The sequence below is a fragment of the Hippoglossus hippoglossus genome, chromosome 11 (assembly GCF_009819705.1).
Source record: "Hippoglossus hippoglossus isolate fHipHip1 chromosome 11, fHipHip1.pri, whole genome shotgun sequence".
NCBI lineage: Eukaryota > Metazoa > Chordata > Actinopteri > Pleuronectiformes > Pleuronectidae > Hippoglossus > Hippoglossus hippoglossus.
The window spans coordinates 11682544-11785890 of record NC_047161.1 but is presented as its reverse complement, the minus strand read 5'-3'; the positions used below and the strand labels follow the sequence as shown (position 1 = coordinate 11785890).

The following is a 103347-nucleotide window of genomic DNA, read 5'->3' as shown; positions in this document are numbered from 1 at the left end:
CCGTATTATTATTAATGTTTTTGTATTATTCTATTCAGGTCTGTCATCTTCATTTCCCTCTATATTAGACCCAAGAGACGGGCTTCCCTCACCAAAAACAGCCTCAAAGGTTAGCTCCCTTTTTTGTTTTTTCCTTCTCTATGCTCCCTGCCGGTTGTTCCCGCGCAACACACACACACACACACACACACACACACACACACACACACACACACACACACACCGACTCACGCACTCACACACACACTCACTCACTCACTCACTCACCACTCACTCTCTTTTCTTTCCACACAGGGGCAAACGGACCAACGCAGAGAACTCGTGGGGGAGGAGCCATACCACAAAGTCTGCGGCAGTGAGACACTGTTCGAATCTGTGATAATCTTTCCAAACTGATGTTACTCCTCTGTGAAAAGAATTTGTAAAGTATGGTGTGACGTGGTGTAACATGGAGTACGATGTCATTCCCGATGAGATGTTATCCGCTGCAGATGAATAAAATGTTCAATCTTACAACGAGGCAGATAATCTTTTTTGAATTAACCAACTGGCTCTTACATAGATTCTACCCCTTTTTTTCTCCCGACTTACCTCAAAATCATCTCGAGACACATTTCCCCTCTATTTCACCCGCTTCACCTCAGAATAATGTCGAGGCGGACCCTGTCTCTTCCCTCCCGGCTCACCTCAAAATAATGTCAAAGAACCCGTCATGATATCGCACGCCCGCTTTAATCATCAAGAAATTAGAGTGATGTTGAATCTCCCTCATCCCAGCAGCACGCCCGATTACGCGGCCTATTTTTCACACGTGGGGGGTACTGCCAATCAGTTGATGGTAGCGGCCCTCTTGGGGGTAAGACGCAACTTTTTCCACGATCCCAATTACGATCTGAAATTCATCGACTCGCTGTCATTTCTTACCATGCGTCTAATGCCTAATGCTTTAGGATTCGACTATCGAAGCAAGGGTTATTTCCCTCCTGGTATAAGCTCAGAGGAGCATTTAAAGTATGTAGGACCCTACCCGCCAGTGCAAGACTACGGTATCGAGCATATGACTCTGAACGAGCAGAAAGATTTTGAGCGTTGGTATGGAGAGGTGAGGCGGGGGACCTTTAACTTTGAAAGGCTGTATCCGATTCAGGAATCAGTTTCTCGAGGACACGGACGTGGACCCGTTCGAATGCGTCACCATAGCCTCGGCCCGCATGAAGGTGTTTCTCACCAACTTCCTCCCTCCTAAATAACCCTTGTGATACCTTCGCCCGACGACTACAGACGTCAACACAAACGTTACTCCAACATCTCCATCCAGTGGTTAGAGTGGGTTTCGCACAATCGATGCATTTTCATAGAGCATGCGTTAAAAAGAGGGGAGAGAAAGATCGGGCCCTATCACGTAGACGGGAGGTGTCAAAACTGCTTGGGAGATTCTGGGCTGTTTCTTTCAAGGTTGTCCTACCTGTTTTTTTTTACCGCACAACGTCTCCCCGTGGACAGGCACCTCCTTTGAGGAGCGGTTCAGGTGAGTCCAAACCTTGACTGTGCTCACCTACCTTCCATACGACGCTTCCCAGCCCTATTCATGAGAGTTTGCTAGTTTGAGTTTTGGTAAGACATTTGGTGTTATTTATTACATTTTACACACTAAGTGATTTATCAGTAATTAACTACAATAATAATTAGGTGATAATTGAATGAAAATAATTGTTAGTTGTAGAATTGGAAGTGAATATGGCTGCAATTGTTTGTGCATTGTTTCAGAATTGGCACAAATGGTTTTAATAAGAATATCTTTTTCAGTTTGTTAAAAGTTAAGTCAAAGTGGGTTCATGATAATGCCGCACTGTCACCTGTCCTGGACTGTCCAGTCTTCTGTACAGTCAACAGACATGCAACAAACGGAAGAGCGTGTGTGGTTAGATCCCCCCCCCCCCTCTATTCTTCATTGTTCTCTGTAGTGCTTGCTGAAAGAGAATTGGGCAAAAGGAAAGAAATACTCACCCAGACAGGGCAAGATTGGAGATGGGAGTGTGTCATTTTCGGCCAGGACTTCTGTTTGTCCTCTAGAGGGTGCTGTGTTGCTTAGTAGGGTACCAGAGTGTCCTTACCAGGCTATGGTCCTGCCTGAGGAGAGAGAGGGGGGGAGGCGCATTTAAAAGAACATGTATAATAGCTTACAATAGAGAGTGTGTTGTAGTTTTGTGTGGGGTAAGTAGCCCAGATCTTTTCAGTTGTGTCCAGACTGCATACATCAGCACCATGCTGGTAAAGGACAGTATCCAAAGAGCCTTTATGCACCATCCTGTTTATTTGTCTGTACAAGTGAATTGTGTACACAGAGCAAATGCTATAGGTTACCAGTGGTGGATTTACTTATATACTCAATGGGCAAGTATGCCATTGGTATATATTCTCTCCAGTCAACACTTCTTGGTCATCAGAGTTTACAAAGTGGATTAAAAATTTCAAATAAATATCCGAACAAATCCCAAAACTCAGCCAAATAATTTGACTACAATATAACACACAGCCTGCATTGTTTGGATATGGCTATGGTTAACCTGAAGGATAATTCACTTTGTGGCTGTCTGACATTTTATATCACAGTGTACTTACATCACTTCAGATCTACGCGATACTAATTACTCATCATCCTCAGTTGGCCAAATACTCAGCACATTTAATGGATAATGTGTTGTTTTGGTCAGACTGTGCATACCAAACATTCTAAGTGATGAGAGTAAAACTTTACGACCGATCACCAGCTCTTGGTCTTTAAAAGCTTTGAATGCTCTGGATGTCAGTGTCTTCATTGCTGCTGTCCCTGGCACACACACAGACCCGCACGTGCTGGCCTTTGTGTGTCTGGACTCGGATTACATTACACATGGTGCATCCTGCCGCAGGGTCAAAGCAGAGGTCAGTTTTGTAGCCTGCGTACTTTGGCTCACACATGCACGTTAAGGCTCTCTCCCATGAAGTAAGGCTCGTAGGCAGCGCTGTGCTACTGTTTGTGGGTATTTGGGATAATATTTTGCCAGCATTCTTTTGTTTTTGTGGTCAGATTGGGTTCATCTTTTGTGTTTTTGCTAAGTTCCCGTTGCTATGCGAGCCCCAGCTCTGGATTAATGAAGCAGGCATTTGATCTCTGCCTGTCTCACGAAAACACATCCAACTCATTATAGATACAAATTTCAGTTTATGTTGTCAGTTCATATGCTCATCCTTGTTTGCTCTTGGCTTTGCTTTTGGGTCCATATTACATCTATAAACCCATATTACAGTTCACCCAAAGACTAATTTCTAACAAGTGGCAACAAATCTGCTTTGTAAACATCTTTCGGCTGCGCGGTTCAGAATACCCCCGGTGCTAGCAAGTGGGATAGACAAAACTCTGGTTGTTTGTTTATGTACTTTGCATCCCAAACATAATTTATTATTTGTGCCTTTGATTCAAATCTCTAGTGGTGTCTCAATTGCTGCAGGAGCAGAAAGATTTTAGCTGTGTTTCACGTTAAGTTAATAAATGGTAAGTCCATTAGACTCAAAACTTAGGTCTGCTGAAAGACTCCATCCAAATTTTGCTCTCTTATTCGTCCTCCCTCACTCCGACTCCGTCCCTCCCTCTGAGTTAATGGGCTTGTGCGGCTTGGCAAGATTACTCTTTTTAGGATCTGTGTTGAATATGAAGGAGACTGAGTCACACACACACACACACACACACACACACACACACACACACACACACACACACACACACACACACACACACACACACAAGCAGAGTCATGCCCGTACAAACTGGTCTTGTTAGCTACCCTCACATTCTCTGGCAAAGCCAGTTTGTTCCAGTTTCATAATGAGGAGATGGGGACTTTTGAAGCTATGCCACAGATACACCAAAAGGGATACTAGAACACACACACACACGCATCCTGATCTGTTATCCATTTTCCATTGTTCTCTCGCATTTGGAAGGAAAGGGCATTTCTATTTTAGCACCAGCTTGACAAAGATGCAGACCACTTAAATCTTATTTAGCAAACTCTAAAAACATCACAACATTGTAGTGCATATGGTTTTGTTTCCGCCATGCTGTGGGTTACATTTTTTTTTTAAAGATCTTCTCAACTCGGCTGTTTAAAAAATAACCTTGTATAGAGACTCCTTGTACGACTTAAAGTTGTCACATCATTAATTGAATGCACCGTTCCAAAGAGCTTTGTGTAGAGGATGCAGACATTCAGAAAGTGAATAATCTCTGTAAATACATCATAGCATTGGTTGTTGCAGATAGCAGCGGATTCAATAAAGAATCAATAGAACTGCACCTTTTTCTCTAATGTTGGACCACAATTCCACTTCAGTTAGAATTAGATTAGTGATCACACATAAACTCAGCTGACTCACTGTTTGACACAATCCAGAAAGGGAGCTAACTGTCCTGGTTTCTCTCATTTTAGTTTTTTCCCCTCTGCATTTTATCTCTCCCCTTTTTATTTCTGTTTCTTTAAATATTGTATTTTAGAGTGATCACATTTCTCAGTCAGCTTTCTCCAATCAGTTGATGTCCAATCCTGCCGAATGCCCCTCTCTGTTTTTTTTTGTGTTGTAATGTTCTATGTACCTGCATAAAATTATAGCCCCCATCTATTTATCTCCCTCTCTCCCTCTCTCTCTCTCTCTCCCCCTCCCTCTCTCCCCTCCCCCTCCTCTACCTCTCCTTTTGAAAGGGCTGGCTTCAGCACTCTGCCTGAAACGAGCAATGCATACTCACACATAGATTGGACGCTACAGCCCCTGTCCCCACTCATCACAGGGTCTGTGTAAGTGTATATGTGTGTGTGTGTGTGTATTCCTGGCTGCAGCAGAGCAGTGAGGATATGTAGCTTCCTGTCTGCTCATTCTGCCGCATGCCGCTTGCTGCCACCATTACGCAGAGGAATTCCCTGTCGTCTCTGCAGCTGCTGCTGCTGACAGAGAGTGTGAGCGTGGGTTAGAGAGAGGAGGAGAGGAGACATGCAGCAAAGCGACACTGACCGATAGAGGACAGAACTGGATTTCACATTGGATTTTACATGAATATGTACAGTGCTTGTTTTCGAGGAAATCGCACTGTTTGTGGGATTTCTTGCGGACCCTCGTGATCCTGAATTGTGGACATATGTAATAGGGATCAGTGTTTGTGTGTGTGTGTGTGAGAGTGTATGATTGTGTTGGTGTGTGTGAGTGTTTGTTCCTGATGCGGTCTGAGCGGGCTAGCCGTGTGTGTATTGTGGTGCTGGAGGAGGTGGAGGAGGATGAGCCCTCTTCTTCACCCCCACCTCCTCGGCCCAAATCACCTCCAGAGCACAGATCCCATCATGCCTCTCGAAGGGCTGCTGCACAGGAGGACAAGGTGAGATGGTCTCTGGTGCCTGGTGCTCTATTCATTTAATAAGAGTTAGTTGAATCTTTGTTTCAATGGAGGGTTTGTCATGTAAAGGTTTGTGTGTAAGTGACAATATCCAGTGCCACTGCACTGCTCAAGCCTGTCCTGAAGTTTAAACCTGTGTTAAACGTCCCATTGCAATAGAATACAATGCACTGCCGACACATTTCGTCAGTGCTAAATATAGCACCACTATGATCACCAATATAGCTCTGCCATATGAGATGACTGCTGGTTTGTATAGATTATCAGCAAAGCCTAGGCCTTTGTTGTCTGCAGTGTTGGCTGTGTGAAGGGGAAGACTCCTTTTGAAACATGGTAATAACTCATTCTGTGAAGGCTGCTCTTTGAAGAGGACACTGAGAAGATGTGTGAGTTCTGATGACAGGGTCTGTGCTCTTAGTCCGTGTCTGCCTTCTCCGACCTTTGACATAGTTTCTGTTTATCAGTTTAATAGGCACGAGACAGATGCTGACATGCCAGAGCCCCACTTATTTTTAGTTGAGAGACGGATGGTGACAACAGAGAAAGCATGGGAATAACAAGCAGGTTCACATAAGAGTGAATGGCATAACTTAAATACTTACTTAACTTACTTTAATCCCCCTAACCTTGGCAGTGTTTGCTGTGGAAAAGGGTACATGCATGAAAATGTTTCATCAATGTCACAGACTCAGAATGTCACTGGAATTACTTGGTGTATGGAAAAATAAGCTATGACAAGTAGGACCTACCCTAAATCTGCATCATCATGCCAGTGTTTTTATATTTGTTTAACTTGTCAGAGCATTTTAAATAATATTGAAGCATAAAGAAAAGCACTGCTTCCAGTAAACTGTCAAAGATGAATACCCTCCCTTAGATATGATCATTAAAATAAATCATATTCACACAAACAAGGAAGCAGTTAGCAATAATTATCAGGAAATAGTCTTTTATAGGAGGCGGTTCAATCTCAGTCCTCCCCATTCTGCATGCTGAAGTGTCCTTGGGCAAGATGCTGAATCCCAAAATTGCGCCTTCCTATAGAGAAAGTACTGCATATAGATGAAGCACTTTGAGTGGTCATCAAGACTAGAAAAGCACTATATAAATACAGCTCATAAATACAGACCATTGTCAGTAAGAGACAAATTGATATATATATGTTGTTGTTCACAGTAACTAGCAAGTAATTAGAAGACTATATATATATATATATATATATATATACATACACACACAATATTTACTGCGGCTACATGTTGCACCAGCACCAGCATCTTGGACCAAAGCACACATTTTGTAGGTGTGTTACAATGTTTTGTGCTCCTGAAGACAGCACATTGTGGAAAAGAAACAAAAATTGGCAGTGTTTACAGTAGTCTGACTCACTGGATGTAGACCTTGCTTTCTGCTGGAATTCATTTAGCAATTCAAAATGACACACACAATGGGTGTGTGACTTAAATCTCTGCTCAGGGCGCCATTGCTCCTCTACATTTTTAGCTCGAAAACTGTTATTGGCTCCTGTATTTTCATTTGTATCCGTTATATATAACCTTTAAGCTGAAGACGAAGTATATCGTGTTTTCCTGTTGTAGATCATAATATTTACTTTACCTTTAACATTTTTTTTTATCTCCAAGCATAAAAACATCATGAGAAAACACAGTATCCAGAATTAATTGTGAGCTTAATATAGAGATCCTTCCCTTAGCCTTTAATTTGAATGGGCTCCTGCCCTTCTGTTGCCCACCAATTCCTCTGGAAGGTTTATGATGTCTGCTGAGCAACACTTTTTAGAAATCCCACCCAGTATCAGGCAGCGCAATGTGCTCATGTTCGTGCCAACTATAAACACACACAGATGTACGTAAATAAAACTGAGGGGAGAGCTGGTGTAAGAGATGTGCCCTGGGTGTTTTGTTTTTATGTCTCATTTATCTGCAGCTTCCTTCCTGGGAAATTTGACATCTCTTCCCAAGAACATGCACACCTTGTATAACTGGTTTAAATCGACGTAATAAATAGTTGTAGAAAGAGGAAATGCTTTGCTTTCTAAATGACCTGTAATTTCCCCCCCATTGCACCTGTCTTTTACATCGCTGTTTACATTCTTATCAAGTGACCTCGCAGAGAGCACAGCTCCAGCCCCTCACAGAAAGACTCAAACCTTTACTGAACAGTATATGTGTGTTTATGAGCTGTATGGTGCTGCTGCTACTGTCATAAACAAAATGTGGGATGTACAGCCGTTTGACCTGTGGCTCTCTCCCAGCTTGGGATTATAGTGTCTATATGTGAGACTCTACCATTTTTAAACCTCGTAACTCTCACTGATAACACAGTTGTCAACATGGACAATTGCTGCCTTGCAAATCGAAGGATGTAGAAGTGTGCATCAGCGTTTCTTTCTTTCCCCCCCCCATCTCTGTAGCCGTCGTTGTTAAGAGCTATCTTCAACGTGGACCCAGAGGAAGTTCGCTCCCTCATATTCAAGAAAGAGGATGTCAACATTCAGGTAAGTGGCACTCTTCTTACTGTTCACCCAGATTTTCTCTGAATGTATATGTTTCTGCATTGATAGTAACCCTGTGTATTCCCGTTTCATACACACACTCACACACGATGACGTATAAACATAACAAGGAGAGCAGCAATCAGTCAGCAGGCTACAATTGATCTGGGTAGCTATTGATCGATTGAGTAAGAGTGCCTTCTGGCAGCTTCTTACCTTTCCCATTTTATATAGCTGTCAACCAGGGCAGGACACACGAACGGCTCATAACACTCTACCCTCTCTAATGGATTTAAGGACATAACCTTTACCTGATCTACCTCTCCTACGTTTCTCCCATCACTTTCCTTCTCTGACCCTCGTCTCTCTGTACACGTTTCCTCAGTTTACGTCCCATTGTTTTCTATCCTTTGTTTTTCTTTCTGTGGTTCCGTACTGCTGGGGTCAGCATCGCTGGCCCAGACCTGCTGCGATCACGTGACATTTGTTTATAGCCCCACTCTGCTGATTGCTCACTACTTCACTGGAGGAGACAGAGGTGGGGGGTGCAGTGGAAGTGATGAAGAGAAGGGAAGAATACAAACGATCAGATGATGAACATTATTCCCCTTGTGGCCCGGGTCTCATGTTTCTTGTGTTCTGCAGTAGTGTGAAGGCTATGGATTTTGTCAGGGGCATGTGATGTAATGCTCTCATCCATTAATTATGTGTTTGTCCGTCGGTTTCAAGACCATGTTTGTATGAAAAAGTGAAATGTTGCTGTTGTTTATTAATGTTTTCTTTGGTGTTGGGATCTCCTGTCAGGACAATGAGAAGCGGACGCCTCTGCACGCCGCATCCTACCTGGGAGACGCTGAGATCATTGAGCTGCTCATCCTGTCAGGTGAACACAACAGATCAGCTCTGCTAGTTACTAATTTCCCTTCCTTCTAATATCTATCCACCTTGAGTAACAATTCTTCTTAAAGTACACTCACCCATTTTTTACATAAAATGTTAACATGAAGCAAATCGTTTCTGTTAAAATTCATAAAATTCATATGGTAAAACATGAACTCAGAGCGTTATGTCTGGGAAAGGCTCTTAATGGCTGAAATCGTCGGCTAACTAATGAATTGGTCGGCTCCGCCCTTGATTCTTTTAATTAACAATTTTTTTTAGCCTCAGGTTTGAAGTGAACAGAAGGCAACGTCACTGAAACATGTTTGTATGTGTGACCAAGCCTTCCTTTTACTTGGTTACCTATCAGTTTACATTATCCTCTTTCCTTCCGGGCTTTACTTAAATTCTTCAAAACCACTGTCTGTTCCTCATCTCCTTCGTCCTCACATGTCCTTCCCTCGGTAGTCTCCATGTCCTTGCGTCTGCTGGCTGCTCTCTTTTTAACCCTTGGTCACATGTGCGTGCGTGCGTGCGTGCGGTCGTGCGTGCCTGTGTTCAGTGTTTCTCAATAATTTGAAGAGCTAGCAACAGGTGCAGCTTCAGGGCTATTTTAACCCCTTAAGCTGTGCCAAAGAGGATCATGGGAGTTTTATATCTTCCAGGCACTATTGGCTCATGAAACCCTCGTCCCATTGGTCATGTTGTGATCATCTTTTTAGACTAGTTTGTTGTTTTGATTCTTCACACTCTCATTTAGGAATCAATGATAAGACAGTTTTTCAACATTGCTGGATGTGCCACTATTGACATTTTCTTTGATATCCCCCCTGTCTCTCTCTCTCTCTCTCTCTCTCTCTCTGTTTCTCTTTCTCTCTCATGCACCCACACACTCTCTCTCTCTCATCCAAGGAGCCCGAGTCAACGCCAAAGATAACAAGTGGTTGACTCCTCTTCACAGAGCTGTCGCCTCTTGTAGTGAGGTAACACATTAAACACACACACACACACACACACACACACACACACACACACACACACACACACACACACACACACACACAAACACACACACACAGACTAATCTGTATTCTGGTAACTCTTCAATCCTGTAACACGTTTTTTTTGAGAGTCTGACGATAATTTTGTTCAGCTTTCCACACCTCAGACAAATGCCTTCGTCTCGCGCTTGAATTCTTCTAAATGTACTACATCTAATGTTCGCACTGCTTGCACACACACCAAGAGAAAATGATTGTGGCTCTGATAGATTTCACAGATTTATACAATCCGGCCATAAAGCAGCAAACTGACAAATCCAATGTGTCTTTACCTATTCTGGTCATAGGCAGTGTGCCTATACTAATACAGCCCCTTAATTCCTTTTCTTCTCAGTGCTATTGTCGTCATGAAAACCCCCTAAGAATAGCTTGGACTTTTATAACCTCCCACACACACACCCACGCGCACACACTGGCCTGCACTTTGCTAGAACAGTGAGGCATATTAGAAAATAAACCCTCTGTCTGCACACTCTGTCTGACCCATTCTCCCTCATCATCCAGGATGCAGTGACCGTGTTGCTGAAGCACAGTGCGGACGTCAACGCTCGGGACAAGAACTGGCAGACGCCACTCCACGTAGCCGCTAGCAACAAGGCAGTGCGCTGTGCCGAGGCTTTGGTCCCTCTGCTAAGCAATGTGAACGTGTCAGACCGGGCGGGACGTACTGCCCTGCATCACGCTGCCTTCAGTGGACATGTAGAGGTTTGTTTCTTTTTCTTATACACACACACGCGCAGTAAAACACACATCGGTGCCTATTTTATTTGCTTCTGTGTTTTAGATGGTGAAGCTTCTGCTGTCAAGAGGAGCCAACATTAATGCTTTTGACAAGAAGGACAGGAGAGCCATCCACTGGGCAGCCTACATGGGTAAGACTGCACTAATGCTGTATATATAGGGTGGAATGCACTGCATCGTCTCAACTTGACTCATCTTATTCTCTCTCCCATGTTTCAGGTCACCTGGAGGTGGTGAAGTTATTGGTGGCCAGCGGCGCTGAGGTTGACTGTAAGGACAAGAAGGCCTACACACCTCTGCACGCAGCTGCCTCCAGTGGCATGAGCAGCACAGTGCACTACCTGCTGAGCCTGGGAGTCCATGTCAGTAGACATGCACTAGCAATCTATGTAAAATAACTGCACTGACCCATTCAAGTTTTAATTGTTAACATACAAGATATTTTAATGTTATTATTTTAGTAGTGACATAATATTGTAAGTTAATAAATTGAAAGAATCCAGTTACTGAAAAACATAAACACAGATTTTCTTTTTGTGCAGGTAAATGAGGTGAATGCCTACGGCAACACGCCACTCCATTTGGCCTGTTACAATGGACAGGATGTGGTGGTCAGCGAGCTCATCGAGACAGGGGCCAATGTCAACCAGGTGTGTGCATGTCTCACTGTAAGAGAGAGGACGTCTGTCGTCACCGTGTTTGTGTTAAATTGTGTTATTTTGTATTTTCCTTCAGGTGAACGAGAGGGGCTTCTCTGCTCTCCACTTCGCCTCGTCCTCACGTCAGGGGGCGCTGTGCCAGGAGATGCTGTTAGCCCACGGAGCTCACATCAACATGCGGGTGTGTCCATGTGCAGATACACATTTGCACAAACACTGAAACACACAAATTTAGCTGTGAAACTTAGCATTTGCCTTATATGGATACAGCTGGAGAAAAGAACACATTTCAGCATAATGTTAAAGAGACAGTGGCCTCAGCTCTAACCAGTGTCTGAGCATCTCACAGCAAGTTGAAACGATAGTGTTGTTAACAGTTTGGTAGCAGTGATGGAAACTGATATTAGGTCCCCACAGCCTCAAGATGCAAGGCCATATGGAAGATGGGGGGGGGGGGGGGGGGGGTCGTGGCTCCCCAAGGCTGCAAGCTGCTCAGGGAAAATGTTTTTGTGCGGTTGACGAGGGGTTTGAAATTGTTTCTGTTCGTTCAAAGCTTTTTTTAGTGTTGAGTCAGCAGTCCACACTGACGCTTTACTGCAACACTGATATCTAGGCTTTATTCAGAAAATCATAAACATCTTCTATATCCCTCAATCTGTCCAGAGTAAGGATGGAAAGACTCCTCTCCACATGGCAGCTACACATGGAAGGTTCTCCTGTTCTCAGGCCCTCATTCAAAATGGTGAGAGCCCCGACAGTGTCTGTTTCATGCCTGAATTCAAATTGGTTTGCATGTCTATAAATGTAGTGCATCTTTTTATTCATTGTCGTTGCTGATTTACTTGTGTTGTTTTAACGGAGATACACACATACCTTTTTATTTATGTGTATGCAGGAGCTGAGATTGATCACGAGGACAAAAGCAGGAACACTGCCCTTCACATTGCTGCCCGCTACGGCCATGAGCTCATCATCACCGCTCTCGTCAAACACGGAGCCAGCACAGCCAAGTTAGTGACATTGACAATTGACCATCTGTCTAGCCCAACTGAATTTAATCTAAGCTCTTGTAATAAGCCCAAAGAGAGATGGTTAGACATTCTTTCAACCTCTCTGTGTTTCTTGCTGTCACTAAAAATTCCCCTTCACCCCCACAACTTATCCTCCATGTCTTGTAATGACTTGTCTTCTGTGCCTTCTACCTTTTCAGTAGAGGCATTCATGGGATGTTCCCTCTACACCTGGCAGCTCTTAGTGGCTTCTCAGATTGCTGCAGGAAGTTGCTGTCCTCAGGTGCATTGATGCTGACACCAGCCCTGTCACTGCAATCACCTCGTTGACACCAAAATTAATACAGATTGCATATTTGTGCAGGGTTTGACATAGACACCCCTGATGACTTTGGCAGGACCTGTCTTCATGCTGCTGCAGCTGGAGGGTGAGGCACCATACTTTCTCACTGCCATACTATTGTTTACCATCTTTTTTTACGTGTGCTTTTTGTTCCTTATTTACCAGCCGTGACAAACAGAAAGCTCATACTCTCATTGTGTTTGTGCACTTGATTATGATAGATTGATATGTGAACGAAACATCACTGTTAAAGATGTTTCTTCATCCAGGAACCTGGAGTGTGTGAACCTGCTGTTAAACATCGGAGCTGACTTTAACCGGAGAGACAACTTTGGAAGGTGAGACCAGCATTAATTCAGGCTTCAGAAGTTGTGGTAAACGTTTGAGAAAACTAGAGCGAGTTGAGAGAGAATATGAAGTCCTTACTGGTGTTTCTCTTACCATCCTAGGACTCCATTACACTATGCATCAGCCAACTGCAACTACCAGTGTGTGTTCGCCTTGGTGGGCTCCGGGGCAAGCATCAATGAGCTGGACCAGAGAGGCTGTTGCCCCCTGCACTACGCTGCTGCTGCTGACACTGATGGAAAGTAAGCTCTTCTCTGTGTTTCACTGATTTATAGTTCAGCATCAAAGAGTCCTCAGTGTCAGATGAAGGCTTTTGTTTAAAAAAAAAAAAAAAAAAGATTCTCTTCTCTTTTGTCTTGGTCAGGTGTGTGGAGTACCTGTTGAGGAATGATGCCGATCCAGCAGTGAGAGACACACAGGGTTTCAGCGCTGTGCATTATTCCTCAGCGTACGGTCGCACACTCTGTCTGGAACTGGTGCGTACAGCTACCATTCTGAGTGAAACTTTACTGGAACTGAACAGAAAACCCCTGGGAGGCACATTTTCCCCATTATCCTAAACAGTCTCTGTCTGTGTCTTTCAGATGGCAAGTGAGACGCCTCTTGATGTGGTAAGAAAGACATTTGAATCATCCACCACCATTACACAATGAGCCCTTACAATGATTCTTTGAGTAGCTCCCTCTGTTGGACAAATGGAGCAACTGATAAACCTCCTCTGTCTTGTTATTGGTTGATAATGTTTGACAGCTCAAGGTCGTATGCATCTTTCTTTTTTTTAACTTCTCCTGCCACACATCTACAAAGTCTGCTGTGCAGCAGCATTATTTTGTCTCTCAGTATATTTATACCACATGGAGTTGAGTGACCATGGTTTAATATGTGTACAAAGCTGCACCTTAAATGATAATATGTGAAGCATCTCTCATCTCTTTCAGTTAATGGAGACGTCAGGAACAGAGATTCTAAGTGACTTGGAGAGCCAGGCCCCTGTCAGTCCACTGCATCTGGCGGTCAGTTTGTCTCTCTCTCTCTCCCAGATTTCAATCTGCCTGGTTAACTATCTGATACCTTTTTTAAACAAAGTGTGTGTGGCTGTGCTTGTCTTTCATTCATCAAGGCTTACCATGGACACTGTGGAGCACTAGAGGTCCTCCTGTCCTCCCTGCTGGACGTGGACGTTCGCAGCCCAGAGGGACGCACCCCCCTCAGCCTGGCCTGCTCCAGTGGTCATCAGGAGTGTGTCTCCCTGCTGCTGCATCACGGAGCCTCGCCCATGACCCATGACTACACACACAAAAAGACAGCCATACATGCTGCAGGTATACAAACAAACAAACAAACATGTATACACGCACACACAGATACACACACATTGGGTAGAATAAATCTGTTTGGTTGCAGCACATCCACATCACATGAATGAAAAATGTAAAACATGTTGCTGTAGAGCCATAAGTTTCACCCCAGAATGTTTGTGTGTGTCTGCTGTAGCTATGAATGGCCACCCCGAGTGCCTGCGCCTGCTCATGAGCAACAATGACCAACGCATTAATGTGGACTTACGAGACACCAACGGACAGTGAGTGTGTATGTGTGTACATAGACAAAATGGCTTTGACTTGAGGCTTTCAATGCTTTAATTATGCCATTATTTTGATAATTAACCTAACTAGTAATAATAAACAACTGTTTGATTTCCTATTTACAGAACTCCTCTGATGTTGGCTGTGCTGAATGGACACACAGAGTGTGTGTACTCTCTGCTTAGTCAAGGAGCCAGTGTAGAGAATCAGGACCGCTGGGGGAGGACGGCACTACATAGAGGGGTGAGACAGTCACACAGACACACTAATGTTACATCATTTTAAAAATGTTTTTTATTATAATATATAGTTATTTATAATTCCTTATGTTTTCCACTTTTTTAATGTCACACAGGCAGTGACGGGTCAGGAGGAGTGTGTGGAGGCTCTCCTCCAGCGGGGGGCCAGTGTTTGTGTGAAGGACATCCGGGGCCGTTCACCTCTTCACCTGGCGTCCGCTTGCGGCCGTGTTGGTGCCCTGGGTGCTCTGCTGCAGGCCACCACCACCCCACACACTGACACACACCTCACTGACAACCAGGGCTACACACCACTGCACTGGGCCTGTTATAACGGTACTAGAATACTTGAGACATCTGTTCACATCTTAGTTCTGTAGGAGGCCGCAGTATTTACATCTGTTTCACCCCCACAACCTCTGTCAACTCTTTGTCTCACCAGGATATGATGCGTGTGTGGAGGTGTTGTTGGACCAGGAGGTGTTCAGGAGGATTAAGAGCAACTCATTCAGTCCACTACACTGTGCTGTGTAAGACAACATCTGCACCCTTTTATTTAAATGTAGATGAACACTGGTGTGAGAGTGTGTAACGGTGTTTGATGTGTGTTTCAGGATGAGCGACAACGACGGAGTGGCTGAGATGTTAATCGACTGCCTGGGCGCAGCTATCGTCAACACCACTGACTCTAAGGGCAGGTAAGAGATTTGAATGATGTCATGTTTCTATAAACAGGGTGAACACAAGCTCTGTTGCTTTAATGTGACCTGTGTGTGTGTGTGTGTGTGTGTGTGTGTGTGTGTGTGTGTGTGTGTGTGTGTGTGTGTGTGTGTGTGTGTGTGTGTGTGTGTGTGTGTGTGTGTGTGTGTGTGTGTGTGTGTGTTGATGCAGGACCCCTCTTCACGCTGCAGCTTTTTCCGACCACGTGGAGTGCGTTTCTCTTCTTCTGAGCCACGGTGCTCAGGCCAACGTAGTCGACACAAACACGTGCACCACACCGCTTATGATGGCAGCTCTGAATGGACAGACCAATGCTGTGGGTCAGTACATACCTACTCACTAACACATAGACATTTGGTTTGCCTTTCGATTTCAAAATCTCTGACGTGAGACCATCTCCATCCATGTGCTACAGAAGTGTTGGTGAGCAGCGCTAAAGCAGACATGGCTCTACAGGATACAAACCGAAACACAGCATTACATCTGGCCTGCAGCAAGGTAACAACCATTCATGGAGACAGAAAATGTTTTTTTATCCAATGGTGTAATTATGGATATTACCATGTCATCAAATACATATCAGAATAACTGAAAGTGGTTATAATTTGACAGTTGTACTTTTGTTTATTGCAAGACATGATAATAATTTTCATTTTTCATTCCTCATAACTGTCTGTTCCTCTCAGGGCCATGAGACGAGTGCCTTGTTGATTATGGAGAAAATCTGTGACAGGAACCTCATCAACTGCACCAATGCTGCTCTCCAGACGTATGTATACTCCCAGAATGCAGCAGGTTAACTCACTAAAAACCTGGTCATACCTGGATTTCAAATGTGTCTCGAGCGATCTGATCATAAGCGGACAATGAGTGCGTTCACACCTGATGTTCAAATGTGTTTCCACGTGTCTACAGTGACCAATCACGAATAGTTCACACAATATGTCTCCGTCTGTGCCCCTGCAGGCCGCTGCATGTAGCAGCCAGGAAGGGTTTGACGGTGGTGGTCCAGGAGCTGCTGGGGAAAGGAGCCAGTGTGTTGGCGGTGGACGAGAACGGTCAGCTTTCCTGTCACTGTTTCAACACACATTCACAGTTCACATTTCTGGAGTGAAACTCAAACTTCCTTCCTCCTCTCATTCGTAGGTTACACTCCAGCTTTGGCCTGCGCTCCCAACCGTGATGTAGCCGACTGCCTGGCCCTCATCCTCAACTCCATGATGCCCACCTCCCCCATTGTCACCATAGCAGCTTTACCTGCACTTTCTCTCGCTCAAACGGTCGTCAACCACCACCCCACCTCCAAAGGCGTGGCCTTCGATGCCCTGCCCCCTCTGAGGCCCGACACGCCTCCTACTGCAGGCCAGAGCGCCCGCTGTCCACTGTATCTGCAGACGAGGAAATGAATGACTCAGATTCAGAGACATACTGAGGACTATTGGACAGAGCCCCACAGTTCTGACAGGCCAAGCAGCCACTCAGGAGCCTTAATAGTTCACTGAAAAGGGACAGAGAGGGAAATAAAGGCAGATTGTTTTTTAGGTAAACCTCTTCAATAATAATAATAATTTCTGTGTATCAGATGTTTGTTTTCATCAAGGTGGGAATAATGTACTAAAATATAGAATAAGGTATAAACACAATGCATTTCTCTCAGACAGGATCAATGCATGGTCAGTAACATGGCCAGTGTCTTTTTAAAATTTAAAGCAATGTCATTTTTCTTTTTAAATGCTGATACTTCCTCGAATGGTTTTAAGCCTCGTCAGTTTTTCCTTGTACAATCACCAGACGAGCGAGGACACGTTTCTGGCACCATTGTCTAAAGAAAAAAACAAACGGACAATCTTATGGGACCAGGAGATCAATGAACTGTTTTCTCTCGTGTGCTTCTGAGTTTTAATTCTTCTCTGAGCTGTTGCGGCAGCTGGCGAAGACTCTTCCTTCCGCACGTTGCTGCGTCACTGATGTCGAACCACTTTTTGATTCCGGGGAGAGGAAGTCGCTATTGAATCCTATGAAAAACATGAATTTAATCCTCGAGGTGATTCTGACAGCAGGTGGATGTAAGACCCGTTCACTGTATGATTGGTTCAGGATTGATGGTGCAAATGAGCGACCCGAGGAACTTTTAACCTGCTATGCTGTAAACTACTTAATGTCTGTGTACTGTACTGGAGACAGGAGAAAGTGGCTGACACTGTGCATAATGTGTGTGTGTGTGTGTGTGTGTGTGTGTGTGTGTGTGTGTGTGTGTGTGTGTGTGTGTGTGTGTGTGTGTGTGTGTGTGTGTGTGTGTGTGTGAGAGAGTGTGAGAGAGACAGAAATGAATAAAAACTGCCAAGAAACTTTCAGGCAGAGGATGAACACTACCTGGTGCAATGTTTATAAAGATGAAGTAACAAAGGAATAAAGATATTTGTTTTTGATTTATTGCAGTTTGTCCCAAAGTATAGCAGCTGACTTGTCAGTACTAGTGTTGATGACAACTTCAAAATTCTATTTTTAAGTGAATTCCATCTCCTCCACTTCCACCAAGGAGGTTGTTTTCACCCTTGTTCATTGGTTTGTTTGTAAACAAGATTACGTTTAAAAACTACTGAACATATAATCACAACATTTTGCGGAAGAATTTGACACGAGTTGGGGAATAACCCATAAAAGTTTGGTCTGGATCGGGTCAGATGCAGAAATGTTTTCTATCAGGTTCTTTAACATTTTGAGATAAGGCGCTTTTGTTTTAAAGTCATAGATCTTGGTGAAAAGAATCAAACATTTATTTGGGTTTGTTAAATTTGGTGCCGCTTGGCTGGCTGAACTCTTCTGGGTCCCGTTCTGGTTTAAAAAATGTATCCTAAAATTGCTGAAAATTGTTAACTTCCCTCCATAATTTCCCGCAGCTCAAGCTGACACCCTCAAGTGTCTTGATCTCTTCAACCATCAGTCTAAAACTAAAATATATTCACTTTACAATCATGTCCAACAGGGATAAAAAAACATCAAATTCTCACATTGGAGAAGCAAAGATCATCTTTGGCATTTTTGCCTTGAAATCACTAAATCATTCCAGTGGGTTTAATTTTCTGTTCACCAACGAATCCCTGCAGCTGTAGTTCATTCATTGTCCAGGTGGTACATTCGTCCGTACAGACAGGCCGTGACGAGGCCTCCCGTCATGTTTGAATGCTTCATGGTCACTCTGCCATCTGCCGTCTTCTCCAGGTGCCCCGGCTGCTCCAGAACGTGACGACTCGCCAATATTGATGGATACACATGTCTGGTCCCAAACGTCCCCTCCAACAGGAAGTCCATTTTAGTCTCTGCCTCTTCCACTTGCTGTCCGCAGGAGCTGGACTCCAACCCTGCACAGTGCACCAACGCACACACCTGTAGACAGAAGGGAGACAAATGTGACAAGTGTCTCCTAAACCAGATTTGAATTCTTCTCACTCATACCTGCAGGGCGTAGCGTCCATTCACAGTGTGTGTGCCAGCAAATGCCCCCAATGCATAGAGCTCTTTAGTGCCGCTCTGTTGTTGTGACTGCCGGTACTGCAGGTGACAGCAGACATCGCCGTGACACACGTCAAGTTTGCCCTCTGTCTTATTAAGGAGGACAAATGTAAACGGATCGTACATCATGGATGAGGTGAAGGTGACAGAGGAGGGAGAGACAGCAGAGGTTGTTTCAAGATGAGTAGAATCAAGACAGCTTTCTTGGTGACAGTATCCTGAGTCTGTATCTGCAGATGATGTGGACTCATTCCTGACTGCACCCTCCTCTTGCGTCACACTGTGCCCCGCACCCAGTGGGTCCAACACCGGCACCCTGGCCACCAGCAGCCTGCCCTCCTCTGCATCTCCTCTCTGTGCGTGGTGGTAGGTGGCAGAAAAAGGCGTGTAGATACCGCTTCCTGTCATAATTAGATGGTCGTTGCGGATGTTGGACGCCAGCAGGGTGACGTTGGCACCCAGGCTGAATGCCTTCTGGAACTGGATCGAGTCCAGCAGGGGGAGCTGGTTCATCCAGGCTGTGGGAAGATCAGCTGACGCACACCCTGCAAGAGAGGTTGAGACTAAGAGGAGATAAATACCAAACACAAGCAAAATGTTAGTGTGTGATTGTTCTACCCTCTCCACCAGGGTGACTGTGGGTTCCTGGAACAGCATGTCAAAGCAGATGAGGAGGCCGAACGTCCCGGCGAAAGGTGTTTCAAAGGTTATGATCTCCGGCTGCGGTGGTGAGTCAAAGGCCTCCTCAAAGTAGAGGTTGTGTTTATGGTAGCGTGCCACCAGCTGCCCATCAGACCTGTAATAAAACAAAACACTGTCAACTGTGTGTATGTACTGTGCATTCAACACATTGATGATATTTACATGAAAAACGCAAACAGAATATATATCTAAGTGGTGGCAGAGGGCGCTGTTGCCTCAGTAAGAGTGACATATTGTTGCTTTAAGGTAAAACTGCACCTGAAAACCACATTGGTGTTGAACTGCCAGTGACCATCAGACGGACAGGGGGAGGAAGGGCTGGTCGTCAGGGGGCAAGGTTGCAGGTCAGCCATGTTGGCCACCAGGTAGAGGTTGTATCGACGTGCCATACAGCTCAGCCTCTGGAGAATCTACGAAACAGCAGCGCAGAGGTGAGGCGTGAAGGCTTGGGGAAGACCTCATCACAGCAGTTAAAAATGTCAAAATGTCTGCTTAATTATTAAAGTTAAGATTCTGCACCTCAGTGTTGTTGTGTCTGCCCGGCTCTGTGCAGGGATTCCAGTTCTCCTGCTGGGGGTCAGGAATGGTTTCCAGGTAACCAGAGATGGACGATCGGCTGAAGTTGAAACCGTGAAGGCCGTCCTCTGGAAACACCAGGATCTGGGCCCCCTGACCAGAGGAGGATGAGACCATTGTGATATTTATTGTGGGTCCATGCCAGTGACGGCCTGTGGCCAGACGCTACATGTTTTCAGGTTGTCCGTCTGTCTGTTTGTGAACATCTTATCTCATGAAGTAAAATTGTTTATTTGGACTCAGATGAACTTATAAAAATGGCCAAAGGTCAAGGTAACAGTGACATAATTGTGTGGTAACTGTGTAAATATTTGGTGTGTATGTGGTTACTTTGTGCGTGTGTGTGCGTGTGTGTGTACCTGCCGGGCAGCCTTCTCACTCTGCTCCTCGTAGATCTGCAGGTTCTTCTCCACATGTCGCAGAGCCTCGGGTCGGGACAGTGGAACCCAAGGCTCCGGGTTCAGGACCAAGTGATGCTCGTACACGGCGGCGACGTACGAGGATCCAGGAGCGGACTCGGTTTGACCAGCAGCCGACGTTTAAAACATAAAAACCGACATAAAGTGCAACTGACAAACACATGACTGCTCCCTTGGGATGGTGAAACAGACTGAGCAGTTACCTCAGACAAATGTCAGGTCAATGTCCCAGAGTCAGCTGACATGTTGTCTGGTTAAAGGGATAACAAGCGTTTAGATTGTGACAAGTGTTTAAATACTTTGAGCATTTGAGGGTATTGCTCTTTTGAAAAAGCAGGAAGCTCGACGTATTTCCTGTTTGTTTCCCCGCTCGTTTACTGTCTCCACGCGTTCTAAACCAGGGGATACATTAGCATTAGCACCTGAGCGCAGCACAATGTCAACAGCACCGGAGGAACCGACAGGACGAGCCGCCGCCCCCCGCGTCTCAGCCCGGCTCGAAGTTCAGGAGCTGCTGGAGCTGCCGGCTCGTCTCCGGAGGTGGTTTGATCCTGGCCGGAGCTTATGTGTTCATGGAGGCCCGGAACGTGATGCGACGATGCGGAACCACCTCCATGGGCACCGTGGCGCAGATCACCTTCGCTGCAAGTGAGTGGAAGAAGCCTGTCAGAGTGGGTCTCTGTGTATTTCAGGTGCAACATCACTGACACATCTGCGCTTGTGTCCCAGGTTTGGCTGCGTGGGGCATCGTCATCGTCGCTGACCCGGTTGGAAAAGCGCAAAGAAAGGACGTGGGGACTCCGAGTACATAAATAAAAGTATTTACCAACAGAGACTGAAAAGATGATCATGTGACACCGAGACAAATAAGACACTGCTTCTGGAAATGTGCAGATAAGTGTGACGAGCTGGCTTTTGTTCCAAGGGCATCCAGCAGGTTTGGAGTTTATCAGCTGCCTAAATTAAATTGGGAAGATGTCATGTATTTGACTAAAATGTTGTTTTGAAAGTGTTTGTTCGTCATTGAAATGTTTTGCACATGACTAATGAAAGTGTGGCAGCTGTGCACCAGTAATGGTTTGACGTGGATGCACATTCCACATCCTGCACTTTGGTTTAACGTCACTGATACGCCCACTGTCCACTGTATCTGCAGACGAGGAAATGAATGACTCAGATTCAGAGACATACTGAGGACTATTGGACAGAGCCCCACAGTTCTGACAGGCCAAGCAGCCACTCAGGAGCCTTAATAGTTCACTGAAAAGGGACAGAGAGGGAAATAAAGGCAGATTGTTTTTTAAGTAAACCTCTTCAATAATAATAGTCTGTGTATCATGTTTGTTTTCATCAAGTTGGAAATAATGTACTAAAATATAGAAGGTATAAACACAATGCATTTCTCTCAGACAGGATCAATGCATGGTCAGTAACATGGCCAGTGTCTTTTTAAAATTTAAAGCAATGTCATTTTTCTTTTTAAATGCTGATACTTCCTTGAATGGTTTTAAGCCTAGTCAGTTTTTCCTTGTACAATCACCAGACGAGCGAGGACACATGTTTCTGGCACCATTGTCTAAAGAAAAAAAACAAACGGACAATCTTATGGGACCAGGAGATCAATGAACTGTTTTCTCTCGTGTGCTTCTGAGTTTTAATTCTTCTCTGAGCTGTTGCGGCAGCCGGCGAAGACTCTTACTTCCGCACGTTGCTCCATCACTGATGTCGAACCACTTCTTGATTCCGGGGAGAGGAAGTCGCTATTGAATCCTATGAAAAATATGAATTTAATCCTCAAGGAGGTGATTCTGACAGCAGGTGGATGTAAGACCCGTTCACTGTATGATTGGTTCAGGATTGATGGTGCAAATGAGCGACCCGAGGAACTTTTAACCTGCTATGCTGTAAACTACTTAATGTCTGTGTACTGTACTGGAGAAAGTGGCTGACACTGTGTCTGTGTGTGTGTGTGAGAGACAGAAATGAATAAAAACTGCCAAGAAACTTTCAGGCAGAGGATGAACACTACCTGGTGCAATGTTTATAAAGATGAAGTAACAAAGGAATAAAGATATTTGTTTTTGATTTATTGCAATTTGTAAAAAATTGTAGCAGCCGAGTTGTCAGTACTAGTGTTGATGAAAACTTCAAAATTCTATTCCGTCTCCTCCACCAAGGTGGTTGTTTTCACCCTTGTTCATTTGTTGGTTGGTTTGTTTGTAAACAAGATTACGTTAAAAACTACTTAACATATAATCACAATATTTTGTGGAAGAATTTTACATCAGTTGGGGAATAACCCATAAAAGTTTGGTCTGGATCAGGGGTCAGATGCAGAAATGTTTTCTATCAGGTTCTTTAACATTTTGAGATAAGGCGTTTGTTTTTAATTCAAAGATCTTGGTGAAAAAAATTCAAACATTTATGGAACTGGTATTTGGGTTTGTTAAATTTGGTGCCGCTTGGCTGAATTGAAGGGTATGCACTCTACTGGGTCCCGTTCTGGTTTAAAAAAATGTATCCTAAAATTGCTGAAAATTGTTAACTTCCCTCCATAATTTCCCGCAGCTCAAGCTGACACCCTCAAGTGTCTTGATCTCTTCAACCATCAGTCTAAAACTAAAATATATTCACTTTACAATCATGTCCAACAGGGATAAAAAATACATAAAATTCTCACATTGGAGAAGCAAACATCATCTTTGGCATTTTTGCCTTGAAATCACTAACAATCATTCCAGTGGGTTAATTTTCTGTTCACCAACGAATCCCTGCAGCTGTAGTTCATTCGTTGTCCAGGTGGTACATTCGTCCGTACAGACAGGCCGTGACGAGGCCTCCCGTCATGTTTGAATGCTTCATGGTCACTCTGCCATCTGCCGTCTTCTCCAGGTACCCCGGCTGCTCCAGAACGTAACGACTCGCCAATACTGATGGATACACATGTCTGGTCCCAAACGTCCCCTCCAACAGGAAGTCCATTTTAGTCTCTGCCTCTTCCACTTGCTGTCCGCAGGAGCTGGACTCCAACCCTGCACAGCGCACCAACGCACACACCTGTAGACAGAAGGGAGACAAATGTGACAAGTGTCTCCTAAACCAGATTTGAATTCTTCTCACTCATACCTGCAGGGCCCAGCGTCCATTCACAGTGTGTGTGCCAGCAAATGCCCCCAATGCATAGAGCTCTTTAGTGCCGCCCTGTTGTTGTGACTGCCTGTACTGCAGGTGACAGCAGACATCGCCGTGACACACGTCAAGTTTGCCCTCTGTCTTATTCAGGAGGACGAATGTAAACGGATCACACAACATGGAGGGAGAGACAGCAGAGGTGTTTTCAGGATGAGAAGAATCAAACAGCTTCCTTGGTATCCTGAGTCTGTATCTGCAGATGATGTGAACTCTTTCCTGACTGCACCCTCCTCTTGCGTCACACTGTGCCCCGCACCCAGTGGGTCCAACACCGGCACCCTGGCCACCAGCAGCCTGCCCTCCTCTGCATCTCCTCTCTGTGCGTGGTGGTAGGTGGCAGAAAAAGGCGTGTAGATACCGCTTCCTGTCATAATTAGATGGTCGTTGCGGATGTTGGACGCCAGCAGGGTGACGTTGGCACCCAGGCTGAATGCCTTCTGGAACTGGATCGAGTCCAGCAGGGGGAGCTGGTTCATCCAGGCTGTGGGGAAGATCAGCTGACGCACACCCTGCAAGAGAGGTTGAGACTAAGAGGAGATAAATACCAAACACAAGCAAAATGTTAGTGTGTGATTGTTCTACCCTCTCCACCAGGGTGACTGTGGGTTCCTGGAACAGCATGTCAAAGCAGATGAGGAGGCCGAACGTCCCGGCGAAAGGTGTTTCAAAGGTTATGATCTCCGGCTGCGGTGGTGAGTCAAAGGCCTCCTCAAAGTAGAGGTTGTGTTTATGGTAGCGTGCCACCAGCTGCCCATCAGACCTGTATAAAACAAAACACTGTCAACTGTGTGTATGTACTGTGCATTCAACACATTGATGATATTTACATGAAAAACGCAAACAGAATATATATCTAAGTGGTGGCAGAGGGCGCTGTTGCTCAGTAAGAGTGACATATTGTTGCTTTAAGGTAAAACTGCACCTGAAAACCACATTGGTGTTGAACTGCCAGTGACCATCAGACGGACAGGGGGAGGAAGGGCTGGTCGTCAGGGGGCAAGGTTGCAGGTCAGCCATGTTGGCCACCAGGTAGAGGTTGTATCGACGTGCCATACAGCTCAGCCTCTGGAGAATCTACGAAACAGCAGCGCAGAGGTGAGGCGTGAAGGCTTGGGGAAGACCTCATCACAGCAGTTAAAAATGTCAAAATGTCTGCTTGATTATTAAAGTTAAGATTCTGCACCTCAGTGTTGTTGTGTCTGCCCGGCTCTGTGCAGGGATTCCAGTTCTCCTGCTGGGGGTCAGGAATGGTTTCCAGGTAACCAGAGAAGGACGATCGGCTGAAGTTGAAACCGTGAAGGCCGTCCTCTGGAAACACCAGGATCTGGGCCCCCTGACCAGAGGAGGATGAGACCATTGTGATATTTATTGTGCGTCCATGCCAGTGATGGCCTGTGGCCAGACGCTACATGTTTTTCAGGTTGTCCGTCTGTCTGTTTGTGAACATCTTATCTCATAAAGTAAAATTGTTTATTTGGACTCAGATGAACTTATAAAAATGGCCAAAGGTCAAGGTAACAGTGACATAATTGTGTGGTAACTGTGTAAATATTTGGTGTGTATGTGGTTACTTTGTGCGTGTGTGTGCGTACCTGCCGGGCAGCCTTCTCACTCTGCTCCTCGTAGATCTGCAGGTTCTTCTCCACATGTCGCAGAGCCTCGGGTCGGGACAGTGGAACCCAAGGCTCCGGGTTCAGGACCAAGTGATGCTCGTACACGGCGGCGACGTACGAGGATCCAGGAGCGGACTCGGTTTGACCAGCAGCCGACGTTAAAACATAAAAACCGACATAAAGTGCAACTGACAAACACATGACTGCTCCCTTGGGATGGTGAAACAGACTGAGCAGTTACCTCAGACAAATGTCAGGTCAATGTCCCAGAGTCAGCTGACATGTTGTCTGGTTAAAGGGATAACAAGCGTTTAGATTGTGACAAGTGTTTAAATACTTTGAGCATTTGAGGGTATTGCTCTTTTGAAAAAGCAGGAAGCTCGACGTATTTCCTGTTTGTTTCCCCGCTCGTTTACTGTCTCCACGCGTTCTAAACCAGGGGATACATTAGCATTAGCACCTGAGCGCAGCACAATGTCAACAGCACCGGAGGAACCGACAGGACGAGCCGCCGCCCCCGCGTCTCAGCCCGGCTCGAAGTTCAGGAGCTGCTGGAGCTGCCGGCTCGTCTCCGGAGGTGGTTTGATCCTGGCCGGAGCTTATGTGTTCATGGAGGCCCGGAACGTGATGCGACGATGCGGAACCACCTCCATGGGCACCGTGGCGCAGATCACCTTCGCTGCAAGTGAGTGGAAGAAGCCTGTCAGAGTGGGTCTCTGTGTATTTCAGGTGCAACATCACTGACACATCTGCGCTTGTGTCCCAGGTTTGGCTGCGTGGGGCATCGTCATCGTCGCTGACCCGGTTGGAAAAGCGCAAAGAAAGGACGTGGGGACTCCGAGTACATAAATAAAAGTATTTACCAACAGAGACTGAAAAGATGATCATGTGACACCGAGACAAATAAGACACTGCTTCTGGAAATGTGCAGATAAGTGTGACGAGCTGGCTTTTGTTCCAAGGGCATCCAGCAGGTTTGGAGTTTATCAGCTGCCTAAATTAAATTGGGAAGATGTCATGTATTTGACTAAAATGTTGTTTTGAAAGTGTTTGTCGTCATTGAAATGTTTTGCACATGACTAATGAAAGTGTGGCAGCTGTGCACCAGTAATGGTTTGACGTGGATGCACATTCCACATCCTGCACTTTGGTTTAACGTCACTGATACGCCCACTGTCCACTGTATCTGCAGACGAGGAAATGAATGACTCAGATTCAGAGACATACTGAGGACTATTGGACAGAGCCCCACAGTTCTGACAGGCCAAGCAGCCACTCAGGAGCCTTAATAGTTCACTGAAAAGGGACAGAGAGGGAAATAAAGGCAGATTGTTTTTTAAGTAAACCTCTTCAATAATAATAGTCTGTGTATCATGTTTGTTTTCATCAAGTTGGAAATAATGTACTAAAATATAGAAGGTATAAACACAATGCATTTCTCTCAGACAGGATCAATGCATGGTCAGTAACATGGCCAGTGTCTTTTTAAAATTTAAAGCAATGTCATTTTTCTTTTTAAATGCTGATACTTCCTTGAATGGTTTTAAGCCTAGTCAGTTTTTCCTTGTACAATCACCAGACGAGCGAGGACACATGTTTCTGGCACCATTGTCTAAAGAAAAAAAACAAACGGACAATCTTATGGGACCAGGAGATCAATGAACTGTTTTCTCTCGTGTGCTTCTGAGTTTTAATTCTTCTCTGAGCTGTTGCGGCAGCCGGCGAAGACTCTTACTTCCGCACGTTGCTCCATCACTGATGTCGAACCACTTCTTGATTCCGGGGAGAGGAAGTCGCTATTGAATCCTATGAAAAATATGAATTTAATCCTCAAGGAGGTGATTCTGACAGCAGGTGGATGTAAGACCCGTTCACTGTATGATTGGTTCAGGATTGATGGTGCAAATGAGCGACCCGAGGAACTTTTAACCTGCTATGCTGTAAACTACTTAATGTCTGTGTACTGTACTGGAGAAAGTGGCTGACACTGTGTCTGTGTGTGTGTGTGAGAGACAGAAATGAATAAAAACTGCCAAGAAACTTTCAGGCAGAGGATGAACACTACCTGGTGCAATGTTTATAAAGATGAAGTAACAAAGGAATAAAGATATTTGTTTTTGATTTATTGCAATTTGTAAAAAATTGTAGCAGCCGAGTTGTCAGTACTAGTGTTGATGAAAACTTCAAAATTCTATTCCGTCTCCTCCACCAAGGTGGTTGTTTTCACCCTTGTTCATTTGTTGGTTGGTTTGTTTGTAAACAAGATTACGTTAAAAACTACTTAACATATAATCACAATATTTTGTGGAAGAATTTTACATCAGTTGGGGAATAACCCATAAAAGTTTGGTCTGGATCAGGGGTCAGATGCAGAAATGTTTTCTATCAGGTTCTTTAACATTTTGAGATAAGGCGTTTGTTTTTAATTCAAAGATCTTGGTGAAAAAAATTCAAACATTTATGGAACTGGTATTTGGGTTTGTTAAATTTGGTGCCGCTTGGCTGAATTGAAGGGTATGCACTCTACTGGGTCCCGTTCTGGTTTAAAAAAATGTATCCTAAAATTGCTGAAAATTGTTAACTTCCCTCCATAATTTCCCGCAGCTCAAGCTGACACCCTCAAGTGTCTTGATCTCTTCAACCATCAGTCTAAAACTAAAATATATTCACTTTACAATCATGTCCAACAGGGATAAAAAATACATAAAATTCTCACATTGGAGAAGCAAACATCATCTTTGGCATTTTTGCCTTGAAATCACTAACAATCATTCCAGTGGGTTAATTTTCTGTTCACCAACGAATCCCTGCAGCTGTAGTTCATTCGTTGTCCAGGTGGTACATTCGTCCGTACAGACAGGCCGTGACGAGGCCTCCCGTCATGTTTGAATGCTTCATGGTCACTCTGCCATCTGCCGTCTTCTCCAGGTACCCCGGCTGCTCCAGAACGTAACGACTCGCCAATACTGATGGATACACATGTCTGGTCCCAAACGTCCCCTCCAACAGGAAGTCCATTTTAGTCTCTGCCTCTTCCACTTGCTGTCCGCAGGAGCTGGACTCCAACCCTGCACAGCGCACCAACGCACACACCTGTAGACAGAAGGGAGACAAATGTGACAAGTGTCTCCTAAACCAGATTTGAATTCTTCTCACTCATACCTGCAGGGCCCAGCGTCCATTCACAGTGTGTGTGCCAGCAAATGCCCCCAATGCATAGAGCTCTTTAGTGCCGCCCTGTTGTTGTGACTGCCTGTACTGCAGGTGACAGCAGACATCGCCGTGACACACGTCAAGTTTGCCCTCTGTCTTATTCAGGAGGACGAATGTAAACGGATCACACAACATGGAGGGAGAGACAGCAGAGGTGTTTTCAGGATGAGAAGAATCAAAACAGCTTCCTTGGTATCCTGAGTCTGTATCTGCAGATGATGTGAACTCTTTCCTGACTGCACCCTCCTCTTGCGTCACACTGTGCCCCGCACCCAGTGGGTCCAACACCGGCACCCTGGCCACCAGCAGCCTGCCCTCCTCTGCATCTCCTCTCTGTGCGTGGTGGTAGGTGGCAGAAAAAGGCGTGTAGATACCGCTTCCTGTCATAATTAGATGGTCGTTGCGGATGTTGGACGCCAGCAGGGTGACGTTGGCACCCAGGCTGAATGCCTTCTGGAACTGGATCGAGTCCAGCAGGGGGAGCTGGTTCATCCAGGCTGTGGGGAAGATCAGCTGACGCACACCCTGCAAGAGAGGTTGAGACTAAGAGGAGATAAATACCAAACACAAGCAAAATGTTAGTGTGTGATTGTTCTACCCTCTCCACCAGGGTGACTGTGGGTTCCTGGAACAGCATGTCAAAGCAGATGAGGAGGCCGAACGTCCCGGCGAAAGGTGTTTCAAAGGTTATGATCTCCGGCTGCGGTGGTGAGTCAAAGGCCTCCTCAAAGTAGAGGTTGTGTTTATGGTAGCGTGCCACCAGCTGCCCATCAGACCTGTATAAAACAAAACACTGTCAACTGTGTGTATGTACTGTGCATTCAACACATTGATGATATTTACATGAAAAACGCAAACAGAATATATATCTAAGTGGTGGCAGAGGGCGCTGTTGCTCAGTAAGAGTGACATATTGTTGCTTTAAGGTAAAACTGCACCTGAAAACCACATTGGTGTTGAACTGCCAGTGACCATCAGACGGACAGGGGGAGGAAGGGCTGGTCGTCAGGGGGCAAGGTTGCAGGTCAGCCATGTTGGCCACCAGGTAGAGGTTGTATCGACGTGCCATACAGCTCAGCCTCTGGAGAATCTACGAAACAGCAGCGCAGAGGTGAGGCGTGAAGGCTTGGGGAAGACCTCATCACAGCAGTTAAAAATGTCAAAATGTCTGCTTGATTATTAAAGTTAAGATTCTGCACCTCAGTGTTGTTGTGTCTGCCCGGCTCTGTGCAGGGATTCCAGTTCTCCTGCTGGGGGTCAGGAATGGTTTCCAGGTAACCAGAGAAGGACGATCGGCTGAAGTTGAAACCGTGAAGGCCGTCCTCTGGAAACACCAGGATCTGGGCCCCCTGACCAGAGGAGGATGAGACCATTGTGATATTTATTGTGCGTCCATGCCAGTGATGGCCTGTGGCCAGACGCTACATGTTTTCAGGTTGTCCGTCTGTCTGTTTGTGAACATCTTATCTCATAAAGTAAAATTGTTTATTTGGACTCAGATGAACTTATAAAAATGGCCAAAGGTCAAGGTAACAGTGACATAATTGTGTGGTAACTGTGTAAATATTTGGTGTGTATGTGGTTACTTTGTGCGTGTGTGTGCGTACCTGCCGGGCAGCCTTCTCACTCTGCTCCTCGTAGATCTGCAGGTTCTTCTCCACATGTCGCAGAGCCTCGGGTCGGGACAGTGGAACCCAAGGCTCCGGGTTCAGGACCAAGTGATGCTCGTACACGGCGGCGACGTACGAGGATCCAGGAGCGGACTCGGTTTGACCAGCAGCCGACGTTAAAACATAAAAACCGACATAAAGTGCAACTGACAAACACATGACTGCTCCCTTGGGATGGTGAAACAGACTGAGCAGTTACCTCAGACAAATGTCAGGTCAATGTCCCAGAGTCAGCTGACATGTTGTCTGGTTAAAGGGATAACAAGCGTTTAGATTGTGACAAGTGTTTAAATACTTTGAGCATTTGAGGGTATTGCTCTTTTGAAAAAGCAGGAAGCTAGACGTATTTCCTGTTTGTTTCCCCGCTCGTTTACTGTCTCCACGCGTTCTAAACCAGGGGATACATTAGCATTAGCACCTGAGCGCAGCACAATGTCAACAGCACCGGAGGAACCGACAGGACGAGCCGCCGCCCCCGCGTCTCAGCCCGGCTCGAAGTTCAGGAGCTGCTGGAGCTGCCGGCTCGTCTCCGGAGGTGGTTTGATCCTGGCCGGAGCTTATGTGTTCATGGAGGCCCGGAACGTGATGCGACGATGCGGAACCACCTCCATGGGCACCGTGGCGCAGATCACCTTCGCTGCAAGTGAGTGGAAGAAGCCTGTCAGAGTGGGTCTCTGTGTATTTCAGGTGCAACATCACTGACACATCTGCGCTTGTGTCCCAGGTTTGGCTGCGTGGGGCATCGTCATCGTCGCTGACCCGGTTGGAAAAGCGCAAAGAAAGGACGTGGGGACTCCGAGTACATAAATAAAAGTATTTACCAACAGAGACTGAAAAGATGATCATGTGACACCGAGACAAATAAGACACTGCTTCTGGAAATGTGCAGATAAGTGTGACGAGCTGGCTTTTGTTCCAAGGGCATCCAGCAGGTTTGGAGTTTATCAGCTGCCTAAATTAAATTGGGAAGATGTCATGTATTTGACTAAAATGTTGTTTTGAAAGTGTTTGTCGTCATTGAAATGTTTTGCACATGACTAATGAAAGTGTGGCAGCTGTGCACCAGTAATGGTTTGACGTGGATGCACATTCCACATCCTGCACTTTGGTTTAACGTCACTGATACGCCCACTGTCCACTGTATCTGCAGACGAGGAAATGAATGACTCAGATTCAGAGACATACTGAGGACTATTGGACAGAGCCCCACAGTTCTGACAGGCCAAGCAGCCACTCAGGAGCCTTAATAGTTCACTGAAAAGGGACAGAGAGGGAAATAAAGGCAGATTGTTTTTTAAGTAAACCTCTTCAATAATAATAGTCTGTGTATCATGTTTGTTTTCATCAAGTTGGAAATAATGTACTAAAATATAGAAGGTATAAACACAATGCATTTCTCTCAGACAGGATCAATGCATGGTCAGTAACATGGCCAGTGTCTTTTTAAAATTTAAAGCAATGTCATTTTTCTTTTTAAATGCTGATACTTCCTTGAATGGTTTTAAGCCTAGTCAGTTTTTCCTTGTACAATCACCAGACGAGCGAGGACACATGTTTCTGGCACCATTGTCTAAAGAAAAAAAACAAACGGACAATCTTATGGGACCAGGAGATCAATGAACTGTTTTCTCTCGTGTGCTTCTGAGTTTTAATTCTTCTCTGAGCTGTTGCGGCAGCCGGCGAAGACTCTTACTTCCGCACGTTGCTCCATCACTGATGTCGAACCACTTCTTGATTCCGGGGAGAGGAAGTCGCTATTGAATCCTATGAAAAATATGAATTTAATCCTCAAGGAGGTGATTCTGACAGCAGGTGGATGTAAGACCCGTTCACTGTATGATTGGTTCAGGATTGATGGTGCAAATGAGCGACCCGAGGAACTTTTAACCTGCTATGCTGTAAACTACTTAATGTCTGTGTACTGTACTGGAGAAAGTGGCTGACACTGTGTCTGTGTGTGTGTGTGAGAGACAGAAATGAATAAAAACTGCCAAGAAACTTTCAGGCAGAGGATGAACACTACCTGGTGCAATGTTTATAAAGATGAAGTAACAAAGGAATAAAGATATTTGTTTTTGATTTATTGCAATTTGTAAAAAATTGTAGCAGCCGAGTTGTCAGTACTAGTGTTGATGAAAACTTCAAAATTCTATTCCGTCTCCTCCACCAAGGTGGTTGTTTTCACCCTTGTTCATTTGTTGGTTGGTTTGTTTGTAAACAAGATTACGTTAAAAACTACTTAACATATAATCACAATATTTTGTGGAAGAATTTTACATCAGTTGGGGAATAACCCATAAAAGTTTGGTCTGGATCAGGGGTCAGATGCAGAAATGTTTTCTATCAGGTTCTTTAACATTTTGAGATAAGGCGTTTGTTTTTAATTCAAAGATCTTGGTGAAAAAAATTCAAACATTTATGGAACTGGTATTTGGGTTTGTTAAATTTGGTGCCGCTTGGCTGAATTGAAGGGTATGCACTCTACTGGGTCCCGTTCTGGTTTAAAAAAATGTATCCTAAAATTGCTGAAAATTGTTAACTTCCCTCCATAATTTCCCGCAGCTCAAGCTGACACCCTCAAGTGTCTTGATCTCTTCAACCATCAGTCTAAAACTAAAATATATTCACTTTACAATCATGTCCAACAGGGATAAAAAATACATAAAATTCTCACATTGGAGAAGCAAACATCATCTTTGGCATTTTTGCCTTGAAATCACTAACAATCATTCCAGTGGGTTAATTTTCTGTTCACCAACGAATCCCTGCAGCTGTAGTTCATTCGTTGTCCAGGTGGTACATTCGTCCGTACAGACAGGCCGTGACGAGGCCTCCCGTCATGTTTGAATGCTTCATGGTCACTCTGCCATCTGCCGTCTTCTCCAGGTACCCCGGCTGCTCCAGAACGTAACGACTCGCCAATACTGATGGATACACATGTCTGGTCCCAAACGTCCCCTCCAACAGGAAGTCCATTTTAGTCTCTGCCTCTTCCACTTGCTGTCCGCAGGAGCTGGACTCCAACCCTGCACAGCGCACCAACGCACACACCTGTAGACAGAAGGGAGACAAATGTGACAAGTGTCTCCTAAACCAGATTTGAATTCTTCTCACTCATACCTGCAGGGCCCAGCGTCCATTCACAGTGTGTGTGCCAGCAAATGCCCCCAATGCATAGAGCTCTTTAGTGCCGCCCTGTTGTTGTGACTGCCTGTACTGCAGGTGACAGCAGACATCGCCGTGACACACGTCAAGTTTGCCCTCTGTCTTATTCAGGAGGACGAATGTAAACGGATCACACAACATGGAGGGAGAGACAGCAGAGGTGTTTTCAGGATGAGAAGAATCAAAACAGCTTCCTTGGTATCCTGAGTCTGTATCTGCAGATGATGTGAACTCTTTCCTGACTGCACCCTCCTCTTGCGTCACACTGTGCCCCGCACCCAGTGGGTCCAACACCGGCACCCTGGCCACCAGCAGCCTGCCCTCCTCTGCATCTCCTCTCTGTGCGTGGTGGTAGGTGGCAGAAAAAGGCGTGTAGATACCGCTTCCTGTCATAATTAGATGGTCGTTGCGGATGTTGGACGCCAGCAGGGTGACGTTGGCACCCAGGCTGAATGCCTTCTGGAACTGGATCGAGTCCAGCAGGGGGAGCTGGTTCATCCAGGCTGTGGGGAAGATCAGCTGACGCACACCCTGCAAGAGAGGTTGAGACTAAGAGGAGATAAATACCAAACACAAGCAAAATGTTAGTGTGTGATTGTTCTACCCTCTCCACCAGGGTGACTGTGGGTTCCTGGAACAGCATGTCAAAGCAGATGAGGAGGCCGAACGTCCCGGCGAAAGGTGTTTCAAAGGTTATGATCTCCGGCTGCGGTGGTGAGTCAAAGGCCTCCTCAAAGTAGAGGTTGTGTTTATGGTAGCGTGCCACCAGCTGCCCATCAGACCTGTATAAAACAAAACACTGTCAACTGTGTGTATGTACTGTGCATTCAACACATTGATGATATTTACATGAAAAACGCAAACAGAATATATATCTAAGTGGTGGCAGAGGGCGCTGTTGCTCAGTAAGAGTGACATATTGTTGCTTTAAGGTAAAACTGCACCTGAAAACCACATTGGTGTTGAACTGCCAGTGACCATCAGACGGACAGGGGGAGGAAGGGCTGGTCGTCAGGGGGCAAGGTTGCAGGTCAGCCATGTTGGCCACCAGGTAGAGGTTGTATCGACGTGCCATACAGCTCAGCCTCTGGAGAATCTACGAAACAGCAGCGCAGAGGTGAGGCGTGAAGGCTTGGGGAAGACCTCATCACAGCAGTTAAAAATGTCAAAATGTCTGCTTAATTATTAAAGTTAAGATTCTGCACCTCAGTGTTGTTGTGTCTGCCCGGCTCTGTGCAGGGATTCCAGTTCTCCTGCTGGGGGTCAGGAATGGTTTCCAGGTAACCAGAGATGGACGATCGGCTGAAGTTGAAACCGTGAAGGCCGTCCTCTGGAAACACCAGGATCTGGGCCCCCTGACCAGAGGAGGATGAGACCATTGTGATATTTATTGTGCGTCCATGCCAGTGACGGCCTGTGGCCAGACGCTACATGTTTTCAGTAAAATTGTTTATTTGGACTCAGATGAACTTATAAAAATGGCCAAAGGTCAAGGTAACAGTGACATCATTGTGTGGTAACTGTGTGTGTGTGTGTAGATATTTGGTGTGTGTGTGTAGATATTTGGTGTGTATGTGGTTACTTTGTGCGTGTTTGTGGTTACTATGCGTGTGTGTGGTTACTTTGTGTGTGTGTGTAGATATTTGGTGTGTATGTGGTTACTTTGTGCGTATGTGGTTACTTTGTGTGTGTGTGTGTGTGTGTGTGTGTGTGTGTGTGTGTGTGTGTGTGTGTGTGTGTGTGTGTGTGTGTGTGTGTGTGTGTGTGTGTGTGTGTGTGTGTACGTACCTGCTGGGCAGCCTTCTCACTCTGCTCCTCGTAGATCTGCAGGTTCTTCTCCACATGTCGCAGAGCCTCGGGTCGGGACAGTGGAACCCAAGGCTCCGGGTTCAGGACCAAGTGATGCTCGTACACGGCGGCGACGTACGAGGATCCAGGAGCGGACTCGGTTTGACCAGCAGCCGACGTTAAAACATAAAAACCCACATAAAGTGCAACTGACAAACACATGACTGCTCCCTTGGGATGGTGAAGCAGACTGAGCAGTTACCACAGACAAATGTCAGGTCAATGTCCCCAGAGTCAGCTGACATGTTGTCTGGTTAACCCTTGTGTTGTCCCTGCTTCCCCCAGCTGTTGGCCCCCTCACATAGCCCACCCCACATTAGGACGCACACGTAGGGCAATAGACAAGTGAGCTGCCCTTGCAGATGTATTTGTTACACCAGCGACACACGGTGTGAGTTTTACAGTCCTTTTTCCTGGGACATATCTGACACCTCTTCCTCTCCCTGAGCGGGGCTGCTGCTAGGGCTATGGAGGAGGCCGGGCACTCAGGTCGAGCGTCGTAGTCAAGAGCTCTCTGTGCGGCGGCGGCTTTTACAGCCTTCACAACCGCGGCGGACGCGTCCGTGCAGGGGATGCGCTCCCTTCGTGCGATGAACGGAGTCACGAGAGCCTTTCCCAGCTGCTCTAGGAACACTCTCCGCTTGTTCCGCTTGCCCGGCATCCAGTCTGGGTTGATCTCTCTCCATATCACGAAGGCGTTGTAGGAAGAGACGGCGAGAATGTTGTGAAAGACACCAGGGGCCAGCGCGCGGTCATCCTCCTGCAGCTGTACGTTCCGATCACCTTGTCTAGGTTGTCCACGCCACCTTTGTTACGGTTGTAGTCCAGGACGATGACCGGTTTCCCGTCCTCGCGGTCGCTGATGTCGGCCTCGGGGTGCCATGTGCTCAGGAGCACCACATTCCTGTTTTTCTTTGGTATGTAGGACACCAGAGTGGCGGTGGGCGTGAATGCGAACTTGGATAAGAACACCTCTCTTCCCTTGACCGCGAGCAGCCCGGTCGGGAGCTCGGGCTTGTTCTTCCGAACCGTGCTGACCACGGTGAGCTTCCTCTCCAGGAGCTGCCGCGCGAGTTCGTAGGAGGTTAAGTAATTGTCGCACGTGACGTTACGACCGTGCAGTCCCTCCGTTACATCGAGCACTACCCGCAACCCCTGGTTCCGTTCTGGGCGTCCGCCGCTCGGCTTTCCGGTGTACACTTGCATCTTCCAAGCGTAGCTTGATTTCGCATCGCAGGCCACCCATGACTTGATCCCGTATTTCGCCGGCTTGCTGGGCATGTACTGACGGAAAGGACACCGGCCTAGGGAGAAAAACAGGAGAAGAGATGAGAGGAGATGAGATGAGGACGAGGACTATCAGCCGCTATCTACATAACATACCATAACATAATAATATATTTTTTTAAAAGACTAAACTCTGAACGGAACCAGTTGCTCGTCCACGGTCACTTCGGGCCCCGGGTTGTAGAGGTGCGGTAGCCGCGACACCCACGCGTCCCAGACCTCTCGCACGGTTGCCAATTTGTCCGTGGCTCGTCTCGTGCGTCTCATCTCGCGGCCGTCGAAGAGCAGCAGTCTGGAGTACGTGTGGAAGAGTTTTAGGGGCATCGTGGCACGAAATATCGCCCGGCCGCTCTCGGCGTCCCACAGGCTGGCGGCGGCCTCGCCCCGGGACCTGTACACGCCCGCTAAGATCAGCAGCCCTACGTAGGCGCGCAGGTCGGTCTAGTCCATCCCTTTCCATTCGTCGCCGTATTTTCGACGACCCTCCCGATTCGTCACCTCCAGGATGATGTTCTCTACCGTCGGTGTGATGAACAGGCGGGACGTCGAGGCTAGGTCACTGGTGCGTGGATCGTGGGGCCCCGGGGGACCCCGCTTTGAGCCGCAGCAGAGGAGGAGGAGGAGAAGGATCAGTGGCCCTCCTCTCGGCCGTATGCCCTCGAGGACCATGTTATTTCCCCGTTTCTTGACGGGAAGGTCTCTTTCCACGAGGCCGGTGGTGGTGGTGGTGGTGTCACCGTGGTCTTGTCCTCCTTCTTCTTCCAAGGATGAATAATCTGCAGAAGCATCACCCACTGGGTCGTAGTCTTCGTCTTCGTAGTCACCGTCGTCGTCGCCGCCATCGTCTCCGTCCTCTCTGTCTTCTCGGTCTGCTTTTCTGTCTGCTTCTCGGTCTGCTTCTCCATCTCCTTGTCCGTCCGCTTCTCGGTCTGGCTCTTTCGCGTCCTCTTCGGGTTCAGAGGATGGTTGCTGGGAGAATAGCTGTTGGACAACCTGTTCTCTGGTGAAACGCTCCTGACGTGACATCGTGCCATGGTCCGTGAGAGAGTGGCACACTGAGACTTATATGTGGGTCTAATATACCCCCCTTGATTTCAATTGGAACCAGGTGTGGGTCTAAATGACCCCACAGAGCACCACAGCGCCCTCTCTGGGGGTCTAAATGACCCCTCCCATGACAATCCATTGGTCTCAATTACCCCAGGAGAATTGGATAATGACAATCCTTGGGTCACCCTAACCCTAACCGGCCAGGGCTTGCGTATGATCACACGCACGCACACACGCACACGCGCGCGCGCACACACGCACACACACACACACTCTGGGTCAATCCAACCCAGGAACAACAGGAGGGTTAAAGCGATAACAAGCTGTATAATAGTGTTTAATGTGCATGTGTGGATCCACGTGGTCGTAGCTTGTGACCAAAATAAAACACAATCTAAAGCAGCAGTTCGTCTACATCAGGGGTATTCAACTAAAATTTAAAGAGGTCCAGTTAGAGAAAATGTCTTGAAGCAAAGGTCCGGAAGATCATAATGTCTAACTATTTAGTGTGATATTTATTTAAGTAGCCTAGGGAGTTTATGGGTTGGTAGACATGCCAGATACCCACATTAACGTGTAGAAGCACTAACAAAGTGGAATTTGCATGCTATGTCCCCTTTAACTTCAGAAAAATAAAATAAAGGGAGCAAAAGCTTGAATTTCCCTTTTTCTGTTTCACATCTTGACTCAAAAGTCTCAACCAATTTTACAGATAATAAATCTCAACACATCTTAACAATTGAACAGTTTTAGAATCACTTTCTTCCCCTCTTATATCCCACTCCCCCACTTTTTTCGTCTATTTCTCTCCCTTTCTCCGTCTCACTCCTCTGGTTCTCTCCCTTTGTTTTCTCTACCTGTATCGCTATCTTTCTTTTTCTTTCTACCGTCTTTTCATGTGTAACTTGCCTCTAACTCTCTCATCTGTCTGCACTGTAGAGTCGCAATGTTTACCGCCTGGAATGCACAGACTTGATTGGCTGAGTAGTATCACGTGGGATGGCTTAACTCGCATGCAATTGGTCTGTGCGTTTCCTCAGCCGCTAAACCACTACCGTATAGACTACAAAAGCTGCGCCGGTTACAAATAGAAGCGCCCCGTCAGGTTTTAAATCATAACCTTCTGTTTTGGCTGTAGATCCGTGTCCGTAGGGACGGCTTCTGGGTCCGGACTCGGACCGCGGTCCGCCTGTTAGTGACCTATGATCTACATGCATTAATAGATGTAAACAAAACTCTTATTTTGAAAATACAGGACAGGAAACTTGAGGTGAATCACCCGGAAGCACTTTTACAGATTTCACCTTTCCTGTCAACCAGCATGAACCAAACCTGGGACTTTAAATGAAAAGTGAGCTTTCCTGTGAGTGTTTAAATACTTTGAGCATTTGAAGGTATTTCTCTTTTGAAAAAGCAGGAAGCTCGACGTATTTCCTGTTTGTTTCCCCGCTCGTTTACTGTCTCCACGCGTTCTAAACCAGGGGATACATTAGCATTAGCACCTGAGCACAGCACAATGTCAACAGCACCGGAGGAACCGACAGGACGAGCCGCCGCCCCCGCGTCTCAGCCCGGCTCGAAGTTCAGGAGCTGCTGGAGCTGCCGGCTCGTCTCCGGAGGTGGTTTGATCCTGGCCGGAGCTTATGTGTTCATGGAGGCCCGGAACGTGATGCGACGATGCGGAACCACCTCCATGGGCACCGTGGCGCAGATCACCTTCGCTGCAAGTGAGTGGAAGAAGCCTGTTAGAGTGGGTCTCTGTGTATTTCAGGTGCAACATCACTGACACATCTGCGCTTGTGTCCCAGGTTTGGCTGCGTGGGGCATCGTCATCATCGCTGACCCGGTTGGAAAAGCGCAAAGAAAGGACGTGGGGACTCCGAGTACATAAATAAAAGTATTTACCAACACAGACTGAAAAGATGATCATGTGACACCGAGACAAATAAGACACTGCTTCCGGAAATGTGCAGATAAGTGTGACGAGCTGGCTTTTGTTCCAAGGGCATCCAGCAGGTTTGGAGTTTATCAGCTGCCTAAATTAAAATGGGAAGATGTCATGTATTTGACTAAAATGTTGTTTTGAAAGTGTTTGTCGTCATTGAAATGTTTTGCACATGCCTAATGAAAGTGTGGCAGCTGTGCACCAGTAATGGTTTGACGCGGATCACTTTCCACATCCTGCACTTTGGTTTAACGTAACTGATGCTCCCTCTGTTTCATTAATGCAACACTATGTAACTGTTACAGAGCAACAGCGCCCCCTGCAGCCACACATGGTGAATAATTCGGTTCAATCAGGGCTGTCTCTTTACAGTCTCCAAGCTCATCAGGACAGTCGGATGTAGTTTGCCCTCTGATCCAGCAGAGGGCGAGCACTGTCTGCTTGACCCTTTCCCTGCCCTCTCGACCGATCAGTAAAGTAAGCCTGTGATATGTACGAACATGGAGGACGCTGGCAAGATGTGGGAATGAAAGCGGCATCATTCTTTCTCTTCATAATCAGTGTGCGATCAAACTAACTATGGAGCTGCTATTTTAAGGTTATCAGGTAAAATAGTGTGGCTCTATGTTTTGACAGTGAGCCTGCACACACGGTGTTAGTCCTGGCGCCATAAATGCATCGGTCAAAGATGCTATAACTTGGACCTTTGGACAGAGTCCTGAAGCTCAAGGTTCTTCTCTGTCGGTAGTTTGTTTTTGCTGTGGCTGCTTGAATCATGTGAATTTATATTGTTTCTAAATATTTGAATAAAGAAACATTTTCAGTCACAGTTGAGGAACATTTCTACTTTACTTTCAAAGGCTCATTTACGCCTGTTGTTACTTTGGTGCTTGTGCTTTAAGTCTCCTTCAGTCACAATGAGTCAGGACTGAATGAAATGAAATAAGTCTGTATCATAAGACATTAAATTATTTTCAATGTGCTCTGAATTTGAACAGAGCCAACCACCTCATGGTACCTGAGATATAGACAATAGAAAAATCTATTATCTATATCCTCTACGCTGATTTGTAATATGGGGATATGCGATAAGCAGTGTTATATATAGATCTTCTGTGTTGAAGCCCCCCCGAGCGTCAGTTAACTGGTTTGTACTGGTGGGTGACTTGATACAGTAGCAGAGAACAGGGGTATAATCTTTTTGAAGCAGTTAAGGTCGGTGTGATGTGGAGGCACCAGACACCAGCTTCTCAGTGTGAGACGTCATCCGTGTGAGTGATGTCATGAACAAATACAGCAGCTACATAAGACACCGGACACACTGGGTCAGTTAGTCTGAGTAACCGTTTATTAGTGTTATACTGATCTGAGCACAGTTGCTCACAAGGAACAGTTTGATAAGCATAATGCAAAAAAACACCCTAAAGTCATTTTCAGTTGCGTAAAATGATCATGACATTCTGATTGATTTTTTTTTTTCTTAGGTTAAAGAAAAATATGAAAATAGAGTTGACAGTACATTTAGGCACACTATTAACACATACTGTACACAGATATGCACAATTTTCTTTATAATAGATTCATATATAGTGGGGGTTAAAAAAAGTGGGAAAAAAAACAACAAGCCTTCCTGTATGGAGAGGTGTGCAGAAAGTTAAAGGTGACGTCTCCTCCTCTACCGGTAAGAGAGGCTCCAGTTCATGTCCTCCCTCAGCCAATCAGAGTCCACCATTGCTGCTCAGTGTAAGCGAATCACAGCAGGCGATCGTGTCCCGTCCGACGGCTGCAGCAGAACGGGGCTCCGTCCAGCCAACGGGAGAGACCCTCGCACAGTTGCTACGGTAAGTGCTCATTAGCAGTGATTCCATTGGTCACAGGTCACAAAGCTCTCCCGTGAGTCTGAGTGACTATTGGACAGGCGGAAAGGGGCGGTCCCTCCAGCTGTCCGTTCACGACATCTGTTCACACTCGACAGAATGAGCTCTAATGCATAAAACGCCACTTACGAGTTAAATAGAAGCAGTTGTTTTGTGGCCGCCTCTGAGCTAGCTATGTCCCGATGAGCTAACAATCAGGCTGTGACACAAACCCCCCCCCCCCCTTCTGACACCACCCTGATCAATACCCAAAAACCCTCTCGAGTGGGTGAGGGATGAGTGGAAAATACTCCCCTCACACCCAAAACTAACAAACCACCGACTTATAAAACAAGTCTGTAAAATGAACATTGTATTGTTACAACAACGGAATGTTAAGTTGTTGGGATAAGAAGACGTTTCTGGGGACTTCTTTTGTGTTCTTTACTTTAAAAACAATGTGAATTACTTGTTCCAGTATACGATTCAAAATGCACATGCATTAAAGAACAAAAATATTGCACTAAATTAAATCTTCTCTGAATAAAAGTGATTAGGGATATTTCTCCATATCTCTATGTCGATCTCCTTGTAACGTTCAGTCATGTGGAGGAGAGCTCCCTCTAGTGTGCGTCTCTCGGTCAGTTTATACTCTATGTAGGTTTAAGGCTGGTTCACTCGCTCAGACTGGCACAGTTTCTGACTGAAGAGGGTTAGATCTTCGTGCCAGCCACACACACACACACACACACACACACACACACACACACACACACACACACACACACACACACACACACACACACACACACACACACACACACACACACACACACACACACACACACACACACACACACACACACACACACCGTGAGCTTTGGTCGTCACAGGTTATGACATTAGCGTTAAAGGGGAGGTGGCCTACTCTTTGAGGATCGTGGGCGGCACAGATGATGTCACACTTCGGACGAGCAAAAAAGGGGGAAAAAATATGAGTCAAGAGAAGCATTGAGGCTGGGAAAAAAAATGCTGACAATAAAAATAAAAATCATCCTTTCGACCCACATTTGTTCAGTCACATTTTTAAAAACAGCGCCTCTTCAACCCAGTGATATTGACATATTTGGTGCTGTGAAAACAAAATATAGATTTCGCAGTTGACATGTCTACAGCATTGAGGGTAGCTATAACGACGGCCAGCTTAATGATGGCAGACTGAGCTGGCTGAAAGACAGAAGAAACGGGAAGGGTAAGGCAAGGTGTGGGTCTACGCTATCTACTCCTGCAGTTTAAAAACAATACAGTATCTGTGGTCAGCTCTCTGGACCACGTGAAAGCAGCATCGACTGGCCCAGGATAAAGCTTGACAACTAAAAAGTCCAAAAAGGAGGGAGAAAAATATAGAAGCTAAAAGAAAAGACTGCCATGTTCAGTCTTGGTGCAAATTACAGGACTTGTGTTTGCGCATGTGTGTGTCACAGAGCGTGAGGAGGGCAGAGTCTGTTGTTCATCCTTCGGTTTTCAAAGAGACAATCGGCTTGATCATAGGAGTGTTGTTCACCAAAGAGTGTGAGCGAAGTGGAAGGGCAGAGATCACGCACACGCACACACACCTCAAGTCAAGCCCCCGCTCTCACCCTTCACTCCCAAGTCTGTGTGTGTCTAGTCGGTCCCGTTGCCTCGTCCTTTCCTGTCACCTCTTGAGAGAGGCCGATTTGAGTTTCTGGCTGTATCTGTGGATGCGCGGTGAGCGGGAGTGCAGCTTAACAAAGAGCTCGGGGAATTTGTACTGGGGGAACATTGTCTCCAAGAAGCCCTCCAGGAAAACGTAGACGAGCCGCCGGTTCATGGGTTGGTACTGGAACATGTCGAAGACGCGCAGGATGCCCTTTCTCGTGGTGTCCGCTCCAATGATGTGCTTCAGTTCATCTGGGGCAGAAAGAGAAATATGGAGTTAGTGGTGAAAAAGAAAAGAACTCTCATGGGTTAACCTTTGCCTCTTGTGTGTGGCTTTAGGGCAAGAATGAAGTTTAGTATGATTTAGTTAGACGACAAAGATATGAAGCTCAAAGCAAAAGAAAGTAAAGCGAGTATACCTGCCAATTGTTTACAAAGTGAAAGATACCGTACAGACTTTATAGTCCTACACTTCTTCTGCTTGTCCTCTGCCCTCAGGCCAGTTAACAGAGGCTGAACTCAGTTTTATTTCAGTCTTGGATGTCTTCAATAAAAAAGCTCAGAGAAGTGGCTGAGCACTAAGATTTATCAGAGACAAACAAGTCAGTCTTCACCCTGAAACTCTTCTTTTCTTGTAAAATTCAGGGTGAAAACTGGTTTGATACTTAAGTTCAAGTTAGTTCTCTATTATGTCTGCTTTGTCCTTCTCTAATGTATGGGCTCATTACTGCCCCCTAGGGCTAGCTAGAGTTTATGTTGTATGTACAGGAGAGGATACCTTAAAAATGAGGCGTAAGTGCATGGGGGCTGGCTGATGATAAAGTGTGTGTGTGTGTGTGTCTCTTCACCTGGCATGATACCCAGCAGGCTGGTCTTGGCAGCTACTCGTGTCCTCATGCGGATGCTCTTGTCCCGGCGGGGCGTTGTCTCAGCCAGTATACCGTTGGGCCAGTAGGAATCCCTGTGTGAAGACGGAGCTGATCCGTGTTAGTCCCAAGTCCTCTGACCAATCAGATGTATTTGAAAGAAAGGGGGTAGTCATTACCTGAACTTCTTGACATAGTCAGCCACCTGCTCTGGTGAAGTCAAGTAGTCCACATGATCCACGATTTTCCTACAGAGACAGATTATTCAGTGAATGATTCGAAAGCAACAAATAGCTCTTAAACCAAATGTGCAAGACTGTTAACATGTTGGTGATGAGATTAGTAATCAATAAAATATAGCTTGATGAGGGTAGAAACACTTTAATAGTCAACTAAATAAACAATCCATGACAGTATTATAGATATGTTTGTGCTTGCTGTACCTGTGGATATATAAAATACATCCTAGTGTTTCTAACCTGTTGATGGTGTCTCCATATGTCGCTCTGATGAGCTGCTGCAGCAGGTTCTTGATGTTCCTGCGCAGCCACTGATTTTTCTCCTTCAGGTCAAACACTTCATCCATCAGCAGCAGCATTACCCTCAGCGGGATGTTATCGTCCACCTGGACCAACAAGGCACACATTTAACATTTGACTGAAATCACAATAAAAAGAAAAAACGTGGCAACCAAACCAAGTCTGACTGACTCACGTTGTCATCGAGCTGCGCGGAGACTCGACAGTGTTCAGGGTCGATGTCTGACTTGGGGAGGAGTGGGGGCCCCTGGGAGAGCCGAGGAGAGACACTACATGGTCAGAGGTTGGAAGAACTAACATGGAGGCTTGTGGTTGATGATATTTTTTAAAATATCGTCAGTATTTGATGGTGTTACCTTCAGTATGGACTGTTTAAGGTCCTGACCCAGTCTTTCTGACATGCGTCCCATGTTGTCAGATACCTTGGTCATTCCTTCAGCCAGACTGTCCGGCAGGGCCTTCACCGCATTGGACACGTTCCTCATTGAGCTCTTCAGAGGATTTACAAATGTGTCTATCTGATGGGCCAATGAAACAAAAAGAAGGAAATGTATTTTATTGAGACAGTTACAAACCTCAGTGAGTCACAATAATCAAATAACTGCTGAATTAAAGATGAAATCGGAAGTCGGTACACATGTTCCGCAAAACACAGAACATAGAAAGGAAAGCATGTCCAGGGAAGTGCTAGTTACCTCCACCAAGGAGGTCATATGTTGGTTGGGTAGTTTTTTGTGAGCAGGATTATGCAAAAACTACAGAACAGATTTCAACAAAGTTAATGGAAGGATGGGACAAGAAAGAACCCATTAGATTTGGAAGCAGATGCAGTTAAGTAGGCAGATGCAGGATTTTGCTTTACTACTTTGACATTGATGTATAGGGCTGTTTTTTTTTACATTTTCACCATTAAAGATCTGATGCAACATTTAAGCTTTGATTCATGACTGAAAATACATATGTGTGCCTCTAGATTGACAACACTTAGTGGAATAATAATAATAATAATAATATTAAAAGCATTGTGTCAACAACATGTAAAGAATCTTTAAATCTTGCAACAAACATCACAAAACGTATTTGCAGTTATCTTGTTATAAATAAATTACACTGAAATGTTAAATATAGTTTAGAAAAGTCAAGTAACCTTTCGTGCGAACTCTCCTTTGCCCTTGCTGTAGGCCTTGTTTTCTAGGAAGTCGTAGACATAAGGAATCAGAGTTGGGCAGGCCTTCACCATCTCTGGGTTCATCAGCAACTGGAACACACACAAAAAGTTATTGATGTATACATAACGATCTAGGCCATTTATCTAATATATAAAATAATTACCTGTAGGTAAGCATTGAGGTCTTTTTTTCTCTTCTCTAAGAAGTCTCTGTCCATGTTGTTGAATGTCTTTTTTCCTGGCAGCTTGAGTATCGACGCCATGTTCTCAAACTAAAACAATACATACGGAGACAAACAAATTAATGTTGTTGCTTCACATTTTAACACTAATATTAACTTTTATTTAACTCTCACAAACACAAACCTGTTCAGTGATCCTCATATGGAAGTCATGGAAGTCTGAATAGCGGCGGTAGGTCTTCCAGCAGTCCTCGCTGCCATCCTGGTTGCGTCTGAACACAGTGATGGCGTACAGCGCGTAGGTCTTACCGTGGTCGTTGCAAACCCCTGCAGCACCCCAGAAGCCGGGGAGACAAGCGTCAGCTACGCCACGTGGTAACAAATCCCATGAGGGATTGGAGTACGAGGGGGTGGATGAAAGCAGAAGAAAGAAGGGAATGGAAAGAAAAGAATGTGTAGGTGCAAAGTGTGTGTGGGGGGAAAGAAGAACAAGCAGAAGAAAGAATGCAGTGCACAGAGAGTGAAAATGTGATAAAAAAAAAGGAAAATGTGGTAGACTGACAGGAAGGATGAGGGAGGGGGAGGAGGAAGGGAAAAGAAAGAACAGAAAAACAGTGAAGGTGACAGAATGAAAGAAATAAAAAGAACACTGGAACAGGATAAAAGTGACAGCAGACGCATGCAGCTGAACGGAGCTGGGAGGTGAAAAGTTGAAAGAAAGAACATGCAGGGTGGAGCTGGTCCGGACAGACTAACAGGTATGCATGAAACACTCCGCATACACAAGTTGTAAGAATCAAATCCTAAGTTTTCTTCACAACTCTTTATCGACAAACACTCAAACACAACGTTTATAAAAATGAGTGTATTTAGACTGTGTGTGTGTGTGTGTCTCTGTACCTGTGTCGGAGATGAAGGCATGAAGGTGCATAGATTCATCATGGCAGGAGTTGGACAAGTCGTCCAAAGACTAAAATCACAAGGAACAAGTACACCATAAACAACCAGAGGATGAACTACAAAAACGTAATGTCACATCAGGGTTTTTCTGAGCCCTGCAACAGGAACGGAAGACGACATACTAGGTTTATGCTTCCTGTGGGAGAGCCATTGAAAGACTCTCCATCGCCGTCGTCAGATCCCCGGTAACTTGGTTCTTTCAACATATCCAGCTCTGCGAGCATGCGGACGTACAGAGGGCTCTGCTTGAAGGAGGGGTAGTAGCGCTCATCACGTAGCATCATGTCATACACCTGTGGTAAAACACAGCATGTGTGAAACTGGTGGAACATTAAATAAAGAACTGAATATAAAGAAGAGAGAAGAAAAATGTGCATCTCTGCTTGAATCAATGAAAATAGCTTAAATTAAGATCCTTCAAGTGTCAGCATGGGTCATAAAATTCAGTCACACAGAAAAATCTCTGTTGAAAACATTGTTGTACCTGTCTCTGGATTTCGTCAAATATCTCCGGCGTGGGATCTTCCTTCTGCAGCTTCTCCCCAAGTTTAGTTACAGACTCCTCTTCCACCTGCACCCTGGGAGATGCCTGTTAAAGAAGAATGAATATTAGACGTGTGTCAGTAGATCATTTCTTACAATACGGAAAGAATTACTACAAAGCAGGTACGTATAAATAGTTAAACATCTGAGGGACCAAAACTAAACCAAAAAGTAGCCTACAAGATTTTACAGTAACATCATCTGAAACTTGACATGCAGGCAGTGAGGGTCACCATGAGCAAGAGTGAGGTGAAATACATGTGTCACCTCTCAAGGATTGTTTTGGAATAATATTTAATATGAGCAAGTAATGAGTTTGACTTGTGATCTTAAAATGCCTCCTACCTTTTCAGAGAGGTATTGTTCGAAGACACCGAGTGCAGCGGCCTTCAGCAGTCCTTTGGTGGCGCTGGGCTGCTTCTTGCCGTCTTTCTGCCAGCCCTGCATGGCCTCCAGCTGCTGCTGTGCCGTCACCCTGTAGCCCTCCACAGTGAGCCAGAAAAACAGCTCGGCCTGCGCCCCCGCTGCCTGCATGAAGTCTGAATCAACACACACAAACACATACAGTTATTCCTGTCTAAGGTTAGAAGGTTACATAAATACTTTGAATTATTGTGCCACTTCAATGACTAAATGTAACTTTGGCTTTGTCAAGTTCTTTCAATTTTGGAAATTTGAGAATTCGGAACAGCTCCAGAAATGTCAAAATGAAAAGAGCCACAAGTTTGAGGCTCCAGGAGTGTTTGGTATTTGCAGAATTACCCATGAAGAACTGCAGGGCTATGTTGTGGACGAGGATGTGATCCAGGGGGATAACACACAGCTTGCCGAAGTTGGCTGCCAGCTTCAAGGCGTCCACCTCCTACACAACCAGACACAGGAAAAGAAAAGTCTGAAAACTGTGTGTGAAAACTAAATGACATTGAGCAAAGGCAGCGGATGCTTGTGCAGACAATATTTAACAATCATACTAATAAATATAGATAAGCAGCTATCAAAACTGAATGCACTAAAATTAAGTAAAGTACATTTTTTATTGGATCCTCCAGTGTGAGAACTATGAAAAGTGTTTAGTGGTTTCTCACCTTGCCAGACTGCAGCCTCTGGATCCTGGTCTCACAAACCTTCTTCACAAACAGAAGACTGTTTATCTGGTTTTTGATCACATTGATGTCTAAGGGACAAAGAAACAATAAAGGAGATGAATGCAGGGCATTTTCAGAAGTCCTCTGTGCCTTACATGGCCAAATACTTTCATGAGTGTGTGTGAGTGCGAGCGCCCACCATCTCCAGCAGTGTCCAGGGAGCGGAGATACTGCAGCTCTTCCACCACCTTGTCCTTGACAGCCTCCAGCTCAGGAGGTTTGTCTGTCAACTTCAGTATGTTCATGAAGGCTTCATAGTTACAACTGGAGTCCCGAATCTACACAAGCACAAGCACACACACACACACACACACACACACACACACACACACACACACACACACACACACACACACACACACACACACACACACACACACACACACACACACACACACACACACACACACACACACACACACACGATTGCTCTCTTTTGTGATTATTTACACAAAAACAGCCAAAATCAGCTGATAGATAGAATGTATGTACGGCCAAATCTCACCATCCAGATGACAAACTGGTTGATGTAGTCCGGGTCGCTCAGCTGGTTGATCAGAGGAAGCAGCACACCACGAGCCAACACCTCCTAAAAAACCACCACAGTGAGATTCCAGTTACAAACATGACGTCACGTTGTCTGTTATGGTAATGTGGCTAATGTAGAAGCCTGTTGTTGAACCTAAGACTCAGAGAGGCTTGTGGCCGATAGCCAAACTGGCAGCACTTGCTGGTGACTCAACACAGACTTACTGTGTGATGAATGTGTGATTTCTTCATTCAAACCAGTGAATGAACACATGTTGAGATCATTTATTCTTTAAGTAAGTGTGAGATTGTATGTGTGTATACTGTTTCTTAAGTGTACTCACCCTTAGGAAGTATCTCATGTTCTTGTTGTGGAAATCTCCAGGAGGTAGTAACAGATACAGAAGCAACTCACACAAGTCCCGAAGGAAACCTGACACACACACAGCTTGTGATTAGGTTTACAATTACGATACAATGAGACGAAAACACATTTGTGTTCCGCGCAATGGTGTCAAATGTAAAACAAGACCGAATAAAGACGTGCGTTTACCTTCTTCGTCTTTGTTTGAAGTGCACACTACGTCTCGGCAAATCTTCCTCTCCATCTCCACCTCGGCTTCAAAGAACGAGTCCACCAGCTCCTCCGTTATGTCTCCTGTTCAGACATAACTCGTCATTGTCATCATCTCTGCTCAACTCTATGAAACAATTTTTTTGCCCCACAGTTGTAATCAAATCTTATTGTGTAGTCCATCAAAAGACAAAACACAAAACTCTGATTACGCTACAAAATACGCAATCATAGTCTGTGTTTAGGAAAATTCAGGAGACATGCTAATGATTAGTGAGGGATAGAGAGCAATCATGAATGTGTGTGCGTACTCTGCTTGTCCTCTCTGTCAGCGAGGCGATCCTGGGCTTTTCTGAAGACACGTAAATGGGTGGCAAAGTCGTCCACCAGGCGAGTGGTAAAGTAAGGCTGCCAGTCCACCTCTTTGGACCTTGACACACAAAAAGTAAAATAAATACAGAGCAGATTTGGTATAAAACCTTAAATATCGAAGCAGAAAGTGTCAGATATGGTTCAGAATGTGCTCGTCTTGTACCGTGTGGAGAACTGGACGAGTGCGTTCTGCAGTGTTTGTCTGATCTCCAATATAAAGGATTCATCTTCGCTCAGAGTGTAGTACCAGTACTGGATGTAGTCTCTCAGAGCGAACTGGATCACCTGCAGAGGAGAAGAACAGAGGAAAATGAAAAGTACAAATTTAATAGAGACGACCTTGGAGCCAGACTCAGGGGGATAACAAATACAGAGATGGGGGAGTTAAATAAATGATACAGAGTTGAATGAATAACTCTTCTTTGAAAGAAAATTGAATCTGTTGATCATCGTCTATAACAAACACCCAGGGTCAAAGACAATTGGGCTATTAGGTCTAAAGAAACCTGGACAAATCAATCATTTAGATGTTATTTGCTTAACACAACACAGATTTCAGCTGAATAGTTTGATTCAATCACATTTAACAAAACTAGAATGCTAGTGAGTAGATTGCATTCCTTTACCAAGGTCCAACAGTCCCTTCAAATTCAATCAAGGTGCACCACATTTCACACATTTATAGAAAGCAGTCCCCTGAATAAGCCAGATTTTTTTCATTAAGATCCATGATGTCGTCGCTGAGAAAATAGTGAAATTGTTGAAAAACGTCTGCTACGTTAAAGAAAGTGGGTTCTTCCCTGACTCATATCACATCTTTCCCCCAAGTTTTATGGTGATATGTCCAGTAGTTTTTGCGTAATGCTGCTTACAAGACTGCTTACAAACAAACCAACAAAAAATGGACAGGGGTGAAATCCCTCCTTGGCAGAGGTTATGACTGTCAGTATCTGTTGCTGATGTAGTGAGCTGCCGAGGGACAAAGGATTTGGTCACAGAATGCGTCATAAAAATCAAGATTGTTCTTCTTTTCGTAGAGAATGACACAGTTTTGCATGGTGTCATGTTAAGATGTGCAAGATCTCAAGGTTCACATGCTGCTGAAATGATTAGTGTGCATTCCTAGGGAGGAATGGAGAACAGAGACACCAGTAGAGAATCATCTGACCGTCTCAAACTGCTGAGTCTGCACTTACCTCTGCCAGCCATGTGGCTTTTACTGAGTGCTAAAAGCTTGGTTTTCTACTGTCAGTCTTGTAACCACAGTGACCAGAAGACTAAAGCCATTAACTTTGTGTCTGTGTTGACCAGCAACCTGACCATCATTTACAGGATCTTTTTACCTCAGTCATGGTTTCGGAACTTGTTGCAATGATGGTGCGTGGGCCAAGAAAAAACACATTACATTTCGAGTGGATCAGGACAAAAGGGCAGATCCAGGAATTTTTTTTATTACTTTCTTTAACATTGTGAGATAGGGCTTTTAAAACATTTCCCTGACTCTCCAGGGAATAATTCGGGGATTTGAGTGTGTGAAATTTGTTGCAGCTTGATTGAATTTAAGGGGACTGACTGTTGGCAGAGGAATGCGCTCTCAGTGCCATACTAGTTACAATTGTGTTAATCGGAGTACATCCCCAGCAGACAGCAGTTCAAAATAGAAAGAAATGCTTTAATATACGGTCAATCCTGTAGTGTTAAATGCACAGGAAGTCACAAAGTCTCTCTCACACACACACACACACACACACACACACACACACACACACACACACACACACACACACACACACACACACACACACACACACACACACACACACACACACACACACACACACACACACACACACACCTGTTGTAGTGGTTCATCTATAAAACTGGAGCCAGTCAATCTCCGGTCAATCCTTATGGGCTTCATTTCTAGCTTCATCTCATCCAATGTCTGAAAAAGAAATACACCAACACCATGACAAGAGAGATGTGGTGAAATGTGAGTAATCATATCAGCAAAAGCCTGATCTGCATGTAAACTGGCAGGCTGACATCAACAAAGAAAACAAAATACCGCCTAATGAATTGGTTCATGTAGGGGACATCAAAACCTGTGCTCATTTAAGCTCCTTTTACCTTCACTATACCAATCTGTGTGGGTGGCAAGTAAGAGTGCTCGCATTTCTCCAGGTGTTTCTCTGAGTTGATCTTTCCATAGAGCAGAGTGACCGCAAAGCCCCTGAAAAACAAGCGAGAGCAAGTTTAAACTGATCTGTCAGGCTCCTGTGGTTATAAATAGACACCAAGTGTGGCTGAGAAAACTCAATACTCACCCTCCAACAAAGCAGAAGATATAAAAGGCCAGGTAGAATATGGCAAAGGGTCCAAAGGTGACGAGGAACAGCACGACTCCAAGACCCCCCCATCCCCAGATGGATAGACTGGCCTGAAACACACATAAATCCAAAACACAGGATGAATACTCCATGAAAACGTGTTTATAATTTAACTGGTCGATATTCGATATTATTCATGTTTTTAAGGAACTGATCAAGGTGGGTTTTTTTACATTATTACTTGAGCCAACACGTAATTTCAGCTGGCTGATTTTATCTGCCATTATTGGCCTGTCACAGATAAAGTGTATATTGGTTGTGTTGTATGTTGTCAAACACAAACCAATATGAAAACATAATGCAGAAAAAAAATGCTCAAGGTAATTTTGAAATATTATCATCACATCGTGGGTCCAGCAGAGTGCGCTCTGACTCCATTATTTGCAAACTCAGCAATGAAGCAGAGCTCACATCACAGCTGAGCAGGCAATGATGTGGCGATATATAGAGATATATATATATATTTTTTGCTCCTTTAAATTAGCATCTGCCCCAAAACTCCAGCATCGGTCAAAGTGTACAGTAAAATTACATCACTCACAGAGCAGAAAAAAATTACTTCAACACTTTTTATGTCAGCACAGGAAAACATTATTTAAAAAGACACACTGTTGTATGCTGTATTGTTAGAGAGTATCACATGAAGACTGGGAGTGTGTGTGTGTGTGTGTGTGTGAGTCACATCCTATGGTTTTCCTGTTATTGTCACTGCAGGAAACCAAACTCCCACGTTTTCAAATTACTTACTCTAGTTGTTCCATTTTCAGTCCCATACTGTGACACTGCTGCAGATGGTGAAATGATACAATACCAGATAACTTAATTTAAATACACCAGTCGAGGAAAACAAGTCCTGACTGACAGAGTGGAGCTACCATCACTGTATAAGTATAGCACTGGCACAAACAGCAGAGCTAATACCCACTCAGTCCAGCTCAGTGCAGGCTGAGGGTTTTAAAACTGGAAGTGACCTCTATCATGACTGTTGTTGATGCTTTCACATCACAGAGGATAAGACTTCACTGTTTATTTTTCTCCTAATGACATCGAAAGCAGGTTATTCTCTCAGAGATGGCTGGATGCTAATTGCCATGGGAGACTGAATACTGTCTCCCTGTTCAATACGTCAACCTCCTGCTTAAATCACCTGCGTCCAAAGGACTAGGCTCCGTATATCCAGGAACTAGCCCTATACATATTGTATAGGTTCTTGGATATATGGAGCCCCCTACGATGCTTCAGGATAAGCAGGTAAAGACAATTTATATGGACACAGAATCACACACACACACACACACGTTGAATGCTCATATGTACCCAAGTTTGTCTGCCTGCAGGCTGATCTGCTTGCTATGTCATACCCAAACTCTTTCTCCCCACATTTCCTATCCATCTTCGTTGTCGCTATCAAATACAAAACAAAAATACCAGAAAAAAGATTTTTTTTAAGTTTTGTTGGAAAATTAGTTACTATGGGCTGATATATTATTGGAGGCCTCTTTTACACTCCTAAATCTTGATAATAGTATCAGCCCTATTGGTCGGGCCACAGTTAATATGAATAGGTGTGTGCGTTCTCATGCTGGGGGTTGGTACATGAGGGATGAGTCTCCACAAACCTATCTGTCCCCGCAGGTACAAGCCTGACCAATGAAACCAGACCATGCAGTGTCATGTGCTAATGTGAATAATGCGAGTCACACACTGTATCTCTCTCACACTTCAGCAGTGGAGCCGTCAGAGTGGTGTCGCTGACAGACTCAATGATTATCAGCAGCAACGATCTTCTGCTGCCCTACATTCATACCCAAGTTCCTCAGCACCTCCGCTGATGGAGCCAGATAGGGAGAGACAGAGCCTCCTCAGGACACTGGCACATTGTTTTCTCTGCCACTGCCAACTATGGACAACTGGATGACACACATTAAACTGGCTGCCAAGTGTGTCGGAAGCATGGGACAGCCAGATCACTATATACAGTATAGCATGACCACAGCACACAGGCAGGCTATTGAGAATCAGTGATGAAGAGATCACTATTTTGGTTATTTGTGAAGCAGATTTAGTTCAACCTGTGGCTCTACAAACATACAAATCCACAATTTTACTTACTCTTACAAATGTCCACTGAACAGTTTGTTGCATCCGCGTACTGCAGATGACAAACAATCCCATCACTAATTTAATCATTCAATGTGCGATCAAATACAGTAACTAAGTTTCAATAAACTCATAACAAATTTTGCTCAACTTCAATTTGAAATATCTCGCGAAAATCTAGAGGCAACACTGAACGGCTGCCAATGCACACGTGCGTTCCTCATGACCACCATGTCCCGATGAAGTTGTCATTTGTTTCCGCTCCCAATTCAGGTCATAAAATATGGAGATATCAACTATCAGCTCCAAGAACATGAGTGGTAGAGATACCAGCTGCTCAAAGGCAGTATACTACAGCATTACAAAGGTATCTTCATATTCTGCATATGAGAGATTCAAAATAGTTGGGGAAACCTACACACATAGTATTTCACCTGTGAAATAGATGCATAAACTGAACTTATTGTAAGATAGGTTGTCAATGGGAACAGGCTTCATAAAGCTGATAACAGTCAATTTAGTTTAAAAAAGGACTTGATTGGCTCCAGTTCAGATCAGATCAGCGTGTGACATCGGTCATCGCCACACACAACTGATTACACGGCAAAGCTGACACTGATGACTGTCAGTGGGATCGACTGACCTTGACTGTATTTACTCACCGGAAGCCCACAGCCAATTAGACAGGCTGAGATCAGGCCGAGACAAGACAGCAGTTTCCCACACAATGAGACTTTATTTGTGACAGTGGCCGACACGGGGTGCGTTTCTTAAAATAATCAATATTGAATTATCAAGTAAGACCATATATAAGGTGATCCACTGCAAATATTTCAACTGCCAAATACTTTGTGACGAACAAATCAGTGGCGTCATGTTGTTGTTGCTCTGCAATAACCAGATTATTCAGTTCTACACCCCACTTGAACAAGTCTCATGTGTTATATTAGTTGTGGAGCCTGACCAATATACATTTTTGGGGCAGATGCCGATGTTAAGGATTAAAAAAATGGTCCAATACCGATATATTGGCGGATGTATGTAAATAACCATGAACTTTATATCTGCCTTTGGTGTTTCATTATTTCAAATTTAGGAGATTTACGATAGTGTTTTCCTCTCTTCCTGTTAATATTGGCTTCCTCTGTGTGTGGATGGAAGTGGGTATTGTTTTCAATGTTTTGATTTCTTTTATTCTGTAAGGCACTTCGTGTGAAATTTTTTGTATGAAAAAAACTATACAAATAAAGTCTGATTGATTGATTATAAATATTACTATAACTATAATAAAACAAAAACACAAATAAATCAAACTTTTTAGTTAGTTTTCATATTTGCACATATTGGCAAACATAAATGCTGATATTCATATGTCTGTCAAAGGCTAATATCTTGTTATCAGCCAACGTTTTATCAGCAGACTGAGTAGTTTTTTTTAATTATCTGAGCTAACAGCACTAAGGAATCACATTTTTCTTCAGTGTAGAGACCAGCCTATTCAGACATACAATTTATTTTACAATTTGATTACTTTGGTTTAATGTGAGCACCACTATCGCTTGATGACTTCACAGCTTTCTCTTCTCATGCAAAACCGCTCCTCTAGTGACGCTTTTAAATGAAAATGTAACATGGCTGAGAACAGGCCACCCAGTAGAAATGTAGCTACGTTAACCAAATTCCTCCCCTATCTTATAGCGTTGAAGAAAGACAGTAAGGTTGGGGCCAAAAGCTGAGAGTAACCAATGTCTTTAGTGTGTTCGTAGACACTTGTGTCCAGGCTTCAGAATGTGTCCAAACTGGCTCGACTACCCTCTTTCTCATGTCACAACTGGTTGAGATAATGTCAATAATAGCAGGGTTGTGAGTACTGGAGCATAATAGGGCTGGTCAAAGAACATGACTACTATTACAGTTGAGCTATGTGTAGTAGAGAGACAAAGGTTATTATTCATAGGAAGTGTACACCCTAACACAATCATTCACACATACACATAATTCATCTGTAAAGAAATAGTAATGTCCTAACACTTCTAACGCCCGGGCCAAACCGGCTGAGCAGTGGTTCTGCTGCGTGTCACAACTACTTTCTGAGGTTTCTGGTATGACTACTGTATACACCTTGTAAAAAAGTAGTCCTGTGTACATTAATATATTTGACAATAAAATCCTTTTTAAAACAAATGAATGGATTCTGTCAACAGAAACGCTGCAGTGCTGCTATTTTGAAACGGGTAGGCTACAAGCAATATTGCAAATATATTTATATATATATATATATATATATATATATATATATATATATCTGAGAGAGATGAGCATTGAAACTATACTATTCTGCTGACCTCAAATCTCTAGAAACTCTTCTGTGGCTGAACCACAGCCAGTGTGGCCTGGTCATAAGACAACTAGAACACAGACATCAGCCACAATGTTGTCATCCTTTACAAGAAAAACAAATCCTACTCCAGGTACTGACTTTCATGCAAACCTCAAACAGACTGACCTTTAGAAACACATCCACTCTGTTTAGCTAGCACCCACACAGGAATCAAAGAGAGGGCATTTCTACTGTTGGCCGTGTTAAGAAGCTTTCAGCGGCAAATACTTGCTAAAACCTCTTTGTGTGACAACATAGACATGTGCCAGATACATCAGTCAGAGATGACTATATTATTTTGTAATTTTGAATTAATTCAAGCCTGATTCAGTGTGTGTAGGCTGGATTTGTGCAAGTCAACGGCAAACTGGGATTCCTCCAAGTGTTTTTGTAAGTGTAAGGTGACAAATAACAATGAATCCTGTCTGAGTCCATTGTAGTCAATTTCCTTAATAAGTATCTGGATGTAGTTCAGGTGGGTCTGGTCTGACGTCAATGGAGCCAGTGAGCAGCAGCAGCAGTGAATGTGGAGGCTATCAGTATGGATTAGTGGTGAGATGATGAGGCTGTGGAGGCTTTGCTTTGTAGGAGACATGATAACAGACACTCTTGAGTCATTACAGCTTACACAGGGTTTTAAACATGAACCATCTGTTCCAGTGATTAACACCAAAGCCCAACGGACACACACATCTCTACATCTAGGCAAATCCTTACGCAACCCACAATGAATAGACAAATAGAAACGGAAACGCAAGAAGTAGTACAGTCTTCAAACTAAATGTGAACACATGCAGACACACAAAAGTAAGTATTGATCTAAAGAAGGCTTGGGTGGCGTGTAGGCTGGACACCACGTCTTAAAATAAAGTCTTAGCATACATGATCAATGAAAGGTGTGTACATCATTAAAGAGCAGCATTTTTGGAGGCAGACTGCATTTTCACAGTGGCAAGGCTTTATGACGTGCTTTCTGCTGCTGGATGTCCTTGACTCCAGGCAAATTCAGACGTGCACAAACAGCTTCTTATCGGTGTTTATCATTTCCCAGATTTCAGGGCACAACTTAAAAACTGCTCAAGGGCAGATTTTTCTATATTTTGCAACCCATGCACTCAAGTCCACAAGCGCTGAGATGCAACCATGATCAGTGTGGTCACTGGGCGAGAGGTTAACTCAGCCCATTAAAGCTCTCCTGTGGGAGATCCACGGTTAATGCCTGTGAGAGGGAGAGAAAGTAAGAGGGGCTGACTAATCATGCCGGCCTAATCCACTAGAATTAATATGATAGAAAGAGCTGCCACATTAACCTTGAGAGGAAATCTCTAGAATGACCGGGGAATACAATCTGAAACTGTGCAATTAAAAGATATATGCCAACCTGGTAAAACTGCAACAGTACTGATAGTTACTTTCTAGTTTTATCATTCGTTTTTACATGAGGTAGGTTTATCATTGTAGTGTATTATGATCCAAATCTATGTTAACAGACATTTTACACTTCAGCTACATCCACACTACTATATTTAGTTTTATAAAACATAACTACTGATATGTTAACGCTAGCCACACTTCTCTGTTAGCATGGATGGGGATGATTACTGTTAGAGAGCTAAAACGATTTGGAAGACAGATTAGTTTTAGCTTTAAAACGGTGTCTTAGAAACGGAAACCTATTAGTATGGATTTAGTATTTAAGAAAGTATTGCAAAGTTTAGCTGTCCTGGCCTGGTTAGTCTCTCTGCATCAAAATAACTGTCAATCAGCTGAGAGTGACATTAGGGGCAAATGTTGTGTTTCACTTTTTGTTTTAGAGTAACACTTTTGTATACCATGTATAACACAAAAGTTATGGGACAAGAGTGTGGGTCTGACCACAATACTCTCTCTGAACCCAATCAAGCATGAGAGAAAACTTAGCAAGCCAAACCAGAATTTCTAAATGTTTGTCTGAACCGGGCTGACGGGTCCTGATGGTCTGGGGTCAGGTATCCAAATTCAATACTGAACCAGTCCCCTTGCAGAGTGGGGCTTTCCACATCATTTCATACCCCTTGTTTTGTAAAAGAAAACCAACAAAGGGTTATGTGTTTGATGAACAGAGTCGGGTGAGGCTGAGGGGTGGATAAAGATAGAGGTGGGGCTAGTTTATATTTCATAGATCCACACATACTAAATGAGGCAACATTTTACAGCCATGGACTGAAAATAACTTATTTTAAGGAACAGATATTACTTTCTGGGGCTGTGGTTCTTTTAACAACAGAGAAATAAATCAAATACAAATGTTGCTGACAACTTTGCCCTGCTGTGTGCTCATATATGCAGGTTGGCTGGAATCCTACTTGCCAGCATGTCTAACCCACTCTGTCATTTGAAGGCGGCCAGCCTTCTGACACTTTTCTGACAGCCCACACTGACAACACAACAGTGAGTGGAGCACACACTGGGAAAATCAAGCTGCTCATTATTTCCAAACCTGTGCTGTGCAGTACCTACTAACAAGCCCTTAGCTACCGTTGAGTGAAGGAACAAGTCCTACAGCAGGAGAGCGAACAGACAAGGCCTCAGTGACCAGCTCTTCAACCAACTCATGATGAACCCAGCACCTCTCACCTGATAAAAACACAACCTGAGGGGATTAGGTAAACTGAACTTCCTCTGTAATCACAGTAAAACATCTGGTGTTTGATAAGCAGAGTACTTCACCTTCCAAAGATGTGATAATATAACAAGTGGAGTATGCAAGTATATGCACACGCACAGCACTAACATTTGATTACAGGAGGTGGAGACAAAAATGTCACAGTGAAAATGGAAACATTTATGATCAGCACATTGGCCAGATTGTAATCTTTGGACCTGCTACACTTTGCAATGCAATTTAGACGACCTGTGGACAGCTGTAACTAAAAACAGACATGACTGCACAACAAATCCTAGGCTTTCCGATGTGTTAATGTGTGCATATAAACACGATGTGATACTGAAGGGCTACTTCAAAAAGAAAATTATATCACAATCTTTCTAAACTCTGATCTTTCTTCGCAATTTTAAAATGTGCTGTTGAGAATAGTAAGACTTGAAGTTTTTCTGTTTTGGGACCTCAGATGAATGTGTGTATTGTTTTTCCCCCAATCTATTTCTCCGTCCAGTCTTGTATGGACTGCTTTCTTCAGCTGTAGTCCAACAGTGTTAACTTCCATGTTACCCTGGGGAGGATGAAGTCAGCAACATACCACAGCTGAGACATGTCTCCTCCCCAGCTATCTCTTTTCATCGTCTAGTGAGAAGTGGATCCAGGAGGGCGTATATGGAGGTTTATATTATTCACCAAAGATCCTAGCCAACCCATCAGAATCACACGCCCTGCAACATCCCACCAACTGGAACACACAACCAAGCAAGACATGCTCCAACTGGGAATTCAACCCTGACCTCTGCAAATGTAGGCGGCTGCATCGCCCAGGCCGCACCAAATGCATTCATTCATTTAAGTTTAGCAGCTGTAGTAGTTTAAGACAAAATGACACAAACTATTACATGAAAGCGAGCAAAATCCTTCCTTAAGTGGTGACACAGGTCTAATTCTTATGCCAAATGTGAGTTGCATTCTGTATCTTAACATGACCTAATTTATTGAGGATTTATCTGGATTAGAGACACAGGTCTGAACAAGGCTTAATTCATGAGAGATGTCTGCATGAAAGGTGGCACACCTCTTGAAAGGTGTCACTTCTATTGACAGAAGGAAGGAGGGAGAGGTGGACTAGATGTCAAGCAGGCCTGAGGTGACAACGTGCTGGCCTAACATGTCCACCGAGCTTTGATTAGGACACCTTAATGAGATTTAGTCAGGGGTGAAAGGCACAGAGATAACTTTGCATGCACATGGTTGAACACACAATGCACCCACACCTCCCTACAACAAACCAACCCTGGTTGGAAAAGTGTATTCATAAATTTATGCAGGTATGCCATTCACTCTCGCCAGTTAATCACAACCAGGCAGAAAAAAAGTTCATACCAATGTCTACAGCTAAGCTTGGTCATACAAGCTAATGAGTAAAAAATACACGAGCAGCAGTTGAGCTACAAATTACTTAAATATGCTTTTAAATTAAATTACCTATAGATACAAATACGAGCAGGAAGGAAACAACTAAACGAAACTCAACCGTTGAGACAAAATCTAGGAGGTGACGCATACAGAGATTAGGCTTTCTATTAGCTGAGAGGCAACAGCATTCCTGTGCAGGAGCTTGGTTGATGATGAAGACAATAGTGTTGACTGAAAGGCCCCTCTATACAGAGTTTCTACATCTGTGCTCACCTTGGATCGTATATCAATAATAGCAATGACACTATATAGCTTCCTCGCAGGACTAACCCAACACAACAATCATTCACTTCAGACTAAAGGTTAGCCGTGAACAAGATTTCACAAAGAGCAACTGTAGTTTAACACCTGACTGCGCTTCAGGCAGACATTACTAGTCCCTGTCAGACACAAAGAATAGTGCAGTGGCAGCTGAAGCCTCATTACAGAGGCTAAACCTGTACTTAGACTGCTGGAGAGGTGCCTGGATGTGGGGAGGTCACCTGTAGCTCAGGTGAGGTGGAAACTGTAGTGAGAAAAGTGTCTGCGCCAACTCCACTCACAGGATCTGTGAGTTACAATACGTGTCAGCAGATGACCAGGGTATGGTGAAAGTCAGGGCCCCAGTGTGTGCATTGAGAAAGTGCATCACGTGAGAGCTGTGGCATAAAAACTACAATGTCATAGCAAGTCACGCGAGCGACCACAGAGCCAAAGCTAATCTCTTCAATCACAGACGAGCTATACTGGTTTAAAGACTATTACAAGACAGGCCTGTGTTAGGCAAGTTGTTTGTGTCTGACAGGAGAATGACACTGGTCTCACTATGATGGACAGCCTGGCTACTCACTGGCTGTGTGTTACTGTGTATAAACGTCTCAGACTTCCCCCTGAAGTTAAAGTAAAATGATCAGGAGGTGACAAAACACCGACTATTAGCCGGCACTGCTCAGCATGCGTGTTACCAATGGGAAATGTGAGCTAACTGTAGTAAACCCACAACTGTGCCAGCACCAAACAGATCACTTTCATTCGCCTTCAACATGAGGTGTTAGCTTCAGTAGCCGTGCATTGAGCTAACGCCCAGCTCACCTGTGTTTGTTGTGATGTAGAAATTCGTTCTCGAGGGTCGTTACTCATAATCTAAACGCATACTACCGACACTGCCTGTGTCGAGCTAATTCAAGCACGGTGTTGACAGTGCGCACATCCTAAGATCATCGTATTAACGTAGCGTTAGCCGTGTAATCCCGGGGCTGACCGCCACTTATAGCAGGCGAGCAGCGCGGCCACGTCCCGTCCTCTCCCCGGCTGACAAGCTGAGTGTTTACCTGCGGGGTTAGCGCTACACGACGTTAGCCGCTACAAGCTAACTAGCCGCGTTAGCCCACCGCTGGAAAACAAACTACTTGCGGGGACACGCGCGTCGGTTTCGCCGGCGCTGGCTTACCTCTGCGAGCATCGTCTAAAAGGCTGTTAGTGCGGAGGCTGCGGCTAACCCCGCCACATTGTAACATGCGAGGAGGAGGTTGTTTCGTCGGGTTAAAAGCGCTCGTATTTCCAATCTCCGTACTCTCCCCGGAGCGTCGCCATGTTTGCCAGGTTTACGTCTCGGGTGCCCCGTTTCCGGACGTCGCAGTGTGATTGGCTGAGAAGTGATGACGCAGAAACACACCCGTGACTGATTGACAGACACATGTGCAGTGAGAGTGATCATCCACAATTAAATTATAATATAATATAATATAATATAATATATCACCATTACTGACAAACATAATGTATATGTAGCCTATACAAAATGTATATGTATATTTATCTGAAGGAAAATTTGTATATATGTGAATACGCACTGACAAAAAGTAAAATGTTATTGTTTAACAGTATATGTATATGTACCCTGATGTATGTATGTATGTATAAAATAGTTATTGTTCCTTAGTTTATCCTCCTCTGTTTTTGTTATAAACAACAATGCAAATCTGTTTATATTTGATTTTGGGTATAAAGATGTTTGAGTTTGTATGTACATAGCCTTATTCTTATTATTTATATTGTATTTATTATTACATATATATTTTTGTACATTATATACAATATAGAGCACAGGTTAACAACATATTTATAGATGTACAGGAAGCTAGTTAAGTACAAGATAAGTACTAATTAATGACTTATGGAGAAGAGGTAAGATTAAATAAGTTTGTACGTATATATGTACACGTATGCATATGGGTATGTCACTATATGTATATGTGAGTTGACCGGACACAAAATATATATGTATGTGTACTCACTGACTAAAGTACAATTTAGTTATTTATTTTACTTCATGTGTATCTGACAGAATCGGCACAAAGGAGCCACAAATGGTGGAACATCCCTAAGCACATGTACTTTACTTGTGTACTTTCATCATGCTTTACACTTTATTCCATGGCAACATAAAATATTGTGGCTGACTTTTTACTTTACACTATTTAATTAATAACCAATTAGTTTCTTAACTGATACATATTATTACACACAAAACATAAGATCAATTTGAGTATTTTTTGTGATAGATTAAACTAAACAGAAAAAATGTAAGTAGTCGAAATAATGGCATCAACTTGCTGCCATCAATAACAAAAAAATAAATATTGCAACATTCACAGCATCAATTTATATGCATTTTTTATATTTTTAACTTTAAATATATTTTGGGTTATGTTCCCTTTACATAAAAAAAAGATGAATAATCTTTAGAAAGTCATTTTGATGATAAGTGAATGATCTCAATACGTCTTTATATGCTTTAATAATAAGTAGCTCCTTGATATTCGTCACACAGGTCAAAGGAAGTGCCTTATTAAGAGTCAGAGCAGGAGAGAATAGAGAGCAGTGGGATCACATGGTTGACCAGTGGCTATCTGCAAACCTGGTGATAATGCATTATGCATTGGCCCAGTGGCACCTTCATTAACCTCAGCTGAACCTCACACTGCCTGGCAAAGAGCGAGCAGGGAGCGGGGGGGCATGGAAAGAGGAAGAGACAAAGAGTGACGGCAAAAGATTGTTAGCTGCAAGAGATCACTCCCTCTCTCTCTCTGTTGCTTCTCCACATCCAGGTGAGCGGAGCACACACCAGGGTGCCCATTCTTCTGACACCCAGGTCACCCAGAGGTGCTCAAAAAAGAGGCCTCTCATGTTTCTTGTTTCTCTTTCTCCCTCCCGCTGTCTTTCTACGTCTTTCTCTGTCAGTCTGTTGCTGTCACACACCCCACTGAAACACACATGCAAATTATGACAGTGGACTTTACACCCAAACTTAACGAGCTACTGTTCTGCCTCAGAGCCTGTTATGAGCAATGCACATACAAAAACTATTTATATATATGTATGTTTGCATCCAGTTCAGTGAAATAATTGAGTGTAAGTGATTATTTAATACAGTAGTGACTTATCACTATGATCAAACAGTTTTGCATGTGTGCTCATCTTGGCACCATTTGGTTATTTTTCCAAAGCAAAGTGTGAGTTTTCATAGAAGGCCAAGCTATTGGGCCTCCAACCTGCAGTGCTTGATCTGTGACACTAGAGGTCCCTGCTGATCCATCTTAAACAGCTGTTTCAGTGGGTGGCTGGTCTGAGGAGAACTACTAGTGGAATGTCTCAAATAAATCAATTTGTGCATTGCCACTAGTTTCATACACCCCCACTCCTGTGACCAAAAGCACAGCAATGATCCACAGAAGAAGAAACATGTTGGATTAAACGTGCAAGAAATCACTTGAATGATTTAAGTCATAAGATTGTCATCACAAACTGCTTGTTTGTCACCATCTAACCACTGGAAGCTCAGGAGCTCCACTGGAAGCAGTGTTATCTTTAAATATATTGACTGGCAGTAGCTGCAGCAGTTGGTTTGAAGAGTTCTGATGGGCCTTTTCAACATTTCTTCTACCCTAAAAACTACACATTTACCATTTCAAGCCATTGTAACAGACTGAATTCAAGCCCATTGCCTTTTGAGGCTGTGTCATGCAGATCAGACCATATTCTCTCCTCTTTAGATGGTGCTTTGTCAGGCGTCTTCTCTGCTTAATCACATTAGAGAAAGACCAAAATCAAAAACCAACATGTTGAGCAGAGTGTGAGCAGACCCAGTGATCTATTTGGAAACTTCGTCAAAGTTAATAATCAGTAAAAGTAACATCATAATAAAAAGAATGGATTAATACGATTTTTTGTTGGACCAAATAGACACAAAGTCATAATATCACGGTATATACATTCACTAGAAAAAAACATGTTGACCAAGGTGCTTAACAACTCAAAATGCATCCGTCACTTAAAGGAGTCATTGACTTATGTCCAGAGGTAACACACTCACTTTGTCTGTTTAGGAAGCCAATGACTGACCTGAGGCATGGCGTCCGTGATGGTCGGGCTCTGGAGGAGGAGGAGGAGGAGGACGACCGGTGTGTCATGGTTCAGAGGTCAGGAAGTGGAATGTGACAGCAACTGGTAATTTAATGATGAAGGAAATGCACGTTATAGGTTTCTTACTTGTTTATAGGTTTTCTACTCGCATTTTTTAAAATGTAAAAATAAAAACACCTCATTATCTTCTGCCCGATGCACAGCAGATTTGGGGTCATGCACAGATTTAGTGAAACCAGAGAGTGTGAAATTGTAAAAAAGTTATATTTAAAATGCATATTTTGGAATTTAGATAGATACAAATCAGCATAAAGTACAAATAAACGAAACAAAAATGAGGTTTAATTCACCTTTTTCATGTTGCAGCAATGTTTAACTAAATTCCCCCCCCCCCAAAAAAAAATTGCCCGGAGTAGTTTAGGGTTCACGCTGAACTTGTTAAGCATGGGTGAGTGTTTATTATTTAAAAGATATAATTCAGTCAAAGTGTCACTTTTTGTCATAAAAGTAAAAATATATCAAAAACAAGTAGCAATTCATTTTCTTTGCAGCAGTAGCACAGGGACAATTTATCAGTTCTGTTAATTATGTGCCACAATGTGTGTGTCCTCTGTGTGTTTGCATGTTTGTGTGTGTTTTGCTGCGGAGACGGTAGTGACACAGGGTAGATTAGGGGTGACACTGGCTAAATGTTTGCAGATGAGGCCTCCCAATATCTAATCACCACGGTAACAAGGGTCACCAGGGTGGGCCAGTGGGCCAAGTAGCCCAAGGCATTGTGTGTATCGATGGGGCAAGATGTTTACTTCAGAATCAACCGTTTTGTGGATGTGTGACTCCATGCATGGGGTCGAGGTTCTGTGTGTGCGTGCATGCATGTGTTCGTGTGTGTGTGTGTGTGTGTGTGCCATCCTTTGTGCCTTGACCACTTGCCTGAGGGAAAAGTGTGTTTGGCTGCTGCCCTTGCAAACTCCACTTAACACAACCCTGTCCCCCCTGACCTCAGCCTCCGTCACAGTCGTGGCAGGAGGTGGAAGAGAGTGGACACTTCCTGGTGCACAACAACTGTCATTCTAGTGCTGCGTGCACATTCCTGTGGGCTACCAGTAACTGCTGTCACACAACATAATTTGGATAGTTTGCTGCCCTTGGAATGATATTTGGTATGAAATTGTAAAAAAGACACAATCACCAGCCACATGATGAGCAGAGATAGCAAAACCTGATACTACAACACAGCTCCGCAAAGAGGCCTCAGGAATATTGCATCGTAGGCAAAAAAGGATTTTATCTCTAAAATAACTGAAGTCAAAAGTGCAAATACTGCTACTACTGTGTGTTATTTTAGGCTGAATGACCACTCGTCTGCGATGAAAGAGGTCTGGCTATCATCACTCTGATATGTGAGGTTTCAAAGCAACATACGATTAAGTTAACTGTATTTATATAGTGGTTTTTAACTGTGCTGTATTGGCCATGCAGGAGGAACAGCAGTCAGATGCTGAAACAAACAGGGATAGATCTGCAGGGGATTTAAAAATACTGCTGAGGTGCATTGTCCCAAATATGAGCCAGCTTTGTGCAGTGATTGCAATGTCCACATATTGTCATGGGCTTATAACTTTCTTTTATTTATCCCATTAAATAATCTGAACACAAGAAAGGGCAGATTATTATTTATGCATCTGTTGCATTGTCAGTCAAGTTATAGTTTTTTACACATTGATCGAATCATATTTGATATTTAAAATGATGAATATTGATGCCAGGTGCACATATTTTACATAACTCGCTTTAAACACATTACTACATTTTCATTAGCTGACACTTTTATCCAAAGCGACTTACAATAAGTGCGTTCAACCATGAGGGTACAAACCCAGAAGACTCAAACACAATTGTGTAGACTTGCTGTATCGACACCAGTTCATAGAAAATATACTGTTTTACATTGATGTATGTAACCAATCTATATGTATGTATACCTAATACAAGGATGATCCTGTCTTGTGGAGTGGAAGGATATTTTACTGCGTTAATCAGTAAATTACGTTTTTTATTGTTTGCTAAATCTTCTTCTCATAAAACCATGCAGCACAAAATTGCAATTTTTATTCTCTCCCTCTCTCACGGTCTGGTAAATTAAGTAAAATAATACAGCCACTCAGAGATAAGGTCGATCTGCATTTCATTTTTCAGAAGAGTTCAAATAAACCTGCTTTTCATCCATTTAGGAAATTCCACAGAAGCGGTGTGGGGATACTGTGGGCAGGAATACCACAAATCATCAGGGAACGCCGCCGGAGGAGAATATTTCCCGGAATTTTTGGGGCCTGCATGTGCAGCCTACACAGCAGCAGCTCGCTCTGCGTCTGAACGCAGCTCGTTTTGAGATAACGCAGGTAGCAGAGCATTTTGTCTCCTCCACTGTTCCTCTCTGGAGAGCCTAAAATGAAAACAATAAATGGAGAGAAGAAGACAGGGAGGGAGTCTAGGATATACGAGGAAGAGAGGGGAGAAAAAGGTGCATTTTTCAAATGGTGAATAATTTGTCTGCCCTGACATGATGCTGCACAGGACCACTTCCTGTGGCTCAGGTTTCAGTCTGCGTGTGTGTGTGAGTGTAAATGTGCTATGGGGGGAGGGTCCACTTCCTTCACCAAGTCCTGATTTTGGAGCCCTTATAGAAGATGGAAAGACGATACAATGAAAGCAGGAAACTAAAAGATTATAAAACATGAAAAATGGCTCTTTATCGAGTCCATTTATAGATATGTAATGGTTTTGTTTTCACAAATTAATTTGGAATTTCTACTTTTGTGTGGTCTCTTTTTCTTTTCCCCTGTTTTCTCATATGCACTACCAGAAGAAGATGCATGTTTTGTAAATTCAGGGTGTCTTGTATTCCAAGAATGGATGGGCCAAATGCACTAGCCTGACACAAAAATAGAAGTATATGTATTTGTACATATCTGCTACAGAGAGTTTTATATGATTGTAGTAATTGTACATTTCTGGGGTTACACTTGCATTTGACAGATGAAAACCCCCCTTTGTAAATATTGATGAGATTATGAATGATAAATTGGATAATATAGGTGGATACAAAGAATTTGTACAGCAGAATGAGGGTTCTTACCTACTTTAGAAACTTTAAAGTCTTTTATTTAAGTGTATTGGTTTCAATGCACATTTGTGCCTCAGACAGAATGAGGATTTGTGCATCGTTGCATGCAGGTGCTGTTTATGTGTTTGGCCTTGGGACGTGGTGTATGGTCACTTCTAAGCCAAACAACCTTGTTCAGACATTATGTTTCCCCTCCCTTTAAATTCATGTTAAGCCCACCATTTAATAGCAGTGCTGATACCCCTCTGGTGCCTTTAATAACCAGTGTTTATCTTGAAGCTGCAGAGCACCAGGAGTTACCACACACTCAGGTTGTGTTATTGTGCGAGGCATTTCCTCCCTGACGCACAACCTGTTTGTTCAGCGTTTTGTTTTGCTAAATTACTTTTGCTTTTATTGATTGGCTTTCTCTGTCTTTCTTCTTTTAATGGTGCACTGCTTTGCTGCCTGTGTGTGTGTGTGTGTGTCCAGCTTGGGGCTTGGCAGTGTCTGTTCTGAGGTTTCTGTGGCTGCAGGTAGCGGACCTGTTCACTTAAACACTGTACCTCTAATGTACTCCAGATGATCCAACTATTTATAACTCTCCCACACACACACACACGCATACGCACACTGCAGTCTTGGTGCCTGGCTCTTTACTGTGTTATTATTTCATGAGTCTTCTGGAGTTGCACTCTCTCTCTCTCTCTCTCTCTCTCTTACACACACACACACACACACACACACACACACACACACACACACACACACACACACACACACACACACACACACACACACACACACACACACACACACACACACACACACACACACACACACACTGCAGTCTTGATGCCTGTGTTATTATTTCATGAGTCTTCTGGAGTTGTTTCGCTCTCTCTCTCTCTCTCTCACACACACAAACACAGACACAGACAGACACAGACACACACAACTCTTTAATCTCTCTCTTGTTGTCTTTCTCTCTCTCACACGGCTTTTATTTGTACTTTTGGTCTCCACAAGACCTTTTCACTCTTTTCTTTTTTAATAGTTAGTGTTATTTTACACTTCTCTTATTATGCCATGACTCCAGTTTGAGTGTGTGTGCATGTGTTTTTGTGTATATGTGCGAGTCTGAAAGTTGGCACCGACCCTTACCGGGCAGCCAGGGGAAGAGAATTATGAGGCATTTAGGTCTGTTTTACAGGACTTGAAAAAACAGGCATGTGGTTCATACGACACCAGATCGCAGACTTATAAAATACCACAACCAACACCTTCAGAGAGAGCGAGAAGAAAGGGAGACGCAGACAGAAAAACAACAGTCAGGAAAGCAAATAGAATGTTCTAATATTAAACCTTCAAACAGACACACACACACACACACACACACACACACACACACACACACACACACACACACACACACACACACACACACACACACACACACACACACACAGCACCACTGGCTAGAAAAATGCTGGCCGGCGATTATCTCTGGATCAGTAAGACTTTATTTTCTCACAGTCCCTGCATCTTTCTTTTTGTCTCGACTGAGTTTTCTTCCATTCCTGAAGTGCACTCACAACCTCCAATGTTGCACGCACACATTACTTAGGCACCGTGAGTGTTTTTGTATTAACGTGTCGAGGTAAACAACAAAAATGGCAAAACTGAGGGAGTTTGGAAGAAGAGGAGAATATAAGAGAGCGGAAATCATTAACAGAGCGGGGGAAGATTATAAAATAGATAAAAGGAGAGAATATGATGAAGAGGAGGAGAGGGAGCTTTTGGGATGGGAGAGGGGGAGAAAGAGCGAGGTGAAAAGATGGAAACAGACCACCTCAACGTAATGAGAGCGGGACTGAGGAGGGAGAAATAAAGTAGGTGGAGAGAGAAACAGCGACCACCCCACAGTGAACAGGGAGGGCTGCAGATTTTTTAACGTCTATTTCTCTCCCAGCACAGCTCCCTTTAGACCAACTCTGAGGCTGGAGTCGCTCTTACTGCCAAGTCATCCTTCACTTTACCCTTGTGCATGTTCATTTGTGTGTATATGTGTGTGTGTGTGTGTGTGTGTGTGTGTGTGTGTGTGTGTGTGTGTGTGTGTGTGTGTGTGTGTGTGTGTGTGTGTGTGTGTGTGTGTGCATACTTGCTTGTGACAGGGGCCCTCAGAACACCAGTAAACTATGGCTGTACTCTGGTTATTGCTTTCAACAGAGAACAACTCAAAAACCTTATATAATACAGGGTGATGCAACCCTGTGTGGAAGTGTGTGTGTGTGTGTGTGTGTGGAAGTGTGTTTGTGTGTGTATGTACTCATCCTATCTATGTAGGACATTTTCTAGCATAAACACCGACCTTGTGAAGACCAGTTGACATGGGGACAGAAGCTTGGAAAAGCTGTGAGTGCGTGTGTGTGTGTGTGGGTGGGTAAGTGGTTGTGCATGGTCAAAAATAAGTCCCCATAGGTTAATCATTAATGACGACATGTTTTAAGGTTGAGTTAAGATTAAGTTTGATTTAAGGTTATGTTTATGGTTATGGTTATGGTTATGGTTATGGTTATGGTTATGGTAAGGGTTAGGGTTAGGGTTAGGCAAGTTGTAATGGTTAAGGTTCCAGGAAATCAGTGTGTGTGTGTGTGTGTGTGTGTGTGTGTGTGTGTGTGTGTGTGTGTGTGTGTGTGTGTGTGTGTGTGTGTGTGTGTGTGTGTGTGTGTGTGTGTCCCATCATTGTGAATGCCTCTATGTTGAGTTAAACAATGCCTTCTCTCTGTGGAAATAACACACACACTGTGTTGTGCGTGACCTTCGGGGCTTTTCCATACCGATAGGCCACAGATCTACACACGATAAGAGCCGAGTGTGGTTTTTGAAAGGTAAACATGCAGAAAACCCCTTTAACATTCATCAGTAGACCCCCTAATGTTCCCCATTTTCAGCCAGAATTAGACAGTCAAACAGCTTAAATTCAATAAGGGAACTTTGTATAGGGTGCAGTAAATTGAGTTAGGAGAAAGAGCCTATGTGTTTGAATGAACCCTGCCGGTCTTTGATAAAGCGCCTATGTTTATGTTCGTAAAGCGGGGCCACTGTGATATTGTCTGGTATGTGGAGAGTTATAAGAGGCTTGTGCTTAACTCAATCTGCAAGATAAACAGCCCCGGGCAGCAGCGCTGTGAGGATTCCTATAAGTTTGGTCCCCTCTTCCTGCCCCCGTTTCTCCACTACTCGTCCTCTAACCTTCCCCACTTTATCAGCTTCTTTAAATTTCAATCTCATCCCTGCAATCTGACTTTCTTCTTCCTGTGCTGTTGTCCCCAACAATCCACACCAATTGTCCCCGCACTTCTCTGCCCGTGTATCTGAGAGGTATTAAGTGGTCATTCACTGGAGGTGAATGCAGTGGCTTGTGGTCCTGCTGGGGGTCGCTGTAGTCGGCGGACAGGGTCAGTTTGAGGGGTCACGGGTCAAGAATGATGGTTGCAGTTGGCACCGACCTCAAGGAACATGTGTGCTAGTGTGTGAGTGTTCATTATGTTACCGGGCTGCACTCACTTCCTCCTTGCTTTTACACAGTCTTTATAAAGCACTACTATCTCTATCAAAAGCAACATTTTAAATACTCCCCTTGTTACTTCACATTACCCCTCATATTAAAAATGATGACTTGAAAGAACGAGGCCAAAACAGCCTCGTTTTTCAGGTAGAGAGGGACTAAATACATTCAGGTGTATCACTGGAGGGTTGATCCAGTCATTAAGTAGTGGCTTATAAAGTTGGGGATTCACAAGAAACGTTTTGGTCAGTTGTTCATAACTGATGCAGTCTGTTGTTTGCAAACTGCTATATAGAACAATACGGTGGAAATTTGATGTTATCACCTTTTATTTTTTATATTTTGTTAAATTTTATTGTGTATTATTGTTATTGTATAATTTCAAATATGGTCATTGTCTCTTTTTTTTTATTTGGTCTGTCCTATTGTATGGTTTCAAATTTGTTCAATTTGTAATGTATGTTTTTAAGGTGGACCCAAGGTGCATTAAGGCCCAGCTCATTTGGATCCTAACAAATAAACAATTAACAATGAACATTTGTGTTCTCAATAAACCCCCGATACCAGTATGCTCAAAGTTGTTGCTGTGAACGAAAGACAAATCAGTATCTACACTTCACGTCATGTTTTCGGAGCAGTATTTAATTTCCTATGAGAGATTGTTCTCTGATACATGGTTCTCTCCATTTGAGATGCATGAGTCCATTGCAGCCAACAATAGCACACACACATAGACACAGGTAAACACAATCACAATGAACACACACGCACACAATCGGTAACAGCTTCAGGTTGAGATGAAACAGATAATTACCACTAATAGAAACCAGACATTTAAATCTCTCTTGCTCTCGCTCTCTCTCCCCCTGTGTGTGTGTGTGTGTGTGTGTGTGTGTGTGTGTGTGTGTGTGTGTGTGTGTGTGTGTGTGTGTGTGTGTGTGTGTGTGTGCGGGTGCGTGTGTGCGCACGTGGGTCTGTCTCAGGACTGACTCCCCCCCCACCTTGTCTTTTTGTAGTGTTGGGGGTTAATATAAACCAGGGCCTGTTCCCCTGTAATGGGGAACTTCAGAGAGAGAGAGAGAGATTGGAGTGAGGGAGACACGAAGCTGAAAGAAGTAAAGCGAGACAGGTAGAGCTCTGCGGTAGTGATTAAACTTAAACAACCAAACAAACCACAACCTGAGCCTACCGTCGACGATGGAGAAATCAATTTCTGTGAAGATTTACAGCTCCTGGCATTATTAAAGCACACACAGGCCTGCACCTTTGACATGTAGATTTGTTTAAGGACTACGGGCCCAAAGCAAGCAGATATAAACTGATTAATGATCAGGACAGAGTGTGTGTGAGTGTGAGTGTCAATCATCAAAGAGTCTATAAATCATAGAAATCCAGAGAGCCAGATGCCTTCACACTGATAACAGTCATCCCATTACCTTCAAACATCAAACAGGGGGTCTGAGTCGCAGGAGCCCTCGTTCCTCTTTCTCTCTCTCTCTTTCTCTCTCTGAGGAATGTATTTCCCTGTTTGGTAGGCGTGAGAAATCTCCCTCTGTGTGTGTGTGTGTGTGTGTGTGTGTGTGTGTGTGTGTGTGTGTGTGTGTGTGTGTGTGTGTGTGTGTGTGTGTGTGTGTGTGCAACCTGAATTTGTGTGTGCGTGTGTGTGTTTGTGTGTGTGTTTCAGAGCCTCAGAGGTGACATTCCTCTGTGTCAGAGCAACAGCCTCAAGTTTAAGATAACATGGCCACGGTGATCTAAGGGTGGGAATCGATTCCCCCCGGTGGCTGGCGAGGGCCTCGGGTCAGAGCTGATGGGTTTACCTTCCGCACGCAACCTGTGATGCAAAACCAAAGTAATGCTGCTGTATAACCAGCTCACAACAACCCTATGGAAACGCACTATACTGAGCCACTGTATTGACCTCAGAATCTTCTCTGATGGTCCAACTGATATTACTATAGTGGTATTGTGGTACTTTAATAACATTTAAGGGAATTAAGGAATTGGGAAGGTGTATTAGGAAAGTAAATATAATATTGGTCCTCTAGTCCCGACCTAATCTAGTCTTACCATCTCTGTATGCATCGGATGATGTTTTTTAGCACAGATATGTCTTTGAAATGTACACTTTATTTTTGAGATATTATCTGCCAATCTAACCATGGGTCTCTAATAAAGAGAAAGAGTGAATGGATGTGTGAACTATAATTATTGGCCCTGATTAACAAGTTTATTTGTCCCAGTTTTACCTCTGCCAAGGAGCTTGTGCTTTCAGTGGCATTTGTTTGTTTGTCTGATAGTTAACAGGATCACACAAGAACTGCTGGACAGATTCTGAAACTTGGTAGAAAGATGTATGAGATGTCAAATAAGAACCCATTCAATTTTGGTGCAGATCTGAATCAAGTGGTCGATCCAGGATTTTGTTTTCACTTTCTTCAACATTGCGAGATAGGGCGCTTTTCAACATTTTTGTCGATTTCTCTAAGAGAATAATTCAGGGATCTTAATAATGTTTGGAGACCTGATATTTATGAGTGTGCACGGTTTGGTGAAGATCCAAATTTAAATCTGGATCTAGCGACACTCTAGTTTAATTCAGGAATTCATTGTGTTTCTTTGGAAAGGTGTGTTTGTGGCATAATGTGAATATATGTTCACTTCAGAGGGATTAAAATGTGGTAGATCTTAACTGTAAAAAAAAACATTTTGAAAATCATCTTGATTATGTAGGAAGAACTTGATAACAGTATAAAACGTTATAAAAAACAAATGCATTAAACTTCTACCTTGCACAGACCCATGCTTTGGATTAAACATCCATATATTTTCTTATAAATTGTTTTGTGTTTTTCCATGGCACTGCAAATTTAAGTTTCGTGCACATGTTGTTTATATATAGGTGACTAGTTCTTATTTCACTCAGAAGTGCAGGTTTATATAACCAGTCTGCATTACGTCCCACATCCACCACTTTTATCTGTCAAAGCTCACGAGGGAGCTGATGTAGCACCTGCACGAGATTTCCACGCTGACCTGTGGCTCGCTGGACATCTGGGAATATCATACGTGCCTCCTACAGCTCCACGTCCACCCTGTTCAAACAGACCACCAACTAATTATGGGTTTCCCAGATCCCTGAGCTCAGGAAATCACTACAGAATATAAAGCCACAGGTATGAAATGTTTTCTTTTGTCCCCCTCCACTGTGGTTTAGTTGACTGGGGATTCAGCAACAACAAATGAAAATAATCTCCCTCTATAGACTTAAAGCACTGAGGCGATGGGGAATACATTTGTTACAAAAATATCAAGTTTTCTTTTGTGCCAAATGATTACACTCACACTTCAGCTGATGGTGTTTAAAGATGAAGTCTAATAAAAATCCAGACAACTTAGGGGAACAAATGATACCTTCATTATTTTTTATTCAAGATATTACCAAATATTTACAAAACTCAAAATGCGCAGATCCATTCAGCGTTCAGCATTCTCTGATAACAAAATAAATAAATAACTTTTATTTGAGAAGGGGGGGAAAGGAATTTTGAACCTGTGTATAAAAATAAATACAAAATACTTCATCTGCTCTGAAACACTGTCACAAAGAATGTGGACTGAATTGTCATTTTTCACTCATGTTTCAAGACAGAGCAGTTCCTCAGAGCTCATTTTGTTTGTTTTTTTACAACATTCATCTAGTCGCAGTGGTCTCTCTTCTTTCTTCATATCCATCCTGTCTGTCCTAAGTGCTCCTTCGCAAACATAACAGTCCATGCGAAGGGAAGTGTGAGAAGCCTGCTCTCCTCTCAGGCCTGAAGTACAGTGGCTGCAGTGCCAGGGCCTCAGCTGCAGTAGTTGGCCTGTGTCAGTCTATCTGAAGGGTTGGTCTGATCCACCAGTTCCTCAGTCTGGATAATCTGTTGGAAAAATAGACATTTGATTCAGAAAACAAATCCAACCAATAGATTGTGACAATACAGGGATGTAAAATAGGCATACATCTTACAGCATATTTACTCTGTAACCCTTCCACCACAACTTTACATACAAGTTGTAAAAAAACAACTATGTTTTAATGTGTGAGATTCAAATTTTAAGGTAGATGGTGAAATCATGTTGTTCCTATACAAAAAAATTGCGTAATTTGAGTTGATAGCCTTTGTGGAGGCCCACATCTATTTCAAAACAAACGGGCCTAATACATTGTCGAGCGGTTTGTGGGAATTCCATACGAATATTGCAAAGGTACATCTGCCAGAACATTAGAATTATCGCCTATCGCATTGATTTTCCATCTGGGTATTGTGCGTAAAATGCGCATGTGAGACCATTTTGGCACAGTTTGTCTCCCCGCAAGATGAAGGACGACGTGAAAGCAGGTAACCCTACCTTGCTGTCCCATCCACAGCAGCTCTGCTAGTGGGACGCAGTAGACAGGGACCACGCGCCCCCCATCCTCCAGACCGAGAACGCATAGCTCAGGCGTTCGTGCGCCACGTAGCTGCAGCTGGTTCCCCGCGCGTCCAGCTCGTCGCTCTGCAGGACTTGGCACAGGAAGTCGATGTACCGGGCTGCGAGCTTCAGCGTCTGGATCTTGCTGAGTTTGTCCGACGGCAGCGTGGGGATGATCTTCCGTAGCGACGTGAACGCCTCGTTGAGAGACTGTGTCCGTTGCCGCTCGCGGACGTTGGCCATTACGCGCTGCGTATGGAGGTCTTCGAAGGAGCCCTCGGGGCTGCTGCTGGCCTCGCTGCCACCGCTCCCGGCGCTGCCTCCTCCGCCCTCACAGCTCTTCCTGCACCTCTTCTTACCGCGGCCCGGGCTCTGGCTCTCCGCGTCCCCCTCCTCCTCCTCCTCCGCGTCTACGCTCCTCCGTGCCGCCCGCCGCTTCCTCGCGCCTCTCCGCGGAAGATGAAGGTCGGTCTCCTCCTCGCTGTTCCCCGCACTGTCCATCGGGGAGGAGTCCTCTTCCCGCATTGTCTTTGTTTTTCAAAAAAACTTGTCTGTGGACTGGAGGACCGTTATAGCCCCTGACCCGGATCTCCTGAGCTGGTTACAACATCAACAAACAGGACAGGTAATGAGGAGCGCTGCCTGCAGTGGCTGTGGGCTGGTGTTACGGTAAATCTCGTGCGCCACGGAGAGAGGGAGAGGTGGCTGCCAGACTGGGACGATCGGGGCTCTTATAGGAGCAGGCAGGAGGATTTTGGGGAGCGCTGTGATTGGGTGGAGGAGTGTAACATAATACTTAGGGAGAAGGAGAGGTCTAGCTATAATATTAGGAATAGAGTTTAAGACAGACTCGTTTTTACACAGGATTGAGGAGAGGGGGTGTAGTCTGGGCGGTGTTATTGAATCGTAGGTGTAGATTTGTGCAAAGGCCGAAAGAATTAGGGATGAATTCTTTCCCTCTACCACACCCCGATTTATTACTGCCTCAAATGCATTTTGTTGTCTTGAATTTACTGTGAATTTAACAGATTATACTTATAAAAGTCTGTAAAACGAAAGTGGATAAGAGATTACACCGTCTCCATGTTCACTGAATTTGCTTTTTTGAGACACTGAGACCAGAAATTCCCCCACAGGCCTAATGTCTGTTGTCGGGCTTCTTTTTTTCTAGTCTGGGCCCTGCTTGGGAGCAGTGGTGAAAAATATCAGTCCTACTGAAACACAGGAGGTTGACACAGCGGGAGGCCTCCGCTCGTATACGCAGGCCGAAGGTGTTTATTTTCCCGTCAGCAGCCCCGCGTCGAGGTATGCGCTTAAATGGGTCTGACTCACGCAGGGATCTCGACACCGCGGCTCAGGTTTAAAAGACTGGCCGTCCCAGGGAGCTCTCAGGGCGGATCCGTGCGCACAGCGGGACGCAGAAAGGCGGTGGACGGCCGGAGCGCAATGCAAACACTGGAGGTGATAAAGATGGAGAGGGGGAGGGATGAGAGAGAAAGAGTTGCGGGTTCATATGGAGCCCAAACGCGCAACACATGACCACCCAGCTCTAGGGCCTATACAGTGATAAAGTCTATATAGTGTCAAAAATCAAGCAGGAATACCAGAAAACTGTGGCTGAAAGAAGAGCAACTGGAGATGGTTAGAATAAGCGTGAGGATGACGCACACGGGATGAGGGTAACAGCAGCTCTCATTTTAAAAGGAGACACCACCGCAAGCTCCTATCGGGCCTAAATCTCCCTGATCTAACTGGTTCAACACTCAGGGACATGTTACCCCGCTTGTCCCACCTCTCTCCTCTTATCACTGACTCAATTCACACCTCAGTGTCAAAGACAATATCCAGCGGTGTGCCACGAACCCTCGATTTTCAAATGCACTTCATTTTAATCAGATAACGCTTTTAAATCTTCCTCATTTAGGGGGAAGATTTTCTCTCGTGGTAAAGACTGTCTCACACACACACACACACACGTTCATTGTGCGTCTGATGGATCAGGTGAGGCGAGCAGCCGTGTCGCTCTCCAAGGTGCTGGAAACACACCTGACATGCACACCTCCCTCTTGCTTTTTCCTCATCCGTTTACACAACCAAACAAATGGATCTATGTGATAGTTGTATGATCGGCCATTGTAATCTTATATATTCAGTCAAAATGAGTCTGAACTCAGTTTATTTTTCCTAGCAAGGAACACATACATTGCAATAAGATACGTTTATTTCTAAGCAACATATATATATTATGGAATGTTGAATGTTTGGAAAAAGACTACTCAGCTTGTTTCAGTCTAATAATTTAATATATTGATATGTGGCCACTGATATACAGATAACTCTTCATATAGAATTATAATATTACATTTTGCAAAAGGTCAAAAAGGTCTCAGGTGTTTTCTTAAATTTGCAGCATAAGATTGAGATAATATTGAATGTTAAGAAGCGATCAGTTCATTCACTTGTGTCCATGTTGAAGTCAGTGGCAAACCCGGACTGGTGCAGTGTCCGTGGCGTGGACTTAACATCCTGTTGAGTGTCATGTGTTCTCCAGCAGGTCCCTCATGAAGGAGATGTAGACGATGGCGAGGCGCAGGGTGTCGATGCGGGACAGTCTCTTCTCGTACGCGAATGTGGGAACTTTCGTCCTCAGCTCGTCAAACGCCTCGTTCAGGCTGTACATCCGCTTTCTCTCCCGCACGTTGGCCGCGTGGCGCTGCACCACGGTGATGATCCTCCTGCGTTTGGACGCGGCGTGGTCGTGCGCCCCGCGGCTGTAGTACCTCGGCGGGCTCATCGCCAGACGCTCGGCGCGGAGCTCCGCTGTGCGCACGTCGTTTTCCAGGCTCAGGCTCCAAGACGAGTCGCCCTGCCGCGTCTGGTTGCTCGGGCTGGGTGTGGTAGTATTCACCTGCTGCTTTGGTCCCAAAGCTAACTTCTGCGGAAACTCTATCAGGCTCATGTCATTGACAAAATTGATTAACGCAGAGTCCACTAAGCGGCCTGGCAGCTCCACATCCATCCTCCAACTGCGGCCTCATAGAGAATATTTCACTGCTGTCACTTTTATGCGTCTGCTTCTCAGTCAAGCGCAAGAAGTGACGCCAATCAAATCTTTCAGGACGAACTTAAGTCCTTCAGCAGACACAGAGACTGAAGCAGGAGCAGCATCTCAGAAAGTGAATCCAAATCCGGACAAAGCTCGACAGGGTGAGATCCTATTTGGCTCAAATCCAAGGCCCTTTCCTGCTGTTTTAATAAGTCGCCTGTGCCACTTCACAGCGCGACATCTTCCAGCGCTAGATAGAGTCCATTTCTGTCCATCAGTCGGCCCATGAGTGGGCTGAATCCGGGGAGAGAGGCTTAAACAGGCCGAGAGGAAAGTGGAGGGCCCTGCCAATTGATGTGCTGTCCTGGAGGCCCTTAATGAGCTTCTGAAGAACGGAGGCTCTTGACAGAGGGTCATACAGTCTTGTTTGCACTCTCTCCTCTGCTTTAGAGGCTAAATAATGACACTTTTACCACTTAAACGGGCCAGGGGAAGACCAAACACAACATTCCCTAACAGTCACTATACACCACAAGCTTTTCTGTTGCAAATTAAAGCAAATAGCCCAACTGTCCGTTACCATGGAAAGACAGTGTCCACACTGGGCCTGTTGAGAGGAGGTGTAGCCTGGAACTGAGGCAGTGCTTGGTCATCAGTGGCACAATTAAAACATTTTTTAGATGATAGTTGCACAGATCATAGAAGCTGAGTCTGATCTGTTTGATTGAGACTTTATGAACCTTTAAAAAAAAAGAAAATAAACTTTATTTGGTTATTTCTCGTATCCTCTTCCACTTTTTTCCCCTTAGGTTCACAGATTCCTTTGCAATGGGTTACAACATGATCTTACATATCCAATGAATTTAACATAAAGATTTATATAAAGGTAAATCCGAGGGTAAATTGATATAAGAACAACCCTGAATATAAACGGCATAAATAACACAAACATATACAAATACAAATACACATGGGTCTAGTCCAATATACACAGAAGAGTGTCTATTATACTTATTATTTATCTCTTTAGACTAAAGTCTAATATGTGTTGAGATATGTTGTTGCAGAAACCATTATGTCCCACATCCTGAACAGTACAGTGACAGAAAGCCTCTAAGTCTCGGCACTTCTGTTAATTCCCAGATGGACGAACACAGTGACTGAAACTTTTAATACTTTGTATGTAATGAATTTTGAGCATTTTTTGTTTATGTTATTTGAAGCGACATGTTTCGTGCCTCAAAGAAACATAAAACGGTTCTTTGAGATTAATAGTTCACTCTTTCCTGAACACCAACAAAAATTGATACAAAATATCGCCGGTCACTTCACATACTCTGATGTAAGAGGTCATTTTTGGTTGAAAATAATACCCTGTGTACATCTCAGCTGTGATTGGCCACGACTGAACCACAAAGAAACACTTGCAGATCTAGTTTGTCCAAAAACACTGGCAGATGTCTGCAGTGTGGGTATTCCTCTTGGACACATTATTTGAAATATTTCATTTACAGCTGAGGTTGTGTAGAGAGACACAAATTCCACATGTGACTTGCCAAACAGAATTTCCTTTGTTTACATAACCCAGTAGAGTTATTCTATTACACTTAAATCGGGCACTTTGACTGGGAAAACAAACACTGATTTACTTAATGACTGAATAGGCAGCAGGAAAGGTTAAGTTTCATACACAGGAACTGTCCAGAACAGAATGTTTTTATCTCATGAGTTTTAGGTGCTTTTGGGTTAAACAGTTTACTTGAGGGCAGCTCAACTTTTGTGGTTAAAGGAGGAGAGTGTTCTGTTGTAAAAGTTGCTGAATTCAGCAGCGCCGGCGGTTTTTAAAGCCTACTCATGATGACGTATTGTACCAAATGAAAAATTCTAACTTTCAGCTTCCCTGGAGTAAACTTAAGATACAGTGAGTGACTGATCCCAGAGGAACCCTCCTTTGGTTTCTCCTCTCTGGGAGGTCAGAGGTTACATTTGATCCCAGCAGCCTCTCTGGAGATTCCCAGGGGTTTGCTGATGTGCTGTGATCAGCTTGGTCGACAAGTCACTTAATTTTATCACGGGTAAAGTCTCTGAATACATCTTTATCATGGACTGTGAGGCGACTGAATAGTCATATTGACGTTATTGATTGGCTTTTTGTTATTATGTAAGATTGTAGTTAAATGTAATCACCCCATTCTACAGTTTTACACAACATTTGAAATACAATAGTTTATATTTTGAATTGTCATTGTCGGAATAGCACAGAGCAAATTAAATTACTGTCAGTTTAACACCTACCACTCACCCAAAACCCTGTAAACCAAAGCAGCTATCAATATAATGTGGCTATAAGCAAATGGCTTTTATTAATTACAACTCATATGAAGCATCTAACACATTAGTACATTAACAAATTATACATGGGTAATAAGATTATATTATAATAATCCCACAGGATGATATTTCTTCTTTCTTCTTTCTTTCTTAGTTATGGATTGGACACAGGAGACATTAATGAACTAACGACATTTAAAATGTCATAATATGTGTTTATGACACTGTAGTGTGATATAAACCGTTAATTATGTGGCTGTATATTGTTTATAAATGGTGTAAATTGGGGCAGTTTATATAAAGTGTTGCCACAAATTACAATTAAATATCATCAATAGAAAGTAAATAGAAACAGAACTACAGTTGCCTGGTAGAAGGCTTGATCAACTTCCTGCTCACATCACACACACAAACTGAAGTTCCTTTTGCATTCCTGTGTGATCACTGCATACACACAAGAGTTTGTGTCTGTCTCGTACACACACTCCCAACTTAAGTGTATCCTCTCCATCTCGCTTCGCCGCTTCTTCCTCCTCAGTTTCCCTGGCGGGCAGATAAACATGATGGGACATTCCGCCGGTTGTCGTGGAAACATTGAGAAAGCACAGCTGGGCGGGAGAATATGAGGTAATCTCACCCTGGGGCTGCTGGGTAAATATTGGTCTTAAATAAGGAGTAAAACCCCAAAAGAGGCATACAAACACACACACACACACACACACACACACACACACACACACACACACACACACACACACACACACACACACACACACACACACACACCCACACACACACACACACACACACACACATACAGGGGGTTGTCCCTGTTTTGTCCGAGTGGAATCACAGAGGATAGACGCTCATAATGTCACAGTTCCTGCTCTGCTCTGTTATTAGAGGTTATGCAGAATGAAATTAACGATAGTATGTGATGTGGCTAAATGTTTGTGGAGGTAAACGGTGAAGGTTTGAATGATACAACTTCAGTGTTAAACCCTATCAAGAGGTCTGGATGCTCCACTCAGCAGTTACAATGATTTTCCTCCTTTGTGATCAAAGAATCTGTGAGGACGTAGGCCGACTTTTGCGAAAAGTTCACCCTGAGGGAGACGTGAATGTGTGCTTCACATTATCGACATATCATTCCAAATCACAAATGATAACCTCTTGGTGGTGCTAAAGGAAAAGTCAGAGGACCACCAAACTAGAGAGGATTCATCCTCTGGGAACCATGAACTTCTTTTGAAAATGTTATGCCGTATGGTTCTAAGACATTTTAAATGTTTTAGACCTGCTGGTAGAGTGAGGTTAAAGTTGGGGGTCCATACAATTTCATTGGAATCCCAAACTGTTGACATATTTTAGACAAGACCAAAGTGATTGGCCAACAGACCACTGGTAGATAACCAGATAATGTGGCTGAGAAAAATAAAAAATTTCAATCAAGCATTTGTTTACACTAAAAATATACAAATTAGCTTCAATTTGTCATTTCTCCAGAGTGAATCCACGAAATGTAGCCTGGCACCTCAGTTCACAAGTTGTATGAGCACAATGTTACATCACAAAGACCCTCTTGACACCGAATCCCTTCTGGATGTCAGGTCCATACATCATCACAATACCACCGTAACATTTGAATAGAAGACCTGGGAAGAAAAGACTTGGATTCCTGTGTTTTGAACATCCTGATTTCACATGAGGATGTACAAAAAAAAGTATGTGATAGGTAAGAATTTTGTTATTTCACCAAAGTTGGTTTTTAATATAGAGATCACTGGAGACCAGTGTGCTGCTCCAGAGCAGCCAGAGCTGTTCTCACCATGTAAATCTGTCTTCCTCCTCCTCCTCCTCCTCCTCCAGCTCTGTCCTCAGTGTGCTGTAAGAACACGGCCAAATCTCTCCCACTGCCGCTGTAAATCTGAAACGAGACACCTTTCTCTCATTCTCCTTCTCTCTTTTGCTCTCCTTGAAGCTGTCTCCTTCTCTATTCTCTGTTTTCCTTCCTTGCTGAGTTCTTTCCACACCTCTACTGCTTGTTTTCTCCACTCTCTGATTGAACAGACATGATACATCCACTTGCTCTTTTCCGTAGCTGGTGTGGAAAAAGCGTTCTTTACTTTTTGGTGAGAGAAAATAAGTTGATGTCATTGCAACCTGACAGCATAGACAGAGAGAATATACACAACATATAAATTCTGTATTATTTTTATATATAGAGTTTGAATTTGAAGGGGGGGCATAGGCAGAGAGTGGGAGACAGTGGGAGTACGGGAGATGAGTTTAACTCCTGACCTGTCTGCCTCTCCTTCATTGTGTCACCCTGCCTCTCTCTGTGTTTCTTTCCATCTCCCCCCCCCCCCCCGCACCCAGAAGCTGGCTCATTGGCTTGCTCGTACCACCCTTCCTCATGCGTCCTGCCCTCTGATTGGCTTGGCACACTTGGGGCCTGTGCTCAGTTGTGGGGTGTTTACACAGCTGGGTGGCCAGCAAAGAGGTAGGGCCCATGCATGCATGTATGTGCATGTGCGTGCGTGTTGAGGTTGGATAAACCCCAATACCACATCATATATCTCCTCACTCGCCTCTCCTCCCCCTCTTCCTCCAAACCGCTGCGTGCCCTCAGCTACTCCTTTTTACTCTCCTCCTCTTAATCCAGCCTCTTAGCTCCCACTCTCCACCGCTGCACTTAAAAGTCACATAGCATGGCATGCTCCCCCCCGCCCCATCCACCTTCACCCATGTCAGCACCTTGCCTCGACTCCCCCCCTCCCCATCCCCCATATCTGTCTGAGTAATGTCTGTGTTTATTTTCTGAAAGAAGGTCACCCAGTCTTTACTGTGTATTTTAAGGGTGCCGTGTTTCATTTGTTTTAAGGGTCGTATTCTCAGCTGTGGTGTATTCGGAGATGCATGATTTGCGTGGGAAAGAGATACAACTCTTTGATGAGGATGATGATGTTGATGAAGATGAAGATTGGAGTGACATGCTTGAAACACTTCAGCACGGCACGATTATCCTCATGCCGTCTGACTGCAAGTGTCTGCGTTTGTTTGGGTAAGTCCTAATCTGTTAAGTCGGCGTTTGTTCCTCTTTTTACACCAAGATAATTTTAGTGAAAATATGTTTACACACGACTGTTCCAGAAGGATCAGACTTTTTTTTCTTCTCACCGTGGTGCCAGAATAGCTTGGGAACAAATGCGAGTTGGAAAAATATGGACGACGCTGAAGAAAAACATTGATAATTCTCACAATAACAGCAAAGAAAAACTTTTGAATGACTGAATGTTTAACTCCCCAGCTCCATTAGACAGCGCTGGAAGGACGCCTGCATCAGCAGCCTCACACCATCTAATAGCGCCCCAATAAATTTCCTCCTCTTGTAATCCTGAGCCTTATTGTTTGTCTTGGTTTGGATCAAACTTAATCCTGCGAGGACCATATAAATATGAATATGATGCAATATTAACAGTTCATGGTGCCAAAGAGCATGAAAATAAATGTGTCAATACTTCTTCACTCGTGATTGACAAAAATGCATCCCAACACAAGTTCATCTCAGTTTCCAGAGAATTCAACTATATTTTGTGGCCTTCCTGTGAAGATTCCCATCGTTGCACACAGACAGTTGTTACGATCTGTAAAACCAAATTCCGTACTGAGTTTTACGGGCGAACCTTGACTCCATCTGCTGAAGAAAGTTGAAAGCTTTGGACACCAGAAGTAAGCTGGATCCGTTTCCCTCAACCATATAATACATTTTATGAACTACCCTGAAAGTTATAACTAATAAAAGTCACTACTTTCCTCATCATTAAATGGACTACACTGTAAGCTATTCAAATGGCCTTAACATTTCCTCAACGCTACCCGTAAATGAAAAACTGACTTGATTTCCAGTTCCAGTTCTTTGCAAGTTCTGGCTTATGATGTAAAGAACGTGCGAACATCTGCATCTACAGCTATGAAATGGAAGTGAAGCAATAACAGTCAAAGAGGTGCTGTTTTGGAAGAATGAGAAAAATGCCACTCCAATAGGAGACAATGTAAAGTGTAATTGTTATAGGATTTATTGCTGCAAGTGCAAAAAATACAGAAGCTTTATAGTTGCACGTGGTTTTAATTCCAATGCTGAACTGATTATGTCAACACTTAATTCTTAGGAAATTTGCTGCATCTTTCTACATCTATTTCAGCATGAGTTGCCCTCAGTGAATGCTGCAGTCTAAAGCTTTGATCTCTCTTTATTTCAAAATTTCTAATTAGATTTTTTAATTTATACATTATTACATTATTATGCAGCACTCATATAGAGGCAAGATAATGAAATGTCCTGTTAAAACAATGGACAAGGATTGAGGAGCATATATTTTACTGCAAAACAAGTGTCAAACAAAAACTGAATTTAATATAATTAACATTTTGTAAATGTTAAATGGGGAAAAAAGAAGAAAAATAAAAAGCATGACAAAAATATCAAACACACAAAATGAATGTGATACATCAGGATGGAAGCTTATCAGCTCCCTTATCAAGCACCTGAGGTGTATGAGTCAGTTCACCTCTGTTGAGTTGACGCCCACTTGTCAAGAAGTGGTTTCCAGATTTTCATGACGACATTTTCCTCGTCCGTTTATATCAAAGACCCTTCATGCGAATCAAAAGCCTGGATCTTTAAACTGGCTGCAGGATCGCTGTGTTTTTCTTTTGATGGTAAACATATTGGAAATCTTTGGTAATTGAAATTAGCCTCCCTGGAGAGTCAGCGGATGGTTCACTGAACAGGGGGGTTTCTTTCATCTTCTTGTCGATGACTTTACAAGTGCTTTTCCAGCAATCAGCTCTAATACACACATCATCATGAGTATTGGCCACCCACGTTTTACTTTCTTCTCATCTCTCCCTCTATTTTCTTTTTCTTTCTCTCTATCTCAACCTCTTTCCAACACGAGCATCCGCGGCCTCGCTCGGCAGTTTGACAAGGTTGTCATAAAGTTATTATCATAAAATGTTTAGCTGTGTCCTGGGTATTGTCCTGTAAAGACATGTGACTAAACATGAGATCATTTTTTCCAGACCCAGAAGTTTTTTCTTTTTCCTCTTGGCTTATTTATTTTTCTGTGGTTTGGGGAGGTTGTGGCTGAGAGTCTGATGATATGCTGTGTGTGTTCCTCTCCTTACCCCACCCCTCAATGCTCCTCTCCACATTTCTATTTTCTTCTCGATTTATATGCAAAAGGTAGGGAGTGATGACATTTTTTTTTTTTTTACATTTACTTGTTCTACTGTAAATCACAGCGAACACTTAACATTAATCTCCATGTTAATAAGGTTTGGCCTCATTCTTGTTGTCTCTTCAGATGATGTTACTATCATAATAACTATGAATAGTTAGATAAAAATTAAGAATCTTTTTTCTTTTCCCTGCCACATTTCCTCAGTGTTGGAGTGTAGGAGTTACGGTTTTGTCTGAACACTGTCTAGACGCCTATGAGCCTCCCATTACCTTCTGATTACGCTGAGCCCTATTAATCTGACTGGGCTGGCTGACCAGGACGCGCGCAGACACACACACACACACAAACACACAAGCACACTCATGGAAAATGAGATGCAATGTTATTTGTTATGATTGAGAAAACACACATAATGAATGTATATCAGATTCAGAAAAGTCCAAAAAGCATACTGTTCATTTTTACTCGTGTTTTTTAATAAACGCATTGGTGACTCTTTTATAAACATTCAATATGAATGAGCATTCAAATTTGCTTACGTAGGGACAGTGGAGTTGGTGGAAAAATATTAACTCCCGCAGAAAAATAGGGATATACCATGGACTGTGTTCTTATTACTTTAGAGCACAGTTGACAAGAAGTTAGAAAAACCTAGTAGAGAGGTCACACAATATCATTCATTCATTCATTCATAGCTACCCTGAGCATACATAACAAAATGGTCATATGAATGAATGTCATTCAATATTTGTGAAGTTTAAATGCGGGGTTCCTCAAGGCTCTTTGATAGGCCTCATATTATTTTAGTTGTACAAATATTATGGATGTATTTCATACAGATGGTTTGAACATTTATTTATGAGTAAACAAAAAATCACTTGTTGACAGTGAGAAGAGATAGCTTGAAATTAATAATTACATTTTAATGTAGTATAGCTTAATTTGATCAAAACATTTTAATATCACTAATTACTTAATAAATAAAATGACTTTTATTTTTGATACTTTATTTTATACCTCTGTCCACATGTAGAATGTGACACATACGCACATGCAGAGAAGAAAAGGTCAGGTCATCAAATCTCCTGTTGGTCATTGGACTTAGTCGGAAGTAACCTGATCCTCTAATATCTGATCTTATTTCTATCCGATGTATCATTAACACATTCACTGATGACTCCCTGAGGAATCCATGAAATAATAAATGTGTGAAATTAGACACACACACATGAAGATTGAAACAAAATTCCCTCGAGCAAAACGCTGTCACAGGAAACACCCGTCTGTCGTCGCCGGGGCTACTGAGGACAGAAAGGTGGGTGTCGGGTGCCAAGGAAACAAACTATGGGAATCCAGCTCACCAACCACAAGTAATGTTTACTTTTGGGGTTAATAGTGTGTGTGTATGTGCGCTTGTATACGGGTGTGTGCAGACAGTGATCCCTTGGGAAAGAGTTTAACTCTTGAGTCTGTCTGTCTTTGTGCGAGCGTGGGCTATTTGCCTACCTGAGGGAGAATAAAAAACAGAGATGCAAAGCCAAGTGCCAAAAATCTCTCAGAAATGCCTTTGAAAACGCCATAAAGGGATTTCATGGACGTCGGCCGGCCTGTGAGAGATGGACTTTGATACAACTCAGTCTGGCCTGGACTGTGTTGGACGATATACGGCCACAGTTGCACGGCTCTGACTGGTGGAACACTTAAGGGGTTTTTATGACCTGGTGCCATTTGGGGCTCTGGGATGGAGCGGAGCGCCGACCACATAACTAATTAGGCCTGGCCAACGGGGGTGTGCGAGGATGGGGATTTGCGGATTGTGGGATGTGGATGTGGTGTAGCGTGTCTGCATGAGTGAAGTAGCGAGCGGGGCCAGTGAGTGTGTGGCACAGGTCTTTGTGTTGTGTCCTGAGCACGGAGCTCCACATCAGGGCGCCGCTTGTTCTCCATAAAGTCTCCATGAGCTCTTTCATGTAGGAGCCACCATGCAGGCCTGGAAACTTTGACACAGGAGATAGGGACCTACACACACACACACACACACACACACACACACACACTAAAGAGACCACTCCCATCAAAGCAGCAAGATACAGACAGAGGTGTATGAAAAGATTTGAAAAGTTTGGCCTGCTCAACAGAAACAACACTTCGCTTATTGTCTCATCACTCTAACCCTCCCTCCTCTTCTCTCCGTCCGCGGATCATGAAGATGAACGACCGTGCCTAGATATGAGAGTTCAGTGGCGGGGGTGGTGGTGGGGTGTTGTCAGAAGTGGAATGTGTGTGAACTGCACACCGCCTCCTATAAATCAGGCCGACAAGTAGGAGGAGGAGCAGGAGGAGAGGGAGAGCAGGGTGGAGGGGAAGGGGGAGGAGTCAGTGCGAGGGAGTGGTGGGAGGGACGATGAGATAAAGCAGAAAATGCATTTGCTGCTGAAAATGAAGTATGGATGGTGAGTTACTGCGATGCTTCAGTTGTGAATACTGAAATTGATCAGGGCGTGATGTCACCCACTGTACACTGTACAAAAGCCTCCCATAGACACTCATTGTAAAATCAAATTTTGATTATTACATTATAACTTAGTCAATACTAGATTATTACTTTTTTATATAATTTGTTGAGCTCTTCCTTAATGAAATTAAAATTGGAAATATACTCAATGGGTGTTTCACTTATCTGGAAATTACATCAGCCTCCACCTGTCTGTTATGCTACACTAACCTCCGTCGAGCGTATCCATGTCATCATCTGTGACTGATAGGAGGAGAGCAAGTGGGGCCAGTCTTTCTGTTGATTGGCTGTGGCTGTCTTTCGTCTTTCTTCCCAGTTTAAAGCTGGACCCTCGGCCTGAGGATCTCTGCAGCTGGTCACTCCTGAGCATGCTACTGTGTTTTTAAACAAAAGGAAAATCTTTTCCTTTCCTTTGCAGTGAACTCCATTTGCTCAAAGTGGGAGTTCATTACCCCTTGGGGATGAGACCCACTCCAGATCGAGGTGGTTGATTTGGAAGAGGGAACACTTGAGGGGTGGTCCATCTTTGTTCTGAAGGAGTCTTTTTATGCAGCTGTGCATAACAGTCTCACTGAAGGTTTGGCGTTAATGCACCGTTCTCTCAGTAGATCAAGAACTCCTACATCCTCGACTGGCTCCAGGTATCTCTCCTTCTTTTCAAAATACAAAGTTTTTTCTATATTCTGCCTGACAGTTTCTAACAAGCAGCATTCTGAAGCTGACAGGGGTTGATGGGTCAGCTGAGGATGGGACCTGGACCTGAAAAGAAGAAAAACCTAGGGAAACTGTATCAAGCCAAATACTTCTCAGATACTTAAAAAAAACATTGTGATACTTGCACTACAATGCATAGAAACGCTTTTTAGAACAAACACAAAATGCAAAGTGTGTGCTGATTTTTTGTTCCTCTACTCAAACTCAAAATGAACGCATAATTTGATCAAATCAAAGCACGAACATGCAGAAAAACATAAAGGTGCAAAGTTAAGTGAAAAGAATGAGAGTATAAGTATATAGTATGAGTATAAGACTCACTGTTGAGAGGCAGCTGCACATGTCGGCCTACAGTCCAGCAGTGTGGGGTCTAAGCATTGCCCTCTCGAAAAGCCAACAACTTCCTGTAACATCTCTTCTGTTTCCAGAATCAGGTCCTTCAGCTTGAACTGAGACTGAAACCTTTCCAGGTTTCAGTCCCACAGCTGATGGGCTCCTTGGCTCCTCTCAGGCTGCTCACAGCTTCACACTCCGTCTTCTCAGTTAACTGGGTGGATGAAAAAGGTAATGTCCACCTGTGGCGGCTCCTTTGTCAAAGGCAGCATTGACGAAGACAACGGGCTTGGTGTGATCACGTCCTTTTTCACTAAAGACGGTAGGCTCCAAAAATACAAACGCCTAACTTTGGAAGATCGCTCTCTTCTCGACTAATAGAAGAGGGATTGGCATAAAGGCTAATGCCATGGGAGTTGACAAGCAGTAACACGCATCTTAGAAGCTTCCTAAAGATACCCGTTATTAAAGTGTAGAAGATTATTGAAGAAATCAGTTGAAGAATGTAAGAGAATAGTTAGCGCGTAAAGATGCAGGAAAACAATAGCGTGGATGCTGAATCAGCATTCACACTGGTAGGTGCAGGAGGGGTGAACGAGGGACGGAGCCAAACCCGAGAAAATGAGCGATAAAGGCAGAGGGAGGTGATGGGAGGACAAATTACAGTGACCGTCACTTAAGCTTTTTATATCTTTCTATAGCTGTCTCAGGTTAGCATAAGGGAGAGCAAATTTACAAAATAAAAACAGATACAAAGTGAAGAGACGGCTCATGTCGATGACACACAATCAGGTGTGATGGATGAACATGAGTCCAGTTAATTGCGGTTCCTTATCCGGCCTCTTTAGGCAGCTCCTGATAAGCTCTCCAACTCTTAGCACCTCACAGCTAATAAAGCTCCCCACTGGAAGGCAGGGGTGTGTGTCTGTGTGTGTGTGTGTGTGTGTTTGGGGGGGGGGGGTAAAGAAAACACAAATATCTTTAGGCCGTCTCTCAGCACTTTATCACTTGACACCTTCTACTGTGGGAGTTAATCTGCCACGAAAAACAAGAAATCCTGTTGTTAATAAGACTTGATGCTTGCAATTTAGGATTCCACAGGTTCATTCAATGTACGAGTATTTCAAATCACTGAGGAAAAAAAAATAGAAGCAATGCCATCATGTCAAAATATATGGATCTTTAATTTGGAAGAAATTTTAATACTTAATTTCCATTTCTTCTGGTTCTCTGTCAAAATAAAGACAACACACCCTGTGATACCTGACAATGCAACACTAAAGGAACCTGGTGCAGCACTGGACACGATTCATTATTGCAGTGTAAGATGCAAACTGTGATTCAGACTGAATATTGTGAACAATGGGAGGTAAAATGTTATTTCCTCTTCTCGCAGCTTTCATAAAGACAGTGCTACCAATGACTTCAGAGGCAAAGACAACTCATTTCTTCAATTGAGTTTGGTTTGTGTCTTGGTTGTACATTTTTTCCCATTTGGAAAAAACCTGCTCTTGTTGCACATGAAGCTTGAAGGTTTCACTCCTGGGTTTGTGTCCCAGTGTGGATGAACGAAGCAGTTTTGCGCCCCCATCTGGCAGCAGACAGGAATCACAACCCAGTAAGTGTCACTGGGACAGAAGCTACAAAATGAAGCTGTAGAAATACTCCAGACTGCCAGCCTGACCCATTTTACAGGAGCTTAGAAGAGCCCAACATGCTTCAAAAATCTTGCTCACTATAAGGCACATCATTATATTCCACTGGCATTAACATAATCAGTATCGACAGATTTTTTCACACCCGATTTCCAAACAGAACACAATCTGTTTTCAGATTCTTAACTGTTCAATTTTGTTTTTCCTCTTTTTTGATTTTGGTGGTTCAGGTAATTCACTAACTCCTGATGTTACCTCACTACCAGTTTCATGTTTCCTCTTTTTGCTTGGCTTGTCACTGATATAGCCGCTGGAGTCGCTCCCGTGCACGGGACAGAGCTCACCACCCTCCTCTTCTTCTTCTTCTTTCAGACGTTTCTCCTTCTTCTTTTTCTTCTTCTTTTTGTCACCCACTTCGTTGCCGTTTGCCTCATGTGTCATTCCATTAAGCTCTGGTGTTGTGACGCTGTCCTGTTGGCAGGATGGTGTCACCTCTCCTTCTGACTCCTCTTCTCTGACTTTGTCTTTTTTCTTTTTCTTCTTTTTCTTGGGGGTGTTTTCAGGAGATGCCTCTGTGGTTTCAGGGTTTGTTTCAGTGTCTGCTGTGTCTGCCTGGTCTGCAGGGAGGCCCGACTCTGAGCTCTCACCCATAGCCATCAGCTCTTGGACCCTTGGACACAAAGACAAAACACAAAAATCAATCACAAAGTGTTACAGAAACTCAACTGATGCAACAAAAACCTGTAAATTGACATTGTAAAGGTGTGAATAGTTCACAGATTTCTTTTGCCATGAGCCCCCTCCTCCAACCACCGCTACAGGCCATTTACCTGGTTCTGTCCAGCCGCCCTCTGATCAGCAGCACCCCTGCAGTATCAGCATCGAGTGCAGTCACTTCAAACTCCAAATCAGCTCCGATCCTTGGCCCCGCATCCCTCCAGGTTTCCATAGCGACCAGGTTTGGTTTGGGAATGCTGGCGTTGAAACAGTCATGCACCAGGCAGCCAACGTGGCTTACACTGAGTTTATTGACCTTACCCTGGAAAAACAAACAGTGGAAATAAAGTATGATACTCACATCACAGATGGGCAAGTAATGAAATGTTTGGTTTATGTTGTTGTGAGGGGTTGACAATGTCTTACAAGACATAAAAGTAACATAAACCATTAAAAAATATACAATGTGCCAGTGTATTATTTCTTGAGTTACAATAAATTCCCCAAATCCATGACTGTTGCCATGTGCCCGCACCTAGAAGCACCGTGTGTTACTCTGGATGACAACGTTCTGTAAATAAATTAAACCTCACCAGCAATTTCTGCCCTTTTGTAGGTTGGAACACGATAAAATTGGCCTCTATGTCCATGTGGATGTAGCTGCTGTCGTCATAGATGTCTCCGTGCTGCCCCACTATCCTGATGTTGTCATAAGCTAAAGGGACTCCTTTCAGACTGCAAGAGACAAATAGGACAGGTTGTACAAGTTAAAAATAGTTTGACTCAGTGTAACATGACATGACACAGCTTTAGTGTCATAATTACAGATCATTTGCAATTGGTGGGTGAAAACCATTTTGTACACAATGACAAGTGCAGGTATGTCATTCAGTGTCGAATGAGACAGACCTGTTTGTGTTCTTTTGCCTCCAGGTGATCGCTACCTGCATGCATTGCGCGCCATGTCAGAAAAAGGTGGATGGCTTGTGATAAGCCAACCTACGTCAATTTAACGCCCAGAAAAAGTCCCGGTGGTCTGGTGGCTATTATGGCCTGGCTACTGCCGGTAACAGTTGACGGGCCTCTCAACCACTGTAGGCACGCAAGCAGGAGGCGAACGCAAAAAAAAAAAAATCGTCATCACACTTGCGGCAACCCTCAGCGACGCACACAGAAACTGTACCCACTTCTCTGTACTTATCGTTTTAGATGAGACGCCCTGCGAAATGGACAGCCACGGACAAAAGAAAAGTGAAGGTGGAGCAGAGAGGGAGACAGTACAAATAGAGAAAGGCTCTAGCCACAGATACCATGAAATGCAGCAAAATAAGCAACACATATTTCATTTAACTGGAGTTAAAGTCAAGACTCCATTACGATGTCAAAGAATATTTTTGCTGCTTTCTGTGACTTGATATGAATATAACCGATTGTCTTAAATGGGCAGATGGTATCGTTTCGAATCGATTGCAGGGCCCAGGATCGCATCGAATCAAATGATATTGTTGCAGATTTTGTTATATCTGCAAATATCATATAATTGTCCAAGGAATTGATATATTGCAACGCGATGAAACCTCCAATTTACAACCTTCTAAACACGGCCCATTTATTCATTGAGGATGGGAGCAGGGCAGGCTGTGTGTATGCGAGAGGGAATAACAACAATAATAAGCAATACTACAACACTAATAATAAATTCAGTGTTCATTTCACTACTTTCTGAGCATTTTGAACATATAACTGCGAGACGAAATTTAAAACCATTCTGTCTAACTGTTCTTAAATTCAGTTTAACTGTACTTCACACTTCAAATCGGTACAGGGGCAAATATTGTACTTCTTATTCTGTTCCCTTAACGATCTAGTGTGTAAGACTTAGTTGAAGGGAATCTATCGGCAGAAATTGAATATAAAATAATGCCATTGATGTTTTCAGTAGTGTGTGATCATCTAAATTGTACGAATTGTAGTTTTCTTTACCATAGAATGGGCCCTTTGTATTTAAATACTTGCTGCCATGTTTTTTTTTTACAGTAGCCCAGACTGGACAAACTAAACACATTTTGAGTTTTTATGAAAACTAAAAGGCCACCACAGGTTCTCTTTCATGTTTGGAAGGAGGGTGAGGTGAGGGGTATTCAGCTGCAATACGCAACATCACCACTAGAAGTCAATACATTCTCCACACTGAACCTTTAATTGTTTGTATCTATGGTAGCACTATAAAGGCACCACTAGATGCAGTAATATAACTGGACAGTTTGAGCATAGAAGTGTATATTCTCTTTATGTAAATCTGTTAAAGTTTGTACACACAGGCTGTTGAGTGAAGCTGGCGACACAGCTGTATAAAACTAACACGTGGTTCCTCCTCCTGTGGTGAGAGCTCGTACCTCTGGGAGAACTTGAGCAGCTCGGCCTCCAGCTCGCCCCGGATACCCGTCCTCTTCTTCTGCAGGTACATGGGCGGCAGCGCGACGTGTCTCCGGTGCGTGTTCATCACCAGACACGAGTACGGCGCAGACAGCAGCTCGGAGGCGGCTGCGAACGACGGGATCGTGCACGGGGCCGCGTCCCTGTCCGGTTCGCTCGGTCGGACCTGGTCACCGGCGACGGGGACCTCACTAGACATTTTCTCATGTTTTGGGTCGACCTCAACATGCTCGAGGTTCGCCATGCTAGTTCACAAGACCGGAAGCCCAACAACGAGCGACTTCCGCCTTGAGGATGTTAAACATGAGACCGTTTTTTAGGGGGACACCTGCTGGGGAGGAGGTGGAATTACAACAGTGAGAGTCATAAAGTAATAGAGTAATTGACTCATGCAATTCATTTTTTTTTTAGATTTAATCTGATTTTCTTAATATTGTTATACAAAAAATAGAATCATTGTAATGGGAAAAAAATTGTATCTGTGTTAAACTGTTTCTTCTAATCAATTCTCATTAAGATTAAGATTAAGAAATCATTAATTAGTCCTGCAATGGGGAAATATGCAATGTTACAGCAGCAGAAACACACCAAACAAGTAGCATGCAGTACTTGGGTGAAGTGATATCAAGAAATAGAAATATAGAACAAATATGTAGAACAAATATAAATGTTCACTATTTCTAAAGGGCTTGTGCCTATTTCTTTTATATTGCATTATATTTAGTTACACTAAATGTAACCACACACTGAACACTTACCAGTATTTTCCCTCATACAAAGTTTTAAAAAAGTTGCCATATAGCTGCTTGATATAACATTAGACTATACCAGATACATAAGAAATATCTGTCTCAAGGCCTTGTTAGTTTCTGACTCAGGAAAACAGTAAAGTTCCCCCCAAAACTAATGTAATATACTTTGAATGTACTTCCATTCGCTTCAGTTTGGAGCTCCAAGGCCTGCCTCTCACTTTGAAAACCTAAATAAAGCCAGAAATAAATAGAATTAGAATAAAAAGTCTAATTGCCTCAAAAAAGCTGCGAATGTCACATTTAGATATAATTTCTTAACTCTAATACTGTTAGGATTTTAATAATATAATTAGACACTATAGCCCCGAAAAGGATCGATTTTACGCGCATCATGTTTGTACTTAAACTTGTTCTCAGACCTAAACCTTTATATATATTACAGTATTCCTTTAGCTTTAATCAACATCACACATACATGAATGCACTGTGCTCATAAAAAGCTGTGACCTATGCCTTAGAAAGAAATCAAGCTGAAGGGCAGATAGGAAAGGCGTTGTCTGCTTACGCACACAGAACATACAGCCGATAAAGCAGGAACACAAGGTTTCTCACTCCAATGAACAACAAACACCGTATCTGCAAAACTACTGAAGACTCACAAAGCTTCAGCCGGGTCAAAGCTTGTTTGTAAAACACAAAACCAAACACTGTCAGAATGTGAAGATTTGCCCAGCTACTATCAAAGGAGGGGCGAACCTGGGAGCGGCTCCTCATCATTGGTGGATTCCAGTGCCAAGAGGCTGGGACCATGCCTGTGCACCAGCAAGGGAGAGCCAGGGCTAAGCCACGGTGACTCCCCCTCGTTATTGACCAATGAAGTTCTACCTACTATTATAAGTATTGCACCCGTCGTCCGTTCGGGGCGACTCTTGACTACCCCGTGCTACTAGAAAGCAGAGGCTGTGTATTGAGTGCCCATAGCTATGCTGTACCTTTTCATTGCTTCTGAATAAATACTTGTTGAACCAAACCGAGACCGGCTCTTCTCATATCTCGGGACAAAAGAACACATATACACAGTTCAAAAGTTACCTAATGTTTTGCAGCATAGATGCCACACTCGACATCTAAAGAAAAGTTTAAGGTAAAATTGTTTCTCTCTTTGTAGAGAAAAAGTTTCAAGAGAAGGAAACAGTCTAGAAGTACATCAATGGTTCAGACTTGTATTTACCATATATGAGGATATGTGTCTTGTTATAACCTGTCTTACCTCAGAGCAACGATTTTAAGGTGGGTTCTGCTTTATCATTTGATTTTAAATCCAGTCTTGAAAAAAGGGGCCCAGTGTCAAAATCATCCTACATGCCCTTTGTGTGGTGACTGCACTGTCAAACTGTTCAACTGTAAGGAGGCGTTCATTGATTCTGTATCCTGTTCATACCTGCATTAAGATCATTAAGGTGACCTTAGGTGTCAATTGGTGCAACTACAGTACACATGAACACACACACGCACCACACACACACACACACACACACACACACACACACACACACACACACATATATAGATATCTAGTGTCGCTGTTTTCTGACAGAGCAACACTACAGGAGGTCACATGATTCAGCATTTCACCACCGGCGCATGCGCACACACACACACACACACACACACACACACACACACACACACACCCACACACACACACAGTGCAGATATTGAGCTCTCTGGTGTGCCATGGCCCACTCCTGTCTGTTGTCACGGTGATAAATGGTGACATGGTTTCCTAGTCAGCAGGTGCTCCCTCTGGCTTCTGCTGCTGTGGGCCCTAGTTAATGGTTAAGACACACACAAGGACACACACACACACACAAACACACTGTCCTTTCTGAAGTCGACAAACACCATAATGAGGCAGCATATGGTTGACTGCACATCTTCGTAAGTGTACACCTTCTCATACGCGGCCTCATCTGTAAGTGTGTGCATGTGAGTGTGTGTGATTGTATTTTTCAATTTAATTGCTACTTCTCCTTTTGCTTTTTGAGGCACTTTGTACCTCCGGCTTTGAGAGGTGCTTTAAAGAGATTTACCTCATCGCTTAACTTTACGATGACCGTGTGAACCCAGAGCAGAGCTGGAGCCGTCCCTGTGTTTAACTGTAGTCCCACAGGGGAACAGTGGCTTCATAAATCCTGCCCCACATTGATCATGTTGACTGTGCAGTGCTGCAGGTTGTCAATGCACGATACTGTAATTGATTTTTAAGATTAAATACATGTATCTATTGAAAAACATTTTGGGGGTTTATTGATGATTGTACTATTATAATGTGGCAATACACTCGCAACACCTCACAAACACATCAACATATTTTAGATCATGGAAAACTCATCTTGCTGCTAAGTGTGTTTTTGTAAATTAAACTTAAAAAAAACTAAAACAAAATAAAATTCCAACAATATAGACTCTGATTTATCTTACTTTATTTGAATTCATTTTTTATAAGAAGCATTTATAAAAATATGTCTCATTTATAGATATGACTAGATGCCTGATATACAAACATAGATATACAGTACAGTACATTGGGCTTCACTGTATTTTCATGCCAAAGCATTCCATTATCAGAAGATACACTTTACTGGAGGCTATCTCAACATTTGCATTCCATGAACCCATAACAAGACGGACGATAAGGGCGTTGAGAATGAAACAGCAGTAGCTCTTTAGAACAAGTGGATCAGCTGCATGCGTGGTTTGTGCTCATCACTTTGAGGCATCTGATTTGATAAAATCTCCTCCTGCTTATTACCCTCGAGGTCAGACGATGTCACGCAGAAGTCTTGCCACCTGAATTCATCACCCAAACGACAGCCCTCCGTCCTGGCTTTGGTTTGAGTTGAAGTGAAGAGGTTTGAGCCCACGTTTACATAATTAGTCAGAAGCACAGACGCCTCCCTCCTGCTGGAGCAGACAACAGGTTTCCGAGGTGAGAGACTTGGATTCACTCCCTGCACTCAGAATAAAGTCGCTGTGCATGTTGCAGGGCTGTGTACAGTCCTATCAGAAGGAAGTACATGCTACATTGGTCTGTTGACAGCAACTGATTCCTCACCCCTTTGGTGACATCATGGTGATGCTGCGGTGTGCCCGTTGTAGGAGATCTGAGGGATGCCGTTGCTGGAGTTGTCCAGGATCTCCTGTTAAGGGGAACATGCGAGCACACTTGATAACTTCACATGCAACTGACAACTTACGTTGGATATACACGCCATTGTTACCTTCGCCAAGGAGATTATGTTTTCTATATGTGAAAACTTGGTGGAAGGATGCAATGCTGGTCAGGGAATAATCCATTACATTTTGGTGCAAATCCGGATCAGGGAGCAGATCCAGGCAATTTTCTTTCTTTAACATTGTGAGATACAGTGTTTTTGTAAATTTTCATTGATTTCTCAGAGAATAATTCATGGATCTTGATGAAAAAAAACCCAGAAGTGTTTAGTTGACTAATACTTATGAGTGGTGCAGATCAAAATAAAACTCTGGATCTACTGAATTCAAATATGGTTTCATAAGTGGACTGTTGGGCCATGGTGGAGGTATGCGCTCTAGTTGCAGCCGTTTCAATTGTTGCTGCTATGCTGTCTTACCTTCTCGGTCATCTCGTGCGAGTGGTGCAGTGAGTGCTCCCTCTCAAGAAACATCCTCTGCTGCTCAGAGCTGGCAAGGCGACAGGTCAGCCACGTCGATAAGGTACATGATGAGATGCCTGGAAAAGACAGGAAGAGGAAAACCAGCTGGTGAAAGAACTGGATTTTACTGGAAGGGTGGACTGTCCCATCTTTAGTGTTTCATAGTTTTTTTGTGGTAAGGGGAACTGACTGTTGTTTGATGCAAGGTTGATTCACCTACCTGGAATAGCTAGTTGTCCCTTGAGTCCCTATAAAGCCCTGGATTTTCTGTGTAGCAATTACCTATTGGTTATTTTAGTTATATGGACCATCAGTAGTGGAAAGGTGGGGCTGGGGTGACTGTAATTCATTATGTGAAACAGTTTTGTGACAATTAAAGTACTGACATGTCAAAACATTTTTTAATCTTAACCAATAAAGTACCACTCTTCTTATTACACCTTCTAAAACTCTTTGTTGTTTCTCAAAATGACATTTCTAAAGGTTTGTCATGAAACAAAATCGACTCATGGCCTTAAGATTAAATTCAACTCTACACCTTCTTCCCTCACCTGCAGCTCAGGAGCCTTTTCCTGCAGCTGAGCTCCACCCACAAGTTAACAGGATTGGTTTCTTAGGTTTGTGACATCACAAGCCCTGGCTGTTTGAATAAAAAAAAAAAAAATTCAGACTGGTATTTGTTTACTAAAGTGTTGAGGTGGAAATACTCAGCCATGTCACTGACTGCTTAATTCGCTCAAAATATATTATAAATTAAAAAAAATGTATCACGTAAAACGCAGAAGGGAAACAAGTTAACATGTTTAAAAACTAGGACATGCATGTATACACCCATAAATATGATCTTTCTAGTTATGTTTTATGGCCATCGACCATGGGGTTTGTCGTGTTGTGTTATTGTTATTTTTTGTTTACCCAGACCGGCCAGAGTCATGGCAGCCAGGTGGATCGAGTGCATCGAGTCTGGCCGTTTGTTCAGCGCCCGAACAAACTGGAAGTTGAGGATCCCACCAATCAGCCCGCAGATACAGCACGCTGAAAACAGGATCATCTGGGGGCCACAGAGAGAAAGAGAAAGAGAGAGAATAGTTCTTGTCAATGCTTGTGGTAAGCTTGACATCCGATCAACAAAACTATAAATGAACTGACAAAATGTGATGAGATGTGAGATATACAAACTGCTACTGAGCTTCCATCTCCATCATTTTGCTGTTTTGGGTGACGGCTGCTGTGATGGGTAATGTGCATCAGTCAAAATAAATCTCATTTCCTATTAGAAAATTGGATTGCTCTCAAAGCACAGTCTCCTCCAGAAATATTGCCCTGCTTGTAAATTTGCTGGCATCACTCACTTGCTGTATTGGTGCTTGTGTGTGTGTGTGTGTGTGTGTGTGTGTGTGTGTGTGTGTGTGTGTGTGTGTGTGTGTGTGTGTCTGATTTGTGTAGATTGTTGGTGAGGTTTTACTTTCAGTATGTAATCAATTACATTTGTGGGATTACAGTACATTCTTCTCATTATCAGTAGCTGAAAAACTCAGACCCAGTAGGATAATAGGATTATTTTTCCAGGAGGATCTGATGGAGCGATGATTGCAATTCCTTTACCTTGCAATCCGAATAATCAAATCAGTTCAATTCAACTCAACACCACATCAATTGTGGATGCATGTGTGCATGTGTGTGCGTGTGTGTGTGTGTGTGTGTGTGTGTGTGTGTGTGTGTGTGTGTGTGTGTGTGTGTGTGTGTGTGTGTGTGTGTGTGTGTGTGTGTGTGTGTGTGTGTGTGTGTATTGTGACTGGACGCAGGTTCTCTTTTTCATTGCTCCCTGCACAGATTCCTTTAGTGCCTTTAACTGCACGGAAAAGGGCATCTCCAGTTTCAGTCATTATCCGCTGAAGTGTTGAAAGCGGCTGGCAGGAGTCTGGAGCCAAACCAACCTAATGCAATCATCACTCCACAGGAAAACATGGAGGCAGCGGCTGGAAGGAGGAATGAGGAGAGGAAGATGGAACGGGCCAGAGCATCGAAAGGAAGAAGGTAGAGAGAAGGATGCGAGTGATGAAAGAGGGCAGAAAAGCGCGAGGAGGAGGATGGCGACAGAGACAATAGTTGGGGATGGACAGATGGAGGCAGAGGGAGAGGAAGGTTGAGCGATGGCTCTGTTACAGCCGACTGACACTGATCCATCACGCCCTCCCCACAGGAGACAGAGACAGTAGGAGGGAAACACGAGGACTTGCAGTCACTGAGAGAATGTGAAGCGATCGCTGGATGGACAGAGCGACAGAAAGAGAGGAGAAGAGGTGACTGGCTGTCTCCTCTAGTTTCCTCACACGTCTCTTTTAGAGCTCAGAGGATGCACGTGATGACAGGATGACACACACACACACACACACACACACACACGCACACGCACACGCACACGCACACGCACACGCACACACGCACACACACACACACACACAATCACAATCACACACACAATCACAATCACACACAGACACCTTCGGGTGTTTGACATAATTAAACTGTCTTTACTTATAAACTTCCATTGGTGGCTTATTCAGACCTTGTGTGTGTTGTGAGTGATCGTTCCATCCTTCACACTACATACCTATAAATCTACAGTATATACACTTCACGCGGATGTGTGTTGATTAGTATTTGATTTTGACATGGGAGGCACACAGTACATCATTATATTGTTGTAATTATTACTGATTTCTGTGAATATTGACAGTACTTAAAATGGCAAGTCCACAATTTCCATCAAAAGGTACAAAAAAATCCACATAATAGCGCCCAACAAAAAGCTAAATAATCAAATTAACTTTTTATTTGATCTGTAGAACAATAAAAACAGAAAGAAAAAAGGTTACACTAAAAAACTGTTGGTCAATAGAATTAATTAAATTAAGTTTGTTCAAATTAAAGTTAACAACACAACTGATAACTCAATTTGTTTGTGTGGTACCAACTGAAGCAATTTTTTTGTTAAACAATTTTCTCTTATTTGAGTAATGTCATATTTTACATGTAATTTACATGGCGTCTCCACTAGGTACATGACAATTGGTCAAGTCAAGTACAGCAACGCATAACCTCCTCTACAAGTGACTTGTCATATTTGATAACGTGTGTACAAACTACTGAGATACGAAGCTAAGGAAGAGAGTATAAGAAAAGAGGATAATGGATCATAGGAGAACAAAATAACTTTAAATACTTACAATAAGACCCGTCCTCTTT

At 43.8% G+C, this 103347-nt stretch overlaps 13 protein-coding genes, 1 long non-coding RNA gene and 1 pseudogene across 22 annotated transcripts in view; 6 read left to right on the top strand and 9 right to left on the bottom strand.

Annotated features, from left to right (window-relative positions):
• The first annotated feature begins 4819 nt into the window (after positions 1–4819).
• Positions 4820–16934, top strand: LOC117770872 (serine/threonine-protein phosphatase 6 regulatory ankyrin repeat subunit A-like). Of its 3 annotated transcripts, none has more exons than XM_034600659.1 (29): positions 4820–5404; positions 7857–7940; positions 8742–8820; positions 9729–9799; positions 10382–10582; positions 10662–10749; positions 10838–11007; positions 11161–11268; positions 11354–11458; positions 11941–12019; positions 12173–12287; positions 12488–12570; positions 12652–12715; positions 12900–12968; positions 13080–13220; positions 13343–13454; positions 13563–13589; positions 13917–13991; positions 14099–14300; positions 14473–14560; positions 14690–14807; positions 14920–15139; positions 15246–15333; positions 15418–15501; positions 15695–15843; positions 15939–16021; positions 16210–16292; positions 16490–16581; positions 16670–16934. In XM_034600659.1, exons 1-29 carry the CDS (start codon positions 5249–5251, stop codon positions 16927–16929), a joined length of 3294 nt encoding a protein of 1097 aa, XP_034456550.1. In that variant the 5' UTR covers positions 4820–5248; the 3' UTR covers positions 16930–16934. The 3 variants fall into 3 exon arrangements, with proteins under 3 accessions (XP_034456550.1, XP_034456549.1, XP_034456551.1); XM_034600658.1 differs by having other exon boundaries at positions 12852–12968; XM_034600660.1 differs by having other exon boundaries at positions 5249–5404; positions 10838–10980.
• A 1436-nt stretch (positions 16935–18370) lies between these two features.
• Positions 18371–20853, bottom strand: LOC117770677 (biotinidase-like; the record flags this gene model as incomplete). Its single annotated transcript, XM_034600330.1, is given in 7 exon segments — positions 18371–18910; positions 18980–19563; positions 19566–19581; positions 19655–19832; positions 19997–20148; positions 20258–20407; positions 20674–20853. Coding segments are annotated over 7 exon segments (1533 nt in total), but the record flags the coding sequence as incomplete, so codon positions are not given.
• Positions 20854–20911: 58 nt separating this feature from the next.
• Positions 20912–21731, top strand: LOC117770676 (distal membrane-arm assembly complex protein 1-like). Its single transcript, XM_034600329.1, has 3 exons — positions 20912–20947; positions 21153–21381; positions 21463–21731. The coding sequence occupies exons 1-3, from the start codon at positions 20912–20914 to the stop codon at positions 21543–21545; spliced, it is 348 nt and encodes a 115-aa protein (XP_034456220.1). The 3' UTR covers positions 21546–21731.
• A 1514-nt stretch (positions 21732–23245) lies between these two features.
• Positions 23246–25806, bottom strand: LOC117770878 (annotated as a pseudogene).
• A 62-nt stretch (positions 25807–25868) lies between these two features.
• Positions 25869–27810, top strand: LOC117770881 (distal membrane-arm assembly complex protein 1-like). Its single transcript, XM_034600680.1, has 2 exons — positions 25869–26223; positions 26305–27810. Exons 1-2 carry the CDS (start codon positions 26013–26015, stop codon positions 26385–26387), a joined length of 294 nt encoding a protein of 97 aa, XP_034456571.1. The 5' UTR covers positions 25869–26012; the 3' UTR covers positions 26388–27810.
• A 276-nt stretch (positions 27811–28086) lies between these two features.
• LOC117770877 (biotinidase-like) lies at positions 28087–31196 on the bottom strand. Its single transcript, XM_034600673.1, has 6 exons — positions 30359–31196; positions 29951–30100; positions 29690–29841; positions 29350–29527; positions 28701–29276; positions 28087–28631 (listed from the first exon to the last, which is right to left on the bottom strand). Exons 1-6 carry the CDS (start codon positions 30578–30580, stop codon positions 28359–28361), a joined length of 1551 nt encoding a protein of 516 aa, XP_034456564.1. The 5' UTR covers positions 30581–31196; the 3' UTR covers positions 28087–28358.
• LOC117770882 (distal membrane-arm assembly complex protein 1-like) lies at positions 30768–32351 on the top strand. Its single transcript, XM_034600681.1, has 2 exons — positions 30768–31064; positions 31146–32351. Exons 1-2 carry the CDS (start codon positions 30854–30856, stop codon positions 31226–31228), a joined length of 294 nt encoding a protein of 97 aa, XP_034456572.1. The 5' UTR covers positions 30768–30853; the 3' UTR covers positions 31229–32351.
• Positions 32352–32572: 221 nt separating this feature from the next.
• Positions 32573–62730, bottom strand: snx13 (sorting nexin 13). 5 transcript variants are annotated; one of them, XM_034600661.1, is made up of 26 exons: positions 62191–62708; positions 52457–52569; positions 52260–52362; positions 51985–52074; positions 50293–50414; positions 50069–50187; positions 49737–49841; positions 49528–49616; positions 49161–49244; positions 48795–48933; positions 48596–48684; positions 48273–48372; positions 47856–48049; positions 47452–47556; positions 47090–47260; positions 46908–46977; positions 46192–46370; positions 45990–46097; positions 45805–45915; positions 45014–45184; positions 44833–44904; positions 44598–44743; positions 44298–44366; positions 44101–44213; positions 42419–43504; positions 32573–32582 (listed from the first exon to the last, which is right to left on the bottom strand). In XM_034600661.1, exons 1-25 carry the CDS (start codon positions 62236–62238, stop codon positions 43269–43271), a joined length of 2946 nt encoding a protein of 981 aa, XP_034456552.1. In that variant the 5' UTR covers positions 62239–62708; the 3' UTR covers positions 32573–32582; positions 42419–43268. The 5 variants fall into 5 exon arrangements, with proteins under 5 accessions (XP_034456552.1, XP_034456554.1, XP_034456555.1 ...); XM_034600663.1 differs by having other exon boundaries at positions 46192–46334; XM_034600664.1 differs by having other exon boundaries at positions 62549–62708.
• Positions 32928–35677, bottom strand: LOC117770876 (biotinidase-like). Its single transcript, XM_034600672.1, has 6 exons — positions 35375–35677; positions 34792–34941; positions 34531–34682; positions 34191–34368; positions 33542–34117; positions 32928–33472 (listed from the first exon to the last, which is right to left on the bottom strand). Exons 1-6 carry the CDS (start codon positions 35594–35596, stop codon positions 33200–33202), a joined length of 1551 nt encoding a protein of 516 aa, XP_034456563.1. The 5' UTR covers positions 35597–35677; the 3' UTR covers positions 32928–33199.
• LOC117770880 (distal membrane-arm assembly complex protein 1-like) lies at positions 39014–40543 on the top strand. Of its 2 annotated transcripts, XM_034600678.1 has the most exons (3): positions 39014–39134; positions 39253–39498; positions 39580–40543. In XM_034600678.1, exons 1-3 carry the CDS (start codon positions 39116–39118, stop codon positions 39660–39662), a joined length of 348 nt encoding a protein of 115 aa, XP_034456569.1. In that variant the 5' UTR covers positions 39014–39115; the 3' UTR covers positions 39663–40543. The 2 variants fall into 2 exon arrangements, with proteins under 2 accessions (XP_034456569.1, XP_034456570.1); XM_034600679.1 differs by having other exon boundaries at positions 39041–39498.
• Positions 62731–75611: 12881 nt separating the features above from the next.
• Positions 75612–77344, bottom strand: twist1a (twist family bHLH transcription factor 1a). The gene is made up of 2 exons (XM_034600055.1): positions 76593–77344; positions 75612–76120 (listed from the first exon to the last, which is right to left on the bottom strand). The coding sequence occupies exon 1, from the start codon at positions 77178–77180 to the stop codon at positions 76620–76622; it is 561 nt and encodes a 186-aa protein (XP_034455946.1). The 5' UTR covers positions 77181–77344; the 3' UTR covers positions 75612–76120; positions 76593–76619.
• On the top strand, positions 77157–86288 carry LOC117770521. 2 transcript variants are annotated; one of them, XR_004615404.1, is made up of 4 exons: positions 77157–77280; positions 82587–82659; positions 84415–84535; positions 84917–86288. It is a non-coding gene; the product is annotated as an uncharacterized LOC117770521 (long non-coding RNA). The 2 variants fall into 2 exon arrangements; XR_004615403.1 differs by having other exon boundaries at positions 84412–84535.
• Positions 79040–80036, bottom strand: LOC117770520 (fer3-like protein). The gene has a single exon (XM_034600057.1). It carries the CDS (start codon positions 79672–79674, stop codon positions 79192–79194), a length of 483 nt encoding a protein of 160 aa, XP_034455948.1. The 5' UTR covers positions 79675–80036; the 3' UTR covers positions 79040–79191.
• A 5717-nt stretch (positions 86289–92005) lies between the features above and the next one.
• On the bottom strand, positions 92006–95933 carry polr1f (RNA polymerase I subunit F). The gene is made up of 4 exons (XM_034600054.1): positions 95609–95933; positions 93806–93947; positions 93326–93534; positions 92006–93165 (listed from the first exon to the last, which is right to left on the bottom strand). The coding sequence occupies exons 1-4, from the start codon at positions 95890–95892 to the stop codon at positions 92670–92672; spliced, it is 1131 nt and encodes a 376-aa protein (XP_034455945.1). The 5' UTR covers positions 95893–95933; the 3' UTR covers positions 92006–92669.
• Positions 95934–99387: 3454 nt separating this feature from the next.
• LOC117770519 (transmembrane protein 196) overlaps positions 99388–103347 on the bottom strand; it is a 6578-nt gene continuing 2618 nt past the window's right edge. The window contains exons 2-5 of the mRNA XM_034600056.1: positions 103329–103347; positions 101014–101149; positions 100057–100175; positions 99388–99603 (exon numbers count right to left, since the gene is read on the bottom strand). The exon at positions 103329–103347 is cut by the window's right edge and continues 38 nt beyond it. Coding sequence (XP_034455947.1) covers positions 99532–99603; positions 100057–100175; positions 101014–101149; positions 103329–103347 — 346 coding nt within the window. The 3' untranslated portion in view covers positions 99388–99531. The remainder of the gene's footprint in view (positions 99604–100056; positions 100176–101013; positions 101150–103328) is intronic.

Coding starts and splice junctions, on each gene's coding strand:
- LOC117770877 (XM_034600673.1), bottom strand. CDS start 30,580: ATGTGTTTGTCAGTTGCACTTTATGTCGGTTTTTATGTTTTAACGTCG. Junction 30,101..30,358: donor GTGAGAAGGCTGCCCGGCAG/GTACGCACACAC, acceptor TCCTCTGGTCAG/GGGGCCCAGATCCTGGTGTT. Junction 29,842..29,950: donor GCAGACACAACAACACTGAG/GTGCAGAATCTT, acceptor GCTGTTTCGTAG/ATTCTCCAGAGGCTGAGCTG.
- LOC117770872 (XM_034600658.1), top strand. CDS start 5,249: ATGCGGTCTGAGCGGGCTAGCCGTGTGTGTATTGTGGTGCTGGAGGAG. Junction 5,405..7,856: donor CTGCTGCACAGGAGGACAAG/GTGAGATGGTCT, acceptor CCATCTCTGTAG/CCGTCGTTGTTAAGAGCTAT. Junction 8,821..9,728: donor TGAGCTGCTCATCCTGTCAG/GTGAACACAACA, acceptor CTCTCATCCAAG/GAGCCCGAGTCAACGCCAAA.
- snx13 (XM_034600661.1), bottom strand. CDS start 62,238: ATGAGTAACGACCCTCGAGAACGAATTTCTACATCACAACAAACACAG. Junction 52,363..52,456: donor ATCTTCTGCTTTGTTGGAGG/GTGAGTATTGAG, acceptor CTTGTTTTTCAG/GGGCTTTGCGGTCACTCTGC. Junction 46,371..46,907: donor TGCCTTCATCTCCGACACAG/GTACAGAGACAC, acceptor CACGTGGCGTAG/CTGACGCTTGTCTCCCCGGC.
- LOC117770881 (XM_034600680.1), top strand. CDS start 26,013: ATGTCAACAGCACCGGAGGAACCGACAGGACGAGCCGCCGCCCCCGCG. Junction 26,224..26,304: donor GCAGATCACCTTCGCTGCAA/GTGAGTGGAAGA, acceptor CTTGTGTCCCAG/GTTTGGCTGCGTGGGGCATC.
- LOC117770882 (XM_034600681.1), top strand. CDS start 30,854: ATGTCAACAGCACCGGAGGAACCGACAGGACGAGCCGCCGCCCCCGCG. Junction 31,065..31,145: donor GCAGATCACCTTCGCTGCAA/GTGAGTGGAAGA, acceptor CTTGTGTCCCAG/GTTTGGCTGCGTGGGGCATC.
- LOC117770520 (XM_034600057.1), bottom strand. CDS start 79,674: ATGGATGTGGAGCTGCCAGGCCGCTTAGTGGACTCTGCGTTAATCAAT.
- polr1f (XM_034600054.1), bottom strand. CDS start 95,892: ATGGCGAACCTCGAGCATGTTGAGGTCGACCCAAAACATGAGAAAATG. Junction 93,948..95,608: donor CTGCTCAAGTTCTCCCAGAG/GTACGAGCTCTC, acceptor TGTCTCTTGCAG/TCTGAAAGGAGTCCCTTTAG. Junction 93,166..93,325: donor GGGCGGCTGGACAGAACCAG/GTAAATGGCCTG, acceptor TTTGTGTCCAAG/GGTCCAAGAGCTGATGGCTA.
- twist1a (XM_034600055.1), bottom strand. CDS start 77,180: ATGCGGGAAGAGGACTCCTCCCCGATGGACAGTGCGGGGAACAGCGAG.
- LOC117770880 (XM_034600678.1), top strand. Junction 39,499..39,579: donor GCAGATCACCTTCGCTGCAA/GTGAGTGGAAGA, acceptor CTTGTGTCCCAG/GTTTGGCTGCGTGGGGCATC.
- LOC117770876 (XM_034600672.1), bottom strand. CDS start 35,596: ATGTGTTTGTCAGTTGCACTTTATGTGGGTTTTTATGTTTTAACGTCG. Junction 34,683..34,791: donor GCAGACACAACAACACTGAG/GTGCAGAATCTT, acceptor GCTGTTTCGTAG/ATTCTCCAGAGGCTGAGCTG. Junction 33,473..33,541: donor ATGGACGCTGGGCCCTGCAG/GTATGAGTGAGA, acceptor TTCTGTCTACAG/GTGTGTGCGTTGGTGCGCTG.
- LOC117770676 (XM_034600329.1), top strand. CDS start 20,912: ATGGTGAAACAGACTGAGCAGTTACCTCAGACAAAT. Junction 20,948..21,152: donor AGCAGTTACCTCAGACAAAT/GTCAGGTCAATG, acceptor CATTAGCATTAG/CACCTGAGCGCAGCACAATG. Junction 21,382..21,462: donor GCAGATCACCTTCGCTGCAA/GTGAGTGGAAGA, acceptor CTTGTGTCCCAG/GTTTGGCTGCGTGGGGCATC.